The sequence below is a fragment of the Nicotiana tabacum genome, chromosome 10 (genome assembly GCF_000715075.1).
Source record: "Nicotiana tabacum cultivar K326 chromosome 10, ASM71507v2, whole genome shotgun sequence".
In the NCBI taxonomy this organism is placed as follows: Eukaryota; Viridiplantae; Streptophyta; class Magnoliopsida; order Solanales; family Solanaceae; genus Nicotiana; species Nicotiana tabacum.
The window spans coordinates 147,838,378-147,982,556 of NC_134089.1; the positions used below are offsets into that span (position 1 = coordinate 147,838,378).

The 144,179-nt window shown below is 36.5% G+C and overlaps 2 protein-coding genes, 1 long non-coding RNA gene and 1 pseudogene across 4 annotated transcripts; 1 reads left to right on the forward strand and 3 right to left on the reverse strand.

Moving 5' to 3' along the window:
- Nucleotides 1–14,362: 14,362 nt before the first annotated feature.
- LOC107818700 (sesquiterpene synthase 15b-like) lies at nt 14,363–62,615 on the forward strand (annotated as a pseudogene).
- On the reverse strand, nt 18,780–22,081 carry LOC142164790 (uncharacterized). 2 transcript variants are annotated; one of them, XR_012695817.1, is made up of 5 exons: nt 21,911–22,081; nt 21,580–21,750; nt 20,105–20,296; nt 19,946–20,004; nt 18,780–19,082 (listed from the first exon to the last, which is right to left on the reverse strand). It is a non-coding gene; the product is annotated as an uncharacterized LOC142164790 (long non-coding RNA). The 2 variants fall into 2 exon arrangements; XR_012695816.1 differs by lacking the exon at nt 20,105–20,296.
- A 10,740-nt stretch (nt 62,616–73,355) lies between the features above and the next one.
- On the reverse strand, nt 73,356–74,675 carry LOC107818702 (mitogen-activated protein kinase kinase kinase 18). The gene has a single exon (XM_016644732.2). The coding sequence runs from the start codon at nt 74,597–74,599 to the stop codon at nt 73,361–73,363; it is 1,239 nt and encodes a 412-aa protein (XP_016500218.1). The 5' UTR covers nt 74,600–74,675; the 3' UTR covers nt 73,356–73,360.
- A 29,337-nt stretch (nt 74,676–104,012) lies between these two features.
- On the reverse strand, nt 104,013–105,528 carry LOC107805113 (mitogen-activated protein kinase kinase kinase 17-like). Its single transcript, XM_016629103.2, has one exon. It carries the CDS (start codon nt 105,256–105,258, stop codon nt 104,242–104,244), a length of 1,017 nt encoding a protein of 338 aa, XP_016484589.2. The 5' UTR covers nt 105,259–105,528; the 3' UTR covers nt 104,013–104,241.
- Nucleotides 105,529–144,179: the final 38,651 nt, after the last annotated feature.

Genomic DNA, 144,179 nt, shown 5'->3' on the forward strand with positions numbered 1-144,179 from the left:
CTCGCTCCATGGTGAGCCAATAATAACCTGCTAGGAGAATTTTCTTTGCCAGCACATACCCGCTCATATGTGGTCCGCAAACTCTTGAATGTACTTCGGACATGACAGTCGTAGCTTGTCTAGCATCTATGCATCTTAATAATCCAAGGTCTGGTGTTCTTTTATACAAAACTCCTCCATTTAAGAAGAATCCACTTGCCAGCCGTCGAATTGTTCTCTTCTGATCCCCCGTGGCTTGCACTGGATATATCCCCATTCTGATGTACTCCTGGATATCATGAAACCACGGTTTTCCATCAAGTTCTTCTTCAATCATGTTGCAGTAAGCATGCTGATCTCGTACTTGAATATGCAGAGGATCGACATAAGCTTTGTCCGGATGGTGCAACATTAACGCCAGGGTAGCCAAAGCATCGGCGACCTCATTATGGACCCTCGGAATATGCCTGAACTTCATTGATCGAAACCGTTGACAAAGATCATGTAAACATTGTCGGTACGGTATGAGCTTCAAATCTCGTGTTTCCCATTCTCCTTGAATTTGGTGTACCAGAAGATCTGAGTCTCCCAAGACCAAGACTTGCTGGACATCCATGTCTGCAGCTAGCCTTAAACCCAAAATGCATGCTTCGTACTCAGCCATATTATTGGTACAATAGAAACAAAGTTGAGCTGTAACAGAATAGTGATGCCCTACTTCATAAATAAGCATGGCTCCTATCCCCACTCTTTTCATGTTAGCAGCCCCATCAAAGAAAAGTTTCCAACCTGGTTTTTTGGCCTGTTCTAGTTCATCGACATGCATCACTTCTTCATCGGGAAAATAAGTTCTCAATGGCTCGTAATCTTCATCGACCGGGTTTTCGGCCAAATAATCAGCCAATGCTTGGGCTTTCATCGCAGTCCGAGTCACATAGATGATGTCAAACTCTGTGAGCAATATCTGCCACTTCGCAAGTTTCCATGTCGGCATAGGCTTCTGAAAGATATACTTCAATGGATCCAAGCGCGAAATGAGGTAAGTAGTGTAGGATGACAAATAATGTTTCAATTTTTGTGCCACCCGAGTTAGGGCGCAACATGTCCTTTCCAGGTGAGTGTACTTAACCTCATAAGTCGTGAACTTCTTACTAAGTTAGTAGATGGCCTGTTCTTTCCTGCCGGTGACGTCATGCTGCCCCAGTACACAGCCAAATGAATTTTCCAGGACAGTTAAGTAAAGAATCAAAGGTCTCTCTGGTTCTGGCGGTACCAGCATAGGCGGGTTAGACAAGTATCCCTTTATCTCATTGAATGCTTCTTGACACTCATTAGTCCACTTGATCGCAGCGTCCTTCTTCAACAACTTGAAAATAGGCTCACAAGTTGTCGTGAGCTGAGCAATAAATCTGCTGATATAGTTCAACCTTCCTAACAGACTCATCACTTCAGTCTTGTTCCTCGGAGGGGCAATTCTTGTATGGCTTTGATCTTCGGTGAGTCTAACTCGATGCCTCGCCGACTGACTATGAATCCCAACAGTTTTCCAGATGGAACACCAAATGCACACTTGGCGGGGTTAAGCTTGAGGTTGTACCTGCGAAGCCTCTGGAAGAATTTCCTCAAATCCTCGACGTGGTCGTCCTGATGCTTTGATTTTATGATCACATCATCTACGTATACCTCAATCTCCTTGTGTATCATATCATGAAACACAATAGTCATTGCCCTCATATAAGTTACCCCAGCATTCTTCAAATCAAATGGCATTACCCGGTAGCAATAAGTTCCCCAGGGTGTGATGAATGTCGTCATTTCTGCATCTTCTTCATCCATTAGAATCTGATGATACCCGGCATAACAATCCACAAAAGATCCAATCTCACGCTTGGCACAATTATCAATCAAAATATGGATATTGGGTAGTGGGAAGTTATCTTTCGGACTTGCTTTGTTGAGATTGTGGTAATCGACGCATACTCTGATCTTGCCATCCTTCTTCGGTACAGGCACGACATTAGCCAACCAAACAGGATATCGAGTGACCCGAGTAACCTTTGCATCCAACTGTTTGGTAACTTCTTCTTTAATCTTCACACTCATATCAGTTTTGAATTTCCTCAACTTTTGTTTGACGGGAGGGAATACTGGATCAGTGGGCAATTTGTGGACCACTAAATCAATGCTTAAACCCGGCATGTCATCATATGACCACGCAAAAAATCTTTGTACTCGATGAGTGTTTTGATTAACTCCTCCCGATTTTTGGCTCGAGGTGAACACTTATTTTAGTTTCTCGGACATTGTTTGTGTCCCCTAAATTGACGGCTTCTGTGTCATTCAGGTTGGGTTTGGGTTATTCTTCGAAGTGAATTAACTCCTTACTAAATTCTTCGAAGGCTTCATCCTCATCATCGTATTCTGATTCGTAATCCCAATCTACTTCTTGAACTAACATTTCGGAATCAGATTGATTTTTAAGACTAGGCTGAGGATTCCTTATGCATACCACGTCATTAGAACCAGCGTAAAAAGAACTGTATAGAAAAGAAAGCAAAACAAAAAGGAAAACCATCATGAATGATAAGAAAGGGAAACTGTATTTTATTGAATGATAAAAGATAACAAGGTTTGCACACTCAAACAGACTAAAAAAATGAAATCCGGATGACAATCCTGGAATAATTCGTACAAACTTAAAGGAAAATCAAAGCAAACTACCAAGACTCCTTCCGAGTAGGGAGAGAAGTAGCCTTCCAATTATTAAGCTTTGTTGTTGGCCCGACAAATTGCACTTCCGCATTGCTAGAACCTTCTCCAATTTCCACCATGTTCACACTGTCGAACAACTTCTCAAATATTTCCATTAACTCCTTGTCTGGATCAATCACAAAATTAGGAATTGCTATCGCTTGGCGACTCCTCGTACCGGACTTGACAAATGATCTGGAAAGACGTGGGATCGGCTTTGGAAGGACCCATGTCCTCTGTTTCAATTTCCTGGCTCTTTTTATGTCTACGGCTGTGGGCTTGAATCCCAGACCAAATGTTCCCAAGTTTTCAGGAAGAGACACGGGCTGTATGATGCCTTGCAGATCTGACACCAAACCATTTCCTGGTACAAAACCATTCTTCAGCATTTCATACGCTACCATGACTGATGCGACGGTTATCTTCGGATTTGGGATACACTTCCCCTATGGAACTTTCTCGACTGACATTGTGTCAGAAACTTGGTAGACCCATGGTCCCTTGTCATCTTCCACCTCAATGAATAGCACAATGGTGTTGCTATGAGCGCAAAATTATCTTCGTCGTGCACAACTATTTCCTGTCTGTCCCATTCAAACTTGACCATCTGATGGAGTGTTGATGGTACTGCTTTAGCGGCGTGGATCCATGGTCGTCCTAATAGCAAATTGTAGGAAACAACTATATCCAGCACTTGGAATTCAATTGTGAATTCTACTGGACCTATAGTCAGTTCCAACATTATGTCCCCGACTGAGTCTTTGCCTCCGCCGTCAAATCCTCGCACACAGATAATGTTCTTATGGATCCTCTCATCTTATACTTTTAGCTTGCTTAGAGTGGAGAGTGGACAGATGTTCGCACTTGAACCATTGTCAACCAATACCCGGCTAACCACGGAATCCTCGCATTTTACTGTCAGGTAAAGGGCTTTGTTGTGCTCAGTACCCTCTATGGGCAATTCATCATCGGAAAAAGTGACTCTATTTACTTCAAAAATCTTGCTGGCTATCTTTTCCAGATGGTTCACCGATATCTTGTCGGGAACATGGGCCTCATTCAGGATTTTCATCAATGATCGGTGGTGCTCATCTGAATGGATTAGCAATGAGAGCAATGAGATCTGAGCGGGCGTTTTCCTCAACTGCTCTACAACAGAATAGTCATGCATTTTATTTTCCTCAAAAATTCCTCTGCCTCTTCTTTAGTTACAGCTTTCTTCATCGGCGTTGGATCATCCTTAGTTCTTCTTAACTCTTGGGGAGTAAAACACCTTCTTGAGCGAGTCAAACCTTGTGCTTCACAAACTTCTTCCTTGATTTCTTTTCCTTTGTAAATCACCATCACCCGTTCATAATTCCAAGGAACAGCTTTGTTGTTGATCACTAGAAGCTGAGTTACTGGTTTTATAATAATAGGCTCTGTGCGAGCCCCCTTCATGACCACAACAGGTTCACTTGCAACCTCTAGTACTACCACTTTAGCTTTCTCGAGTTTCACTGCAACAATGCTTGACGACCCTTTCTCGGCTACCACAGCTGGCTTATTGTCTACCCCTTTCAACTGGACATTGATTTCCCATTAGTTACCTTTTCCTTTGAGTTGGTTTCACTGGAACGGACCATCATTACCGTCTTCGAAGGCTTTTTGGGATCCCCTCCTTTATGTATCAACTCAATCACATGGGTCTCATGGTGAGCTGACAGTGGGTTCTGATTGATATTTGGTGCTTCTAGGGCCTGAACCTCGATCCGATGAGTATCAATAAGCTCTTGCATAGCTGTTTTTAGTTTCCAACATTTCTCTGTATCATGCCCCGGGGCTCCTGAACAGTACTCACAACTCACCGAGTGGTCAAGATTTCTAGGAGGAGGATTTGGCATTTTAGGCTTAATTGGATTCAGCATGCCCAACTGCCTCAACCTGTGGAAAAGACTGGTATATGATTCCCCCAGTGGAGTGAAAGTCTTTTGCTTCTGTAACCTCTCATTCTTTAAGGCTTGGTTTGGTCGGAAACCCGTTCCGGGGGGATTTCTGTAGGCACTTGGGGGTGGATATGTATTTTGTGGAGCTGGTATGGATTTGGTGGAGCCGGCGCACGCCATTGTGCGTGTGCCGGAGTTTGGGTATAGGTTTGTGCATGATGGACGGAAAAATGGGGATCTGGTGGTGGGTAGTAATGTTGTGGAGGGCTATATAGAGTGTGGGGGTAATTTTGGTGGTAGGGTCGTGGTTGGCTATAGTAGGGTGACGGGCCTCTAGATCCGAACCAGGCACCGGATTCAACAGTCGTGACATCTTCTTTCTTCTTCTTCCCTAGTACACCCCCAGTGCCGCTTTGAATGGCCTGAGTAGTTGCCTTGATCGCTGAATAACTCATGATTTTGTTGGACTTAAGTCCCTCCTCGACTATGCCTCCCATTTTTACAACCTTATTACTTGCCAATTGCGGACACCAAATGACCAAAGTAAGTTGGCTCCAAAGCCTGCAAAAAGTAATCAACCATCTCGCTCTCTTTCATTGGGGGATCTACCCTTGCTGCTTTCTCCCTCCACCGGAAACCATATTATCTAAATCTTTCATTGTGCTTCTTCTCTAGCTTAGTCAAAGATAGTCGGTCTGGAATGATCTCAAGATTATACTGAAAGTGACAAGCGAATGCTTGTGCCAGGTCATCCCATGTGTACCATCTTCCGTGATCTTGGCGGGTGTACCACTCCAATGCTGCTCCGCTCAAACTCTTATTGAAGTAAGCCATTAGCAATTCATCCTTTCCTCCGGCTCCCCTCATCTTACTGCTAAAACCTCTCAAATGAGCCACCGGATCACCGTGTCCGTTGTACAAGTCGAATTTGGGCATTTTGAACCCTGCCGGTAGTTGTACATTTGGGAATTAACACAGGTCTTTGTAAGCCACACTTACCTGACCTCTTAGCCCTCTCATATCCCTGAAGGATTGTTCTATGCTTTTCATTTTTCTAAACATCTCTTCATGTTCGGGATTTTTGGCTGGTCTTTCAGCTTCTCTCGGGAGATCAGAATGTGGATCATAGGGGTAGGTTTCGGGAACTTTGAAAGTGGGCTCCGGGGAATAATACTGGTTGTCCTGAGCTTGGAACACAGGTTCACTCGGGGATTTATGGAGTGCAGCTGGTGGAGATGCCACAAAGACAGGGGTGATTGGCGGAGGAGGGTATGGAATTGATTTTGGTGGTGGAGCTTGTGGCGTATGAGAAGTAGTGCCATGGTAGTGTTGATAAATGGGAAAACCTGGATCGGTGGTGGGATGATCCTGAGACTGAGCTAATGGTGGGGTAAAAGCCGGGTTGGCTGGGTAAGGCGGCGGTGATTGCCCTTTGGACCAGGCTTGGTACATTTCGGCCATCTGTTGCTTAAGCTTGAACATCTCCTCTTTCATTTTATTGACGTCCAACTCCTCTACCTCAACACTAGTGTCGACCTCCGGGATAGACATGATTTCTGGTATTGGTCCCTTTGATCTGGTTTGGTAATGATAATGTGCCAGTATCCTCTAAATAAACAAACTGCTTGAACTCTATGGAAAACAACAAACTTGTTAGTTCTTAGAGTTTAACACATATGTAATTACACGTTGGGATGCAATGCACCTAGGCAATTAACCATTTTCTATCATGCATTTGCTTCGGTTGCGTGCGTCATCCCGACCTCTCATAATTGTGCCCCTTCTTTTAAGCTTCTTTTATTCTATCCTTCTTTATTTCCCCTTTTTCTTTTTAGTGGTGGTTGAATCCTATAGAGATTGCCTACGTATCATGTCCTCGCATAAATCAGACCGTGCATAGTTCTATCGAAATAAGTGCGAAAAGCAAAGAGACAATTTTTGGAAATTTTTGATTTTTCATTAATAAACATTCTATTACAAACTAGACGCTTTCGGAAAGGAAAATAACAGACTCGAAACCAAACCAAGTACAAACTTAAGAACTTCTGATAGACTCTGATGCGAAAGGAAAAACAGACTCTAACAGACAACAGACTCTAAGGAAAAAGAAAATGCAGACTCAAACTATAAATACATTAAAGTTTTAGATTTGGGTGCCTGCGGGGCATCATTCGGCCTTGCCGCGGGCTTAGGTGTAAGGCCCTTTTCCAGCTGTTCCAATTCATACATGATTTGCTTCACAAATATCATCACTGCAGAGAAGAAAGTAGTGCGGGTCATGTTTTCACACACTCGACATTTCATGGTAATAGCATGAGCAATAGTCAAAATCTTGTCCCTAGTTCGGTCTTTCTCTAGGAGTAGGCGTTCTATCTGATCCCCTCTAGCCTTCAAAACTCGAGAATCATGCAGATGTTGTTTCTGTAACTGCTCTATTTCATCTTCCATCAAGGCCATTAGATCATAGCAGTGTTCACTTTCGGTTTCAAAAGCCTTGGCTTGTTTAGCCGTCTCGCTCTCTGGGGTGGTCACCTTCCTTTTTAGACTGGCAATGGTCTTTTCACAATCCTTCCTCGCCTGCTGTAAGTATTGTGTGCGCTCTTTTGTTCTTTTTGCCCATTGTGCCTGGAGTTGTGCTATGGTACCCTCAGATTTCTTCAAATCATCCCGGCACCCACTGATTTCCTTTTTTAACCCTTTTATTAACCGCTCTTCCGACCGACTCCTTTGTTGGTTGTCAGCATCTATCCTCATTTGTCGGATTTGGGCTTTCAGCGCCTCATTTTCTTGGGCCAATTTGTTCTTTTCTCCCTGATCGGCATCAACTTGCAGACTATTTTCAAATTCCAGGTCTCTAATCTGTTGCTTCAGCTTGCCTATTTCTGCCCTGTAACTCTCTTCTTTTGCTAACCAACCTCATTGCTCTTGTGAATCATTAGTAAACTGTTGGACATGGGCTCTTTTGGCGGGCCTTTGGAGAATCTGGAACCTTTTCCCAAACCACGCATTATACTTCAGGTCCACCTCACCTTTAGCTAGATCTCGGACCATAGTCTTAAGATCGAGGAACTGACATTCGTTCCACAATTTGCGAATTTTATCTTCCGGGAATGTGGCTCTCGGCCTTAACTCAATGACGTGCTTGCTCAAGTCTTCATCTTTGGGGATGACTTGAAACCTTCCCAGTTGGCGTAGTACCTGATGGGGAGTATACGGTTGGATACTCCGAACACCTATTAAAAGAATATGACACTCTCCTGCTGACATATATATCACCTCGGTAACGGGCAACCACCCAAATTCCCATTCAATTTGATCGGCAGTCAATGACCTCAGTCGTATGAGCTAAGCTTCGGTACCCTCAGGAAATGCAATACCCCTTACCCTCTTTTCAAATTCTTCGATACAGCTTAACCCAGTCAGCCCATAGTTCATGTACCCCGCCCGGTGGCACAGATGTTCTTGCATCCACAACTGAAGTAATAAATTGCAACCTTGGAAAAATGTCCTCCCTCCCTGCAAACAGTCAATGCTTGGTAAATTTCTGACAAAATCATGGGAACTATAGTGCTATCTGCCCTTTTAATTGCAACATCAACCATCCTCACGAGACCTGTCTCTATTTTCTTATCTACTCGTGGACAAATCACGATTCCCAAGAATGCTTTTATGAACGCCAAGGTTCGTCTTGCTTCCCATTTACTTCTATTCCCAGCATGGGTTAGTCCCAGATTTGGTTCTTCGAAACCCCGAGGATTACCATAACGCTGATACAGGAACTGAAGAGTGCAACATCCTCCCGACAAATCATCATTCTGAACACTCCGGCTGATGTTTAGCAAATCTAAAAATTTGTGCGGAGATACCGGTCTTGGTGACAGCAAATATTGACCCCTCATATTTCCATTCAGACCCGCATAACCCGCGACTTCCTCCAGCGTGGGTGTAAGCTCAAAACCCCCAAAGTGAAACACATTGCGGGTCGGGTCCCAAAATGGTATTAAGGCCTCGATGACATCCGACTTTGGCTTGACATTTAGTAGACCGACAAGACCTCCCAGGATTCTAGCCACTATTTCTTTGTTGCCTTCTCCCAAATCATTCCACCACATGTGGAGCTGGAGGGGGACCTCATTAAGTATGGTGAAAGATTCATTTGCATTTGTGCTCATCCTGCACATTTATTAAGGTGATTAAGAAAAAGGTAAATTTATTTGATTCAAACCAAAACTACTATTTTTTTTTCCAAACTAAAATGAAAGACCCGGTTTTTCAAACACGGCCTTTCAGCACTTCGGAGACGAAGATTTTAAGGCTGTGTGGATTAACCGATCGAAATCTTAAAAATGACCAAAGGTGGCTATTTATGCAAAATCGGCCTTCCGGCGTCCCTTTTGGGGACAATCGGCTATTTTTGACAAAAACGGTATCACCCGACTTATTTATGATGAAAATTAAAATTTGACATTTTTGGCTATTTTTGCAAAAGGAGAAGTTGGACCCGATGAGGGTTGCCTACGTATCTCACATCCGGTGAGAATCAAACCTGCGTAGTTCGGGCAGAGAAACTAGCTATTTTTGAAAACAAGATTTTTTTTCCTTTGTTCCTTTTATAACAAACGAACAAACTATTTTTCTTCTCCGTTTTTTGAAAACAAGACAAACTAAAATTAAAGACTCTTTTTCACGCATTTTTGCTTTTTGAGTAAAACAAACAATTTTAAAAACATAAAATATTTTCTTTTTATTTTCTCAAAATTTCGGCAGAGTTTCGACAATATTTGAGCATTGGTTTTATTCTAAAAATAGGTAATTAACTCTCTACACTGTTATTTCCTCTCTCTCCTTTTTCTTTTTCTCAAATTTCTGATATTCCCGAGATTCAGAAGTCGGTCAGCATGCAAGTCCGAACAAATAAATGCACAGAAAACAAGTAGGATGCATCAGGATGGTCTTTTTCATTTCAGGTTGCTTGTCCTAGACGGACCCAACCCCTGTGTTGAGTCCCCTAAGTCAAATGCACATGATGCAAATAAGCGTTCCTACTAGGGATCCGGCATGAAGTTGAGTTATTCTAGGTTCAGAACCTGGGTGTTTGTTCTAGACCTGGCTTACCCGAGCGGACAGCTCGAGCCGAGGGGGGCAGTGTACCGGGAATACAAAAGCTTCGACGGCTTTGCAACTTGTCCGAACCTCGTTCTAAATTTGGGATATGACTCTAACAGAAAAGAAGTCACATGAAGTGCACACTTCTTCATGATTTAGAAGACTCAGAGAGAAGAGGGATTTCGCAACAGTTTATATACAGTTCACGGAATATCAAAGCGGTAAAAGCAATCAATTAGCACATTAGGCCCAAATCATGTAACAAAATCAGATAATGGATAAAGCCAACTATAACAATTATTCTAAGCTCTAATTCTTGAACCCTGAACCAGAGATTCTGGGTTCCGTCCCCAGCAGAGTCGCTAGAGCTATCACACCTCCTTTTTCACCTACACCCCGGAAAAGGGTATATGTAAAGGGAGTTTTTCTAATTAAAGGACAATCGAAATGAGATTTATTTTAAGAAATTCAGAGTCGCCACTTGGGAGATTTATGATGTCCCAAGTCACCGATTGAATCCCGAATCGAGGAAAATATGACTCTGTTTAACAGTCCGCGAACCAGAAATCCAAGTAAGGAATTCTGTTAACCCGGGAGAAGGTGTTAGGCATTCCTGGATTCCGTGGTTCTAGCACGGTCACTCAACTGTCATATTCAGCTTATCTATCTGATTTTAATACATGTTGAACCTATGTGCCAATTTTAGCTTTCAACCGCTTTTATTCAATTATTTTTAGAGAAAATTGAACGTCGTTTAAAACGTGTCTTTGGATTGCGTCACATGAAATGCACCCGCAATCCTAAACACATTTTATTCAACATTTTTGGGATTTGATTTGGGTCACATGAAATGCACACCCGAGTTTAAGAAGGTAAATTATTAAAAGCGCACCTAAAGTGACTAATGCGTTATTATTTTTGGGGAGGGCTGTGAAATTCGCTAAACGGCCCATCTCGAATTCTAAGTATTTTATTATAGATATTTAAGGGACCCCGCAATTTATGCATTTTTGTTTAGCAGGGCTCGCCTCATTTATTATTTAAAGGTCAATCTAAAGCAAACTACAATTTTCTACTTAGTTTGTTTCTAATAATAAAAGAAAAATCCCTAATTAATTAGTATTGTTCAAGAACTAATATACTTACGTCCTTGACTTTTATTCAAAATTTCAGTAATTCCCTTGGGCTTCAAGCTCAGCCCAGTAAGAATAAGACACAGTCAAAACTCAAGTTGGGCTTCGGACAGACTTCATTCAGGCCCACCCTTGACATTCAGGCTTATTAACTTGCAAATGATGGAGCTATTTCACATTTATTCAAATCAACACTTGACATACTCATATGCTCATCTCAATAAAATTCAAAACAGCTAGACGTCTAAACCGACTAGATTGGATTTATATTCTAAAATTCAGATTTTTCTTATCTATTTACCTACTAGTGAACTTCTGGATATTACTAAAGGCAAAACAAACTGGGAAACGTAAATTGAATTTTAACAAAAATAGTCATGAATATAAACCTCAGATGAGCAGGCTAAGCAACTTAATTACGAGATTTTACTTACACTAACACGAACAGGTTAATAGCCTAACTTCACACTATATTCACATCTAATCATCATACAGCTAAACTAAACTGCTTAATGAAACGCAGATGTTGATATGAGTAACTAATCTACTGATCTTAGCTACTGCAACACAAAGTTGTTTGAGACGCCTCTTCAGCTTGAAATTAAAATTAATGTGGATATCATACGCTGATCTCAAAATCAATTGCAACACCCAAACTATTTCTGATTTTTTTTATTTTTTAAAACAAAACCGTTAAACTAAAGCAAGTTCTAAGCTATACTAAGGCTACAACTGGATAACCACAAATTAACAGTCCCAAACAGTCCAATTAGGTACAAATTACGCAGTCCGAGTTTCATGTGAATATAAATCCAATTAGACTACACTACACAGTTACATATCATTAATATCTACTTAACTACAGATGTATAGTCGTCCAAACATGCATCATCCAGTAAACAAATGTCTGAGTACTTTCATTTCATGTTCATCTCAAAGCTACATCAATTTGAGTTCAAGTGTGCACCTGGAAATGAAAGAAGGAAGCAGAAAAATGAGGTATCAGCAGTAACCAACAACAGCAGTAGTATTCAACACCAGAAAATGAACTAGCAGACTAATTTTGAAACCAAGGGATATGATACGATAGTCAGACCCTAATTTCAATCTTAGTGAATCAGCAGACCTCAAACCCGACTCGACTTAAACCCTTTTTATTATCAGCTAATCAGGAATTGCTTCCATACTAGAAGAAAACTTCAGAAAATACCAAATGACTCAATAAAACAGTGTTTTTTCCTGAAATTTTGCAATCGTTTTTGATTTTTTTTTCTGTATCTATTTCTGTGTATCTCTCTTCCTATATCTCTCTTAGAATCCCTTCCAAGTTTTCTTAGCTCTCTGCCCCTGTATATCCAGTGTATCCAGAGTGTATATCGAGTGTATACCGCTCTCTCCGCCCCCTTCTTTTTTTTTCCTCTCCGAATTTCCTAGCCTTACTCTATTTGAATGTTCTCCCTCTCTCAGAATCTCTTCCAAGTTTTCTTAGCTCTCTGCTCCTGTATATCCAGAGTGTATATTGAGTGTATACCGCTCTCTCCGCCCCCCTCTTTTTTTTTTCTCCAATCTGATTTTCAGCTCCCTTAAATGGGCATTCAATTAGTGCATTTTCCACTAACGATTCAACTTTTTATTTCTTTAATCATCCACTTAATTGTCCACTCAATTAGTGCTTTTAGTTAATTTGATAATGCAAATACTACCCTACCACTATTAGGAGCTTCTCAATTAGTAAATTGGCCCAACCAGATTTTCCTCTTCTTATTCTCAATGGATTTAGTTGAGTTTTGGTTTTGGGCTTGGCTAAATTGGCCCAACCAGATTTTTCTCTTCTTATTCTCTTTTCCTTTTCAATTTACTTTTCCTTTTTCTTTTCAACAATTAAAACTAAAATCCTAATTAATTATAAAACACCAAATTAACTTAAAAATAATAATTAATTCTAACTAATAATTATCACAAATAATTAAATGCCAAATTAAAAGAAAATCACACAATTTGACTAAAATTACAAAAATATGTTATATTATTTTTTTTTTTGAATTTTCATTTTTGTAAAACATCTAATTATTAATTAATTCCAAAAAATGTAAAAATCAAATCTCAAATGAAAATGCTATATTTTTTGTATTTTTAATGCATTAACAAAATTAAACATGCACACAAATATATGCGAACAATCAGGGAAATCGCACAATAATTCCTAAAAATAACACATAATTAAAGAAAAGACCTAATTTTGGGAATTCTTTTGGAGTAATTCGTATGAGGCAAAAATCGCGTGCTCACAACAATTACTGGCTAAACAATTAAGTTCTTAGAAAGCCGACTAAAATTAGTTTTGAATTAAGGATAATATTTTCACTTACATTATTATAAAATAAATTATTATTTAAAAATAATATTGTAGAAACTAAAATTTTAAAATAGAAATAATTTTTGAAAGATATCAACAAACAACAAAAGAGTTCAAGTAGCAGTAAAAGAGTCAAATCGTATCCAAAGAATCCTTCATAGTCTCAACCTTTGATTGTTTTGTTATAAAAATGAGTTATTATTTTGCTTCCCGGCTAATTTTAGGATCCAATGACACCCGCGAGAATGGTATCAAAAAATAAAAATAGAATTATATCTAGGAAATTTGAGAAATGATTAATCTTTTTCATGTAGTGTTTCTTAATTAATATCCAATGATTATCTATATTTAATAGAGAAAGTTTAAGTTTTAAGATTATTTACATATAATCTAAATAACTCAAACATATTACATGGTTAGTGTCCGCGCATTCGCGCGGATGATAATACTAGTAAATAAGTAAGGCAATCCTAATATATTGATATGACAAGGACCGATCAAAAATCTAACTTGATATTTGAATAGTGCCACTAATAAGTATCATTTAATGTTGCAAAATTTGAATAAACACGGAATCTACTAAGACAACTAGATTGAAAGCCAGTTTTTCAAATGAAAATTTTTACATTCACAAAAGTTTAACTTTTTTTAAAAAAGTAAATGCAGCTCAAACACATGAAGATTCTTTTTGGAGAAAAAAAATATCTATAGATAAACAAATTAATATATTCCCTTCATTTCAATTTGTTTGTCTTAATTTGTTTTGATATAAAGTTTAATAAAAAGAGGAAGAATTTTTAAAATTTAGCGCTTTAAATATACCATAGTATTTATGTGACTATAAAAGTTTCTCATTAAAAAAATATCGGAATGTGTCAATTTTTTGTAAATAAATTAATAATAAAAATAATGTCAATATTTTTGAAAGAGGAATACATACTTAATACTTTTATGAGAGAGGGATCAAGCGGCTGGACGCTAAATTGTCACCACAACCATTTAAAAGCTTTATAAATAGACCCATGTCTCTGTGTACTAGTAACTTGAACAGAATTTCTTTGAGTAATTCACTTCTCTTAGTTAGCAAACACTAAAGCAAAACACGACGAAAAATGGATAGGAATGCTGGAGAAGTTAAACGGCGGTGTGACAATCATCATCCTACTGTTTGGGGAGACCATTTTCTTGCCTATGCTCATCTCTCGGTAAACTAGATAGGTATATGCCCGTGCAGAGCCCGGGCCCAACATGAAAGTCAAAGTACCAAATTCTAAGTTTGCCTCAAACCGTAAAACTAAAGAACAAAAATTCAAGTAAATGGTTTTCAAGTGATATGGATAAAGATGAACTGATGGATGATATTAGAGACAACAATAATTTAGGATAAAATGTGCATTTATTTCTTAACTAGTAAACTTGTTCGCACTTTCGCGCGGTAGTATAAGACAATATTAATAAATTTGAAAAGGATTTATTTTTATAAATTTAATTGAGATAGAAGATGTAAAAATAAGTTCTTAATATGCATAAAAATATTAATTCCTTAAACTTTATTAAGTCACAAACATAAAATATTTTTAAAGCCATGTAAGGATATGATTCTATAAGAACCACACATATCCGTGCATACGTAAATCTGATACAAGCTGATACATATTTAATCAAAGTTAATGAGCTTTCCGGTTTCTTAAAAATTGAAAAGAAATTTCAACAAATTTGAACTATTATTGCTTTTAGACATAATAAATCTCTTTGTCTAACATTTGTTTGACTTGTGCATCCCACAATTATATTTGCATATAGATTTTTCGAAAGTTCCTCTTGTGATCTACTTGTAAGCATGAAACTTAGGTTGTTGTTATCTTCTTTACCTTTTTTTCTTTTCGCTTTTCTTTCAATTCTCCTCTCTTTAATAATATTCTATAGCATTATCTCAATGAAAAAGTCATCATTTATGGAATATATGGATGGAGAGGCGGTTTTGGTCTAACATTACTATCATCACTATAAAGAACTGATACATAAAGGTATTATTATATATAGTAGAGTGTTATTTTTTTTTAAATTTTTTATCTTTGGTTTATTTTAGTTCCTCTAGAGTACCAAAATTTATAGTTTTTCACCTTCTTATTCTTGGAATCAAACGATCATGTTCATATAATATCCTATAATTTCTGCTTTGTTATTCCATGAAATACCCTTTATTTTCTGCAAAAGCTTAAAAATGCGCTTGTTACTCTAAATAACTTCTAGCAACATGCACCCGATCAGTCCCTTCAAATTGAGAGGGGAATTCTTTTAGAAGGAGATATATAATCCAATTCTTTCTCTCTCCTTCTTCCCTAGTGAAACAACCCCCATTTTTTGTCCAAAACGTTTGCAAAATCCTCAAAATTTTACTTTTTTCCTCTAGTATCTAATCAATACTCCTGAAATGTTTGTATAAAAATTTATATGTATGAAGATAACATGTATTTCGTGATAAATCACACAATATTGATAATTTTTACAAGTAATCACTTGAAAATATTCTCATTAATTACATATCAGGCGTTGTCATGTGTTACTCATTCACGTTCAAAATATCAACAAAATTGTGTGTTACACTATTAAAAATTATTGGAAAAAAGGGGATAAATTTTTAATAAAGCTAGGAACAGTGGAGGCATATGACAAAAATAAAGAATCCAAAGTACTCCATCCACGATATTGAAAATAAACTACTGCTACATCCTAAGAAATTAAAGAATGATAGACGACAACTATTTGATACAAGATTCAATAAACAAAATAAGGCAAAAAGAATCTCCTTTGGTTTGGGATCTGGATACCAAGAAAGAGAAAAGTTATACTATATGATAACATTAATGCAAAATTCAAAGAAGTTTAAAAGTTCATCCCGGTAATTTTACTTGTTGGTTAATGACAAAAGGGATATACATAAAAGCAGAAACACACTTTTTCTTTCCATTAGAGAAAAAGAAGCTGAGAAGTCGTTGTAGGACAAGAGGGAGAAGAGCAGTTAATTAACAACTAAACATACATCTGATTTACTAACTAAATTACTCTGATCAAACATCTTTGTCCAGAACATACAAGTTCTCATTCTCTTTCTCAAAGCTTTCTTATTTAATTTGTTCTGCTCCATTGGGTATCTTCACCGGTTAAAAAAGAATAGTTTCAAGGACAGAGAAATGTTAAACAAAAGGAAAATACAATTGCACGCAGAAGAGGAACCCAAAAGAAGGGAATCTATGGAATTCAGGAAGGCTACATTTACAAAGAAGAAGAGCAGACTATGAAACGTTTTTAGACGTGGTAACGTGTAACGTAAATTTTCTAATATGATTTAAAATAGTTGAAGAAATAACAGTTCTTCACTATAATGCACAATAACTAATAAGTAATTACTTCTTGTAAAGACTTTAATATGGGAAGTGGAAAAGAAATGATTAGATATACTTTTTGACATTTTATAATTAGGAAAAGGCAAAAAAAGGAGAAAAACGATAAATAGGATCCTTGGTCAAATAGAGGTGCCAAATCACCTTGTCTATTTCCACAATTATATTTATATTTGCCCGCGCTTTGCACAGTTATGAAAAATAAAAATAAAAATCATAAAAGAGTAATGTTATAATATCTATAAGCAAATAATGTTTACTAATCAACCATTTTTGCATGATTTTATCTTCTTTCCTCTCTTTTCATGATTCTCTTAAAACACTATATATAAAAAATTACAGTAAAATTCTTTCATGATTTTGTTTAGATATTATATATATATAAAAAAATTAACGGGACAAATTGTGAATATCCTTGGTTTTGAAACGATTCATTTAAAATTATTTAGATAAATACATGTTACTTGAATTGGGAAAACACAATTTTTTAAAGAAAGAACTAATGAAAAAAGAGAAAAAAATGATAAGACAAAAATCTAGGAATATGAATCTATGATATCTATTGCATTCTTTTCTTTCTCTAAGGCTTCTTTTCCGTATTTTGTTTTTTAATTTTTTACGAAGTATTAATTGTTCATACATATGTTTCATAAAGTTGACCGGTTTTCAATTATCTCAAATAAAAATTAATCAAAGAAGTAAAAGAGAAAGATAGAAAAAAGAGATAATTAAAAAAAAAGAAATTGAAGAAAAAAAAGAATCAACTAAATGTATTTCTCTTACTTGAGTACTTATTTATCCTTCCCTTCTTCCTTTTTAAAACTTTAAAACATGGAGTTCCTTTTCCTTTCTTTCTTCTTTTTCTTCAAAATCACTCATAATCAAATATTGTGCCAAACATGCATGTAGTGAACTTCTTCTTCAATGACAAAGGCAAACATTTCAAGTAGCCCTTGACAAAAAGATAACCTAAACATTGTAGGCAGAATAAAGCTATTGCGAGAATAAGTCACTCTATTGGCTTGGTAAAGTTCCTTTCTACTCCACCTCTCACGATATCATATTTACTAATTATCGTGTTTGCGTCGTCTATTGATGTTTGATGACAATGTCGCATATATTTTCAATATTTGCCATAGAGTAGGATATCAAAAAGTTAAGTAACCAAAAATCGTCAAATAAAAGACATTTATTTGTCAAAAAATATGAAATTAATAAAATGATACAATTTGTCGATGTATTATTACCTCTGACGTTATTACAGCCATAAACTGCTCATTGGGAAGTACCGATGAGAATGGAGAAGGAAAACATGTGAAATATAGAATGGCTCATAAGAGAGTCTTACATTTTGATTTATAAAGAAAACGGACTCAGAATAGATGTAGAAGATATAGTAAACCCATACCAGTTTCGCTGCCTTGTTAGTAGTTCTTTTTTCTGTTAAGCAAGTGCCTTCTCTTCTTTAGCTATTGCCTTATCTTCTCTCAATTCTTCAGATGTAGATTCTTCTCAAGAAGTGTAGTAAGTTCTTTTGACTTTTACATGCAATCAACTCAACATAATAATGTACAAACTATCGGATTAATTCTTTTTTGTGAAAGTTAAAACTTAAGCTTGGAATATGGAAAGGCTATTCTGCAAGCCAAGAGGCACTTGTGCAACTTTAATGACCCATTATTTCAATTCAATGGTTGCAACTTTAATGACCCATTTTAGTATCAATTCAATCGTTGTAACCATTAGCTTAATTGTTGCAACGTTTTAAATTCTCCAAGTTGGAACATAGAAAATAAGACATTTAAACTTAATAAAAAATTAGAGGAAAAGCCCAAAAAAAGGAGAAAAAAGATAAGTGAGTTCCTTGGCCAAAGAGAGGTGCCACCTCACTTTTTTATTACTCTCTTTTATGTATATATATAGATATAGATCTGACAAAATGAGAAACAAAAGGATAGAGAAGAGCACACCAACAAGAATTCACACAGACAAAACCAAAGTTCTACGATCTTCAAGATGACTATGTGCTAGAAAGATCCAGTTGTTTTAGCGATACATATAATAATAATAATAATAATAATAATAATAATAATAATAATAATAATAATAATAATAATAATAATAATAATAATAATAATAATTTCTAAGTTAAGATAAATATATCACATCATCTTGTGCCGTAGAAATACAAAAGATCGTTCTATTTGTGCAGAGACAAAAATGTGAAAAGCTATAGCATTCACTTTCCGTAAAAGGAACAAGTGTTTGCAACCAAAATCGTTTAACTAATGAAAAACGTCACATTGTGTCTCTTATGTCACCCTAAACTTCATCTGATTAAATTTTCTTCACTCAAGCATCTCAAAGTTTTTTCTTAAAAACAACTCAGTTGAGCCACCAATCTTTGAAGTGAAGTATCAAGCACAACCTACAAATAAACCAAGAATAGCACACTCAGTAGATGGAAAGCAATTTATCCTACAATATAGTTATCATGGCTAACCTTTAAAAGGAATCGAGAGGACCCAAATGACAAAGAAACAAAAGGAATGAGATATATACTGGTCATAATTATGAAAATAGGTGCAGATAAAACTTATGAATATGTATATAGCACCGGATGAGACAATAGAAGATTGATCTTCACACATGTCAACATGTACCATTTATCAAAATTCACTTAGAAACAGAATCAAGCACTCAGAAGAACCATGTTTTTCCAAGAAAATGAAAATTTTAAAATTCCTCTTTTCCTGTGGCCTTACAAATAAAACTTTTAAATTCTCATAAGAGCTTAGTTTCTCATTTGAAGTATAGCTTACATCTTAACTCCAAAGTTATCAACAAACAAAAGTATTGTCACACACATTTTTATAAGTTAGTCAAAAGTTCTTCTTAATGTTTAACTCTCCTTGAGCCCTCGCTTGGCTCGATCAGAAGTTTCTAAATTCTATTAACTTATTTTTGATTATGGCTTTTGTTCTTGCTCAGAAGGCCCTAAGCAATCTTTACCCCAAAACACAAATGTAGGCGTTCAACTCTTTCTTGAAGAGTCATACCTAATTTCCATCACAGACTATATAAATAAGTCCGATTGTTACCTATCATGATATTGTAGGAAGACAACTTACATTTATTACTTTTAGAAAAAGCTCCACCAACGTGTTATTTTAACTTTATCCATATCAATTGATCCACAAAAGTTAGTGCATCTATGTGCATCAGCAATTGAAATACAGAAAGTGATGATATTAATCACAGAATAAAAACCTTGAAATTCTATTGACTGACCTGGGATTTTTAGTTCATATAGACCAGGCACGCATTTCCATCACTGCACACCTAAAAATCTAGAATGGATCAGAAAGAAAAATCAGCAAGTAGAGAATTGAATGATTTTTAATAACAATAGTTACTAAAAATAGTTCTTGCATTTAAATGAATATTAACCTTTTCTTGTTAGTTGCAGAAATTCACCCCAAAGGGAGAATCGTGTTCATAGGGAAAGCACAAGAAGTGTGACTTCTATCATGCTTTTTCCACATGAACTTACAGATGCATTCCTTATAATTGCCACCACTGTAACTGTCAACCGTCCACTTTGCCAAATTCTATGACCTCTGCAATATTTTCCTTAAAATTCTTTGGAAAATGTTTCAGTTGAATTAAAAAGAATCATAGGAAGATATTCTGGTTGATATCTTTTGGAGAAAGATCTCAGTTGATGAGTCTTACGTTTGACATATTATTTGACTCTAAGATCTATTTCAAATGGATTAAGAACATATTTTATTCTTCCCACGTATCATTCTCCTCTTTAACTATTCTAATTACTCTATAATTTTACTGGTAAGTTATTCCTTTTTTTGTAATTCAGATAGCGAATTAGAATTATACGACGTGCCAAAGAAAATAAAGGAAAAGTAAAATATGTCAATACTTGTGCTTTCAATTACATCTTAAATGAATTAAACAAATTCTACTATAAGATGGTTGCTCAAAGTTAACAGGTTGATCTATTCATATATATTTGCTTGAAGTCAGAAAATACTTTTCTAGTTAGTTAGTAGTGAATTTTTAAGCATATGCAATCTAAATGCGGACATACATAATAGAATCCTTCTTCAAAGGCATTCCTGATGTTGCTCCTGCTGCGATTGGTCAGCCATATCTAGTTTTCATGATGTTTTATTGATTAATTTTCGATGCTTTTTAAGCTTTTATTGTTCAGCTAGTCACAATGAAGTTTTTAGCAAAACAATCATGCCGTGGGAGTTTTTAGTCTCATAACCTCCTACACATTCTTCCTGCTGCCTTAGCTGACAAGAGCTAATGTATGTTAGCACATTAAAGATGCAAGCTGAAAAGACCCCCCCCCCCCCTCCTTTATTTTTTCCGGTAAACTATAAAGTGATTCCAAAACTAATTACCAAGTTATCACCTTTATGATGTTAAATTCCCATACTCCACATCGATTATATTGACAACGAAAGCACATTATAAAATGTTTTAATAGTTGAAATAACAAATAAAGGAAGTAAAGTAAAAAGTTGTCATTTCGGATCAACGAATCAATTTCAACCCTCATTCAAGAGGAGGTTTTGAAGATAAAATAAAAGAGAAATAATGGAAAAGAAAAAACTCGGTCAGGGAAAGAACGAGACTATAAGAGCATAGATGAGGAACCAATGCGCAAAGCAGTCGGGCAATGTAGACAAATCTAGAAAAGGGGGTTATACATCAAAATTTCAATCAGCGATTATCAAAAATTTCACCAGTTATATACCTCAAAAGAAATCAAAATTTCAAAGGGGTTACACCTCAAAATTAGCAGAGAATCAATCTTTAACTAATTATTATAATAAATAAAGAAAATAAATGAAAATACAGAAACAATTTAAAAATAGCAATTTAAGGGGTTATACCTCAATATTCCAATTCAGAAGTTTGAAAGCTCCAAGAGTGCTCTATCCGGCAAGAATCATGTGAGCGTTTTCTTCGATCGGCACAGATATTACAGTAGCACACAACTTTATCCCAAATTGTGAAACACAGTTGCATTCGAAATCTGATTTCATCTCAATTCATTAAACCACCTATATCAAGAGTACAATCTGTCACCAATTCCACCACCTTGAGTCGAATTTCGATCTTCTATTTTATATTTATTTAACAAGAGAAGTAGTCCAAATGCTTGAACAATTCCCTTTGTAGTAGTCTAAAGAACTGAAAAGAAATAAAGTTATTGGCACATACCTCGTTTACTCATCTCTGTCTTCAACTATGGGTTTAACCACTGGGATACCGCATTGGTATAACAAAAATAAGAAAAAGATAGAAGCTCAAATGATAGACCACTGGACAAAGTAAAAAAGTGAAAGAAGGCTAGTTGGAGAACTGAGCTAATAGAGAAATAAAAAATTCTAGATGAAGAATATCAGGAAGGACGCGTGTTTTATGACTTATATATGAGCAATAAAAATTCAAGTTAAATCTGCTGAAATTACATATATACCCTTGGTCGACCACCTTCCCTCTTCTATATAATAGAAATTTGTATTTAATTGAATACTATTCCCTTTGTACTGTTTTAATTTATATGTCTTATATTTCTTTTTAGTTCAAAAAAATATCTTTTTCTTTATATTTAGTAACTCTTCAACTTCGACTTTCCACATGCCATATATGAGATTACAAAATTTAAAAATTTTCCTTACTTTTTTAAATCTTTTTCAAACTAAGACATATAAATTAAAATAGATGGAGTATCTCCTTCTGCTCTGCATCTTCTTCATCGTGTTTGTAAATAATTTAGAGCGGAATGAAATTAAAATTTTATTTATTATTACTCCTATAGGGAGCCAATGAATGGGAAGAGAAGGAACATGAAGACCTAAAAGAAAAAGTGAGAAAAATGCTAGAGATGTCTCCTTCAAAATCTTTGCAAAATCTGAATCTGATAAACGCAATCCAATGTCTTGGAGTAGCGTACCATTTTGAACATGAGATTGAGGAGTCACTGGCCTGTATCTATAGCTGTTATGACCAATTGAATGCTGGAGCTGATGAAACTGACCTCCATCCACTACAAGAAAATAGAGATATGACGATATTTATTAAATGTCATTTTAATATGCTTAAATATCGCAAATTCGTTTAGCGATATTTATTTTATATTTGTATTAAGTGTCGTTAATTTTCCGACATTTAGGTAAATGTCGGTATGAATTTTACGACATGTAGTTTATGACATTTACATAAATGTCAATAAGAAACTTACGACATTTAATTTATGATATTTAGGTAAATGTGAGTAAATTTTTTACGATATTTAGTTTAAGACATCTATGAAACGTCACTTAAAATTACCGACATTTTTCTTTAATGGCAGTAAGTAAATTTACATAAATGTCAAAAACCGAGTAGTGACATTTTTTACAACTGTTTAAAATGTCATATTAAAAAATTCCTATATAATATCGGTACCAAAATTTTAAAATATTAATAATAATCCTCTATTTAGTTTCATTACAGTACTTTACATTCAATTTGTACATTCATAAATGTCAACGGTTATAACTAACCTGAAATGTATGTAAAACAAATGTCTTTTAATACTATAACTAAAGAACAAAGTATCAATATAAAAAGTACTCTGTACAAGATAGATGATACCAAATCAAATGATTTGTTCTCAAAGTAAAGCTCAAATTCAACTAAATCATAAAAGATGGTTATTTCCACATGTAACTATGTTAAGATCACTCCTAATTCGAATGAATTCCCTCAACTTCTAGACTAATTCCTGTAACAAAGCTTGTTCAAACCACCTCTCCATAAGTCAAGATTTTTATTGCCAGTAATTGACCTCACTTCCTTAAAAAATGTTGCACGAGAAATCATACAAAAAAAAAAGAATTATAATTAATAAAGGGAATTCTTTCCTCCTCGACTATAACAAATTAGGATACCAAAAACAACAACAGATTGGGATTCTAAAAAAACAAACATATTGAATAATGGGTATAATAGCAACAACTGAAGAGAGAACAAAAATAGAGAAAAAAAAGCCATAAAAAAGGAAACAATATCTTGTAATATTATAAACTTACCTAGTTTTTCTTTATGCCTAATTCACTAATTCTAGTCTTTTTGATTGTTTAACCTGAAAAGAAACATTAAAATGGCTACTTTGATAGTGTACAAAATTCAAAACTTAGCAATTATAGAATATTAGATACAAAAAATAAGATAAACCCACATAATATTTTTCATTTTATGAAAAATACTTTATTAAGTATAAGAAGATAACAGAACATGACAACATTTACCCATAGGATCAAACAACTTTGATATAAATTCTTTTACCTAGTTCAACTAAAAGCAAAAATTTCAAATGCCAAAGTTTCCTGCTCTTCGAATCTAAGTATAAAAATATATCGTTTAAACAAGTGTACAAACTCACCTTATTTGTCTGAACAACTGAAATATAGGTGATAGTGATTGTTGGCGATCTTCAATTGAGTTATCAGAAATCTATCACAAAAGAGGAAGATTATTATAACTAAAAGAAAACTAAATTATAATATCATCTTATATATAATAATTTCTTATGACTAAGCACAATTTTGTTTACCTGCTCATTACCTGATGATTTTTAATTTGAGCCAATGTCTCCCCAGCTTTACTTTATTGTCTATTTTTGCCTCCATATCCTCTGTTGCTTCAGGCAACTTTTTTTCCATCACTTTTATTTCTTTTTTTGCTTCAGACAACTTTTTCTCTATCGCTTCCATTTCTTTTTTAGCTTCCGACAACTTCTTCCTCCATCTCAATTCTTATAGCTGGTAGCTTTTTGAACTTCTACCTTAACAGTTTTATCAAAATACGTTTGCTCAGCCTGAAATTATTTATATATAAGGCCGTAAATAAAACTTAGAGTTGCTCTTTATTTCTGGAGTTATAACAATCCTATGAGTGTCTGGTCCCATAACTTATCCATACACATCATTGAGAGCAATTCCAGGAACATTTAACTCAGATACACCTTAGCAAGTTCATTCACTTCTTCTTGTTTTGTAAGAAAGAGTAAAGCAATAAAAAGTTATAAATTTTTACAATGGAAAGGAAATACCTTTATATACATAAAGAATAAGAATTTACCATAACTTCACCATCTATCTCATTTACTGGTTGTTTATTCTTTCTCATATGTGTTTTTTTCAACACCTCAATACGACTTGATTTTACACCATCATTTTTTCATTTGTTTAAATAGTAAAAAGGTGTATCAAAGAATTTAAGAAAACAAGTACGGACATATAAATTGCAGAAAGCAGATAGTGAATATGGCATACCTTATTTATAATTTGAGAATGATTTTTTCTTCCTGATATGTGTGGCATACACATTCTTTCGGCTTTGTTTGTTCCTCTTGCTCTTTTCCTAGAAAGTTAGACACAATTTTATATATTAGAGACAATTTCCTGCCAAACACCAAATCAAAAATCAAAATTTTTAGAGGTAAAAAAAAAGAAAAGTGAGAATAATGATAGAGATTCAAACACTAAGAAGCACAGTAAAAAAACTCCAACTCAATGATCTATTTTTAATAACAATATTTACTAAAATAGTGACAAATATAGGAAGAATAACTAAGATATGTCGTTTTCTTCATCATATATTTCATTACTTTTTACAGCTTGTTTGGATGGTTGTTACCAGTTGTATCGTATCGTATTGTTACTTTATATACGATGTTTGTTTTGATTGTTACTTAAATTTTATTGTATCGTATCGTTAAATCCGTCGTTACGTAACGATGAAATGTGTCACTTTATGTAACGACCGATTTGGTTGGTCGCGTCGTTTCCTTGTGTTTTTCTCTCAATCTCACCCTTTATTATTATTAAATAATTTTATTTTATCATTTACTCTACCTTTTATATACCATCTCATAATTTTCTTTATAATATTGCAAGTTTATTCATCATATTACTGGTGCATAATACCATGAAACGACGACAAAACGACACAATCCATGCAAACATTGTATTAATCAAACGATACAATACAATACAATATAATACAATACAATACAATACAATACAATACAATACATTATGAAACGATATGTAACAACCATCCAAACAAGCTGTTAAAGTTAATGGGCCAATTTCTATTCCCGACACACCTTCTCTAATTCATTCAATATCTTCTTCACTTTCCAATATAGTATTATCCGGATGTGGATCTGGATTCAATTTTTTTCTGAAATGAATCTTGCAAACTAGTTCATTCTATTGCCAAAAATATAATATTTTATCATGAATAAGCAAAATCAAACTATAGAACACGAGAACTAACATCTTGAGTAAATAGAACTTCCATAAAACTAGTATCAAACTGATATTTGATTGAACTTAATTTAAGATTATTTTAGATTGAACTACTAAATGAGATCATGCTAATCTAATACTTTTCAAATAGCACCATTCTTTCTATACAGTAAGTTCAAATACTAGAAACATAATCTACAAGCAAACTAAAGAGCATAAATAACTAGGAAAGAAGAAATCTAGTAAGCGCTTCCAGAACACAACAATCCTGTATTTGAAATACGACAAAAGACAAAATAAATTAAAGACCTACCCAAAAAGAAGAAAAACAAATTTTCTTTCATCCATCGATTAGTCAACTATGTCTCAGAACCTAGCAAGTTAAAGTTGCCTATAAAAATCTATATTTCTTGTGTTCTACTCAATAAAATCCAAACAACTACGGGGAAAAAAAAGAAAAGAAAAATTAACTAAACTAGGTACCGGCAAAAACTTGAATACCACATGCACAAATTCTTTTAAAAAACAACAACATATGAACAACCTAAAAAATAAAGAAAACTATTATCTAAACTGGGTACCTGCAAATATTCAAATTTGCACTGTTTTGTGAAGATTAGCAGTGTTGAAAGCAATTAGATGAAAAGAGATAAAACCCTTCAAAAGCCTCAATGCCAAAACCTTCTCCTTCTCAAAGTAACTGCAATAGCACAACAGAAGTAAAAAATTAGGTCTTTTGAAGAATTATAACTAATAAAGGAAACTGTACTTTTTAGAATTTGGAGGAGGGAAGCCAAAATCTTACCGCCAAAATCTTTTAATTTGACTGGATTTGATAAGGGAATGAACCGATTTGAAAAATCCCAACATCTTAGGGTCTTGAGATGCTTCTGACAAAGGAGCCCTAGGATTATGACGGGGCCTTTAGTTGGCAATTGTGGTCCATTATAAATGTAGGTGCATCGGTCCTAGATATAGTCTAAATTTGTATTTTCATATTTAAATTCAATATCTAGCAATAATACGGAACATTGAAATTTTAGTCAAATTTTTTTAAGTCAGCACCATTTTTTTAAAAAAGGATTAACGTTTTATTTAATACGGGATCTTTAATTTTTTTTAATAAATTATAAAAATAACATAATAAAATAATATATAAAGTATATTAAATTTTTTATAAAATTAAAAAGATTAAAAAAACTCATAGAAAAATAAAATATCTAGAATTGTTTTATAATTATATATAACACAATGGTTTTAAATTTATTATGAGATACAAATCAACTATAATGTCTGAACTTTCAAATAATTAAAATATTAAATATTTTTAAAAAATATTAACAAACTACATATTTAGTTACCTCTCAAAAATTAAATAATCAATAAACTTTATAAATACTGTAATTTAAAATAATACTCCTTCATAAATAAGTATAATTCGCCTTATATATATATATATATATATATATAATATGTATGTGTGTGTGTGTGTGTTTGTTCTTATTTGTGTATGTATAGGTATTCTTATTTGTGTATGTATAGGTTTTAAGAGTTGAGTAATGGTATGATAAATGGGGTGGGGTTTGGGCTAGTGTAATTTAATTAAAATTGTGCCAAAATTGATCCAAAATTTGAGCCCAAAGAGCCCAAACCCGGTCCAAAAGGGGGCTGCCAAGAAGAGCTTAAAACGACGTAGTTTTGTCTTGAAACTACGTCGTTTTGGTTAAGTGACAAGATTCAATCTCATCCACCCATCTTGATTTAATCCAACAGTCCTAGTTTGAACTTCATCCTAGGTATTTAAAGCCTAAAATCCCCAAAAATTTCCCCCATTTCCCCCTTATTTCCTCTCTCTTCTTTCCCTCTCCTTCTTCTCTCTTTTCTCTCTTTTCACTCTCTCTACGCCACCCCAGCTACGCCCACCGCCGCCTGTCGGAAATCGCCGCCACCGGCGGACCACCTCCAAACACCTCCAAATTCACACCACGTAATCTCCACAACTTCCTTTTTCCATATCTCCAAACCAAATCGTAAAAAAATCCCTCAAACTCCTTGAATCTTAGATCTAAGAAAACTTTTCCGTCACTTTTTTGCCCAAATTCTTGAAGCTCCAACCACTACCACCCCAAAATACCTACATCAATGGATAGAGCTCCTCAAGACCTAGCTATTGATGTCAATTCTGCCCCAAAAATCCGGCGACCAAAATCCGGCCTAATTCCAGCGACCTCCCGGAACACCCTCTTTGGCATACCACCATTTTTTCGGCCTTTTGATGTGTAAAATGGTAAAATACTATTCTTTTTCATGGCTGATTTTTTTATTTTTATTTTTAATTATCAGATTTTATTTTTGTCTATTATTAATTATTTTAGCATTAGTTTTTGAAGTTTGAAATGTTAAATTTTCAGTTTTTGCACTTGTTGAAGTAGTAAAATAGTTTTGTATTGATAAAAGTGAGGTAATGAAAAATACTTAAGAGTATATGGTACTTGTTTGGTTGTTTGTTTACTGCTTCAAGACTCTTTGAGTACAACACTTAAAAGTCAAATTGTTTGGTAAGAAAATGTAGACCTTTGGACATTATTTGAATAAAGTCTATTTTTGAATAGTGGAGAGCAGATTTTGTTTGAAATACTTGACAAGATTTGAACTAGAAAGTCTTGTTTTTGAATTTAAGAGCAGATTTTGTAGAAAAATCTGTCAAAAAGATTGATTTTTAATTTTTTTGAAATAGCTCGTTGTTTTGATATATAGAGGGGACTCCATCACACACTTCTAGGGGGCATTTTTTATAATTGCTTTGTCACTAAAACAAAAAAAAATTCAGCAGTTGAACACATGAAAAGTAAGCTGAAATGGTGAGCTTTGAGAGTGAATCTTAGAGTGCAAACTTTTAAAAAAGTATAAGTCCTCTTTAGAGTTCTCTTCTGGGTTCCCTCTTTAAGATCTGAACTACTGTTTATTCTTTTGCTACCGGGTAATCCTTTAAGACTCGTAATGTACGTATTTTCAGCAATGGGAACAACTTGAACATGCTGCACCATTTAAATGTGTTTGATGTTATGAATAGTTTGACAACAAAAGAACTTGTATGTTATTGTTATGTATAAAACATGTGATAATGTGAATATAGTCCTTCATAATACTTGAATATTGAGTTGTAAGTTTTTGAATGTGATATGTAAGTCGTTTATGGATTTTTTAAGCATGTTTTCAAGCTATTATATCCGAGTAACAATGCTAAGTATGTCATGAATGACTTTAGGTGTATAACACATAGCATGAGTTCGTTTTAGTTGCTGAAATTTCACTGCCAACATATGCTTCTAGGAATGCTGTGATAATATCTTTGTGAATCTGGCCATTTTGCCGGATTTGCAAAAATGGCTATTTTTGTAAAGTGGGCGTTTATACAATTGTGACTATGTAGTTAATGGTCATGAACTCAAACTAAGTAAAGAGCTAAGATTGCATCAACTTTGGGCCTTATTGAATCAAAGATAAAAGTTGGCCCATTTACCTTTAAACAACAAAATTACCCCTTTTCTTCTATATAGCATTAGGACAATTGAAATTCATTTCTTGGCCTGTTTGAATAATAAATTCCAGCAGGCAAAAGCTCCATACAAGCTGGCCCATTTTTTTCTAACAAGAAGTTGACTCGTTTCTTTTAAAATAGATAAAGTTGGTCCAACATTTATTTGCATAATTTTTCCCAACTATAAAGCTCGAAAAAATAATAATAATAATATCAGATTTTTCTACTATTTTAATTAACTAGTTTTTCTTTAATTAATTTAAACGTTAGTCAAATAGTAGGTGCGCTTTAACTTCACGGACTCACTTGTGTAGCGTGACGCTTAACTTTTAATAAGTTAATTCATCAATTTCATGTCATATTCAATAGTTTTAATTAATTTATAAATCTTTTGTCATAATCACGGATTCGCTTGCATAGCGTGGTAGTGACATTTAATAAATTTTCTGAAAAAAGAGGGTTAATGTTTCCTCCAACACAATTGCAGCAATTTTTCAAAAGTAAATAACGTGCTAACAATCATCTGTCATGACTGCGGATTCACTTGCGTAGCGCCGTTATGACTAAATAATAAATTTCGTCGATCACGCATTTGCTTGCGTAGTGTGGTTATGACATCTTATTATTCAAAAATATTCTTTAATTTTTTCTAATAATCAAGAGATAAAAGAGGATAGGTAAAACATGAAAATAATATAAATCACAGTTTGTCCAAAATTAATTCAAGTCAAGTTTAAGTCAATAAAGCGACCGTGCTAGAACCACGGGACTCGGGGAATGCCTTATACCTTCTCCCCGGTCAACAGAATTCCTTACCCGAACTTTGTTTTCGCGGACCGATTAAAATAGAGTCAAACCTTCCTTTGACTAGGGATCCAAATAAATGGTGACTTGGAACACTGAAAAAATCAATTCTAAGTGGCGACTCTGAACAATATAATAATCCCTACTCAAATTTTGTCACTTTAATTGGAAAAACTCTTTGGCCCATACACATATTATTATTATTTTGAGGGGTAGAAAAGGGGTGTGACAGCTCTGGCGACTCTGCTGGGGACTTACATAAGAATTCGAGCTTGTACATGTTGACTTTTTATTTGGCTTTATTAATTTTGTAAATATTGTGATTATTTGTGCCTAATGTGCTACCTGTTCGCTTTTTATCATTTTGATATTGTTGAACTGTACATATAAACTGTTTTCTCACGCACCCCCTCTAAGTCTTTTTGAAATTAAAAATTGGGCATTTGCTTGACATAGCCCGCTTTCTTTGAGATAGCCGAAGTATTCGTCACCCGGTGAAGGATTTTAGTCACACCTGTTTTAGGTGGGGAGCACCACCAGTTAAGCCGAAAAGCAATGCTACCGGTACACTGACCCTCCTCGGCTCGAGTTGTCTGCTCGAGTAAGCCAGTCTAGATACCTTCTCCAACAGGATCTAAACCTAGAAGAACAAGCCTCATGCCGGATATCCCTAGTAGGTTCGCTTTATTTGCATCACGTGCATTTGACTTAGCAAAACTCGGCACAGGGGCCGGGTCCGTATAAGACAGGTATCCTCTTTGAGACCATCATGTTCACGTATATGCTACTTGATACATCATTTGGAAGGCTTACTTTCATTGTCGACCGGTTTTTAAAAAAACATTAGTGTAATTATTAAAAATAAAAATAAAAAGAATAATTCTCCTAGTTTAGTGCAAATAAACCTTTTTTTTTAAAATATATTGTAGTAGTCTGGTGTGAGTTGTAAAGATTAATTTTCATTAAAAGAAAAAACAAAAGGGGAGAGTACCCTGTTTTACTAAATTACGTGGGTTTGATTCTCACCGGATGTGATATACGTAGGCAACCTTCATCGGGTTCAACCCAAAATTTTTTAAAAAAAGGGAGCATAAATTTTTTTTTTAAAAAGGCCTATTTTGGTCACCTTTTACTGTCTGGCCCTCATGTTCCAGCTGTTTTGCCAAGACAGTCTTAAAATCTTCCTGGGAAGTGCTGAAGGGCCATTTTTGTAAAAATAGTTACTTTATCCATATTTATTCACCTTTTACCATTTTGCCCTTATGTCTGGCCATTTTTGGAGAAGCAACTTTAAACCTTTCCGGAAAGATTATTTTTGCAAAAAGTAGCTATTTTTATCTGGTTATACTCATATTGCAAAAGGTCATTTTCGTAAAAATAATTTTTATTTATTTATTATTTTGTCTATTTTTATTGTTTTGTTCCTGTGTTTGGCTGTTTTTGCCGAGACATCCTTTATGCCTTCTATGGAAGTATTAAAGGGCCGTTTTTGTAATAATAGCCATTTTTTCGCTTTTATCATCTCAACTTTTGTGTCCGGTAATTTCAAAATATATATTGTAATTAAAAAAAATAGATCGAGTCCTAAATTGACCAAAAAATAAAATAAAATAATGAATGATCATAATTTGCATATAGTTTAGGTAAGTCCTAACCCTTTTTTTATCTTATTCTTAGGATCACCATGAGTTTTCCACAAAGAAGCAGTCAGAAAAGGGTAAGGGACGAGACAATTCCTATATTCTTGATCAGAGATAAGACCCCGAGTAGTCTCTGTAATTGGTGGGCTAGTTTTGCTACATGGGAACGGAATCGAGTATTTAAGCACCTCAAGTTCCTCACCAACCTCATGGGAATTAAGCCTAACAGAGATTTAATCGAGGCTCTAGTAGGTTTTTGGGACCCCGCGAACAATGTCTTCAGGTTCAAAGATTGTGAAATGACACCCACATTGGAAGAATTAGGTGGGTTCACCGGATTGGGGAGAGACCTTCGTGGGAAAAGGCCTGCTGCTCCGAGAAAAGTTGGTGTGAACAACTTTTTAAAGAAGTTATGCCTTCGTCAAATTCCAATGGTTTGCTTAAACGAAGATTGGGTTCCGTCGGAATATTTTTATGATAGATTTAGGGACGAGAAAGGGTTTGAGAACTTCTCGGGCACAAAATTCGTCAACCAGTTGAGTTACGATGCTTGGAGGGAGTTGAGAATCTTCGCGTCCATGATATCATTTCTAGGGATCATGGTCTTTCCGGAGCGTGGTGGGCACATCAGAATTCGATTGGTTGCGGTAGTCTCGTATTTGCAAAGTAGCGAGGATCATACCATTTTTCCCATGATTTTGGGAGATATTTTTCGGGCTTTGACCCGTTGTCAAGAAGGTGAAGATTACTTTGAGGGATGCAACATTCTGCTGCAGATGTGGTTCGTAGAGCACCTTTATCATCATCCAATAGTACTAAATTTCAATGATGATTGGCTGAATTACATTGGATGTCACCCAGACAGAGCTGCGAGTTGTAATCTTCCAGAAAGGGTGAGGGCTTGGCGGACATTACTTGGTTCATTGAGTGCTGATAAAATCACTTGGAACTATTACTGGTTCCCTTCTGCTAGGGTCATGCATATGTCGACGTATCGCCCATTCTTCATACTCATGGGTTTTAGGGGTTTCCAACCCTACGCGCCTTTACGCGTCATGCGCCAGTTAGGGAGAGAGCAAAAGAGGCCCCCGATTGAGGACATGCACCCGTTCATATGGGAATTCAAGGGAGAGGAACCTCCAAGGGAGTCATATGCACAGAAGATTTGGTTTGGTAGTTTATTTTCCGATTTAGACGAGATGGTAGCTAATCGTGAACGTGGGGAGGTAAGCCTCACATACCTTGAGTGGTTTCACAACCAGGCTATCCCCGAGAAAAGGACAGAGGGATCCATACGGAATGCAATTGATTGGGAGAGAGAGATCGAGGTCAGAGTTAGAGAAACCAGAAGGGAAGTGGCGCAAAAGTTCCAATCTCGTATTGACACTTTACAAGAAGATAAGGGCATTATTGAGACAGCCATTGACGTACAACAAGCTGATTTTGAGCGGGAAAAGGCTCAGTGGGCACAAGAGAAGCAAGCACTCAAAGCCCAAATTTGAAAGAAGAACATAGTCACAACCGCTCAGCGGCAAGAAGAGAAAGAAGCCCAGTTCAGGGTAGTCCGTGATCATGAACGTAGAGGTTTCGCTCCATTAATCCAAGGTCTGAGGGATCAGATAGGGGGAGTTGAGTCAAGCAAAGAGAGCCAGATCGCGGAGTTTGAAATAGAAGGACACCACTACCAAAAGGTTATCAATCAATTAGAAGCGGAGTCGCTAGAAGTTCGGCGCCAGAAAGATATGGCCTTGGACCGCGAGCGTGATGCGCTGGATCTAGCTGAGACCGGTGGTCGGCAAAATCAAGAGCTGCACGTGGCTCAGGAATACATTAAAGGAAAGATCCTCAAGGTAGCCACATATACCTCAAGAGCATGCAGGAGTTTCCAGGGCATGACGCCCGAGCGGTTTGCAGAAGTATCATTGAATGTTGCTTGTCATATATCTGCAGACTTGGAGAGGATATACTGCAATGTTGGGGGTCAGCCGCAGGAACAAGAGCCTTGATTACAGTAATGCTGGTGGATTCTACTACAGAGATCAAAGTCTTCTTTTAGTTATCAGTCCTTTTCATTATGCTTTTGTTGTTTCTAAGTCTATAAGAGTCTTTTGGTGTTGTTTTGACTTTTATTCTAAAAAGACTATTTGAGTCAGGTTTGGTCTCGTTTATCTTTATGTAACTCTTGATTTTTGAGTCTTGTATCAAAATATTATATCGAAAATCAATGAAAAAGTTTTTGATGTTTGTTTTGTAAAAAAAATAAAAACAAAATCAAGTGTCTTGCATATCTGAACTACGTAATGATCTGATTCATGCGGCGACATGATACGTAGGCAACCCACAAAAGGCTCGGTCAAGTATTCATTTTAAAATGGCTCTAAAGTAAGGGATCAAATAAGGCGAGTGAAGAAAAAGAATAATAAAAAAAAAAAGAAGAAGAAGGAAATAACAGTGTCAATAAGCAACAAGCTGATAGGCCGGAATGAAACATTGAAGCCTTCCAAAAGCATTTTAGAAATGGTGGCGATGTTAGGAGCATGACATATTACGTGTAATTCATATCTATAAAATGCCTAACCCTAACACGTTTGTTGTCTCTTAAACCAGTAAGTTTAAGGTGGTTGGTTTGTGGTAAATCTGGAAGCACATCATTACTTCACAAGATTTAAGGGACCAGTAGTAATGGATAACAGTGATGAAATCGAGTTGGTCAGTGACAATCCGCAGGGTCAGTCAGTTGAGCAAAAGTCTGAGGAGATAAGAAAATTGAGACAACAACTGTCAGATGTATATCAAGCTTGGGTTTCCGGTCGACCTCCACCCCAGGGTCCCTCAGAGGGAACTTACACCATACCCCAGGCTACTCAACCACCGCTCCATGCAACGAGCGACCCCATTCTACCACCAGGGTATGTGCCGAACTACAGCCTCCATGCTGCCCCCAGTACCTCTAATATGCGACCTCCAGTCGCACCGGTCAGGAACACCCCTCTCGTCGTGTCTGGCGCACCGGTATATACAATACCGCCACCACCTCCTGTGACGAGGCCAAATAATGAGCCACCATCTCATGCTTATGATGGACAATACTATTCTCCGAATATGGCTTTTGAGGCCTCGGCTCTATACAATCAGACTCCTCAATACGAATCACCAGTGGAAAATGAAATGCCTACCACGACGATTGAGCCAGATGAGATGGCCAGGAAAATGAAAAGTCTTGAACAAAATATAAAGAATATATAGGGACTAGGTGGTCACAAAAGTGTTTCATTCAGTTATCTATGCATGTTCCCTCATATCCATTTACCACGAGGGTTCAAACCCCAAAATTTGAGAAATATGATGGACACGGCGACCCTATCGCTCACTTGAAAAGGTACTGCAACCAGCTGAGGGGTGCAGGAGGAAAGGAAGAGCTGTTGATGGCATACTTTGGGGAAAGCCTTGTGGGGGTAGCTTCCGAATGGTTCATTGACCAAGATATCTCTCATTGGCATGTTTAGGATGACATGGCCTAGGCCTTCATCAAGCAATTCCAATACAACATTGATATTGCACCAGACCACAATTCCCTATCCAATATGAGGAAAAAGCCGACGGAAAGCTTTAGGGAGTACACCATCAAGTGGAGGGAGCAAGCGGCCAGAGTTAAGCCTCCCATGGATAATCATGAGTTGATCACTGTCTTTTTGGAGGCTCAAGAGCCTGATTATTTCCAAAACATGATGTCTGCAATGGGTAGGCCTTTTGCTGAAGCAATCAAGATAGGGGAAATGGTCGAAAATGGCCTAAAGACTGGCAGAATTGTAAGTCAGGCTGCTCTCAAAGCCACCACCCAAGCGATCCAAAATGGGTCGGGAAGTTTTGCAAATAGGAAAAAGAGAGATGAAGGTTCTATGATGACCTCAGGATCTAGGGAAGTTCAACGAGGGGCATCGCACCCTTATGTGCAAGTTCAGTAGGGGCGATCCAGCTACCCTCAACATTACTATCCCCCGCCAATTCCTCAATACTCTGTGGGCCCACCACAATATATAGTGTTCAATGCTCAATCATATGCCCGGCCTCCCAATCAGCAGGTACGGGCACCAGCTCCAAGGGCCCCCCGACCTCAGCAACAAAATTTTCGGGCACCCTACAATGCTCGTCCCAGGCAGGATTATGGTCGAAAGCAGAGGCCGACGGAAAAATTCACTCCATTGGTTGAATCATACTCTAGTCTATTCCAAAAGCTGAAGCAAATGGGCGTGATTGGACCCATCGCTTCCCACCACATGCATCCGAATTCACATGGATTTCAAGCAAATGCTAGATGTGAATATCATTCAGGTGCCCCGGGGCATAGCACCGATGACCGTTGGACTTTGAAAGGAGCCATAGAAAGACTCATTTCTAAAAAATTAATTGTAGTAACGAATGGAGAGGACCCTCCTAATGTGACAAATAACCCGTTTCCGGAACACAACGATGTTCATTTCGTGGGAATGATTGGCCGAGATCAGGAATACAAGCCGGTCGACCAAACAGAAATGACAGTGGGAGCAATTCAAGAAGGAACAAGTCTGGAAGTAAGACCAAGCCGAGATGTGCCGTTGATTGTGAAAGGCGCCCCGAACTCAGAAAAGGTAACTTTATTTGTTCCCAAGGTCTCGAGGTTAGAGGTTCTCTCCAATGTTCCAAGCCCAAGGTTGTATGTCCTTGGAGGCCACCCCGCAAGGCAGAATCGGGGCGGTACGAATGGCATAACAGAGCCAATCATAATCAAACCTGCCGTGCAACCCCATGTGACAAACACAAAAACTGTTCCTTGTAACTACAACAAAACTGTGATGACCTACAAAGGCAAGGAAATCATAGAGGAAGTGGGGGAAACTGGAGGTTTGACTCGATCAGGGAGGTATTATTCTCCAGAAGAGTTGATGAAGGCCAAGAAAATCAGAGGAGGCCAATTGCCAATAAAGAAGCCAGTCACTGAAGCAGAGGCAGAAGAGTTTTTGAAGAAAATGAAAGCTCAGGATTACTCAATCATTGACCAGCTAAGAAAGACTCCTGCCCAAATCTCTCTACTATCTCTGCTCATACATTCCAAAGAGCATGCTCGTGTACTAATCAAGGTCCTGAACGAGGCACATATCTCAGAGGAGACCACAGTGAATCAGTTAGAGAAGATGGCCAATAGATTTTTTGAGGTAAACAGAATCTCATTTACCGATGATGAACTTCCCGAGAAAGGAGTCGGGCACAATAGGGCTTTGAACTTGATGGTCAAATGTGAGGGGCATTATGTAAAAAGAGTCATGGTTGATGGAAGATCAAGTGTAGATGTATGCCCTCTCTCTACTTTGCAAATCATGAAGATCAATACAGATAGAATCCGACCCAGCAATGTTCGCATCCGGGATTTTGATGGCTCAGCGAGAGACACCATGGGGAAATCAACCTCACCATGACGATTGGGCCGGTGGACTTTGAGATTGTTTTCCAAGTAGTGGACATGGTCACTTCTTATAACTTTCTTCTTGGAAGGCCATGGATCCATACAGCCTGAGTTGTGCCATCCACCTTGCACCAGATGCTCAAATTCGAATATGACAAGCAAGAAATTATTGTTCACGGAGAAGACGAGTCTTCCATTTATAAAGACACATTAATCCCCTGTATTGAGGCCAAGAAAGGGTCTGAGTCCATTGTCTATCAGGCTTTTGAAGTGGTTGTTGTGGACCATGTCGAGGAAGGAAAGCCCATTCTGCATCCTCGTCTTTCCGCCACATCTGTAATGGTGGCTACAGTTATGATGAGAAAAGGTTATGAGCTAGGAAAAGGTTTGGGGGCATCATTGCAATAAATTTCAGAGCCTATTGCTCCGTTAGGCAACCAGGGTACTTTTGGCTTAGGCTTCAGGCCAACACAAGCAGACAAAAACAAATCCAAACACCGTAAAAAGAGTGGATGGGTCTTGCAACAGCCTATCCCTCATATTTTCTACACTTTTGTCAAGCCGCGACTCCGAGAGGGTCAAAATTCCTCGGTGCATGTAAACATTGATGAAATTTTCCATGGCCTCAGCGAGATGTTTTCTGAAATGAATATGATCCAGGCTGGTGAAGGAACTAGTCGTGCCGATGTGCAACTAATTGACCCAGACACCATGCTCACCAATTGGGAAGCAACTCATCTCCCCACAAAGAAGGAGTCTTGGTAATCTGCTTTTGCAGTTTTTTTTTGTATTTTGGGTTACTTTCAGGGTTGTAATCCAAATATCTCAGGATGATTGTTTTGTTTTGATGTTAACCCTTCTATCCTTTCGAATTCAATAAAGTGCAGTTCAGTTTCCTATTAAGTTTCCTATCTTTTCCTTTTCCTAATTCCTGTCATTTTATTTTCATTTCAGTTTTGTTAATGTTGGCTTTAATAACATGACATGCATGCGAAATTCATGCCCGAATCTTGAAAAGCTGTCTAATATCAAAATAACGCATCAAGAGGTTGAATATGAGGAAGATGAGATTATTGAGGAAATAAAAAGAGAGTTGGAACAATTTGAAAACAAGCCTAAGCCAAACCTCAATGAAATTGAGACGATTAATATCGGAAGTCCTGAAGAAGTTAGAGAAATGAAGATAAGCATTAACACTGAACAAAAAACCAGAGATATCTTGATTTAACTTTTATTTGAATACAGAGATGTGTTTGCTTGGTCTTATGATGATATGTCGGGTTTAAGTGCTGATCTGGTGGTTCATAAGCTTCCTACATATCCTGGTTTTCCGCCAGTCCAACAAAAGCAACGAAAATTTAAAATAGACATGAGCGACAAAATCAAAGAAGAAATAATGAAGCAACTAAGCGCCAATATGGTCAGAGCTATCTGATACACCACCTGGGTGGCAAATGTTGTGCCCGTGCTAAAGAAGGATGGAAAAACCAGAGTTTGTGTCGACTATAGGGACCTGAACAAAACAAGTCTAAGGGATAATTTTCCTTTGCCAAACATCCACATTCTTGTAGATAATTGCGCAAAGCATGAGATCCAATCATTTGTGGATTGCTATGCTGGCTACCACCGAATTCTAATGGATGAGGATGATGCAGAAAAGACCGCTTTCACCACGCCATGGGGTACTTATTGTTACAGGCTCATGCCATTCGGTTTAAAGAATGTAGGGGCAACTTACATGAGGGCCATGACCACCATTTTTCACGACATGATGCACAAAGAGTTTGAAGTATATGTCGACGATGTCATCATAAAATCAAAGACACAAGCCGATCACATGTGTGATTGGAAAAAGTTCTTCGAACGACTTCATAGGTATGACCTTAAACTTAATCCAGCCAAGTGTGCATTTGGGGTCCCATCTGGGAAACTCCTCGGTTTTATAGTCAGCTGGAGAGGCATCGAATTGGATCCATCTAAGATAAAGTCCATTCGAGATCTGCCACCCCCGAAGAACAAAAAAGAGGTCATGAGTTTGCTCGGGAGGTTGAACTACATTAGTAGGTTTATTGCTCAGCTCACAACCACGTGCGAACCCATCTTTACTTTGCTGAAAAAGGATGCCGCTGTCAGATGGACAGACGATTGCCAAAAGGCTTTTGACAGGATCAAAGATTATCTGTCAAAACCCCCTGTACTGGTCCCACCTGAACCTGGTAGGCCTTTGTTTTTATATCTATCAGTGATGAATAATTCCTTTGGATGCGTTCTGGGGCAACATGATGCAACAGGCAGAAAGGAACATGCAATATATTATTTGAGCAAGAAGTTCACCGATTATGAGGTTAAGTACACCCTTTTAGAAAGGACATGTTGTGCCTTGACTTGGGTGGCTCAAAAGTTGAGACATTAACTTTTGGCCTACACTACTTACCTCATATCCAGAATGGATCCCTTGAAGTACATCTTCCAAAAGCTAATGCCCACTGGCAGGCTCGCAAAATGGCAAATCCTGCTCACAGAGTTTGACATCGTCTATGTCACTCGCACCGCGATGAAAGCACAGGCTTTGGCAGATCATTTGGCAGAGAATCCAGTTGATAATGAGTACATTCCACTTAGCACATACTTCCTAGACGAAGAGGTCAACTCGATAGAGGAAGTGGTCCCAGACGATCACCCTATATGGAAAATGTATTTTGATGGGGCTGTCAATATCAAAGGAGTTGGGATCGGGGCAATCCTCATCTCACCTATTGGACACCATTACCTTGAGATGGCCCGACTTCGGTTCTTCTATACTAATAATACAACAGAATATGAAGCTTGTATCATGGGTTTGAAAATGGCCATCGATCTGGATGTGTGTGAACTATTAGTTATGGGAGATTCTGACTTGCTTATCAGGCAAGCCCAAGGCGAATGGGAGACTCGAGACATCAAACTTATTCCGTACAGACAATGTGTGCGAGACTTGAGCAAAATATTCAAATCTATCGAGTTCAGGTACATTCCCTGGTTTCACAACGAGCTAGTCGATGCATTGGCTACTCTAGCCTCGATGCTCCCTTATCCAGGCAACACTCATATTGATCCACTAGAAATCCAAGTTCGGAATCAACACGGTTACTATAATACAATCGAGACAGAACCAGATGGTGAACCATGGTATCATGACATAAAATGATTCCTGAAAACAAGAGAATATCCAGAGTATGCCAAAGGAGATCAAAAAAGAACTATAAGGCGACTCACCAGTGGTTTCTTCCTGAATGGGGAAATTCTGTACAAGAGTACCCCAAATTTAAACTTGTTGAGATGCATAGATGCTACAGAAGTAGAGCGGATCATGAGTGAAGTGCATTCAGGGGTATGCGGACCTCACATGAATGGATATGTTTTGGCGAAGAAGATTCTACGGGCAGGGTATTACTGGCTTACCATGGAGCGAGATTGTTTCAGATTTGTTTGCAAATGTCACCAGTGCTAGATTCACGGTGACCTGATTCACTCGCCTCCTTCGGATTTGCATCCCATGTCCTCTCCTTGGCCTTTCGTTGCTTGGGGAATGGATGTTATTGGGCCGATCGAGCCAAAGGCTTCAAATAGGCATATATTCATTTTGGTTGCAATTGATTACTTCACCAAGTGGGTGGAAGCCGTCACTTTCAAAGTAGTCACCAAGAAAGTAGTGGTAGACTTTGTTCACTCCAACATCATTTGTTGCTTTGGTATCCCAAAGACCATTATCACTGACAATGCAGCCAATCTAAATAGTCATTTGATGAAGGAGGTATGCGAACAATTTAAAATCATGCATTGCCATTCTACCCCTTACCGGCCAAAAACCAATGGAGCAGTTGAAGCGGCAAACAAGAACATCAAGAAGATTCTTAGGAAGATGATCCAAGGTTCCAAGCAATGGCATGAAATGTTGCCTTTTGCTCTTTTGGGATACCGTACGACTGTTCGCACATCTATTGGCGCAACTCCGTATCTACTTGTATACGGAACTGAAGCTGCAATACCCGCTGAAGTCGAAATTCCCTCTCTCCGAATTATGTGGAATCAGAGATTGAAGACACTGAGTGGGTCAAGACCCGATTAGAACAACTGATGTTGATCGATGAAAAACGGCTAGCAGCAGTGTGTTTCGGCCAATTATACCAACAAAGAATGGCACGCGCTTACAATAAGAAAGTGCGCTAAGGCAGTTTGAGGTAGGCCAGCTAATTTTGAAACGCATCCTTCCGCACCAGGTAGAAGCTAAAGGAAAGTTTGCCCCGAACTAGAAAGGACCCTATATCATCAAGAAAGTGTTACCAAAAGGGGCCTTGCACTTGGTAGATGTAGAAGGACAGGTACCAGACATGACTATTAACGCAGATGCAGTCAAAAGATATTATGTCGGATATATATCCATTGTAGAATTTTCACGCATTGATTTTCTCATATTGAAGTGACAAAGGCTATCATTTGCTCGCTATTCCAAATAGGTGTCACCCTTTTTGTTAATCCTTTGAGCCGTATTTGTCTTTCTTGTTTCTCACTTCTTGGAACTTGTGTACTTGTAAAAAAAAACAACAACAACAACAAATCTCTGAGTCATTGAACTACGTCCGACCTGATTCCGAAAGGATACGTAGGCAGCCTTACCCTGGGTTCGGTCCCATCAGAACAAAAAATCCATATTCCCAATACTCCAAAACTGGGGTAGAAGTTTGTTTTATTTCACGGTTTTTTCTGTAAAAATGATTCCAAAAGTTGTAATTCAGTTCAAGGTTCATTTCGCCTTTTTATCTTTCAAGAACTTCTGATCGATGTTTTTTAAGAATGATTGAAGTCCCCATGCCAAAGGCATTGGATAACCTCCCGCATATAGTATCTTAGTAAAAAAAATAAAATAAAAGAGTCTTATCAGTGAAAACCCGTACGGACACTATAAGGCGATAATGAGTAGAGAAATGAGAGAGTCTTATTGGTGAAAACCCAGATAGGCACCATAAGGTGACAGTTAGTAGAGAAATGAGAGAGGTTAGTTAGCGAAAACCTGCAATGGGCGCTACTAGCCGAATAAGGGTCTTTGATTCTCCGGCATGAGCACAACCAAGACAAATTCAAGATGAACATTTGCGGCGGATTTTGAGAATTAGACAGCTCAGACAGATCAGGCATCCAGTCCAAAATGCATGTCATGATTCATTAAAGTCGGCACATTCCTCTAGATAAGTCTCCCTATTCCTTTCTCGAAAAGGACACCTTTTGTTTATGCACAGTTCTTTTTCGCTTCCAATTATTATTCTGTTTTTACCCATAATTTTTCTTTGAGTCCCCTTCGGTCTAATCCTGCATCAAAATCGAAGCAAAAAAAGGGCTGCAAAATTGGCTACAGTTTCCCCGTGATGTCGAGCACAATTTAGGGCATATATGGCATTGACAAAGGCACGAATCCATCTCTGATCTCATTCGATAAGACAAACAAAGTGTCTAAAAAAAGAGCTGAAAAGGTCGCCTAAGCAAGACCTGCTTTATGAGAAAAGTTGATGAGCACTACGGACACAAACTGATACTGGGGTAAGACAACTGAGTTTGATTTTAGAGAAAAATGCATTGCCTTAGAGACAAGGGTAGCGGTACCATGGACATCTGGGTATGAAACAGTTGGGGGCAATATTGTGAAGCCAAGGTCTCTAGAAAATGATACAGAGCGGCACAACATATCGGTACCACGCTGAAAGAATCGGTTCTTCGTCGGTAGTGGTCGTAAATCAAGCTACTCAGGGCATCAAGGCCACAAACCAACCACCACTTTAAAAACTCACAAGTTTTTCTTTGTTTAAAGCATGAACAAAGGAGTGCAAAATGTCGGTCCTAAGTGAACGAATGTCACCAAACGTAAGATCCTTAAAATCTCCATTTTTCTTTTATTATCAGCATGCATCACTATTGTTCACACCTCCTATTTCTGAAGCTTAACTCAGGTAGAATCATTTCGCCTAGGGGGATCCAGCTCATAGTTTTTGGGTAGAAGTACTCTTCACTCAGGGTGTTTTCTGAAGCTTAACTCAGGTAGAACCGTTTTGCCTAAGGGGATCCAGCTCATAGTTTCCGGGTAGAAGTACTCTTCACTCATGGTGTTTTACGTAGCTTAACCCAGGTAGAACTATTTCTCCTATGGGGATTCAGCTCATAGTTTCCGGGTAGAAGTACTCTTCGCTCAGAGTGTTTTCTGAAACTTAACTCAGGTAGAACCGTTTCGCCTAGGGGGATCCAGCTCATAGTTTCCGGGTAGAAGTACTCTTCACTCAGGGTGTTTTATGTAGCTTAACCCAGGTAGAACCATTTCTCCTATGGGGATTCAGCTCATAGTTTCCGGGTAGAAGTACTCTTCGCTCAGGGTGTTTTACGTAGCTTAACCCAGGTAGAACCGTTTCGCCTAAGGGGATCTAGTTCGTAGTTCCGGGTAGAAGTAATCTTTGCTCAGGTTGTTTAAATACAGTTTAACTCAGATCGAACCGTTTCGCCTAGAGGGATTCAACACTTTATCGATAATACATGGTGCTAACACCCGATTCTATTTCCTTCCAGTAAGAAAGGGTACCAGCCTATGATTACATTTCCTTTCAGTTGCACAAGGTACCGATCCCTGGTTAAACTATCCTTCGTTACCAAATTTTATCTCTTTCAACTAGTTTATACTACTGTTTCTATCTGCCTTTTCAATAAATTAGATAATTTACAGATTTCTCTAATAACTCACAGAATTTTCCTAGTGCCAGGCAGAAAAATTTTGTTCGTTTTTGTTTGTCTTTGATGGCTTTGCAGGCTCTGCCGTATAGCACAAGTGATGATTAAAGCTTGCAGTTTCAGTTTCTCATCAGAAGAAAGAAATCCTTCGATCACAAGATAGTCGGAGTTTAGCTTTGATAATGTGTCAGCAGCCCAGCTTCTCAAGATTCATCTTCTCAAATTCTGATCCAGAAAGCAAGCCATCGAGATTGAGTCATAATCTTTTCTTTAAAAGAATTAAGATCCAATCTAAGGTCAACACAAGCGAGCAAGTCAAGAATCAAGATTTGACTCTAGCAGACACGTGGATAAGAATTTTTGTAATCTTAGTTTGCAGACAAATGTAGTGCTCTTCTCTTTTTCTTTTGATGTAAGAAGCAGTAACGGTAAGAGTAACAACAACAGCAGCAGCAACACAGTCTTAACTTCAGTGTCTGGTAGTCCCACCTACCAAATTTTTCCAGAACTACACTGACCTGATTCCTTTATAGCCAAGGATATGTAAGCAACCTCAGAAGCAAGGTTCGGTCACCACCTTTTTCAAAATGCTTCCACTAAAGTGAATGTGAGCAAAAAATTATCCATGGCATTTATTTGTCTTTGCACGAAAACTCTTCATGTTCTCGAGCAAAGAGGGGCAGTTGTAAATGCCTAATTTTCGCCTTATATATATATATATAACATGTATGTGTGTGTGTGTGTTTGTTCTTATTTGTGTATGTATAGGTTTTAAGAGTTGAGTAATGGTTTGATAAATGAGGTGGGGTTTGGACTAGTGTAATTTAATTAAAATTATGCCAAAATTGGCCCAAAATTTGAGCCCAAAGAGCCCAAACCCGGTCCAAAAGGGGGCTTCCAAGAAGAGCTTAAAACGATGTAGTTTTGTCTTGAAACTACGTCGTTTTGGTTAAGTGACAAGATTCAATCTTATCCACCCATCTTGATTTAATCCAACAGTCCTAGTTTGATCTTCATCCTAGGTATTTAAAGCCTAAAATATCCAAAAAATTTCCCCATTTCCCCCTTATTTCCTCTCTCTTCTTTCCCTCTCCTTCTTCTCTCTTCTCTCTCTCTTCACTCTCTCTACACCACCCCAGCTCCGCCCACCGCCGCCTGCTGGAAATCGCCGCCACCGGCGGACCACCTCCAAACACCTCCAAATTCACACCACGTAATCTCCACAACTTCCTCTTTCCATATCTCCAAACCAAATCCTAAAAAAATCCCTCAAACTCCTTGAATCTTAGATCTAGGAAAACTTTCCCGTCATTTTTTTGCCCAAATTCTTGAAGCTCCAACTACTACCACCCCAAAATACCTACATCAATGGATAGAGCTCCTCAAGACCTAGCTATTGATGTCAATTCTACCCTAAAAATCCGGCGACCAAAATCCAGCCTAATTCCGGCGATCTCCCGGAACACCCTCTTTGGCATACCACCATTTTTTCGGCCTTTTGATGTGTAAAATGGTAAAATACTATTCTTTTTCATGGCTGATTTTTTTATTTTTATTATTAATTTTTAGATTTTATTTTTGTCTATTATTAATTATTTTAGCATTAGTTTTTGAAGTTTGAAATGTTAATTTTTCTGTTTTTGCACTTGTTGAAGTAGTAAAATAGTTTTGTATTGATAAAAGTGAGGTAATGAAAATACTTAAGAGTATATGGTACTTGTTTGGTTGTTTGTTTACTGCTTCAAGACTCTTTGAGTACAACACTCAAAAGTCAAATTGTTAGGTAAGAAAATGTAGACCTTTGGACATTATTTGAATAAAGTCTATTTTTGAATAGTGAAGAGCAGATTTTGTTTGAAATACTTGACAAGATTTGAACTAGAAAGTCTTGCTTTTTGAATTTAAGAGCAGATTTTGTAGAAAAATCTGTCAAAAAGATTGATTTTTAATTTTTTGAAATAGCTGGTTGTTTTGATATATAGAGGGGACTCCATCACACTTCCAGGGGCATTTTTTATAATTGCTTTGTCACAAAAACAAAAAAAAATTCAGCAGTTGAACACATGAAAAGTAAGCTGAAATGGTGAGCTTTGGGAGTGAATCTTAGAGTGCAAACTTTTAAAAAAGTATAAGTCCTCTTTAGAGTTCGCTTCTGGGTTCCCTCTCTAAGTTTTCGGGTTGTTTTAACACGGATTTGCTGTTGGTTTTGTTGTTGTTTTTATGCTGCTTTAGTTGCTGAACTACTGTTTATTCTTTTGCTACCAGATAATCCTTTAAGACTCGTAATGTACGTATTTTCAGCAATGGGAACAACTTGAACATGCTGCACCATTTAAATATGTTTGATGTGATGAATAGTTTGACAACAAAAGAACTTGTATGTTATTGTTATGTATCAAGCATGTGATAATGTGAATATAGTCCTTCATAATACTTGAATATTGAGTTGTAAGTTTTTGAATGTGATATGTAAGTCGTTTATGGATTTTTAAGCATATTTTCAAGCTATTATATCCGAGTAACAATGCTAAGTATGTCATGAATGACTTTAGGTGTATAACACATAGCATGAGTTCGTTTTAGTTGCTGAAATTTCACTGCCAACATATGCTTCTAGGAATGCTGTGATAATATCTTTGTGAATCTGGTCATTTTGCCGGATTTGCAAAAATGGATATTTTTGTAAAGTGGGCGTTTATACAATTGTGACTATGTAGTTAATGGTCATGAACTCAAACTAAGTAAAGAGCTAAGATTGTATCAACTTTGGGCCTTATTGAATCAAAGATAAAAGTTGGTCCATTTACCTTTAAACAACAAAATTACCTTTTTTCTTCTATATAGCATTGGGACAATTGAAATTCATTTCTTGGCCCATTTTAATAATAAATTCCAGCAGCCCAAAAGCTCCATACAAGCTGACCCATTTTTTTTAACAAGAAGTTGGCTCATTTCTTTTAAAATAGATAAAGTTGGTCCAACATTTATTTGCATAATTTTTCCCAACTATAAAGCTCGAAAAAATAATAATAATATCAGATTTTTCTACTATTTTAATTAACTAGTTTTTCTTTAATTAATTTAAACGTTAGGCAAATAGTAGGTGCGTTTTAACTTCACGGACTCACTTGTGTAGCGTGACGCTTAACTTTTAATAAGTTAATTCATCAATTTCATTTCATATTTAATAGTTTTAATTAATTTATAAACCTTTTGTCATAATCACGGATTCGCTTGCGTAGCGTGGTAGTGACATTTAATAAATTTTCTAAAAAAAGAGGGTTAATGTTTCCTCCAACACAATTGCAGCAATTTTTCAAAAGTAAATAACGTGCTAACAATCGTCTGTCATGACTGCGGATTCGCTTGCGTAGCGCCGTTATGACTAAATAATAAATTTCGTCGATCACGCATTCGCTTGCGTAGTGTGGTTATGACATCTTATTATTCAAAAATATTCTTTAATTTTTTCTAATAATCAAGAGATAAAAGAGGATAGGTAAAACATGAAAATAATATAAATCACAGTTTGTCCAATTAATTCAAGCCAAGTTTAAGTCAATAAAGCGACCGTGCTAGAACCACGGGATTCGGGGAATGCCTTATACCTTCTCCCCGGTCAACAGAATTCCTTACCCGAACTTTATTTTCGCGGACCGATTAAAATAGAGTCAAACCTTCCTTTGACTAGGGATCCAAATAAATAGTGACTTGGAACACCGAAAAAATCAATTCTAAGTGGCGACTCTGAACAATAAAATAATCTCTATTCAAATTTTGTTACTTTAATTGGAAAAACTCTTTGGCCCATACACATATTATTATTATTATTATTTTGAGGGGTAGAAAAGGGGTGTGACAGCTCCTTCATAAATAAGTATAATTGTAGTAAAAGAGTAAAAGTCTCATAATTTTGGGAGACATAAAGCTAAGAAATAAAGAGCATTAGAAAGTGAAGATATAAATTTCGGTTATTCATTTTCAAAAAAAAAAAATATTCAAATGACATTTATCTTCACGATGTTCTCACTCAAATAGTAAAAATGCAATATTATGACTCGATAGTTTAGTTAATCTAAATCTTCATATTTATATATATGAATAGAACTTTTATCATTCATTTGTTAAATTATTTTGTGGGTCAATTAGAAAATTTGACATATGATTTACGTAGTAACTCCCGAACGCTGAGGATAGGCGTGTTCAGGATGCACAATTAGACATTTGAGGCGTAAGCCTCACAAAACTAAGCCTCGCACATGAGTCACTACAACAAGTGTGTCGCCCAAGAATGAGTCATGGATGAGTCCCAAAAAGACTTTTAAGATATTAAGCGACAATCGAATAACTCATCTATTCAGAGGATAAATATCACAATATTTTTAAAATATAACAATATAAATATTGTTGTTTTGATCTAAACAAAGAATAATTTCACAATTAAAAAATACAAAAAATTTCAACATTAGATGTACATGTTCGTAATTATCGGTTGATAATATGATTTAAAGTAAAACTCATTTTTTTAAATTTGTATCAAATGTCATAACTTTTATGATATTTTGTTCAAACATCGTGTTTTTATTATATTGTATATCAAATATCATTATTTTTTTTACATTTGTATCAAATGCCGTTATTTTATTGACATCTTATATCAAATGTTATTATTTGCAACATTTAGTATCAAATGTTGTAGTTTTTACGACATTTCTTGATAAATGTTACAGTTTTTACGACATTTCTTCATAAATGTTGTTGTTTATATGATATTTTGCATCAAATGCCATTTTTTACAACATTTAGTATCAAATGCCACTATTTTTATGACATTTTATATCAAATGTCGTAATTTTGACAATATTTCTTCATTAATGCCGTTGTTATTACGTCATTTTGTATCAAATGTCGGATTTTGATGACACTTAGTATCAAATATCATTTTTTCACTGACATTTTGTATCAAGTGTCATAGTTTTTATGACATTTGTTCATAAATGACTGAATTTCAACTTTTCTCGACATTTATTTTAAATGTCACTAAATAAATGTTGTCGTATCCTCACTTTCTTGTAGTGATCTTGTTGCTCTACGGTTTCGATTGCTTAGGCAACACGGTTATTATGTCTCATCTGGTATGCAATTGTTACTCGAGTTTTTGCTGAAAAAAGTTTAAGTTATAGACACTGACTACATAAAATATGATGAAGCAGATGTTTTTAGGAAGTTTGCTGATGACCGAGGAAATTACAACAAAACATTGGTTAACGACGTGCAAGGATTGTTGAGCTTGTTTGAGGCAGCACAATTCAGAGTACACGGTGAAGAAATACTGGACAAAGCAGATAATTTCACCACCACTCATTTGAAGCTAATGTTGCCTACATTGAGCAATTCTCTCGCAATGCAAGTCAGGAATGCACTAGAGTACCCAATCAATTATACTATATCGACGGTAGCAACGAGGAAATACATATCGTTTTACCAAGCAGATAAATCATGTGATGAAGTGTTACTAAATTTCGCAAAATTGGACTTCAACATATTGCAGAAAAAGCATAAGAGGGAACTATGTGATATCACAAGGTAATTTACACGATAGACAATCGCTAATTAACATCACAACATTGAACTATTTTTAAAAGAATACATCAATTTTCAGATCAAACTTTACATTTTTTAGGTGGTGGAAAGAATTGGACTTGGCAAAAGCATTACCTTTTGCAAGAGACATAATAGTCGAGTTAGTATAGGTTTTCCAGAAACATACTTACCAAAATGTTATGCTTCCTTCTGTTACTGACGATATCTATGACATCTATGGAACACTAGATGAACTTACTCGCCTCACGAGTGCAATAGAAAGGTAGTAAAAAAAATTGTTTGTAACATGAATTATAGCTTAATGCTTTAGTTTTGTCATGTAATAACTTGTACAGTAAGTAAGTATTTTACTAATAACCTTCTAGATTTTTACAGTGAAGTGGAGAAAGAATTGGCAAGTGATAACAAGTCATTTCGACTCAACTATTCTATAGCTGCGGTAACTAAGTGAGGATCAATTACTTAGCTAATCAGTAAATTAAACTTTTTAAGGATAATTCATGAGTTGTTCCTTTCAGAAGAAAAAGTTGGTGAGGGCTTATTTTCAAGAGGCCGAATGGTATCATGGGAATAAAGTCCCAACAATGGAACAGTATGTGAAGAATGGAATTCGATCTAGCACTATCCCATATCTTACGGCTGCCTCTTGGTTAGTCATGGGAAATGAAGCAACAAAGGAGGCATACGATTGGATTGCAAGTGAACCTCCAGTTCTCGTTGCTTCCTCTATAATTGCTAGTTTATCGAATGATATTGTTTCACATGAGGTATATTATAATTAGGAAATAAGTTTTGAATTTTGATTATCGAATGATATTGTTTCACATGAGGTATATTATAATTAGGAAATAAGTTTAGAATTTTTTTTTAGTTCAACCTTGAATATTACACCCTTTGTTTCAATTTAGATTATGTACTCTAACACATCCTAACGGTAACAAAATCCCCAATTCACATTGCTTTCTTTTCCCACGCGCCACCCATGGAGAGGGCGTCTGGCCCTATTCCGGCGCATCCGGAACAACCACCCGATCCCTCAGGCATAGCGTTGAGATCCCAGGATATACCCCCACCCAAAACTAACTATCTGAATGCAGTTGCTGGATCATCACTGGGTTCCAGCCGCCATCGAGAATCTGTAAGGCAGAGATTACAACCCATAATGGTATGCCGGCGGTCATATTTGATGCGGAGGACTACTATGGTATTATGGCAGAAGAATGCAAATATACTATCAATGGCCGATTTCTAAAAACACGACCCCAAATTGAAACCATACGGGCTGTAGTCAAGGAAACCATCCCAATCAAAGGCTCGATTAAAGTCGGAGTCTATGACAACAAGAATGTCTTCATCGATGTTTACAACGAAGAGGACTTCAAGACGGTCTACTTTAAACATGTTATTGAAATTGATGGTCAGCCTATGTGGTTAAGCAGATGGACTCCCGACTTCACTCCGGAGGAAGATAGCCCTCTAACTCCGGTATGGGTTCTACTGCCGAAACTCCCATTTCATTTACATACTTGGCATTACGTGAAACAAATACTGAGCCCAATTGGAACTCCAATGGCAATGGATGTCGCTACTAAAGGAAAAACTAGACCAAGCATGGCAAAAGTCCGAGTAGAAATCGACCTAACTAAACCACGATTAAATCATGTATTTGTTGGTCAAAGGAAATCGACTAATCCGCTTCAGGGATATGAACAAAAAATTGAGTATGAAGGAGTACCTAAATATTGTATGCATTGTAGACTACAAGGTCATTCAATCAACCAATGTAGAAGACTGGAAAAGGAGAACAGTGAGACAAATGAGACATTGAAAGACAATATTGTACACCCCCAAACAAATCAGACTAAAGAACAACTGATTCCAAAGGAGATACAAGCAGAGGATCGACAAAGGGGCAGAGATTTTAAAAAGAACAAATATATGGACAGCAACCCAAAAAGAGGAAAGAGTGCTCCTCCAAAACAAGCTTATAAACCAACTGGAGCGATCTTTGGGGTTGATAAACCTCTACCTAATGTCGGGAATATCAAAAGTACGAACTCCAATGTTGTGAGGATAGAAGAACCAAACAAGAACCAAGCAAAAAAGACTACAAAGGATAAAAGAAAAGATACAAATATAGCATCCTGTAGTACCTCTCAAATAATAGTTCAAGATGAAGCTATCCAGAAAAACTTGAATATAGAAAGAAGCGGAATAGTTATTCCCATTGAAGATCCTAAAGCTCTTCAAGTCATCCTATTTCGAGATGATGAAATGAGACAAGAAGAGGAGAGACAATGGTGTGCTCAGAAACAAAAGACTACAAAGATGCAGAAACAAAGGGAGATACATCAGAATACTACCGAGAAAGAATTAGCTATTCATAATAAGTTTGATTCTCTCAGGAAGGATAACGCCATACAGAGCAAAATAGTTGTAGAGGTGCAAGAACAGAATAATAATGAGGAGAACCTGGACAAGTCTCAGAATGATAAAGAGCCTCCTGATGAGTGGGAAGATGCAGCTAGTACAGAAGAGGAGGAAACAACAGATGAAGCGTCATCAGAGGAGGAAACTACAGATGAAGAAACTGAAGTGTTGCATCAAATTGTTGGAGGAAAGAAGAAAGATATTAATGAAGTCCAAGGCCTAACTGGTATTACTAATTTAATGGAGGGAATACCTTCCGGGGGCAAATCAAAAAGAAAAAAAAGTGGAAAAGCTAGAGAATCTCCTATAACTAGGGGCCAAAAAAGAAACTCACAAACAACCCTTAATATTCTGAATAAGTTGCTTAATTGGAATATAAGGGGTATGAAATCCCAAGCTGCTACAGAAAGATTAATCTACATGGTTAAGCTTCATAAAATCTCTTTAGTTGCTATACAGGAACCATTTATGCAAGAAACTACTATTGACTTTTATAAAAATATTTTGGGTATGCAAGGCTGTTTTGCAAACTCTAGCAATAAGATTTGGGTTTTCTGTGGTGACTTCAATATCATCATTAATGCAGAAGAAAAGCTGGGAGGTGTTCCACATAGATTTGGTAAAAGTCTTCCTTTCATCGAATGTCTGAATGATTGTGGTTTAATGGATATGGGATACTCAGGGCACGCATTTACTTGGTGTAATGAAAGAAAAAGGCAGGATATCATATGGAAAAGGCTGGATAGAATGGTCTCTAATAATGAGCGGGATATATACTTCTCTAAAACATCAGTTCAGCACTTGACAAGATTAAGCTCTGACCATTGTCCAATTCTCATCACTATCGAAAAGGATGATGGGAACTACATCAAATATTTTAAGTTCTTAAATTTTGGGTGGATCGAGATGACTTCAGAGATATTGTTAAACAACAATGGGAGGCTGATATTTCGGGTAACATCTTTTGGATTGTTCATCAGAAACTGAAGAAGACTGGTAGAGCCCTTAGTGAGTGGTGTAGAAACAAAATTGGGAATATCTTTGTTAACATTCAACTACTAGAAAACAAAGGGGATGAATGTGAGACTAATTTTATGAATTCTCTGAACCAAGAAGATAGAATGAACCTCAATAAAGCCAAGGCCGAATTATTGATCCATCACAAGATGGTTGACACCTTTTGGAGACAAAAAGCTAACCTCAAATGGCAACTTGAAGGTGACGAGAACACCAAATTTTTTCATAGCGTGGTCAGAGGTAAAGGAAGAGATTGTATATACATAGAATTAAGGTTGACGACCAGTGGATACAAGGAGATGATAATATTGGGCAAGCTGCTGTAGACTTCTACCAACAACTCTTCAACCAAGACAACAATGAGATTGATATGAGTATCATGGATGTCATACCAAATGTTGTTACAACAGTAGACAATGAGATGTTGTTAGCAGAACCATCTCCGGAAGAAGTTAAGAAGTCTGTTTTTTATATAAATCCAAATAGTACTGCAGGCCCTGATGGTTTCAATAGTGTGTTCTTTCAGAAAACATGGGAGATTGTCGGTGATGATATAGTTCATCTGGTGAGAGCTGTTTTTAATGGAGAGCAAATGCCTAGATTCTTCACTAACACTTGTTTAATCCTAATTCCAAAAATTGAAGCGCCCCAGTACTTCTCTGAATTCAGACCTATTAGCCTTAGTAATGTTTCCCAGAAGATAGTTTCTAAAGTGATAAATGCGAGGTTATCTAAGCTACTCCCCAGAATTATTTCTCAAAACCAAAGCAGTTTCATTAAGGGGAGAGCAATTGGGGAAAATGTTCTTCTTGCGCAAGAGATTATACATTATATGAGAAAACCTAATAAGGGAGGTAATATCCTGATTAAGTTAGACATGAACAAAGCCTATGACAGGCTATCATGGCATTTTCTTGGCACAGTTATGAGGAGGATGGGCTTTGCAGAACAATGGATTCATATTGTCTGGAACCTTTTATCCAATATGTGGTATACGGTGGTAATAAATGGTAAAAGACAAGGATTCTTCAAATCACAAAGGGGAGTAAAACAAGGAGACCATCTATCTCCATCTCTCTTTATTATTGCTGCTGAAGTTTTATCAAGGATGCTTAATAACGTATATAGTAATCCTAAGTTCATTGGTTTTACTATGCAACCAAATGGACCAAAGATTAATCATTTATCTTATGCTGATGATATTATAATTTTTTGTGCAGGAAAAACAGCAACTTTACAACTAATTATGGACACTCTAAGAAAATATGAGGATAACTCAGGCCAACTTATTAATAAGGAGAAAAGTTGTTTCCTGATGGACAAAAAGATCCCTGCCAAGAGAAAAAATATTGTGGCTAGGAACTTGAATTTTCAAGAAAAAGAATTTTCCATCAAATATTTGGATGTCCACTATTTTATGGGAGATAAAAGATTGAGTTCTTTACGGAGATGGCCACTAAAATCATCCAATGAGTAGGATCTTGGCATGCTAACTTATTATCTACTGGTGGCAAAAAGACTCTTATCAAGCATGTTCTAACTGCAATACCTCTTCACTTGATGTCTATTTGCCAACCACCAAAAACTATTTTAGCACAGATTGAAAGAGTCTTTGCAAACTTTTTCTAGGGAAACCTAGAAGATAAACAAAAATATCACTGGTCCTCATGGAAAAAATTGTGCTTACCAATTGAAGAAGGAGGAATTGGCATTAGAACTCTGCAAGAGATCTGAGATACCTTCTCAGCTAAGCTTTGGTGGCAATTTAGAACCATAGAATCTCTTTGGACTGACTTTATGAAGGCCAAATACTCTCAAAGGGTCCACCCAATGGCCAGAAAATGGAACTACTCTCACTCACACACTTGGAGAAGGATGATGAAAATCAAACACAGAACTGACCACCTAATTCTTTGGAAGATAAACTCTGGCAACTTAAACTTTTGGTGGGATAACTGGTCTGGAATGGGTAAACTAGCTCAATTTGGAACTGCATCTACCTCCACAAAGAATCACGTATCCTCTTATATCTTTAATGGTAACTGGAATACTCTTAAACTCTCTCAAAACCTTCCTTTACATGTTGTTCATCAAATTCAAGGAGTTAAAATTAACTATCCCAACATAAAAGACCAACCAATATGGACTGCGTCAATAGATGGGAGATTTAGTTGTAACTCGGCTTGGAGAAATTTTAGAGAAATTCACAATACTTCACTGATTAATAAGATGACTTGGCATCCTAGATGCCCGTTTAAAATTTCTTTCTTCCTTTGGAGGCTACTCAGACATAAGGTCTCTGTAGATGGCAACCTAGGCAGATTTGGCACTCAATTGGCCTCCAAATGTTCGTGTTGCATTAGTTCTAGTTCAGAGAGGATGAAGATCACCTGTTCATCAACAGCATGGTTGGTAAAGCGGTGTGGCTCTTCTTCAACCAAATGTTTGGTATTAGAAGAGATCATAACAACATTAGGAAGATGGTCATTACTTGGTGGATGGAAAGTGGTCAAAATGCTTTACAAAAATTTGCCCTACAGATCCTACCTGGCATAATTGTTTGGCAAATTTGGAAAGCTAGATGTAAGAGCAGATTTGAAGGGATTAGAATGTCCTCCAGCATGATAATCCTTCACACTACCCAGCAACTCAATATTATTGCTCACAAACAATTCCCCGTAGTACCTCCGTTTATGAAAGGGAATCATTTCTTTGAATTAATTGATACTGCACAACCTGCAATTCATACTAGTTTCGTTAAGTGGTCCTTCCCACACAATGGATGGATTAAATTGAACTGCGATGGATGCTCTAAGGGCAATCCAGGCCCTAGTGGAGGAGGGGGTATTATCAGGAATGATCATGGGAACTTGATTAAGGTGTATGCTATATCATTTGGCACAGAAACTAATAACTTTGCTGAAGCTTTAGCACTGAAATACGGTATAGACTGGTTCATTCATAATAATATCAAAAAGGTTGAGGTAGAAAGTGACTCTTATGCTGGTAAATTGGATTACAAACACCAATAATATTCCATGGAGATTACAAGATATAGTTTTAGAAATCAGGAACCAAATGAATTGCTTTGAAGAAATTACTATGAAAAATTGCTCCAGGGAATGCAATAAGGTATCCAGATCATTTGGCTAACTTTGGCTTGAATTGTAATTGTTGCGGAAGCCAAATGTATATAGTGTGAATAAGTCACAACTACTATACCAAAAATTATGACAGCCACCAAATAATAAATAAGACAATAAAACAACAATAAAGGGAACACCAGAATTTACGAGGTTCGGCTAATTTTGCCTACTCCTCGGACACAACCAATATTTTATTCCACTCCAAAAATACAAGTGAAATAATACTAAAAAGAGAAGATACAAATACCTTGAACAGATGAGAAGGCAAATGAGAGGTGTGTTTAAATCCTAAACATTAGGCCTTCTTTTATATGGGGAAAAAATCCCCCCAACTCTTCTCCCAACCGATGTGGGACTTTGGCATTTTGCCAAACTTCAACAAATCTCCACCTTGGCAAAATTCCACATCTTCAATTCTCTCTCAATAACAAATTTTGGTTGTGTCTTCATCTTCAATCTTCAGCGTTCAACAATGTTGATCAAATCCAAACAATGTTGAAACTTGATCGTAGTCACCACTTTTGTCAGCATATCAGCAGGATTCTTTGTAGTATGAATTTTCTTCATCGTGACTCCACCTTCTTCTATGATTTCTCGTACAAAATGATACTGAACATCAATGTGCTTCGTCCTTGCATGATAAACTTGGTTCTTCGCTAATTGAATAACACTTTGACTATCACAAAAAATTGTGATACCTTTTTGTTCAACACCAAGCTCCTTTAGCAATCCTTGAAGCCAAATTGCCTCCTTCACAACCTCTGTAATAGCCATATACTCTGCCTCTGTTGTAGACAAAGCAACTGTTGACTGCAAAGTAGACTTCCAACTAACTGGTGCCTTTGCAAAAGTAAACACATAACCAGTAGTTGATTTTCGTTTGTCCAGATCACTCGCAAAATCTGAATCACAATATCCAACTACAGACCGATTGTCTTCCTGCTCAAAAACTAACCCAACATCTACAGTATTATGAATATACCGTAGAATCCACTTCACAGCTTGTCAATGCTCCTTTCCTGGATTATGCATATATCTGCTAATAACTCCAACAACTTGTGAAATGTCAGGTCTCGTACAGACCATTGCATACATCAAGCTACCAACAGCATTTGCATATGGTACCTTTGACATATACTCTCGTTCAGCTTCATCCTTTGGCGATATAGTAGTACTCAGCTTAAAATGTGGAGCAAGTAGAGTACTAACTGGCTTAGTCTTGTCATCTATGCCAAAACGTTGTAGTACTCTCTTCAAATATTCTTTCTGAGATAAACAGAGTTTCTTTGAACGTCTATCTCTTATTATCTCCATGCCAAAAAATTTCTTTGCCTCACCCAGATCCTTCATCTCGAACTCCTTCTTCAGTTGAATCTTCAACTTATCAATTTCTTCCGAATTTTTGGAAGCTATCAACATATCATAAATATATAGGAGAAGATATACAAAGGAACCATCTTTAAGCGTGCGCAAATACACACAATGATCGTATTTGCTTCTCTTGTACCCTTGCCGCAACATAAACTCGTCAAATCACTTGTACCATTGTCTAGAAGATTGTTTCAATCCATACACCGATTTTTCAAGTTTGCATACCATATTTTCTTTTTCCAGCAACTTTGAATCCTTCTGGCTGAGTCATGTAGATTTCCTCCTCCAAGTTTTCATGTAAAAATGCAGTTTTTACATCCATCTGAACTAGTTCCAAATCCAATTGTGCTACCAAAGCCAACATAATTCTAATGAAGGAATGTTTTACAACTGGAGAAAACACTTCATTGTAATCAATTCCCTCCTTTTGAGCATATCCTTTGGCCACCAATCTTGCTTTGTAGCGAACATCTACTTGGTTAGGAAATCCTTCCTTCTTTGCAAATACCTATTTGCACCCAATTGCTTTCTTTCCCTTCGGGAGATTGGCCAATCTCCATGTATGATTCTGATGAAGGGACTGTATTTCATCATTCATGGCAATTCTCCACTTATCTTCTTCTGAACTTTGGACTGCGTCTTTATAAGTGGTCGGAACATCATCAGCTACAATTGAGGTTGCACAAGCAACCGTTTCTATGAGACAAACAGGTTTTGTTATTGTTCTTTTTGGCCTGCTAGTTGCTATTGATTCAAGTTGTTGTTGAGGTTCCTGAGTTGGAATCTCCTCTACTGGCTCTCCTTCCAGAGGGTAATCTTCATTTGTTTCCTCTTCTTCTTCTTGTGTAGGAAAAATAAATTTTCCCTCAAACTCCACCTACTTAGAAGCACCTTCATTTTGTTTGGTATCTTCTGTTACCTTATTTACCATAGCAGATTCATCAAAGGTAACATCCCTGCTGAATATTACTTTCTTTATCATAGGACACCATAAGCGATATCCTTTGACTCCAGAAGTAATTCCCATAAAAATAGCCTTCTTTTCCCTTGGATCCAATTTTGACTTTGTCACATGATAATATGTAGTTGAGCCAAACACGTGCAAAGAGTCATAATCTACAGCAGGCTTTCCATACCATTTTTCAAATGGTGTCTTGCCATCAATAGTAGCAGATGGTAGACGATTAATGAGGTGACATGCATATGTAATTGCCTCAACCCAAAATTCTTTGCCCAAGCCAGCATTGGACAACATACACCGTACCTTCTCCAGCAAGGTCCGGTTCATACGTTCTGTCACTCCATTCTGTTGTGGTGTATGTCTAACAGTGAAGTGTCGGACGATGCCATCATTTTCACAGACCTTATTGAAATGATCATTTTTGTATTCACCTCCATTGTCTGTGCGAATACACTTGATCCTCCTGCCTGTTTGATTCTCCACCATCGTCTTCCATTTGAGAAAAATTCCCAGCACTTCATCTTTGCTTTTCATTGTATACACCCACACTCTTCGGGAAAAATCATCAACAAAGGTTACAAAATAGTGCTTCCCACCCAATGAAGGTGTTTTGGAAGGACCCCAAACATCAGAGTGTACATAATCCAAAATGCCTTTAGTATTATGGATCGTTGTACCAAATTTAACCCTTGCCTGTTTCCCTTTGACACAATGCTCACAAAACTCCAAGTTGCAAGCCTTTACTCCTTTTAACAATCCTTGATCTGATAGAGTTTTCAAGGATTTTCCTCCTGTATGTCCCAAGCGCATGTGTCATAACTTGGTTGCTTCTGCCTCTTTGTCGTCACTAGATGTCACTGTCGTTGTCCCAATAACTGTACTGCCATGATAGCGGTACATATTATTATTCTTCCGATTAGACTTCATTACCACTGGTGCACCGGAGCATACTCTCATCACTCCATTTTCTGCAATGATTTTGAACCCTTTTGATTCTAGGGCTCCTACAGAGATGAGATTCTTCTTCAAATCCGGTACAAATCGAACATCTGTTAATGTTCTGATCATTCCATCATGGTTTCTTAATCGTATTGAACCAATGCCATATGAGGTAAGAGGGTTGTTATCCGCTGTGTGGATGACTCCATATTCTCCTTCTTAAAATTCCACAAACCAGTCCCTGTTGGGACACATATGATAGCTACAAGCCGAGTCCATCAACCATATGTCTAATGATATTGATGACCCTGTTGTAACTAATGAGAAGTCTGAATCATCAAAATCAGCTACATTTGAATCCATAATGGCCTTTCCATTGTTATGTTTGGCCTTATTCTTCAACTTCGGACAGTCTTTCTTCCAGTGCACTTTTTCTCGACAAAAGGCACATTCATCTTTGCTGGGTCTGGATCTTGACTTGGATCTTCCCTTGTTTGTCCTCGTTTGATTTTGAGGACGACCCCTCACAAACAGTGCTTCTCCTTCTCCACCCTTCTGTTTTTCTCGCTTTCTTTGTTCATAGCTGTACAAAGCCGAACAAACTTCTCTGAGAGAAACTTCATCATTTCAATGGAGTAGAGTAGTTTCAAGGTGCTCGTACTCATCAGGAAGTGACGCCAACAACATCAAGGCCAAGTCACCATCATCATAAGTTGTATCCATATTTTGCAAATCTGTGACCAACTTATTGAAACTGGTGATATGTTCATTCATCGTGGTACCAGGAACATAGGTGAAGTAAAACTATCTCTTCTTCATGTACAATTTATTTTGACTGTATTTCTTCAAAAATTTATCCTCCAGTGCTTTCCATAATTTACTTGCAGAAGTTTCCTTTGTGTATGGATATTTCTGCTCTCTAGCAAGGTAGGATCGAATGGTACCGCAAGAAACACGGTTGATAATTCTCCAATCTTCTTCTCCAATAACATCTGATCTTTTTTCTTCAATGGCAAGATCTAGCCCTTGTTGAAAAAGGACATCTAGAACCTCGCCCTGCCACATCCCAAAATGTCCTGATCCGTCAAAAATTTCTACCGCAAATTTCGCATTTGACAAAATTCTTGTCATAAGCGAAGATGCCAACGATGACGTATTATTGACACTTGATGTAGATCCTTCTTGTTTATTATCTCCCATTTTGACACAAATATTATTTAATAGCTGACGACACAAATCAAGATTATTTCCTTTCTGATGTGGAAGATCAGACTAAGCTGCAACCACAGAGCATACTCAGACAGAAACTTGACTCAGTTACCAAGATAAATCTTTTCTGATGTGGAAGATCAGACTATGCTGCAACCACAGAGCATACTTAGACAGTATCTTGGCTCTGATACCAATTGTTACGGAAGCCAAATGTATATAGTGTGAATAAGTCACAACTACTATACCAAAAATTATGACAGCCACCAAATAATAAATAAGACAATAAAGCAACAATAAAGGGAACACCAGAATTTACGATGTTCGGCTAATTTTGCCTACTCCTCGGACACAATCAATATTTTATTCCACTCTAAAAATACAAGTGAAATAATATTAAAAAGAGAAGATACAAATGCCTTAAACAGATGAGAAGGCAAATGAGAGATGTGTTTAAATCCTAAACATTAGGCCTTCTTTTATAGGGGGAAAAAATCTCCCCAACTCTTCTCCCAACCGATGTGGGACTTTGGAATTTTGCCAAACTTCAACAGTAATGACATTACTTGGTTCGACAATTTCCACCAACTTCCCAGGGAAGTTAGAGGAGAAGTTAACATGGACAAACTCCAATATCCTTCTCTTCGTAGCAAAACCATGAAGAAGAATTTATTTTTGAAGCAACAACTTCTCATGATATACCATTTTGATGTCCCCTAATAATATGTTAGCTTCATTCGGGAGGACTCTCACTCTGAGAATTTGTTCCCACTAAATTTTGTGTTGTGAAATTGATGTAAAGGGGGAGCTTGTTCCTTCCTATTAAACATATATAGGATAGCTTATATGCAATATCCTACTTTTGTAATGCTTTCATATTTATAAGACCTTATCCATACTCGATGGAGGTGGATAATTAATTTTAAAAAAAAAGGTTGACTGTGGCACAAAATTTAAGGGAAAAAAAGAATACTTTCGAAATATGTGGACTTGAAAGCTCAAGGGGCAAAAGGCTTATGGGGCCATAACATTTGTGTAGCTTTGAAAGCTTTTCATTAAGGGTAAAGTGAGTAAAATAAAAAATTAAAGTTAAATTATTTTCAAATATATAAATGTGTCATTCTTTTTGGAATGGACTAGTAAGGAAAGTGTGTCATTTAAATTGAAACGGAGGGAGTAACAAATACAATATACTTAATTCTTTGTAGTATTTATGAGTTCAACCAAAACTTATTGTGCAAGCTTTCTCAAGGCCTTTGGATGCTTCACAATTAGAGGTGGATTTAAAATTTTAATTCCCTGGGTTCAAGACTTAAGTTTCAATCATTGAATCTATCACCTTGTTTGAGTTAGGAGTTCATACTTCAAGGTTCACACTGTCTCTAATGGGTTTTACACAAATAAATCTAAATCTTGATTAGAATATATGGGTTCAATTTAACACACACCTATAATATACTAGATTCTCCCCTGAAATCATAGTCCATAACATTTAGTTTACACAACAATTTTGGCTCTTGTGTTCTAATGATCATTGCTTTTTATATGGATATGCAGAGAGAAGTAGAAAGAGGAGATGTATCAGGTGTCGAATGTTACATGAACGAATATGGTGTCAGAAAGGAAGAAGCATGCACAGAGATTAGGAAAATATTGGAGAATAAATGGAAGGATTTGTCGAGGATGCCTAGAACCTAATACAGATGACATTACTGTAATGACATTACTTGGTTCGACAATTTCCATCAACTTTATCAAGCAAAGACGTCACTGAAAGCTCTTCAGGTGATTCATTTATGTTGGTGAACTGAATGATGAAAAAAATAAATTAGCTTGTTTAAGGCAGAATATGTGTACAAAATGTAGATATTTTATAGATAAATTGTATTATCATAGATAAAGACCATTTACCTCCATCCATTCAGGCTTGATCATTTTGTCTTCAATTGCAGCTAACCAAATCTGACCCTTAGCAACTGACCAGTTTAGTATGCGAGGGATTGAATTAGAAATCTTTGTAGCTATATCAATGTTGACGGAGGAGCAACACTCATACAACTATACTTGCATGGCTAGTGGGAATCCTCGAATGAGATAAGAATGAACGAAAGGATTTAGCCTGTGCCTAACAGATTCAATCAACTATCTGTAAGATTGAACACCCCATGGAAATGACTCGTACTGACCGGATTCAACCAAATAAAACCTAAAATGATCTACCAACCCAATATGGTCTCTCTCTAAAGGACAAATGAAGTATTCTATGAGATATATAATACATAACTTGACTGCATCCTCATCATTGACCCAGCTTTTGGTGGTTACTATCTGTTTTAGGTATGTCTTCTCCACTTTTACCTTGTTTGGAAAGTAACTGCTCATTATCTTACTGACATAACTAGGAGTGTAACCAAAGTCTGTCACCTCAGTATGACATCTAAGACCAGTTATTACTGCAAACTCTCTCAATCCAAAATTTAACCTCTCACCTTTTAACTCAACTGAAAAATAGGAAGCATCGGATGATTTCAATTCATACTTCATAAGAAGATGAATAGCTTGATTTTGCATGCATAATTGGGAAATGGCAGTAAATAACCAAAGCATGTCTTCTTGAACAACTTCAAACCATTTGGAGACAAAAGCGCTTTAATTTGGCTAGGAATGTTAGGGTCACATAATGTCTGGAATCTAAGCACCCCATAATCAATATTAGGATCCAATCAATATTTGGAGACAAAAGCGCTTTAACCAAGTAATGTCATTACAGTATAGCGGAATTTATTTTTGAAGCAACAACTTCTCATGATGTACCATTTTTATGTCCCCTAATAATATGTTAGCTTCATTCGGGAGAAATCTCGTTAGGATTATGGACTTGCAATAAAATGGACCTTACTTTATTTTAGATTAGGGAAATTTTCGTTCCTATACCGTATAGGAAACTATATTACCAAATATGTTCATAGTTTACATATTACCCTTCATGCTAATAGTATTTCTATATAATATATACAATGTATTAAATAAGGAATCATTGTAGCTGTAGGATTCCTTATTTAGGCGCTAAAAAAAAAGGGAATTTAATATTTTCCAGATCTTCCACAACGCAAATCACACACAGTAATAACTATCGTCGACTTCGTTACAAAATTTCCGCACTCTATTTTAGCGATATAATCTGTTTCAACATTTTCTCTGATTTCACAAATCAAAATCGACAAAATCTTCTACAATTCTTCTGCAACAAAAGCAATTATGGCGAAAATACCAATTATGCTACAATCGAATAGGAATTGGGATAGCTTTGGTCGATTTAGAGAATTCGAGGTCGATGACATTGTAGTCGATGATGATGTGACTTACAGTCTATTGATTTCTACAATAGCACATCAATTAATGATTGATACATCCGAAAAAATTTAGAAATCAAATACATTGTCAACGAGCATTATCCTCCAATGGAAATTAGGAACGATATGGGTGTTCGTGTATACATGGAGAGGAAAAAGGAAAACAAAAACTTAGGATCATATCTGTTATGTATAACTATTCACGATTTCAATATGGAATTGAGTATCACATATGAGAACACAACTGCAGGTGTGTGATGTTATTTTTTCTATGAAATTCTGATAATTTGTAAATGAACTACAAATTATCTACATTTTATCTACAAATAAACTGCATATATATCCAATTCAGGATTAAAAGATATAATGCTAGAAGGTATGAACATATGAATAGTCAAAGATTATTATTTTTCTAATTTTGTAGTTTATTTGTAATTTTTTAGTTCTTCAGTTTTCCTTGTGATAATGTGTAACAGAGTTGTAGTTGAATTGTAGTTATGTTATATTTATATTGTATAATGTGATTGTTTAAGCTACAACAGGTTTTTTTTAAAATCTAAATTTTAACCCATTATTTAAAATGTATTTATTTTGTAGCTACTGGCTCATATGTGTTGGTGAAAACTGTACATGGCACTTCAAGGCAACTAGCATAAATGATTCTGCAATGTTCAAGGTCAGAAATTTCAACAACCAGCACACATGCTCTTTAATGGACAATACATTCATACAACGCAAACCTACTGTCATGGTAGTTGGTAGTATGATTATTCCAAAATATTCTGATTCTAAGACAATTTATACCCCCAAAAGACATTCAATTTGACATGTTGTCTGAACACGACGTGAATCTAACCTACATGCAAGCCTGGAGAGCAAAGGAAAAGGCTTTACAGTTTTTGAGACGTCATCCTGCTGACTCCTACAGCAAATTTCCTAGTTATTTGTATATTCTAGAGAAGACTTATCCGAGGTCTGTAGTTAAATTGAAGAAGACAGATGATGACTGCTTCTTGTATGTATTTGTTGCGATTTGTACATCAATCAATAGTTGGGAATATTGTAGGCTAGTTGTAGTAGTTGATGAGACCTTTTTAAAGTCAGCATACAGGAGAATAATGCTAACAGCCAGTACAATGGATGCAGTAGGTACTGAAGTTTTATTTGTAGAAATATTATAGCTTGTATGTTCTTTTGTAGTACTTGTAGATTAATTATAGATATATTGTAGAATAATTGTAGTTTGTATATATATGTCTTCTTCTGCATTTTTACTGCAGCCAATTAATTGCTTCTTGCCACATAATGTAGGTACCATATTACCATTGGCGTATGTTGTTGTTGATTCAGAGAATGACGCATCATAGAAGTGGTTTTTTGAGCAATTCAAGCTTGCGTATGGTAAAAGACCAAATATGTGTGTTGTTTCGGATTGAAATGAGAGTATCTTGAAGGCAACACCTATTATTTATCCCGGCATGCCACATTATTCTTGCATATGGCATATTTGGATAAATATATGGGCAAAGTTCAAGAAGGGACATCTTAAGCTAAGTGAATTATACTTTGCCACGGTGCGGTCATACATACTTAATGAATTTAATGAAATGATGTCAAAGATTGAGGAGATTGACTCCCGTGTTAAAGCATACTTATGCGATATTGGATATCATAGATGGTCTCGAGTACATGCTACGGTGAACAGAACTTGGACTATGACATCAAACATTGCAGAGTCATTGAATGCTGTAACAAAATATGCAAGAGAGCTGCCGATAGTAGAACTATTAGAGTATATAAGGACCCTTCTTGACGTTGGACGAAAGAAAAATTATTGAAAGCAAAGGGTACATTCACATACCTTGGATACAAATTCAACAAAGAGTTGGATGACAACTGAACATTGTCGCACAAGCTTAGAGTAAGATTTGATTATTTATTGAATCAAATTCATAAACAACACAATGTAGATTTTTTTTAGATATTTTGTATATAGCTTGATTTTAACCATATATGAATTGTTTTTTTGTTTGTAATGTACTCGTAGGTGAGGGCTTGAACAGACTGCATCCATACAGTAATAGATGGTGTGAGGCGCTAGATTGTTTGTGTTGAAAACAAGAAATGTAGTTGTGGGCAATTCTATCTTGATGAACTACCTTGTCCACATGTTTTGGCTGCTTTAAGACAAAGGGATGAGTCTTTTGAAGAATATTATTCTCCTTATTACACAAGGGCGAACCTCTTGCGTACGTATGAAATACCAGTAAATCCACTGCCTGATGAGAGCAAATGGAATGTGCCACAACATATAACTGAAGAAGTAGTATATTCACCTAAAGGAGGGAAAAGACAACAATGAAGACCTCAAAAAGAAAGATACAAAACATATGATGAAATAAATTCAAAGAAGTACAAGGTTTCATGTGGCAATTGCGGAGGAGAAGGGCATAACAAAAGATCTTGCAAGAATGCACCCAAAATGAAATAAAATTTTATGTCGTTAACAGAATATTTCATAAAATTTGTTGGTTAGTTCTGGATAACAGATTTTGATGTGTAATCGTTGGTTTTTTTAAGATCATAATGTAGTTAGTTAGGATGTTTCTATACTGAGATAATACTTTCATAAATTGATTTGTTTATGAATGTTTTCTATATATATAATCTATAACTTTTTTACTATATATGGAATCATTTAAATAGTTTTTAATGTGTTTTTACAATTTATCTACAATAAAACTACAAAAAAATACATTATCTGGAATTTACAGAGTATATACATTATAAATCTATAGGAAAGTAGTTAAAAACTTAAAATATTGTAGATGGAGTATTGTTTACATTGAAACAATGAATATAAAAGAAACAAAACACACTGTTAAAATAATCTACAAATACAACTACAAAAAAGCTACAATATCTGTAGCTGACATAATATATAGATTAAAATTCAGGTAGAAAGAAGCTTTATGGTGAAAATAATGTAGATCAGAATAACTGTATAAAATTTCAGTTGCAAAGGATTTAAATGCTAAAAATAATGAAGATCAAGTACTGTACATATTCAACAAGTGAATATAAACCCAACAAACTGTTTCCATTTTTACTACTATACTGGATAAGAAAAAAGAAACAAAAGCTACTATAATTGTAGCACAAGTCTGCTACAATTAAAACATAATAAACTGTTCAAAAACTTGTCTACCATCTATCTTATAAACTAGCATCAACTACACAATTGTAATACATGTTCCATTCCAAACATTACAATTACTTCTTCTTCCTCTGGACTCTTGTTTTCTCATTCAAAGCTGGTGCACCTTTCCTCCTTGCCAATTTGCCTGTCACCTCACTATCACTAATTGCCCCAAGCTCCTGCTTCTTTCTAGCATAGTCCCAAAGTAGCGCTCCATAGCGTCTACGGTGTTGGTCAATATCAGAAAGGTCTTCTAGGGAATTGATAATTCTCCATTACTAACATACTCTGCAAAGGCAGCAACAAATACACCACAATCTCTGCAAAAAGATAAAAAAATGTCAATATTTACCAAACCATCAGAAAAAAGGGTTAAATGTAAAGAAAGAAAGAAGATTTTTGTTACAGTGATCCTTCTTTTTGCTGTGGTATCTCTCCGACGATCTACTGAATGTTAAGAGGGTCGGTAACAGGTTTCTCTATGTACTTTTGTATTCTTGAAGTTGATGTCTTTATGTTTCCCATAAAATCCGGTGCATGACAAATACAAATGGATAATAATAGAAAACTTGTCGACATAAGATTCAACAATAGGGTAATTGTGTGAAGATACCATGGAATTATAAGCATAAAGACACCTTTCTGCAATGTCAAAAACAACAAACACCCAGTGAAATTTTTCTACAATGTCGACGGGCATGATGACATAATCAACTTCATCCCATGCAACATTTGCGAGTAGTCTATACCCCAATATATATTATGCTACAACATCCTGGGGTTTGACAACAGAAAACTTCTTTTCTTGAGAAGAATTTTTGAACTTTTCATAAATCTGATCAATCCTAGTCTTAAGCACACAATCTGTTGTAGTAAATCTGGTGTTGTTGTGGGGGTCATACTTGCCTCTTTTTCTCAAGTAATACATGATAACGTTAATGTGCTGCAACAAAAACAGATTGCATCTATTCTACATGTTATCTCAAAATATTCTACACAAAACTACAAATAACTACAATACATCTACAATCAGAAATACAAAGCATCTATTCATTCAGAATACAAACTATCTACAATTTATCTACAAAATATCTATAAATTAAATACATTGAATCTTACCGAGTCATTAAGGACTTGTCCTGGGTGTGCAAGGGAAAAGAATCACTCCTTCTTGTCAACCTTTTCAACTCCAAGATCCAACCATGGCTTAATTTGGTTGTCCTTTATAGAATATGGAGCCTTCCTCCTATATAAACAAATAGAAATTAAAATATAATTGTTGAATGAAGTGGATGTGTAAAAGATGAATACTGGAATAAAAGTATCAAATTGTGCAACCTAACCTCTTTGGACCTGTGTCGGTACCGTTGTATAACCACTTGTGGAATTGATCCAACAACTCAGGGTCTATATTTTGACCAATAACACTAGTAAACGGGTGCTTGAGGTGAAATATTTGAGGTCCAACCAAGGTGCTACCACCAGAACTGTATAAAGGGAGAAATGGTGATCAGGCATGCTTTCCCGGCTGCTTTATTCTACCTTGATGCGCGAGTGTTGTTTTATCTTGTATAGGCTCGCCGAACTTAACCAACGGGGAGAAGTTATCAGGCAGCTCGAAATCATTAAGTGTAACCTCCTTCTTCTTACTTCTGGATTCTTCTGAATCACCTACATTCACATACTGTGCCTCTTCACCTACATTTTCATCTTCCGGATTCTGCTGTTCTGTTTGAGCTACTACTGTCACTCCGTGAATTGGAGATTGTGCATGCATATATTCCCTCTCTGAAACACCATGTATATATAACTTAATAGAATGGTAAAAATATTGAAACAAAAAGAAAATATCTCTGAAAACAATTTCACCTGCATTCTCTTCATCAACAACCCCTTCAAAATATATATATATAAATCAATACGTGCTGGATGATTTTCTTCACCATGTGCACATTCAACATGTTATGTTTTTTTCATTAAAAATGTTAAATAATACTGGATAATATTAGCTTGACAACTTATGAAGATATGAAGGTGTGTCATAATATCTACATAAATCTGTATTGCTGTGTAAATAAGCTGGATTTAATTGTATATATTGTGTATATATAATGTAGACAAATTGTAGTTATGTTGTAGATAATTTGTAGTTATTTTGTAGATATTTTGTATGTAATTGTAGATATACTGGAGATATATTGTAGATACCTGTTTTGCTGGGGCTGACCTGCACTGTTTCACCACTATTGAACTGAAATTGCTGATTATTCTTGTCTTTTGGTTGGTCAGTATTTTTTGTTGAACTTCCAGCAAACTGTAAGTTTTATATTAGTTAGGATATATATTTTAGAGGTGACATAAATAGTTTTTTTAATATGATTAAGATTCAAATGTCACCTTTACATCAACTTGATCATTTGGATTGTTTATCACCTGCAAAACAGTCTTGACTGAATCCTTTATTAGGTCTCGAAGGTTATCTAGTTCTTCAAATACATCATTCCTAAATTTTTCAAGCATTTCATCGACCTACATAATAAAAAAAATACATAGTTACCTTCAGAAATATGTATTAAAAAACAGATACACTATTATATAAAAATCACAATGCCTTTTAGGACTACTTGTTACCTTCTCAACACCTCCTTTTAACTTTTTTATTTTACGAAGAATAGACTCCTTTTCCTCTTTTCCAATTGATTCTTTGGGTTCCAATGGAGGAGCATCAACTTTTGGATTCTCAGAAACATGTTCAACCTCTTCAATTGTGTACTCAACTTTATCAAGAAAAGACGTCACTGAAAGCTCTTCAGGTGATTCATTTATGTTGGTGAACTGAATGATGAAAAAAATAAATTAGCTTGTTTAAGGCAGAATATGTGTACAAAATGTAGATATTTTATAGATAAATTGTATTATCATAGATAAAGACCATTTACCTTCATCCATTCAGGCTTGATCATTTTGTCTTCAATTGCAGCTAACCAAATCTGACCCTTAGCAACTGACCAGTTTAGTATGCGAAGGATTGAATTAGAAATCTTTGTAGCTATATCAATGTTGACGGAGGAGCAACACTCATACAACTATACTTGCATGGCTAGTGGGAATCCTCGAATGAGATAAGAATGAATGAAAGGATTTAGCATGTGCCTAACAGATTCAATCAACTATCTGTAAGATTGAACACCCCATGGAAATGACTCGTACTGACCGGATTCAACCAAATAAAACCTAAAATGATCTACCAACCCAATATGGTCTCTCTCTAAAGGACAAATGAAGTATTCTATGAGATATATAATACATAACTTGACTGCATCCTCATCATTGACCCAGCTTTTGGTGGTTACTATCTGTTTTAGGTATGTCTTCTCCACTTTTACCTTGTTTGGAAAGTAACTGCTCATTATCTTACTGACATAACTAGGAGTGTAACCAAAGTCTGTCACCTCAGTATGACATCTAAGACCAGTTATTACTGCAAACTCTCTCAATCCAAAATTTAACCTCTCACCTTTTAACTCAACTGAAAAATAGGAAGCATCGGATGATTTCAATTCATACTTCATAAGAAGATGAATAGCTTGATTTTGCATGCATAATTGGGAAATGGCAGTAAATAACCAAAGCATGTCTTCTTGAACAACTTCAAACCATTTGGAGACAAAAGCGCTTTAATTTGGCTAGGAATGTTAGGGTCACATAATGTCTGGAATCTAAGCACCCCATAATCAATATTATGGGATGCAAAAAAATATTCATTCTGCAAAATTCAACAAATGTAATCTAACATTAATACAGTAATTAAAAAGCACTGATACATTTGTATGTTTCTACAAAATAACTTCAAAAATATACAATATAACAACAATGTTAAATAGATCAACAAATCTATAATTAAACTACAAAATTAAGATAAATAATCTCACATAGTTTCAGTGCTTAAAAACATAGATACATATGCAATTTATATACAACATTTCTACAAAAATCTATAAATCAAAAAAACCACAGATTATATAGATTTTTAACAACTAAAACAGGCGAAATAAGTAGTGAAGAAATTAAAAAAATCTTACCTTCACCAATGAGTGTTTTCGAATATTTTTAGGAATTTTAACACTAGGGGCTTTTTTTGAATTTTTCTTCTTTTTGGGAGTTTTTGAACTGGGAGCCACCTTAGCTTTCTTTCTAGGTTTACTGATAGACACATCTTCTACAAAATCATCATCTAGAACTATCACTTTTCGTTTTCTATCCGCTTGTTTGATTGGCCTCGAAAATTCTCCAACATCGAAATCATGTTTTTGTTTAGTTCTAGCTTCAGTCCTAATTTGATGCGGAGAAACACTATGCTTCATATCTACAATTGCATGTGCAAATTTCTCTTGCTTTTGGGGTGAATGTGGTGATAATACACCCAAATCAAAAGAAGGTACGTCAGATCCTAGATGTCAAGTATTTGGTGTTCCTTCAAATAGTAGAGTCAGAGTATTGCAAGTGGGTCATTATTGTCCTTTTTTCATGTACATATAATTTTCCTTGTAGTTAGGTGTAAAATTGAGATAGCCCAACAAAAGCATTTAGACAATTATGCAGGAAGTAAAAGTCTCATCTTCAAGTTCATCCCCATTTTAAATAGAAAAAAGCAAGCCCAACGTGACACTCATGCCTCTCCCAATACCTTGAAAATTATTTTTCGACATCGTGGTGATACCTAACAGATTTGGCTCAAAGTCCTGTTTATGACTTCTTCTTTTTAACTTCCCTTCAATTTAATTCCCTTTTAGTGTGCATTTGGTTTAGCAAAAATATTTTTCTTAATGAAATTATCTTTGAGTTTTTGATGAGTGTAAGTAATGGGTAGGAATGACTTGCGTCATTGATGAGTGTAAGTAATTCCTTTCTCTTTCTTTTTTTTGGTTTACACTCGGTGCTCGATATTCACATTAGGCCCAACTAACTTTGGATTTGCACTGGAAAAGTCATACATTGGGGCAAGAGGGGAGTAAAACGCTCCCTAACAAAGACGATTCCACATCCAGGACTCAAACCCGAGACCTCTGATTAATAATGAGGAGTACTTACTACTCCATCACAATCTTTGTTGGTAAATAAGTAATTTTTCTTTACCATATCTTAATCTTGCAGCAAGTCACTAATTGCAACCAATAATAATATTATGATTATGATCAACCTGCAATAGTCAAAATTATTGCCAGAACACCAGCCCTTGTCGTATCCCTGCTATTCTACTTTTAATATAAGTTACCTACTATAAAAAGTTACCTATCTTAGTGTCCAAATACCTGGACAATTATTCTCTAAAATAAATTAAAATATTTTAAAAAAAATAAATTTTGTACATTAAACATTTACTCATAGCAGACGCAGAAAGAGTGGGCAGAAAGTGGGAGCACAGAATTAACTATGAAAACAATTTCCTTATAGTTTTAGTGAGATATTAAATCATGTATACGTTGTTAAATTTAACTTCCACCAACATTGTTCATTATATCTTCTCAAGATCCCCTATATGTACATATGACTTGTCTTTTTCAATAGACTTAAAACATGATACGTGCTTTCTTATTTACAAAATTTTCTCCTTTCCTAAAAGCTTGTGGTTAAGCCCCCATCATTCATTTTTTCTTACTTTTGCACACCGACAAGTGAAATGAAATTTTTTTTCACAAATAGCAGTCATATTTACTGTTTATTTTTATTAGTCATATACATAGATTATACATTGATTATATACAATTATACATATATAATGCATAAAATATACATATATTATACTTCCACCGGCTATTTATAGTTTAAAGGTTGAGCGGGGTTAATTCTTTAATTTATTAACCCTCTTGTCTGTGGAATGCGTTTAATTTCTATGGAATGTTAATATTTTTAAAGATTCAAATAAAAAAAAGGTAAAAATTAACGGTAAACAGTGAGAGGATTGAATTATGAACATTGAATTTTATTTACTGAACTTGTGAAATGCCTGGTAAAATTGAGACTTCTAACTACAGAGCTCTTTTGTATATTACAACAAAAAATATTATCTAAACAACTTATTTCCGACTCGTCACTACCAAAACAGCTTTCCAGCTCAATTTCACGACTTCCAGAAAAAGCTGTCACTGTCCCGCAAACTTCCAAATCATCATCTCCTTCATTTTGTTTACTGTTCAATCTAACCGTGGTCCAAATTTCGTCATCCCATCTCCAGTTTGGTTTTCTTGAATTCAGACCCAATTTTCTTACTCTTTGAAGAGGTGAATCTATTGATGTTTCCAGTTGTATTGTAGTAGAATCCATGGTTTCTGTTTCCTCTACTGAATTCCAAATGTCTTGATCAAGAATGCTTGTTGGGGAGCTTGTGATAGAATCTTGAATTTCCTTAAAATTGGATATTTCCTCAAGAAATGGATGTTTGAGGAGTTGTTTAGCCGTCCATCTTTCTTTTTGATCTCTTCTGAAGCATTTGCTCAAGAAATCCTTTGCTTGTAAAGATAGAAATTTTGGAATTTCTGGGGATTGGCCAGAAAATGCAATTTTGTAAAGTAATGAAGCTGAATTAGTTACATTAGTCCACGGTGATCCACCTGTGGCCATTTCAATAATTGTACATCCTAATCCCCATATATCAGCTGCAAACCCCTGTTCTTCCCCACGCGCCACCTCCGGTGCCATGTACATCGGCGTGCCGCCAATTGGCTGGGCCGATGCACCACCGTCCCTCTCCGCCGTATCAACCCACCTTGCACAGCCAAAGTCTGCAATTTTGGCACCGGTTTTACCAAACAAAATGTTTTGTCCCTTAATATCACAGTGTACTACGCCTCTTGAATGTAGATATTCTAATCCTAGCAGAATTTGCTTTGTGTAATAACCGATTACCGGCTCGTTGATCCGACCACCGTTTTTCCGGATTTCATCGGCAATTGTACCCTCCGACATGTACTCCATCATAAGATTAAACATGACCGTATTGTTCTCTTTTGTAACATCGTACCCCTTGTAGCTAACTATGTAAGGGGAGCTCAATGCGGACAAAACTTTCTGCTCTTTTTGCAAGAACTGAGACTGGGATAACTCCACTGACTTAACAGCAAAAATCTCGCTGGACCAACGTGACTTGGCAACGGAGACGGCGGCAGAGGAGCCGTGGCCGATAATATGCCCTCTGGTCCAATCCATTTTAAAAGAAGAATTTTTAGAAAGTGTTCTGTTTTTGGTTTGTTATAAGATGCAAAGAGGTATATATAATATGGTGAATGTTCGAAACTCCAAATTAGTTGGGTAGAGCTTAGGTGGCCTCTCTTTTCCCTTTAAAACTTTGACGATTGCTTTAACGGGAATTCACAACGTGGACAAATGCTTGTGGCCATACGGCAGTTTGAGTAGGTTGGAGGAATCCCATTACTTGGCCAATTGGAATTGTTGCCATGTGGCAAGCTATGATAATTTCAAAAAAAAAAAGTGTTTTAAGTTTTAGGTACAACTATATATGTAAAGATAATTGCTGGTAAATTACTATAATTAGATGATATCTGCTATCTCAAGCTAAAGTATAGTGCCAACATAAAAGATATTTTTATATTATCGATACATATAACTAAATCATATCAAAATGGGTAGATCTAAGTTTTTAATTTATGTTTGAAAAGAAGTTGAGTTGGGATTGTGATCCTTTGTTTTGTATGGTGTGTAATTACTTTGAAGATTAAATTTGGGAGTTAGGGAAGGTGTTTGGTAAGTTTTTATTCTTTTCAAGAGGCTAGTTTGAACCACAAAAATGGATATTAGTATTGAATTCTCTGGATATTCCACTTTTTGATAGGCATTGAATTCAAGTGGAGTTTGAAGTCATTGATGCTCTTTACATGTTTATCCACTAAACTTTACCATGGATTTTAAACTTCCTAGAAAAGGACAAGCATAAGGTCAATCAAAATAAGAAGAATCTAGCAAATAGATATGTCTTACTACAAAGAATAGATTTCAAAGGAAAAAACGGATTAGTAGCCAATTTATTGTTAAAATAGCACGGTCTAGCCAGTTTTTGGACTGGTCATTGATTACGCCCAACTATGCCTTATAAAAAGGACAATGCGGTCGTTGCAAATATAATCCGGTTTACAAGTCCGGAATCGGATCTCACAGAGAACTAAGGCTTAGCTATAGCTGTTCACTATCACCAAGAAGACAAGCTTGAACAGTTCTTAACTTATAGATATTTAGATTCTTGTGTTTAACTAATTGATTAACAAATTAAAATAATAAATTAACAACTAAAGATATTAAGAGTTAGAGACAAGATTAAGGAGGTCTAGAGTTATGATTTCCCCAATTGTCGGAATCCTTCCCGCTATGTCTTCTATAATTTCGCCTAAGTATTCTCTACCGATCATGAGCACTCTTATTACCGTAAATCTCTCCCGAGTAATCACGACAATTTACTAGACGCACTCTCCCGAGCTACGCTAGCTGGCTTTTGATACAGCTCACTTCAGATCGCACCCAAGGCTTCGTTATCCCTAATCCCGCCTTTAAACCCTCGGTTATTGATCCCTCATATACTTTGGGAGTGGTGTTGTTCAACAATTACCTAAATATGCACTCTCTCCCTAGTTATGCACACTAAATAGGCACAGCTAATTGATAGCTCTTTAATTAACTACAATAAGAACGTAGTTGAACAAATAGAGATTATACTACGACTCAATTATATAAAAACATAACAAGAATTTATCCTACAAAAGGTTCTATCAAAACTCTAGATAACAACTTAGCTATTCATAATAGTATGTAAAACTACAATACTAAAAGTCATAACTAACAATGAAAAATAGGAAGAGGAAGGAAAAAACTCGTGGAAGAATTCCCAAGCCTTGCTCCTATTGTGTCTCTGCCTCCTTAGGTCAAACCTATGTCAAAAATATGTCCAATCCTTTTCTTGGCCGGCTTCCTTGGTTTAATATAAGGTTTAGGGCTTAAAATCCCGTGTTTTGCACTTTGATCCCTGAAATTTACGCATCCTGCCGCGGTTCCACCGCGGTCGCGCCGGAACCGCGGCCAAACACTCAGATTCTTCAGTTGTCCGCGATTGCCCTCTGTCGTGGTTCTGCTGCGGTTCTGCCGCGGTCGCGATTTTTGACCCTATTCCGTTTGGAATTTGGAAAAACGTAAAACATGAAAGTTGTAGCCCTTTGAGTTAGATTTCCAACCATATATTGTGGAGCTCAAATGGAGTTCTAAGTAAAAATTTATGTCTATTTTACTAGACAGTGCGCAATATACCTCTTCGAGTTTTCGTTTTGTTGTTTTATCATCCGTTGATCCCCGAACGCGATCCCGGCTTAATTCCTTAAGCTATTACTCAGACTTCAAAGCTCCAAACCACTTAAATTCATTACATAACATCTATATAGCTCGGAATCATACCTACAAGGCATAAAACACACAATTAGTGCAAAACACTAGCGATTAAAGCGCGAACTCAACTAAAGTGCAGTAAATTAGAGTGTAATAATCGACTAAAATACGTAATTATAGCCTATCATCAGTCATTCAAAAATAGCCAGCGTTTACCAAGTCATTGAAAAATAGCCATTAGTTTGCTGCAATAGAGACCGGTCCAGCATAATATACGGGAGTTCAGTGCACCTATGTATGAACTTCCAGCATATTATGCTGGACCAGTATACTTTGTTGGTTCCAGTATAATATATTGGAGACTGGAGCATCGGTGCTCCAAACTCCAATATATTATGCTGGATCGATATATTATACTGAAATTCCAGTATATTATACTGGAGTTCCAGTATAATATACTAGAACTCCAGTATATTATGTTGGAGTATTTTTCCAGATTTTGAACAGTGTTTTTGTTCAAATTTATCTTTACATGAAAAGTGGCTAAATTTCAATTACTTTTGGAATTGTGGCTATTTTTGATGATCACTTGTAAATGTGGCTATTTTTAAATTTCTCCCCAATTTATTGTATGTGAGTGTAATGGCCCACCTGACACCTCACTAGTGATATTGTCCATTAAGGACTTAAACTCGTACAACTTTAAAACGCGTCACTAAAATTTAAGGTCTATCTACTTATATACCTAGCATATCTTTCGTGTTTTGTCAATGTAGGATTCCTCTCGGGTGTCATATGAAAACAACAAGGCATTTAATCAAAGCGAATCAAGTGTTTGATACTAATAATTACCTTTACTTAATGTAAATAATTAAGCTATTCCAAATCGCATAATCACCTTCTGGAACGTCAACAATAAAATTTGCTTTCTCATTATGCTAAAGGAAGAATTGTAGTTGGAACCCTTGCAGTTTAAACCATTCTCAAACAGTGAGTAAAAGTGGCCTATTTTACTAGTAGTGGTTCTTAACTTCTAAATCAAGTCTTTGATAATCCTTCAATGTGGGAAAGTAGGCTTTATTTTCCAATCATATCTCAAAATTTCCACAAGATTCCATCGGATGCCGACTTTTTAACTGTTACTAGTAACAATAATGTGCCTTGAACTACATGCCTTTTATTTTCTTTTCTTTTTTTATAATTTAGTCAGAGACGAATTATTGACAGGTTTGGACGAATTCAGAAACTATTGCTTAAACCTTGTTTTATATTAGAAATTCATTAATTATGTATAAATATTTAATTGTAAACTCATTAACTAAACGAGTTATTATGAGTTCGATAGCAATTTTAGAACTCATAAACTTTAAATCCTGGCCCCGCCTATGAATTTAGTTCTTTTACTTATATAAGAAGCATAGCATCTACAGTTCTACATATTGTAACCACTTTGCTAAAATAACCTTTAAAATGTCGTGTCCAAATGGTTACGCATTAAAGAAGGCTACTTCAAACTGTTTCAATACCAAACTATAAATGTATTAATTTCTTTTTTACAGTTCTTAAAGATGTAAGTTAACTTCAGTTGAATGCACCCACCAACTGCAGCTAAATTCTACTCTGGTTTAGTAATTGTGAAACAGTACGTGCATATTTCAATAAATATGACATTAACTCGATATTTAAGAACATCTGAATTACGAAGTGTAAAAAACACATTCTTCGGCAGAGGTTTGATTAAAGGGGAAGTTGAAAAAATAAAAATAAAGAAGGATAAAGGGTGTTAAAGAAGAAGTAACAAATTTCACCAAAAAGAAAAGAATTTGACTCTTTAAAGAACATTAAGTGAGTGTGACACAGTAAGTGAGGTTAATTAGTTGTAAAGTAAAAGCCACAAAACAAAAGATTTACCTCATCACTTGGGCCTCATGACGTATGACACAATAACCGTATTAAAACTTAATTTAATTACGAATCTAAATCTTGCAAGTATGATAAGAAAAGATTACGAATCTATTTTTTTATAAATTATAATATAATACTAAGCTCCATCTTCATGCTCTCCCATGTATGAAGCGTGGCGTGTGTGCGTTAGCAAATTAATAAGAGATGTTGTTTCATCTCAAGTGACGTGTATTATTATTGTATAACTTTAACCACTTTAATTTGAATTGGTTAAGCTCCTTAATTCTTTTCTTCATAAGGAAAGTTAAGGCTAAATCATTAATTCATGGAGTGACAGGTGTGTCATGGATCATGAAATTAACAGTTCATTTTGGATCTGAAATGAATAATCTAACATAGGATCTGCGATGTAATTCAGCTTGTAGTATTCCGCCACGTGGTTCGGCCTGTTAAAGCTTGAAATAAGCAGAGCAGAGTTAGAAAGGGGTAATATTATTGTTCCACAATTAATCTTTCTCTTATGGTTCTTCGTTCTAGCCTCTGCGGGGAATATAGTATATTAGAAGTATTAAAGCGACTGCATTTCAAAATATTATAATTAACCGGTTGGATTTATTATTTATCTTTTTATATGTATTTATAAATTATATACTGATTACATATGATATATATATATATATCATGGGTTGGTCCAAACTGAACAATATTATGTCATGTTAAGAGTATTATGTGGCTGATTTAGTTCAAAATTTGGTATCACAGCCTAGGTTTGTTGGGACGAGTATGCTGATGGCTGAATAATTGTGTGCGGCTCGATTTGTTTACCCGTATGATCTTGGAGACGTGCAAACAAGAAGAAGCTAGTTGCGGGCTTCGGTTGCCCTAAATACTCTGACAATATAGGTGACACACAATGAATCTCGAAAATTAACTCGTGGATTGTGGTAATAGGCCACGTGAAACTTGGTTCGACGGGGACACCCGTGGATCGTGGTAGTAGGCCACATGAAACTTAGTTCGAAGGAGAGATTGTTGGGTATGCGAACAAAGTCTTACATTAGTAGCTGAAAAAATTGAGAGCCTACATATAAGGAGTAGGGATCACTTAATGGTGTGAGATTTTTTTAAGAAAAATCATACAGGCCTGGCCGAAAGCATATAATATCACATCATATTATACATTGAGTGACTATTTTTAATTTAAGCGTTCCTCTAAATTGCATTAAACCCATGACACAACTTGATATAGTAAGCATGGTTAAAGTTTGTGGAGGGTGATATTTGAACGCAAAAATATACGCAAGGGAGGTCTTGGGAATTAGTAGGACGGCCAGACATATGTAAACCTATTTTAAACGTTTTTCCTCCAACTTGTGTTGTGTGGACCATAAGAGAGAAAATTGAAGACAATTAGTTTGGGAAATGCAAATAAGGAAGATGACATATAGACAGGGGTTGGTTAGCCTGCCAATTGTAAAAGAAGCAGCTGCAGGACAAGTAGGCGTGTTATGTTTATTGTTGGCTTTCACGTCGCTCTTTAGTCTTTACAATTATAGTAGTCGGATGAAGTAGGAATAGAGGATAGGATCTTTATATATTTGAAGATATCAAAAAAGATTCAAAATATTATGCCAAGTGTTGAATTTTGGTTGGCTATTTTGTTTGTGTTATTATTTTTTCTTTTTGTAGAAGACGGAATTAATTAAGTGGAGTAATTAAATTTGCTGGCTTTGCGTGAGAGGGACAGCTAGACATTGTTGGGCATGTACTCACGTATGTACTTTCACTTCCCAATCCTATTTGCTGGTTATGATATTTCACTTGTTTATCTTCAAACTGTTTGTTAGGATAGGTTTTAGATCTCTTTTTTTCCTTATCACTCACAAAAGGTTTGGAACCATTCCCCCTTTTACTATGATAACGTGGTCTTGTCTTTAGCTTACCCCTTTGTAGTTAGACAATTATTTAACACGTGGCAATAGTTTTGGGGGCTATTAACAACTTGGCTCTGACTCTAACAGCACTGCTATTTGGTTGGCAAAACTAAATTGACACAACTTACAACTCGCAAAATTATATTTAATTGTGGCTTACTGAGCATATACATGTGGAAGTTTGGTATGGTAGATTGAAGGTAGTCCATTTACTAAACACTATGGGAAATCCTTTAAGACTCAGGGCTCGTTTGGCAGAGTGTATAAGAATAGTGCGGAATAAGGTGTATTAATAATGTAAGGATTAGTAATGTATGAGTTAGTAATACAAGCATTAGTTATGCAGATGTTATTTCTTATATTGTTTTGTGTGGTGTATTAAAATTTTTAATGTATTGTATAATTTTAAGAAAAATAATTTTTTTATAAAAATGCCCTCCATATTATCTAGCTTTAAGGGGCTTCAAGGACAATTTTGTCTTCAACTATGCTAATGCATGCATTAACACCCTTGGTATTACTAATGTCATGGTTTTCTATGCATTACTTATACACAGGTTAATACCAAGTGTGATGTATAACTAATACAAGCATTAGTTATATACAAGTTGAAAAAATATATCAAACAAGGTATTAGTAATGCACACAATTAATGCTTGCATTATATTTTCTAATACCACCTACCAAACGACCCCTTAGAGAGTTAGAGACTCCGAAAAAAAGAATTATACCTATTTCCACGTGTATAAGTAATCTTTACGCTTGCGTTACGAACCCCATTATGAGCTTTTTTTAACCCCTCCCAATAGCTCTTCATTCTGTTCCTCAAACCCGCAACCTCAAAGTTAAAAATAGAGGGTGCTTACCACTTCACTTCTAGAAATTCGGTAATTTAGCGATCACAAAAATCGATAAATGTTGGTTAGTTTTGGCAAATTACCGATTAAAACGCGTCCAAACACGCTTGGTCGCTATTTTGGTGGTCATTTTAGTATACCGGTCAAGGTTGGTCACTGATTACCGACCAAGGTTGGTCGCAAAGGTAAAAGGACCAAGGTTGGTGCATTTTATTTTAAAATTGTCTTATTTTTATTTATACTCTTTAATTGTATTTTCGCACGAAAATAACCGATCAAAGTTGGTCGGTTTTTTTAATATTAGTTTTTATTTATTTTAATTGCAAAAACCGACCAAAATTGGTCGGTTTCTTGAAAAATAAATTTCGTAGGAATCAAAAATAGTTTCTCGCATTTTTGCGCCAAAGAAAATCTACAAAAGTTGGTCGGTTTCGTAAAAAAAATTAAAATATTTTGAAAAACCGACCAACTTGACCGGGTTTTTGACCGACCAAAGTTGGTCGATTTTTTTAGTTGCTTTTTGTCGATTTTCTAATAGTGCTTGAACAAACCTCTTTTGTCGAATTATTGTAAATTACTCACACAGAGAGTGAACTTTGTAACTTTGTTAATCTCGCAGTGTGTCTCTAATTTTCTACACTCCTCACCATTTCTAAAATAATGGATTGGTTCTCCATGCGTGGTGGACGTAGCTTTATGATCAAACTATATAATTCTTTGTGTATCCTTTTATTCTAATAATTGTTATCTTACGTATTGTCGTCCAAAGTTTATATTATCAAGTTCTCTATATGAATAAGGACCACTATATAGGGGTGTACATAGGCCGAGTTGGTTCGAATTTTACAACTACCAAACCAAACTAATTGTGTCGGATTATTAAATCTAAAGACCAAATCAAACCAATAAAACTCGGGTTTTTTAATCTTGGTTTTTGTCGGGTTTTCGGGTTATTCGGGGTTTTCGAATTTTTTTTTCCGGTAAAATCTTCGTAGAACAAAACAGTATGCTCAAAACATATCTTTAATCCTAATAAGATACAACTATATAAAGTATTTTCCAAGAAAATAATACAAAATATGAGATGTGTCATGGCATTATCCTAAAATATTCAACAATAAAGACAATAAAATTATGTAATATAAATATTGCTAATTAAAAAGTCATAATAAAAATAAACATAATCTAAAAGTATTAAGTCATGCTAAAATAAATAGACTAAGAAGGGAGTATTAATTACATGACTAAACGCTAGCTAAAGAAAAATAAAAATAGGTTATGCATTTTTATCTAAATTATTGCAAAACAAAAAATAAATATTCAATAAATTCTCGTTCGTAATATTGAATTGAATGTCTTTTGTTAGTATTAGTATTGATTTGATTTTGGTTTGGGCTTTTGTTAGCATTATTTAATTTACTAATATTAATGGCTATAAAACTTATTGGAGCATTCAAAAGTTCTAAGTCTAACCTTGAAATAATACCTTAAAAGATAAAATTATGAATTTTTTTAAGAAATATTTATAAATTACATCACAATAAGTATATTTATATATTAAATATATCTAAAAAAATTATATATGTAATGTCGGGTTGGTTTGGTTTCGGTTTGACTTTCTTTAATTAAAACGAAACCAAACCAATTATGATCGGGTTTTTTTTCCAACACCAAACCAAACCATAGTCAAATTTTTTTCTCGATTTGACTCGAATTATCACGTTGGTGTGGTTTGTCTGTTTCCTTTGTACAACCCTACCACTATATATCATAATACAATTGTACGCTAGAGCTACAATTTCAAGATTAATAATGAAGTATTTGTATAAGAAATTTGAATGGAGAGTCATCTTCAATCTTGGCATCTCAAGATGGAGACTTTATATAATATCCTACAATTAAAATAAGGGCATAATTGCCATTTAGACAAAAAAAATTTAAAAAAATGTATAAAGCATCTTAATGGGCCGAAGACACTACCCGATACCATGAACTCTTAAGGGTTTTATAAAGATAGGTATATTAGCCACCTATCTTTAGGATGTTTTGTTGCTAATTTATGATAGGAAAATGTTTGGGATGGTCCAAAAATAGGGGAAACTTTGTCCGATTTTCTGTAAAATTTTCGATGAGGCTTGCTTGGGAGCACTAGCTCCTAAGCGCCGATCACGGTCCTAATTTGGATCGTGACAAAAGTTTGTATCAGAGCTTAGGTTATTCTTGTGACTAATGGAGCACACGTCGGTAGTAGAATCTCAATTATGGTTATGTAGCCGGCCATTCCCATAATCGTGATTCTGCGAGGGCGTGATAGGATGTGTCTTGTCTTTCTTTCTTATTCTTCTGTACATGTATGGCGATTAGGGTCAAATAACTGAATCTATCATTACTTATCCTATTCGTGTATGGCTCTGACCAATTACCATATAAAAATGCTACATAGGTACTATACAAGACCAGTGAAAGATTCATTGAGCCATATGAGGTACTTTCCAGTAAGATGCATAATAGAGTGCATTTCAGAAATTTATACTAGTACACCATTTCAGCGATAAATGAGTGCTATCTCAAAAAGGTACTTACCTCCATGAAAAAAAAATTGAGATCTTTATGGATATACTAAATAAACCTGAGAAGAATGAGCAATAGAATAGGGGTTCTAAAGTCCTCATGCACCTAAAAGATTATGGGGACCAACAAAATATTCTTAATAAAGTTCCTAAAATTGAAACTACTAAGTTTACTATTTCTGATAGTTCAAAGGATCTTTAAAAGTTTTAGTAAAATACTTACCACGTTGTGAGCTATAGGATATTTCATGAAGAGGTCTATGGAACATGCAACTTTTAGACTAGAAAACATGGCAAATACATGAAATGCTACTGTACTCTTAGAGATGCCAACAAGACCAACACAACTAATTTAGGAATAAATTTCACTAAAGTTTTTATGAATCACTTCCTTCTTGACAGTTTGTGACGAGAACTTTCCTGCTAGATCATTTAAGAAATTGATTTAGACGTTGGGTATACTTACATATAACACTAAACTTTCTCAGCTGGATACACAAGCAACATCATAAGTTTACAGGCTTGTTGAAAGGTTGGTTAATTGTTTAAACAATATAGTAACTACATATATGAAGACTTAAACCTATTTTGTAGCAGTTTCACTTACCAGATGGATTGAAAATATGGATATGATAGGCTGCAAGAACTCACATAAGAAAGATCAAAATTAGAACATCTATTAGAATGGATTTTAATATGAATCGAAGATTTAAAAATCAAGAACATTTTCAGATACTAAGCGATCCTTTTCGGGTTGCCATATCTGTGAAAAATTTATAGTAGTTAGACATGTGTTTAAAACTTTTAAGATTCAAGCTAAGAGAAGAAAACCCCAACTAACCAAGTTGTACTTGATATGGTTGACTCTAATGTACAGAAGGACATGGATTAATTATCTTCTTACCATGTTGCCCTCGATTATATTGGAAAGACTAATTAGGTTTGGTGAACTTTAAAAACTAGTTTTGTTTAAAAAAAAAAGGATTATAGGTTTTAGAGACGAGCAAATTATATATTTTGAAGACTTAACAGTTATAGAAGAAAGGTTGTTTGGATCTCATAGATACGGTAAGGGGCACAAGAGAAGAAATACTTAGTTTGAAAAAAAAAGGAAGTATCATAATGAGAGATTCTCTAATTTATTCCTAAGGATTTACTAGGACTACCTCCAATACGAGAAATAGATTACGGTATTGAGCTGACACTTGACATACAAACTATATCATATGAAACCAACGGAGTCGAGAGGGCTAAGTAAACAATTGCAAAACCTATTGAATAAGAGTTTTATCATACCGAGTGTTTCACCATGTGGAGCACCAATATTGTTGGGAAAAAAGAGAGAGAGGAGGAAATAGGTCCGTAAGAATGTAAATTGACTACATAAAATTGACTAAGATAACAATATGCAATATATACTTATTGTCTCGTATAGATGACTTGTTTGATTAGTTACAAGGAGCCTCCCACTTTTAAAAGATTGATCTTTAGTCTGGTTATCATCAGCTTAGAATAAGAAAGGAAGATATTTCAATGTAAGCCTCTAGAACTCAGTACAAACATTATGAGTTACTTGTGATGCCTTTTGGAGTGACCAATTCTCTAGCTGCATTCATAGATATAATAAATATGGTGTTCAAGTTGTTTCTAGAAAAAGTATCATGGCCATTATTTATGATATTTAGTATATTCTTGTAGCTAGAAAGAACACGAAAAATTACTTGGAAGAAAAAAAACTGCGTTATAAATGCTACCGAAAAATTAGCTTTTTACCAAGTTCTTGAAGTGTGAACTTTAGCCAGACTCGGTGGTATTCATAGGACACATGATATCTAAGAATGAAAATATGGTATATTCTGAGAAGATAGAAACACTTCCTAAATGGCCGAGATCCATTTCTCCTAAAGAGATTGATTTTTTTTTGGCTTGACAGGCTATTACAAGCATTATTTGTATAGGATTCCTCTAGAATAGCACCACTACTCACCAAGTTAACATATAAAGTCACCAAATTTCAATGAATATTGGAATGTAAGACGAGATTCCAGAAGCCAATGCATGTTTGACAACCATACTAATGTTAGCCTTATTCCAATAGGCTCTAGAGGATTCACGATGTTATGTGATACTTCGAGGGTAGGCTTAAAATATTTTCTCATGCAAAATAGTCGCGTGATAGCCTATGCTCTAAGGAAATTGAAGAAGCTCAAGTCGTGTTATGCCATTCATGATTTGGAGATGGTCATATTGGTATTTCCTTTTTAGATTTAGAGACACTATTTATCTGAAGAAACCTATGAGATTTATACCTAGCACAAGAGCTTGAAGTACATTTAAAACTCACAGAGATATAAATATTAACAATGCTAATGGAGGGAACTACTGAAGATATAATTGTACTATTTTGTAATGTTCGAAAAAGATAAATATTATAGCTTATGCCAAAAAAAAATATGGGTGATTTGACGCATTTAGCTCCTGTAGAGATACTTCTGGATGAAGATATGCATAGATTAGAGGGTACACGTGTTAAATTCAATGTGGAAAAAAAATTCTAAGACATTATTGCCAATACAAGGATGAACAATTGTTTAATTACCAAGATTAGCTTTTAGCTGGTAAAAGGAAGGATATGACTATTAATAATGAGGGTATTCTATGACTAGATAATTAATTATGTATAGCAAACATATATGGGTTGAGACAAACTATTCATGATGGAGCTCACAACTCTAGATACACTGTATATCTCAGGTCTATAAGATGTACCATGACTATAAAAAAAATTGATTGGTTGGAAAAGAAAGAAGGAAAAAAAAATCGTTAACTTTATTCTAATTATTTGGCATGTCAGTATGTTAACGCAAGCACGTGCGACTCACAGGCCCACTAAAATAATTCAAGATTCTGAAGTGGAAATACAATAGAACAATACATTATATGACTAAATTACTCAAATCATTAGAGGTATCATTATATGTGGGAAAGTTGTAAATTGGCTTACCAAGTAGACACTTTTCTTGCTAGTCAAAACCTCTTATAATGAGGTAAAATATGCATAGATATACATGAACAGAAAATTATCTGACTCAATAGAGCTCTATTGTCCATTATCTTTAATAGAGGATCACAATTCACTGTACGATTTGAAAATCTTTTCAAGAGACGTTGGGTACACGAGTAGATCTTAGTACTAGTTTTATCACACGCAAACACAAATTCCGAATATACTATATAGATCTTGGAGGATATGTTGAAAAAATTGAATTCTTGAGTTTGGGGGTTGTTGGAATGTCGATCTATCTTTAGCTGAATTTTCCTACAATAATAACTTTCAATCCAGCGTTCAGATGACACCATACAAAGCATTTTATGGTAAAAGATATTGTTCTCCTATCGGGTGGTTTGAAGCTAGTGAGACTAACTTATGGGGACATGACCTAGTAGAAGAAGCTAATGACAAGGTCGAGTTGATTAGGCAAAGATTGCTCACAAATAAAAGCAGACAAAAGTCTTTTAGGGATACGAAGAGAAGGAACTTAGTTTTCACAATTGGGGGGACAGAGTGTCCCTACAACTCTCCCCTATGAAAGGCGTAATGTAATTTGAAAAAAGAGAGTAAGTTTAGCCCGAGGGTTATAAGGTCGAACGTGATACTAGACCAAGTGTGAGTTGTGGTGTATTGGTTGGCACTTCCTTCTAAATTGTCTTTCATAAATTAAGTATTGTATGTTTCTATGCTAAGAAAATGCACATCAAATTCCCTTCATGTGATTGAAGCACCGATTATAGAATTAAATGTGAACTTATTCTACGAGGAGGAGCCGGTAGCTATTGTTGACAGACAGGTAAGAAAGTTATGGAAAAAAAAATGTGTCCGTGAAAGTCTTGTGGAGAAACCATACAGTTTAAGAAGCTACTAGAGAAGTAAAAGAAGCTATGTGAGTCAAGTATCCTCACTTACTTCAGTCTGCAGGTGTGTATGTGTATAAATTCGGGGACCGAATTTTATAAGGTGGGGGAGAATATAATATCCTACAATTAAAATAAGGGCATAATTGCCATTTAGCCAAAAACTTTTTTTTAAAAAAATGTATAAAGCATCTTAATTGGCCGAAGACACTACCCGATACCATGGACTCTTAAGGGTTTTATAAAGATAGGTGTATTAGCCACCAAAATAAAGGAGAAGAAAAAAAAGAACAGATTAATATTTGGGCAAAAGACAATGACTTTGGTCGACCAATGAATTGAAAGCAATTAAAAATTGAAAACAAGGAGGACAAAAGGAGGGGATTCTCTGGCAATTAACCGTGAAGGACAAAAGGATGGTTGATCAAATAGCTTTTGTGGTGGAATCTTGTGTCATGGAACACAGAAGCGAAGGCAAATAGTAGAAGTCACCGTTCAATCCCAAAGTAATTTTTCTTACTCACGGTTTGCTTGAGTTTACTCTTTGTGTATACGAAAATTTCATTGGGTAATGAATATTAAATACCAATTATGTACCTATATCCAGCAACGCTACTAAATTTGGCTTATTTACATGTTTAAGAGAAAAATATTTTTGAACAATACCATGAATAAATAATATGACAGTTTTAAATAGAAGAATGTTGAATGTGTTGAGTAACCCGAAGCATGGATAGACATTAATTGGACGAATTGACACTTAAAGGTGTAATCTCGAGCGTTGAATATTCTAAATTAGTTATGAATTAGTCTAAATAAAGAAATTAACATGAGATCGATATTATGTAATTATAGATTGATTGGAGGAATTTGTACGACTAGCTTGAGATGAAGCAGTTGGTATTTCGGTATGAGTACTGTGAGTAGTAATCTTACCGCAATTTGTGTTTTCATAACTTGCATGATTTACACATGATTTTTAACATGAATATGTTACCGATTATTTTGAGTTGCATGTGGGACAAGTCTTTTACTCGATGTGATACCGAAATAGTTATTTGAGATGATTACCGTTGTTTTAAATATTCTTGTTGTCACTAGATTTGTTCTACAGTTACTTGAATTTACTATTATTGAAATGGAATTACATGATTTGATAAGAACCAAAATGCCCTATATTATTTTAAAATATTTTCCTATGAGTATTTACAGATATATAGACAAGTATAAATGGGAGTAGACTTTGAAGGATCCCGTAGCTAACGGCGGGTTCGTTAGACCTGGTGCACCTTGTATTTACCGATTACAGAGTATAGTTATAGCCCTCGCTCGTGGGAAGGTAGAACTAGCACACCGTTACCGATTTTCCTCGAGTAGGGACTGCCATTATATTTGACTTCTTGAGAAGAAGTCCAGAGTTATACCGATTACATGATCCGTTCATTGAAACCTCCCAAATTTGAATATTGATATTATACAGTGGTTACCGAGCTTATACTACAAGAAAAGCATGATGAGGCTGAAAATTATTTATTGTTTCTGAAAGGGCATTTTTATGTTATTTTCTGTTTGAGATACTATCCTGTTTTCTAACTTGTCCCCAAATAAAAACGGTTGTGGTTAAGTGTTATTACTCACTGAGCTAGCGACTCATTCCCCGCTAAATGTTTTTACAGAGACAACAGCTGATGCAGGCGAGGATTTCGTTAATTAAAGCGCACAGATTGATAGTTCTCGGTGAACCTCACATTTATTCGCGTGGGCGGAGATTTTATTTATTTTCATGGTCTTCTTTGGACTCTTAGAGTCGCTCCATGGTCCTTCTTTTAGTGTCTTGAGTAGCCTTTATTATTATAGACTTATGTTGAGTAACGCTCATTCTTATCAAATTTGCAAATATAGTAGTATTTCTAGTTGTTAGTGGGTGGACTGTTAAAGGTAGATATTTATTTTGGTTAATTGATAAAGTCCTTGTCATTTGAATTGCTATTAGGATGTTTTGTTGCTGATTTAAGATATGAAATTTTTTGGGATGGTCCAAAAATAGGGAAAACTCTGTCCAATTTTTTGTAAAATTTCCGATGAAACTTGCTTGGGAGCACTAGCTCCTAAGCGCCGGTCACGGTCCTAATTTGGCTCGTGACACTTTATGAATTAGATTTGGATATTTTCGCCTATTGGGTCTTCAGAGGAGGAGATGTATCAAGTTTAATATTCGAAGACTATGTGAAAAAGGTTGAATCGAATTCGTTATGCAAGAAAACTTATGCCAAGATGGAGATTGTTAGCTTCTGGTTTGAATTATGGTACTAATTACTAACCATATTTGACTTTTCTTTCGATGAAAAGAATATATAGTGTATCTAATATTTCACGAATTTTTTTGATTTGTGTGGAAAAAGATTAAAAGCTCCTTCTCCATATAAATTAAGTTTCTTCTTTCTCATTTGATAGAATCTAGTTTACAATTCAGGCCTATTTAACCTTGTTTAACCAAAAATCTGAGTGCTTGGTCAAAGCTAAAAGAGAAATTCGGGTTACTGATAATCAGGAGACAAAAAATAAAATACTTTTGAGAACAATGGTAGAATGTAAATAGATAAGTATTTCAATGAATTTTCAATAGTATTCCGTGTCCTTACAAATGATGATACTTCTTCCTTTTATAGATCATTCTAGGTAAAGGAATAAAGCATAAGTTTTAATGATATAATCATGAGCAATAAATGACATTAAATAAGCCGTTATACAATCATTCCTATTAAATACCAACTTTATAACGTATCAGACATTTAATAATGAATTTGGACTCCTTTCTGTCATATGATCCTTGCTTTCAATGCCTTCTAATCCGTTGGCTGTAAATAATTTAAATTGGTACGAGACTCGTATCTATACATCGTCTCGTGCCTATTTAAATTCTTCTTCCCGTGGCTGTTTTCACCGTGCCTCTTAGTCAATTGCTGTTCTTTGACCATTCAACTAATCCACGTGTCATGCCACATCATTTTTAATATAAATTCAGTTTTTTCCCAATACAGATAGTCCCCCCACTTTCCATTTTTTTATCAATTAAATAATTGGGAAGTGGATCTTCATAAAAAAAGAACTTTTGCCACAATTAATGCTCATGACAGTACTAACGTCTCAGCTGTCATTTTATAATTGATTCTGCTATTCATACCCTTCTTCGAGACTTCTTCAATCTCACTATTTACGAAGTGATAGCTGCCTTTATTATAGGCTTTTCATCATTATACTTTAAAAGTTGACGGTTCCCATTTTACACATACTTTGTCTTCCTTTGTCTTCTTCACAAATTTTCAGCACATACTTTCTTCTTAACAATGTCTTCTTCAAACCCTAACCGTAAAAAAGTTCCAATTCTAGATCAGTTCTCCAACGCCCCTGTTAGACACAGAAGAGGCGGAGGAAGTAGGCCTCGAACAGGGTTAGAATCTACGCGAGGCGGTTCCTCTGGTTCTTCTTCAAGGAGTTTTATCCCAAAAGCTCCTTCTTCTAAAAGTAGGGAAATTCTTGATACTTCTCAAGAACCGTCAGTTGATGATATAGTTCCCGGCGATTTGTCTTTTGAAAGTGACAAAACGTCTCTCCAAAAACAAATTAAAAATTTAGAAAGAGCCGATACTTACCCAACATTAGTAACCGAGCTTACAATCCCCACCATAAGAAGAGATTGTAATTGGAAGGATAGTCTTCGAATGTCAATTCCTTCCCCAAATCAAAGAATTTCCTCTTTTAGAAATGGGTATTCTTCTGTTTACACTTACCCCTTCACTTTAGGTTTTAATCCTCCGATTGACCCAGTTATTCTCGATTTTTGTCGTTTCTTTACCATTTGTTTGGCCTAAATTGGTCCATTGGTGTGGAGAACAGTGGCTTGTTTGAGATATTTATCATCCAAGGCCAATGTCAATTTCACCTTTTCTCATCTCATTCATCTATACCATCCCAACTTAATACGCCATGGGGTTTTCACCTTAACTGCAAGGAGCAAAAAAGTTTTGGTAAACCCTGAGGATGACAGAGATCGTGGATGGTATATCCGTTACGTTGCTGTCCGTACAGTGGATTTGATTGGCGAAACAAATATTCCCTTTCCTGAGAAGTGGAATTTTGAAAACAAAAGTTTCCTCTTGTTTACCGTACCTACTTTTGAGAATTTCAAAAGAATGTGGTTTTTAACCTCGTCCCTTCTTGGTTTTTTGTAGCAACCATGGGAGATGTGGAACCTATTCCCAACTTTCGTGGTTGGGTAGACTCACTTTTGAAGATTGCTACTAGGGAGCAGAGAACTTGGAAATCAATTTCTTCTTTACATGGTTGGAAAGTCAAAACACATGGTATCCACCCTTTTTAAAATTTTTGTTTTACATGTTAAGCACTTTTTCCTCAACTTTTACCATGTATATCCATTCTTTAATCAGGGTTTGGCATTAGAGGAATGACAGCTGAAGTAGCTATGGCCATTCGCATGTCTGCGAATGCTGCTCTGGATTTAGATAAGGCTCGAGCCTTGCTACCTAAAAGAAAAGCTACAAAGGAAAGTTCTGAAGAAGAAGAGGAGGGTACCTCCCTAATTACCAGGCTAAGGGCCAGGAGACGAATAATCATTGATAATGAAATTGAAAACACTCCTGCTCGTACCTCCGCCACCGAGCCTGTTTTGATTCAATCTGATGAGGATGCCGAACCAAGAGATAACAATGAGTCAATTCAGCACCTTTTTGACAGTGGTTTCGGGAGTGGCGAGCTCGGACCTGTTTTTGATGAAGCTCCTCTTTCCTCATTTATTCCTATTTCCTTCATTCCTCTGCCTGCCGTAAGTGTTTCTTTACCAGCTTTAACAACTTCCGTTTGTTTGCCAATTTCTACTGCTCATATATCTGTTCCCTTGGCTGCTTCAACCGCACCTGCTTCTGCTCCGGTGTTGGTTTCTACATCTTTTCCCTCCATTCCTTCTATTCCCTCCGCTGCTCTTCTTCCCTCTGTTCATCATACAGAGACAGGTTCTAGCAGAGGAAATATGACAATGAGAAGTGTTACTTTGGAGGTTCCTGCCAATCATAGCCTCCTGAGGAAGACCGGCAGAGTCGATGTTTGGCTCGAACCTCTCATTGGAGATATCGAGAAGAAGAAGATGGAGAGCCATAGCTGCTTAACTTTGATGAACGACGTAGTTCATTCTACTTTGAAAGTATTTCTACCAACAAGTTTTTTTTTTAAATTATCTTCAATTTCTCATTTCCATGACTTACCTCTGTAGGCTAACCTTATTAGCACGGAATTAATGAGAAGAATTTCCTTACTGGAAAGAAAAGCTCGTGAGTCTGAGAAGTCTATCCACGAGGCTGAGGAAATTGCTAGGGGAGCCCAACTTGAAGCAACCAACTGGAAGGAGCAGTTTGAAAATGCTCAAGGGACTATAGAAGAGTTGCAAGAAAATAAAAACCTCCTAGAGCAGCAAAACCGTGGTTTAACTTCTGAACTGGCAACAGTCAAAGCCTCTTCAAGCCAATTGAAAAGAGACAAAAAGCTTTTGGAATGCTCTTTATCAGAACAATTATCCAGAGCTAGTGAAGAAGTTAGAGAGCTGAAGGCACTTTTGGCTAAAAAGGAAGAATATGCAGGAGAGTTAGTGCAAAGCTTGACTCAAGCTCAGGCTGACTTACAGACTTCTTCTGTCGAGATTCAAGCCTTGAAGAGTTCTCATGCTTCTCTTGAAGCTTCCCTTGATTCCCATTTAGCTGAAAATCAAATTTTAGAAAACGATCTTGCTATGTGGGAAAAGGAATATGGACTTCTTGAGGAAAATTTTAACATAGAAGTGAGTTGGGCTTCTCTGAATTCTCGTCGTGATGCTTTGACGGAAGCTGCTCAAGAGGGTTTTGACTTGCAGTCTGAACTGGCTAAAGTCATAGATACCATCGAGAAAAGCCAACAGTCTACTGATACTCCTTCTCCTGCCCTTGAAGTTCCTGAAAATGTTGCTATTCCAGCTTCAGAGGGTGAAACTTCTACAACCCAGTCTATGGAAGTTGAAGCTTCCGTGACAATCCCCTCAACTGAATGATGGTTTGATCCCTTAGTTTTTTTTTTAAAGGATTTTTTGGTGAAAGTCCCCAGTTATCATAATGGGGAAATTGTATAAACTTTTATTGACTAAGTTTCTACTTAGTCTTTTTAATTATATCAAGAAGTTTTATTAGTACTTCAATGTGTTCTACTATTGCCTTTTCTTTACTTATTTAGGACTTATAGAATAGTTTAGCATTTTTATCCTTTGAAAATGCTTTATGATTTTTCCCATGACTTATTGACATGAGGCTTATAAAAGAGGGCCCTTTTATTTTATTGACACTTAATGAAGAAGACGTCTCAACTTCATAATGGTGTTAAGATACGATAAAAGTAATAGGAAAACACACGTTTTGTATGAAACCACTTTGGCAAGTTTTTATTCATAAACTTTTAACAAGTGTTTGACTGTTACATGTATTACAATACATCTACAACTTTTCTCGTAACTGTTTTTCTTGTAACAGATTTGTAAATAACATAAACTAAACAAGGTTTTTTTTTATAACCTGTTTCAGTACATAGTCATGACCCTATCTTTATATGTTAAAAAGGGTTTGAGAGGTGACTTTGTTTATGAGTTTGAGAGATGACTCTATTGTTCTCATGAATGCTGAAGACTTCGTAACTTCTTCTCAACACTTGCTTCTTTGTGGTCGATTTTTATTCGATACTCGTATTTGTTTCTTTGCACCTATCTGTGTATAATATGTAGTCCCCCAAGTGTTTGAGCGGTGAAGTATGAAGCCTCGAGCACTTATTTATTTCTTTTACTTTGGCCCTTTTCCTAAAACAGAAAGATATACGGGACTCGACGGTGTGATTATAGATGAAGACTGCCTAACTCGTGTGTATTTCCATCAGATTAATTATAACCCTGGGCTAGGAATTTAATCATACTCCATTTTGCCTTGCAGGTTGTGACTCATCATTTGGCACGAGTTAGGATATTTAGCCTAACATCTAAAATCGTTAGTAAAATATTAATAAACCAAGAGAAGAATTTTTACATGATGATACCTGACCGTAGGTACTTTCTTAAAAGTAATATCTTTTTAAGTGGACAGCATTCCAATGTGAGGGTAAAACTTTACCATCCATTGTTTCCAACTGGTATGCTCCTTTTCCCGCAATGCCACGAACTTTGTATGGTCCTTCCCATGTTGGACTTAGCTTTCCTGAGTTAACAGCTTTTGTAGATTGGAAAACCTTTTTAAGCACGAAGTCCCCAATTTTGAAAAATCTGAGGCGTGCTTTCCTGTTGTAATATCGTTCTATTACTTGCTTTTGTGCTGCCATCCTTATCAAAGCAGCTTCTCTTCTTACTTCAAGTAAATCTAGGCTAACCCGCATCTCTTCATTATTAGATTCCTCCGTTGCCTGATCGTACCGTGTGCTTGGCTCACCTATTTCAACTGGTATTAAGGCTTCCGTACCATAAACCATCGAAAATGGTGTTTCTCCAGTGCCTGTTTTGGTCGTTGTACGATAAGCCCATAGTACTCCGGGTAACACCTCAGGCCAATTACCTTTTGAATCTTGTAACCTCTTTTTCAAGTTATTGATAATAACTTTGTTAGTTGATTCCGCTTGTCCATTCCCCACTTGATGGTATGGCGTAGATGTTATTCTTTTGATCTGCCAACTTTGAAAAAATTCTGTAACTTGTGCTCCAATGAATTGTGGTCCATTGTCACATACGATCTCCTTTGGTACTCCAAAGCGGCATATTATATTGCGCCATATGAAGTCTTTAACTTCTTTTTCTCGTACCTGTTTAAATGCCCCTGCTTCTACCCATTTAGTGAAATAATCTGTAAGTACGAGTAAAAATTTTACCTGACCTTTTGCTTGTGGAAGTAGACCTACGATATCCATTCCCCATCTCATAAAAGGCCAAGGGGCTAAAACAGTATGTAGTAACTCAGCTGGTCTGTGCATATTATTGCCATACCTTTGACATTTATCACATTTGGATACGAAAATGGTTGCCTCTTCTTCCATCTTAGGCCAATAATATCCTGTGCGAATTAACGTTCTTACCGGTGACCGTCCTCCTGCGTGATTCCCACAATGTCCTTCATGTACTTCTCTCATGACATATTCGGTTTGAGAAGGGCCGAGACACCTTGCTAGTGGTCCGCCGAACATCTTTCGATAAAGATTACCTTGATATAAACAATATCGTGCAGCTCTTTTGCGAAGCGCGTAAGCCTTTCCTTTGTCATTAGGCACGGTTCCGTGCTGTAAAAAGGCAACAATTTCATTTCTCCAATCCCATGTTAGATGATTAAAATTTACCTCGTTTTTGTCAGGTTCAAGAACGGAATGAAATAGATGTATGACTGAAGCATCTGTATTGTTTGCCACGTCTGCTACGGATGCAAGGTTTGCTAGAGCATCTGCCTCTACATTCTCATCTCTTGGGACTTGCACTACTTTCCAAGTTTGGAATTGCTTTATTAACTCCCGTACCTTTGCGAGGTATTCTTGCATTCGTGACTCTCTGGCTGTGTAAGTCCCCAGCATCTGATTAACCACGAGTTGAGAATCACTCTTGATTATAATCTGTGTTATGCCGAGTTCTCGAGCCAATTCTAAACCTGCAATTACAGCTTCATATTCTGCTTCATTGTTAGTTATAGAATGACATTTTATAGCCTGTCTAATGGTCTCACCCGCAGGTGGTACGAGGACTATTCCTAAGCCTGCCCCTTTTACATTAGATGAATCGTCAGTGTATAAAACCCAAGTCCCCGGGTTCGCACCATTAAAAACTAATAATTCTTTTTCTGCTTCTAAATGCATCCCCTGGCTAAAATCAGCCACAAAATCAGCTAGTACTTGAGACTTTATAGCGGTCCTGGGTTGATAAATAACTTCATATTCACTTAGTTCTATAGCCCATTTTGCTAATCTTCCTGAAAGTTCATGTTTATGCAAAATATTTCGAAGCGGAAAAGTAGTAACTACAACAATGGGATGACATTGAAAATAAGGTCTTAACTTTCTAGATGCCATGACCAAAGCTAATACTAATTTTTCTAGCTGTGGGTATCGTGTCTCAGCTTCCAATAAGGACTTACTTACGTAATAAATAAGAGATTGTTTACCTTGGTCCTCGCGGACTAAAACATCACTTACCGCGACTTCAGATACGGCCAGATAAATGAGAAGTTTTTCCCCTACCTTCGGTTTTGCCAACAACGGTGGTTTTGACAAATAAGTTTTCAAATTTCTAAGGGCTTGCTGACAATCTTCATTCCATTCAAAATGATCTTGCTTTTTAAGTGCAGACAAAAACTTAAAACACCTTTCTGAGGATTTGGAAATAAATCTCCCCAAAGCTGCAATTCTTCCCGTTAATCGTTGTACTTCCTTTTTATTAGTAAGGATATCCGGGATTTCTTCTATTGCTTTGATCTGAGAAGGATTCACTTCAATACCACGGTTAGAAACAAGAAAACCCAAAAACTTACATGATGCAACTCCAAATGCACATTTTTCTGGGTTGAGTTTCATATTAAATTTTCGCAAAATTTCAAAAGTAATAGATAGATGAGAAATATGATCATGAGATTGCTGGGTTTTGACGAGCATATCATCTATATATACCTCCATTGTTTTCCCTAAATGTTCTTGGAAACATTTTGGTGACCAACCTTTGATAGGTTGCCCCAGCATTTTTGAGACCAAAGGGCATTACTTTATAACAATAAGTCCCCCTGTCTGTGATGAAAGAAGTTTTTTCTTCATCACCAGGATCCATTTTGATTTGATTATATCCTGAGTATGCATCTAAAAAACTTAAAAGTTCATGACCTGTGGTCGCATCAATTAGTTGATCTATATGTGGTAAGGGAAAGGAATCTTTTGGACATGCTTTATTTAAATCAGTATAATCTACACAAACACGCCACTTACCATTTTTCTTGGGTACAACCACCGTATTAGCTAACCAAGTTGGATATTTTACCTCACGGATTGATCCAATTTTTAATAATTTTTGGACTTCATCCTGAATCACCTGGTTCTTGAAAGCACCTTGTTTCCGTTTCTTTTGCTTTATTGGTGTGAAAGAAGGGTCCTCGTTGAGTTTGTGAGTCATCACATTTGGTGGTATCCCTGTCATATCAGCGTGGGACCAAGCAAAGCAGTCTAAGTTAGCTTTTAAAAATTCGATTATCATACCTCGCATGTTCGTGTCTAAATTAGCCCCGATATAAACCTTCCGTTCAGGCTGTTGATCAAATAACGTCACTGCATCAAGCTCTTCAATCGTCATTTTGATGCTTTCATTCTCTTCAGGTTCTTGAATTGTGTCAGGCCTTGAGTCCAAATCTGTTTTCTCTTGTTCAGTTGAAGTTTGATCTTTTTTATTTTCAACTGTTTCCTGTAATTGCTATTTTGCTTTATTTACGGCGCTCGTACTTGTTACAGCGTTGACATTTCTGGCCATCTGCTGATCCCCACGAATTTGACAAATTCCCCATGGTGATGGAAATTTGATAACCTGATGCAAGGTTGATGGGACAACATCCATATCGTGTATCCATGGCCTTCCCATGATCATATTGTAGGCCATTTCCATATCAACTACCTGAAATTTAGTTTCTTTCACAACACCCATAGCAAAAGTTGTTAGTATTACCTCACCTTTTGTTACTACGGTTGAATTGTCGAAGCCTGACAAGGTGTGCGCCTTGGGTAACATTTTGTCTTCAGCTTGCATTTCCCGTAGTACCCTTAGTAATATAATATTTACAGAACTTCCTGGATCAATCAAAACTCGCTTTACATTAGTATCATATACAAGTAAAAATATTACCAGTGCATCATTATGTGGAGTTGTCACTCCTTCGTTATCTGCGTCATCGAACGAAATGCTTTCATTGTCAAGGACCTGCCGCACCCGTTTCCCGTGTGAAATCGTTACCTTAGAGACCTTGTTGGAAGCTGTGTAAGTTATGCCATGAATATCTCTCCTCCGCTTATGACATTCACTGTCCTCTTGGGTGAAGGAGGTTGTGGTGGTTCTTGTCTGTTTTTCATATAAGCTTGTTTTCCTTTCTCACTAAATAACTCAGTGAGATATCCTTGCTTCAATAAATGATCTACTTTGCTTTGCAGGAATCTGCATTCTGAAGTTTTATGCCCGTGATCGTTGTGAAATTCACACCAATGATCCGGATTGCGTCTACTTGGATTTGACCGCATTTCTTTCGGCCACCGTACCTTATCTCCCATGCTTCTTAAAACAGCTACGAGCTCGGAGGTAGAGACGTTAAAATTATATCCACCGAATCGTGCCTTTAAATTCCTGTCATCATCACGTGATTCCTGTCTATTCCGATCATTCCTGAACTTTGAAGAAGAGCCAGAATCCCGGTTCCTTGACTTTTGATCGTATTGTTGGTTATCTTGCTTCGACCGTGGGTCCTTTCCTGCGGGTCCCATATATGGATAGTACCTGTTTTTACCTGATCTTTTTTCGGAATCTGACCTTCAGGTACCGCCCCTTTCTTCATGATGGAGCTTAGGTACAGTATCTTCTTCGATTCGCAGCTTCGTGCTATACCTGTTGTAAACATCATTCCATGTAGTTGCAGGAAATTCTCTAAGACTTTCTTTGAGTCGTCTCGTGGCTTCAGAACTTTTGTCATTTAAATTACTTGCAAAAGCTATAGCAGCCCATTTGTCAGACACACGAGGTAGAGTCATTCTTTCACGTTGGAATCTATCAACGAAGTTTCTAAGCAACTCCGAATCCCCTTGTTTGATTTTGAAAATATCTTCCATCCTTTTCTCAACTTTTTGTGCTCCCGAATGTGCTTTAATAAAAGAATCTGCAAGCTCAGCAAAAGAATTAATAGAATTTTCAGATAAAAGAGAATACCAGGTTAATGCACCCTTGGTGAGTGTTTCTCCAAATTTCTTGACCAATACTGATTCAATTTCTTGTTTGGTCAAGTCGTTGCCTTTCACGCCGGTTGTAAATGCAGTCACGTGGTCACGTGGGTCTGTAGTACCATCATATTTCGGGATGTCAGACATTTTGAATTTTTTCGGAATTGGAAGGGGAGCAGCACTAGGCTTCCATGGTTGTTGTGAGTATTTGTCCATGTCTACTCCTTTTATTACAGGTGGAACTCCAGGGATTTGCTCTATTCGCTCATTTTGTTCCTTCAGCTGTTTCTGCAAGGTTAGTACTAAATTTTGCAAATATGAATTATTTAAATTACCTGGTCCCCCTTCTTGTGGTTCACTGGGGGTTGCTCCATTTCCAGAATTATCAAGACCAGAACGGGGGTTCTCCAATGTATTATTATTAGGAGTCGGTGTAGGTGGCGCAGCAGGCAATCGACTAACAAGTGCCTGAAGAGCTTTGCCGACTTGTGCATCGATTAGCTTTTGCAAAGCTTCAGTTGTAACTCCTTCAAAATGTTCAGATTGCTCTTGTTGATCAGCACGGGATTCAGTAACAGGAGTGCCTTCACGAGATTGACGTGGTGAATTTAAAGGAGAGGGAACCACGGTATGTTGATTTTGATGTATTTGATTATCATGGTTTCCCAATGTGTTGTTACTGTTGTTGTCGGCGTTATTGTTTGACATGGTGACGATAATAGATAAGATATAGCTTAAAAGGAAAGATTATCAGATTCCCGGTAACGGAACCAATTTGTTTAACCAAAAATCTGAGTCCTTGGTCAAAGCTAAAAGAGAAATTCGGGTTACTGATAATCAGGAGACAAAAAATAAAATACTTTTGAGAACAATGGTAGAAGGTAAATAGATAAGTATTTCAATGAATTTTCAATAGTATTCCGTGTCCCTACAAATGATGATACTTCTTCCTTTTATAGATCATTCTAGGTAAAGGAATAAAGCATAAGTTTTAATGATATAATCATGAGCAATAAATGACATTAAATAAGCCGTTATACAATCATTCCTATTAAATACCAACTTTATAACGTATCAGACATTTAATAATGAATTTGGACTCCTTTCTGTCATCTGATCCTTGCTTTCAATGCCTTCTAATCTGTTGGCTGTAAATAATTTAAATTGGTACGAGACTCGTATCTATACATCGTCTCGTGCCTATTTAAATTCTTCTTCCCGTGGTTGTTTTCACCGTGCCTCTTAGTCAATTGCTGTTCTTTGACCATTCAACTAATCCACGTGTCATGCCACATCATTTTTAATATAAATTCAGTTTTTTCCCAATACAGATAGTCCCCCCACTTTTCATTTTTTTATCAATTAAATAATTGGGAAGTGGATCTTCATGTATGATATTCAGAATAGAAAGTGAATAATGAGGTTTATCACCATTAAAAAAAGAAAAAGAGTTCGAATCTTTCTCTTTCTTTACTTTAACCTAACTCAATAATGTTAGTGACAATATTTTTACTTGAGATGCATCTTCAAACAACAAACAACAACAACAACAACAACAACCCAGTGTAATCCCACAAGTGGGGTCTGGGGAGGGTAATATGTACGCAGACCTTACCTCTACCCCGAGGGGCAGAGAGGCTGTTTCCAGGAGACCCTCGGCTCAAAGAGGCAACAAGAGACACTATATTAGTACTATCAATAGACTCATAATAAAACAACATAAAGTACCATAAAATCCATAACATAACATAAATACCATAAAAAACAAAGTAACAGCAATATAAGAGATATAGGAAATACGAGAAAGATGTAAGGTATTAATACACAGGAGATAAAGCCCATCATCAGTAGTTGATCAATAGCATCCTAAGACTACTTCCTAACTGGCTAGTCTCACTCTAGTGCGTTGTAACAAAGACATCACAATTTCCCTAACCTACCACCTTAATGCTCGATCTCCACAATTCCCTGTTTAGGGCCATGTCCTCAGTAACCCTAAGTCGCGTCATATCCTGCCTGATCACCTCTCCCCAATACTTCTTAGGTCTCCCCCTACCTCTCCTCGTACCCACCACCGCCAGTCGTTCACACCTTCTCACCGGTGCATCAGTGTTCCTCCTCTGAATGTGCCCGAACCATCTGAGTCTTGCTTCTCGCATCTTGTCCTCCATGGGGCCACACCCACCTTCTCTCGAATATCTTCATTTCTAATCTTATCCTTCCTTGTATGCCCGCACATCCACCTCAACATCCTCATCTCTGCAACTTTCATCCTCTGGATGTGTGAGATCTTCACCGGCCAACACTCGGTCTCATACAACATAGCAGACCTAACCACTGCCCTATAAAATTTACCTTTCAGTAACAGTGGCACTTTCTTGTCACACAGGACTCCCGTCGCTAACCTCCATTTCATCCACCCCACCCCTATACGGTGTGTGACATCCTCGTCGATCTCCCCGGACCCCTGAATAAACGACCCCAGGTACTTGAAACTACCCCTCTTAGGGATGACTTGATAATCAAGCCTCACTTCCACTCCCGCTTCCGTCGGCTCTGCCCCAAATTTGCACTCAAGGTATTCCGTCTTCGTCCTGCTCAACCTGAAACCTTTGGACTCAAGGATGTGTCTCCAAACCTCTAACCTCTCGCTGACGCCGCGTCGTGTCTCGTCGATTAGGACTATGTCATCAGCAAATAGCATGCACCATGGCACCTCCCCCTGAATATGATGTGTTATAGCATCCATCACCAGGGCAAATAGGAAAGGGCTGAACGCAGACCCTTGATGCAATCCCGTAATAATCGGAAAATAATCTGAATCGCCTCCTGCTGTCCTAACCCGAGTCTTAGCTCCATCATACATGTCCTTAATCGCCCTAATGTAGGCAATCGGGACCCCTTTAGCCTCTAAGCATCTCCATAAGACCTCCCTAGGAACCATCAAAAGCAAACATAAATGCAAATTTTCACATTTTTTTGTGTATGAAGGTGGGGCGGGGCGTTGGACCACCAAATATATATCTGTCCAGTAAAACTGTTTTCTTCTTGTGACATTTTAGAGCCTTTTGTTTCAATTGAATGAAGAGAATAATGAACAATGTTTGCTTTCACGTTCGCTATATACACTTGAGTGCGTGTTTAATAATTTATCATTCTAGCTATTTTCTTAATGAATTTAACTTCCATTAAACCCTTCTTCTTACTCCTTGGTTAAGAGATGTTGGACTCCCCATTATCTTCGTGATCGTCCAGTGTATTTCAAGAGAGGTCCTTTTCCTCAAGGTGGCACTTAATTACTCATTCTTGCACATTGGTTTTATATACTTCTGTTGTATAGTACCAAAATTTACAGCTAGATATTTTATGTACAAATTTTTTAAAATTGGTATAATATTTAGGGCTAGGCATATATCGGGTATAACCGATAGCCCGAACCGAAAAAAACTTATTGGGGTATCGATATCGGGTTATTGGGTTAACGGTTTAAATTTTTTTTACTATTGGATTATCGGTTCGGGCCTCAGTTTGCCTAATTTCTTAACGGGTTAACCGATAACCCAATAAAAATTAGTACTATTTCAATTGTGTTTGGACAACTGTTGAATTACTGGTACCCTTGTTGCTCTTGCTACAATTAGACTCTGAAAAAAGACATTGATCTCTTGATTATGGTTTGGTAGGAAACCAAAAAATTGTTATTTATGTTACTGTTAACTGTTATTTCCAGTGAATTGGAGATGGAATGCTTGTGGAGTTGTAGTATTAATTGTTGAGATTGTATAGGTCATGAATTTATCAAAATAAATCATGCTTCAAATATTAGTTATGGCCATAACGCAGAAAGGATAGTATATATGTGAATTCTTCTTTTTTTTTTTTTTGCTTAACTCTAGTGAATTTTTTTTTTGTTTAACTCTAGATTGATTTATCTTATCGGGTAAATTGATAACCGAACCGATAATGGTCAATAACCGATTAACCGATAACCGATAACTGATATCTTATCGGTTCGGTTATCGGTTTATCATATTTGTAAATTGATAACCGATATGCTAAATCGATAATATTCACAACAGAACCGAACTGACTGATGCCCATCCCTAATAATATTAACATTTGGTACCCATGCTATAAAATGATGAATGGTGCACTTAGTTGAAGATTGAGTTAATTACCAAGAGGAATAGAGGTTAATTCGGGCTCCAACCCCTCGCCGCTAACGTGACAGTTAGAAAAAAGGCTGTCATTGTTCCACGAGCTACCTCTCTTTCTTCGAGTTATTCACTGCTTCTTCTAAGTGTAATCCAACTCTGATCGTCCCATCTCCACTTCGGTTCTCCTGAATTCAACCCCAATTCTCTTACCCTTTGCAGAGCAGAATGCATTGAGCTAACTGTTTGTAATGAACAAAAGTCCATGGTTTCTGTTTCCTCCACTGAATTCCAAATGTCTTGATCAAGAATGCTCGTTGGGGAGCTTGTAACAAAATCTTGATTCGAATTGGATGTTTCCTCAAGAAATGGATGCTTGAGAAGTTCTTTAGCCGTCCATCTTTCTCTTGGATCTCTTCTCAAGCATTTGCTTAAGAAATCCTTTGCTTGTAAAGACAGAAACTTTGGAATTTGGGGGGATTGCCCTGAAAATGCAATTTTGTAAAGCAATGAAGCTGAATTAGTCACATTAGTCCAAGGTGATCCACCTGTGGCCATTTCAATAATTGTACATCCTAATCCCCATATATCAGCTGCAAACCCCTGTTCTTCCCCACGCGCCACCTCCGGTGCCATAAACATCGGCGTGCCGCCAATTGGCTGGGCGGATGCAGCAGCGTCCCTCTCCGCCTGATCAACCCGCCTAGCACAACCAAAGTCTGCAATTTTGGCACCGGTTTTACCTAACAAAATGTTGTGTCCCTTAATGTCACAGTGTACTACGCCTCTTGAATGTAGGTACTCTACTCCTTGCAGAATTTGCTTGGTATAATACCCGATTAACGACTCGTTGATCTGACCACCCTGTTTCCGGATTTCATCAGTAAGTGTACCGTCAGACATGTACTCCATCATAAGATTAAACATGACCGTATTGTTCTCTCTTGTAACATCGTATCCCTTGTAGCTAACTATGAAAGGGGAGCTCAACTCGGACAGAATTGTCTGCTCTTTTTGTAACAACTGCGACTGGGATAACTCCACTGACTTGACGGCGAAAACATCATCGGAGCAACGTGCCTTGGCGACGGAGACGGCGGCAGAAGAGCCGTGGCCTATGGGATGCCCTCTGGTCCAATCCATTTAGAGAATAAGAAGATTGGCAGGCAGTATAAGAATTTTCGTAAGTGTTCTGTTTTTGGTTAGTTAGAAGGTGCAAGAGAGGTATATATATATAATATGGTGAAAGTAGGAAACTCCAAATTAGTTGGGTAGAGCTTAGGTGGCCTCTCTTTTCTCTCTAAAACTTTGACGATTGCTTTAACGAGAATTCACAACGTGGCCAAATGCTGGTGGCTATACGGCAGTTTGAGTAGGCTGGAGGACTGCCATTACTTGGCCAATTGGCTTGTCGCTATGTGGCAGCCTTTGGTATATCAAAATGAGTTTAATTTAAAAGAATTCTTTTTATATAGCCAGGTCATATTAGTTAATTGTTCATAAAAAGTCAAATTAGCCAACTAAAAAATGGGTATAATTAAATGGGTAAAACTAATTCTTATCATTTATGTTTTAGTAAGAAGTTAGATGCGGTAGATTGGATTGTGATCCTTTGTTTTATATGGAGTGTAATGACTTTCAAGATTAAGTTTGGGAGTTAGGGAAGATGTTTGGTAAGTATCTTTTCAAGAGAGTAGTTTGAACCACCAAAATGGATACTAGTATTGAATTCTTTGTATATTCCACTTTTTGATGGGGATTGACTCCAGACAAGCATAACGTCAATCAAAATAAAATAAAAAAACATCTCCATATAGTTTAGTCTTTCAACAAGAGACAGATTTATCATATTAAAAGATGAAACTTTCCAAATTTTTCAGTCTGATCTTTTTTCCTTTTAAAATGCAAGCTAAAACCAACCCCTAGCAAGTACCAAAATACTCCATCCGTTCACTTTTAGTTGTCCATTTTGAACTTTCACGCCTCTTAAGAAACAATAAATGAAATACTTATTTTATGATTTTACCCATAATAGTGATAGTATTTTCAAAAATTTTGAAAAATGATTTGGAGAATGAGTAGTTAATGATAAAGGTAAAATAGAAAAATAAAGATTGTATTCCTCTTAATTTTATTATAGTGGACAACTAAAAATAAAAATATATTTTTAGTATCGTGTACGAGGGAATACTAGTTTGAAGAGAATAAGTGATCAGCAAATTCATACGTGAGTACATGCCCAACTAAATATCTAGTTGTCCCTGTGACGCAAAGTCAGCAAATTTAATTACTCCACTTAAGTAATTCCGTCTTCCACAATTACCCCATCCAAAATTCAACACTTGGCATAAGATTGTGAATCTTTTGTGATTTCTTCAAATATGTAAGGATCCTATCCTTTGATCCTACCTCTTCCAACTACTATAATTGTAAAGACTAAAGAGCGACGTGAAAGCCAACAATAAACATAACACGCCCACTTGCCCTTCAGCTGCTTCATTTACGATTTGGCAGGCAAACCAACTTCCTAATATGCATTTTCCCAAATTCCTCAAGTGTAACTTATTTGGGGGAAATTCAAAAATAGCCAGATTTACGAGTGGTCATTCAAAAATAGCCACAGTTTTAAAAGTAATTGAAATTTAATTATTTTTCATGTAAAGATAAATCTGAACGAAAACACTGTTCAAAATCCAAAAATACTCCAGCATAATTATGCTGGAACTCCAGTATAATATACTGGAGTATTTTTCCGGAATAATATACCAGTCCAGCATAATATACTGGAGATTGGAGCACCGGTTCTCCAGTATATTATGCTGGAACTTTCCATGTTGCAGCAAAATAGTGGCTATTTTTCAATGACTTTGCAAACGCTGGCTATTTTTGAATGACCAGTCTAAAAACTGGCTAGCCCGTGCTATTTTTACAACTTATTTGGTCTCTTTTTTACTGGTTCACACAAGCCGGAGAAAAAACGTTTAAAATGAGTTGACATGTCTGATAATTTCATATGGTGTTTGGTATTCGTTTTAGGCCTGATAAATTCAAATTCGTGTCGAGAAGTCTCACGTTAAAGGTAAAACGTTCTTTAACAAAAGACTTCATTTCTGGAAGACGGAGTTGAAACCTCTTGTTAAGAATAAAAGAATACTCCATCCGATCCACAATAAGTGATCACTTTGCTTTTTAATTTTGGTCCAAAATAATTGTCCATTTATATAATTAAGAAAGAATTCAATTTGTTTTTACAAGATTACCCTTATGTACATATCCCTAAAAAGTTTTCGTATTCCTCACATTAAATATTTAATTAAGGGTAGTTTAGTCATACTAGATGTTTTTGTATAGAATTTAGTATTCTCTTCATGGACGTGCCAAAATCATTAATCATTTATTGTGGATTGAAGAGAGTACTTATCAATCCACTATAAGATGTGGTGGTTCCTCTATATATTTTTGCGTTCAAATGTCACCCTCCACAAAATTTAATCATGTTTACTGCCAAATGTTTTCAGTTTAGTTTAGCCACCTAGGATTTTCATATGAAGTTACTTTCGTAAATCTAGTACTCATTCGTTTAATTAAAGCTGAAAGTCAAAAATATTTTATTTGGAGAAATTGGTTTTTGACCTTACTTTTGACCCCTTTTTAAAACTTTTGAACTTCAGAGTTTCGAGAACTTCGTGATTTGAAAAATGCCTAGTTTGCCTTGAAAGACAATCTATCTGGTATTCTTATAAGTTTATTTAAGAAAAAAAGAAATTACTTGCCCATTTATTTTTGGTTCTCTTTCACAAAAGTTAGAACTGCAAGCAGAGACGGATTAAAATTTAAGCTCTACGGTTAAAACGCATTATATTTTGAGTTCATATCCGCTACTTTCTCTAGTCTACTTTAATTGATTTTCTGTTTTTTTATCGTCCATAATATTTAATTTTTCCAAATATTAAGAAGAAATTAACTTTTTTTTTTAAAGTTGCTCTTGAAGTTGAAGTAGAGAGCTTAGGAGCATTTGATATATTTTCAATGAACAAATTAAGGTTAATATAGTTAATTTCATTGTTAGTTAATGTTAAAAGGTGAATTCCTCAATATGTGTAAAAAAAAATTAAAAAATCAATTAAAGTAGACCAGATAATTTATTTTTTTAAAATAATTTTAATGGCTTTTTACACTTCAATTTATACGTCATGTCGAAAATATTGATTCAAATGAATCCGGTGCTTTCAACCTTCATCCGTCCCTGACCATAAGAAAAGAAATTAAATATGGAGCAACAATTTGGTGGCCCTTTCTAATCTGATCTGTATTTTCTAGATTTAACACGTACGATGTGGCACAAGATTCTATGTTGGATGACGTCGCAGATCTTATGTTAGACAATTAATTTCAGATCGAAATATGAACTGTTAATTTCGAAATACATAAAACACCAGTCACTGGATGAATGATTTAGCCTTGATCCAACTTTCTTAATTAAGAAAATAAGTAAGGAGCTTAACTAATTCGAATTAAAGTGCTTAAATTGATGCTATACTAATACACGTGACTTAGCTGAAACTACATATCTTAATCATTAGCACTCACACGCCATGCCTTCATACACGGGGGAACATGTAACAGACACGGACTATATATAATTAATAAAGTAATTAAATACTTTCAATTAGTTTCATAATTTTTTCTAGCATCTGCTTGCTAGAAGTAGATTCTATAGCGTGTATATATCCAGCTAATCCAATTAAGTTTTAATACTGGTATTGTGTCATACGTTATGACAGTGGCGAAGCCAAATTTTTTATCTAGGGTATTCTAATGAAAATTTAGGGTCCACCAAACTGTATAGAGAACTTGGTATCTATAAGTTCCTACAGAACACACACAATCAGAGATAAGTAAATGACACAATAGAGTTTTACGTGGAAAACTTCCAGCTCACAGGATTAAAACACGACCTACACTTGTAGGATTTCAACTCACTAACTGAGCAAACTTCAGATTACAAATTTGTCACGACCCAAACCGATGGGCCGCGACGGGCACTCGGTACCTTACTCAACCGAGTACCAACTTAACGTACCTTTCTTATTACATCATCATATACATGTGACATACATGCCTAATGGGCCAATATGATCATTTACAAACTCAAAACATAGGCCGACAAGGCCATACAAGTATTCGTATACATGACATCTGTCTACAAGCCTCTAAGAGTACATAAGTGATAGTTTGTATGGGTCCACCAAGTCATAGAGTACCTGGTCCTCTACAAGTTTCTGCTGAGAGCACTTAGTAAATGAGGTAGAGGATTTTTACGTGGAAAATTCCGCACAAGGGGATCAAAAAACCACGACCTACACCTGTAGGCTTTTAACTTTACTAACTTGTAATCTTACTTATTACAAGCCACTTTACAATACTTCCGATTGCAAAGGATTTACTCAACTAACTTGTGGTACCTTTACCACAAGCCACTTTGTGACTATCCTAGTTACAAAGGCTTTTTCTAAGTTGTGGTGCTATCACCCCAAGTCACTTTGTAATTCTACAATTACAAAGACTTTTCTTTATGACTAAATCTAATCATAACCTAAATTCTGCGCGTTTGAGGATTTACAAGAGGACTCTTAATCAGTATGCTTCTAAGTAAGCGATTTAGGAGATATAGTAAGCACAATAACAAGGTTACAACTCAACTAGGACAACAACAATGAATCTTTTAGGAACTGGTCCGTAATGACTTTCAACCTTGTTTTTCAAGCTTGAGAGGATGGTGAGTTTTCTGTTTTTGCAAAAAGCTTGAATGAGAAACAGAAACCTTCCAGTGATGTCTTTGTATAAAGCTTCATCGGGTACATCTTGATCACATCACTTGAGGTGATGTGAGTACTTTGTTTGATTAGAGAGTGAGTGAGCTGACAGTGTATTGCAGTGCGGCAGAAGCAGTGCCGTTAGTCACTTCAGTTCCAGCTATGTCCACATGACTTTGTACTACTACATAGGAACCACAACAATAGGTCATTGATTGGTTCCTAGCTCCTGAATCTGTAGCAGTTCATCCTTAGCTGGAATCCGTTTAAGTTTGCATCAATCCAAGTAGGTCAGGTTTCCTATCTGGTTCTTATCAGTATGTTTGTTAAATCATCAAAATACAAGGCAAAAGTACTTAAGATCTATCAATTTCCCTCTTTTTGATGATAACAAACTGAAACAGTTATAAGTTCAGAATTAAGGCAGCAGAGAGCAGTGTCAAAGAGTCCCCCCTGAGATGATACCTTAATCTTTTTCAATTTATATATATAAAGAACCAGTTCCCCAATGTGATTCCCCCTGAGTCCATATTAATCTTTTCCCCCTTTTGGCATCATTAAAAAGAATAAAAGCACAAAGAAGTCCAGCCAAGCTAACTCATGCCATATATGTGCACACTAGCATGAGAAAGAACATAACGCAAATAGAAAGTAATAGACAAAATAAAAGAGGATTTAAATTAATAATAGTTTGATATGCCCCTTCCTTTGAAAAAGGAAGATGTAGCATTTGGACTTGAGTTAGCTTCATGCAGTAGTAGTAGTACATCCCAACCACAACGAAAAAAAACAACAAAAAACATCCACCAATCATCAACAGAAAAAAAGAACACATCCAGATAAGTGATCACTAAGGGGAAACTTAGGGGCACTAGGAGAAAAAGGCTTGAAAGCAGCGGCAAGTGTTTGGAGAACAATGTCTATTTAGGCATTTTCCGACTTTTGCTCGTTGAGCAGTTCAGCTTTTCAAGTTCTCAACTTGTTCCCTGATGTCAACATTTTCTTGAGTTAAACGGATCTTCTTATCATTCGACATGGGAACCGCTCGAGCTTGCTGGCCTTCCAGGATGGCATTCCTGGCCTTCAGTCGACGTATCTCCTCAGCTACGCTGTTTTGGGCATTGATGAGCTGAGACACAGTTGAAGTGCTTCCTACACATCCATACTTCTCAATACACTCGCACTCTTCCAATGCTGTCTGTGAGAATGTTTGCTTACGAGTCCCTACTTTACCTATTCCCAGCGGAACCTTAAAGTATTTGAACACTTGCGTGAGCAAGAATCCATAGGGAAGCCCATGATTGCCATCCTTGAAATCAGCCACTTTCTGCATGTGCTCAATCATTATGGCAGGCAGACTCACAGGGTTGAAACCGTCCAATTGCTCTATTAAGAATAAATTAGATTTGGAAGTGATAGATCTCCTTTCTGCTCGAGGCAACAGGACTTTGTTCACCAGTTCAAACAATAACTGGTAGATAAGAAGCAGTGATTTCTTATGAACCTAGTCCCCCTTCTGATCAGAGTTGTCTTTCACGACTGCATTTCGGAAGTTGTATTGACAAACATCTCTTACACTAGACACCCCGACAGTAGGAACCTGCAGAATTTCCCCAACTAATTTTACGTCAAAGACAATATCCACCCCATTTACTAAAGCACACACACGGTCAATATCCACTAGAAAGAGACTGGCGAAGAAGCTCTGACCTCCCCCCTCATACACTTTAGGAGCGTCAATGTAGAACAAATGTGTCCATTGCTGAAACTCTACCATTCTAGAAGTTGACGCATTCCTGCCATCTCAGAGATAGTTGGGTCAAACATGCGACCCATCGAAACCTTTTGATGCCTTAGTCGCTCATATCCAAGGCAGACGTCACTTCTGGCTTTCTTCCCAGAACTAGGTTCTTCAACTGTTTCCCATTTGCGTTTCCTATGCTTTTCTCCACTAACTTTACCTTTCCCCTTGGACTTGACAAGAATATCTTCATCACCTAATGTCTCCTTTGTCTTGAACTTGGAAGTAGATCCTTTTTCTATGGAGACAGACTCAACATTTTTCGAGGACCTCCTAACAAGGGAACCAGGTTCCTCAGGGGTTCCTTTCGCCACCACAACGACAAGGATAGCTTTATCACTTACATGGACACCATTTTTTACAAACTTTCTCCTTTTCTTTTACTACTTTTCTTGCTCTTTTGAAGTGCAGAATTATAGGCTACTTTGACTTGAAGCCTGGTAGTAGGCCGCTTACTTTCAGACTCAGGAGTGGTGACAACCCTGCGCTGACTCAAGAATGCATCTAGGGCCACATTGTCCAGGTCTTCTTCATCAATAGACCTTATTTCTGATGCTTGAATTTTCAGGGGCACATCATTGAAAGTAGGTACAACACTATCCTGGGGATGAGAGTCCTGACCTAGGTCCTTCGGAGAGGGATCAGGTTCCTCATGAGATAACCCAGTAGTATATACTGCTGCATCCCTTTCAACAGCCAGAAGGGTCCTTTCTACCCACACGCTTTATGACTCTTGTCTTTGAGAAATAACTTCATGCAGTATGCCATCCACGGATATGACAAACACAATAGTTTCTTCCTCAACAGGTGCTTCCACGACCATAGAGTCGACAGTAACGATGGTGGAGCCTTTTGTGAAGTCAATATTTTCACCTTGTTTTCCAATTAAGGTTTTACTGGTGTGGGCATTAGATGACGTTGAGGAAGGAATAGTGGTTTAAGGAGTTTCAGAGTAGGGAGGAGGTTAGAAAACTAGGGAAGGAGTGATTGTAGTAGTGGTGGTGATAGAGGGTGACACAGACTCAGTGAAGGGGAGAGGTTCTATGGATGGGTCGGAGGTGTGATGATCCTTCCTTTTTGGTAAATCTAGAATATGGCTTATGGTTAGGAAGTGCAGACGAGAGGGTTTTTTTAAAACAGAGAGGACAATTATGAAGTGAGAAGAATAGGTACCGGTTCTAAAACGAAGGTTGGGCGTGGAGAATCATGACGTTTCAGAGGGAGATGAAACGTTTTGAATTGAAGAGACGTGACAGCCGGATCTGAAAAGTTGATGACATGGCAGTTGTATTTTGTGCCTTTTAAGATGTGTATTAAAGGATGTACAAAACTACTAACCTTTAGTACAAGAACCTGGTTCTTGCGAAACATTTTCTTCAAGTCCTCCTTCCCATTTTTGTTTTGAAAAGAATTAATCCTCTTTTATCAGTCATGTACTGCATCTACTGTTTCTATGCTCATCATGCGTATTTACCTGCAACGGTATTGAAGTGAGTTAGGCAGGGCCAGAAAACACTTTAAACCTATTATTTCTTAATAACTCTAGCCAACTCAAAAAGGGATCAGGTTCTTAGTTTGGCCTCAACAGTCCCAACTTTACTCTGTTTCTTTCGAACTGTTCCCTACTTAGTGACTTGGTAAAAATGTCTGCAATTTGATCTTTAGTGCTGCAGAACTTTATGCATATCAACCCTTTCTCCACATTATCTTTCAGAAAATGATGCCTCACATCAATATGTTTGATCCTTTTATGTTGGACTGGATGAGTGCATTGGTGTTGTCACATAGGAGCGACACACTCTCAGTAAGAACTCCAAAATCCTCCAGTTTCTGCTTGATCCACAGAAGCTGAGTGCAGCAGGATGCTACAACCACATATTCAGCTTCAGTTATTGAAAGAGCCACTGAATTTTGCTTGCTTGTACCCCAAGAGATAAGACATGATCCTAGGGAGTGATCCATCTCAGAAGTGCTTTTTCTGTCCACAAAGTAACCTTCATAGTCTGCATCAGCATACCCAATCAGATTAAAACTGTCACCTGATGGATAATATAGCACCACGTCCTGCGTGCCTTTGAGATATCTTAGTATTCTTTTGGTAGCCTTCAAGTGAGATTCCTTGGGGTTTGATTGAAACCTCACACACAACCCCACGCTGAAAACAATATCAGGTCGACTGGTAGTGAGATAGAGAAGAGACCCAATGATGCCTCTATACATTGTTTGATTCATAGGAGATCCTGTTTCATCCAGGTCTAGTCGAGTGACAGTTGCAATGGGAGTATCTATCACCTTTGATGCTTCCATGTTAAACCTCTTCAAGAGTTCCCTGATGTATTTTTGCTGACAGATGGAAGTACCTTTTGGGGACTGTTTTACTTGAAGACCCAAGAAGAAATTTAATTCCCCTATCATTCTCATTTCAAATTCACTCCCCATAAGTTTTGCAAATTCTTCACATAGAGAGTCAGCTGTTGCTCCAAAGATAATATCATCAACATAAACCTGAACAATGAGTAGGTTCCTTCCTCGTTTCTTTAAGAAAAGAGTGTTGTCAATCTTCCCTCTCTTAAAGCCATTTTATAAGAGAAATTTTGACAATCTTTCATACCACGCTCGAGGAGCCTACTTTAGCCCATACAGGGCTTTGTCCAATTTGAACACATACTCAGGGTGCTCATGACTTTCAAACCCAGGTGGTTGCTTCACATAGATTTCTTCCTTAAGTAGTCCATTCAAGAATTCACTTTTGACATCCATTTGGAACATAGTAAATTCCATATGAGAAGCAAAAGTGATTATAATTCTGATGGCTTCCATGTGAGCCACTGGAGCAAAAGTTTTATCATAGTCAATCCCTTCCTCTTGATTGTAACCTTGAACCACTAGCCTGACCTTGTTCCTTGTGGTAATTCCATGCTCATCGAGCATGTTTCTAAATACCCCACCTAGTTCCTATAATGGTTCTATCTGGGGGTCTAGGTACCAGGTACCAGGTACCAGGTACCACACACTATTTCTGTCAAACTGATGCAGCTTATCTTGCATGGATGTAATCCAATATGCATCTTTTAGGGCTTCCTTGATATTTTTGGGTTCTATCTAGGAGAGAAAAGCTGAGAAGGCAAGTGAATTTCTAGCTATTGACCTGGTTTGGACTTCAGAATCTAGAGGAATGATTATGTTGTCTATGGGGTGATAACTTTGATGTCTCCAGTTAGATGATTGGGGTTCATTCTAAGAAGAATAAGGTATGTTTGGCTGATTTACCTCTATCCTTCTCTCAGATGCAAGTGGAGTTCCCTTAACTACATCAACCACTCTTTCTTCAGCTTCAATGGTTGTAATTGAAGTGCTTGGTTCTATAGATGATGAGGCAGCGTTGTCTTCATTTGCCTCCTTCATTTGACTCATCATATCTGCCTTTCCGTTTGTCATGTTAATGACTTCGTCAGGAACAAGTAAGGGTTCTCCATCTTGATCTTCCTCGGCGTTTTTCTCAAATGATGGGTAAGATTCATCAAAGATAACATGGATGTTTTATTCAACACATTGAGTCTGCTTGTTATATATCTTGTAAGCCTTGCTTTGAGAAGAGTAGACAAGAAATATCCCTCCGTCACTTTTGGCATCGAACTTACCCAGCTGATCTTTTCCATTGTTGAGAACATAACATTTGCATCCAAACGTTCTTAGGTAGGTCAGCTTTGGGTTTTCTTCCATTCAACAGTTCATATGGTGTCTTGTTCAGAATTGATCTGATCATGCACCTGTTCGCTAAGTAGTAGACAGTGTTAACAACTTCAGCCCAAAAGTTCTTTGCAAGTCCACTGTCAATCAATATTGTTCTTGCCATTTCTTCCAGAGTTTTGTTCTTTCTTTCTACTACACTATTTTGCTGAGGAGTTCTGGGAGCTGAGAAGTTGTGAGAGATACCATTTTCGTTGTAGAAATCATCGAATTTGACATTGTCAAATTCTGTCCCATGATCTGATATAATGCATACAACTCTAGACTCTATCTTCACCTGAATTTTCTTCACAAATGCCACAAATACTTCAGCCGTTTCATCTTTTGTTCTGAGAAATAGAGTCCATGTGAATCTGGAATAGTCATCCACGATCAAGAAAATGTATCTCTTTCCTCCTATGCTTTGCACCCTCATAGGTCCACACAGATCCATATGCAAGAGCTCAAGTGGTTTTGAGGTTCTCACATCTCTTTTTGACTTAAAGGAGGACTTTACATGTTTTCCCCTAGCACAGGCATCGCAGAATTTTTGAGTTTTGAATTGTGACATAGGCAAACCATGGACCAGGTCCTTTTAAATTAGTTTGTTCAGAAGAGAAAAGCTTGCATGGCCCAGTCTTCTGTGCCATAGTTCAACATCATCGTCAACCGCCTTCAAACAACTCAGATCACCACTCTGTAAAGATTCAAAATCAGCAACATAGATGTTCTTGTATCTGTTGGCCACCAGGACTATTTCACCAGTCACAAGGTCAGTGACTGTATATATTTTGGACAAGAACTCCACCTTGTTTCCCTCATCGCAAATTTGAGAGACACTCAGGAGACTGTACTTAAGTCCATTGACAAAGCACACATTTTCAATAGAGTGAGTGAGTGACTTCACAACTTTTCCAACTCCAAGAATGTACCCCTTTTTGCTATTTCCAAAGGATACACTCCCTCCCTGCAGGGCTTTTAGTGAAAGAAAGTTTGTGGTATTCCCAGTCATGTGTTTCGAACATCCACTATCCATGAACCATTGTTGACCACTTCCCTTCACTGTCCCCTGCACAAGAATTTTAGGAGTTATTTTTAGGAACCCAAACAAGTTTGGGTCCCTTGTAGTAACCAAGAGGATGAATAAGAGCTCTTTTAGTCCATGCAGGTAATGTGCGTTTTCTATGTGTGGAACCTGGTCCCTCTTTTGTGATCACAGTTTCAGCAACCACTTTATCTTTTGGTACTGATTGATTTTTGGCCTGTACACCTTCCTTGGAGTGCCCAGCGTTCCCACATTGGGTCCGAGGCCAGTTATCAATTGCAGTGGCGCTCTTACTGTGAGGGTTGTAAAGATCCTTTTTCCTTGAAAACCCTGATCCCCGCCCTTTTTCACTATCATTAGTGAACAAGGCAGTGGTAGCCTCTACGGACCAGGTCCACTTTAGAGATTTTTCAAGGTCATTCATTACTTTTTCTAGATTGGCTTGGAGGAGCTCGTTTTTCTCAATTTCAGCGCTCATCCTACATCTCAAGGCCTTCACCTAATCTTCAAGCCTAACATATTCCTCACTAACTATCTCCTTTCCTCTTTCAGGGTTTTTATGTTTTGACTTAGTCAAGGGCTCTACTATTTGTTCCCTTTGGTCAGCAGTTTCTGCCGAGAGATCACTCTTTTCTTTTCTAAGAGTTTCAATGGCATTATTTTGATCAGTAACTACAGCCACTAAGTCTTTCCTAGTATGTTCAGATTCTTCTAGTTCTAAGAACAAGGAATCCCTATCCTCCACAAGACTACAAAATGCAGTAATTAAAACATCAGCTAAACACATGAGTTTTTTTGGAGAGTAGGATTTCAGATTTTTCTGAACATCCCTGAAGTTTACCTTTTTGTTGCCATTGTCTTCATCATTGTCTGATTGCCCCATCAAAGCAAGCGTTGAGTCATATCCAGTTTCCTCACCTTGAACTGACATCGTAAAACTATCGTCAGTATTAGATTTATTTTGTTTTACTTGTGTAGTTCCATTATATGCTATTTGCAAAGCCTCCCATATTTCCTTGGCAGTGTCGCATGTAGAGATTCTATCGTACTCATTAGGTTCCAAACCATATACCAAACTTTTCTTGGCACGAGCATTCTTCCTTAATACTTTCTTGTCTGTTTCAGTATATTCTCCATTGGTCTTGGTTGAAACAAGTGGACCATTGCAAATAATATCCCAAAGCCCGCAATCCTCAGCCATGATGAAATTATGCATTCTAGCTTTCCACCATCAATAGCATTTTCCATAAAACTTGGGTGGGTGGTATATGGATTGACCTTCTTTAAGATTTAGTGGAGCCGTCATGAGGATCTTTCCTAGGTGTTAACCTGATAGGAGGAACCTGCTCTGATACCAATTGACAGTTTGTATGGGTCCACCAAGTCTTAGAGTACCTGGTCCTCTACAAGTTTCTACTGAGAGCACTTAGTAAAGCAGTAAGTAAATGAGGAAAACAATTTTTACGTGGAAAAATCCCGCACAAGTTGATCAAAAAACCACGACCTACACCTGTAGGCTTTTAACTTTACTAAGTTGTAATCTTACCTACTACAAGGCACTTTACAATACTTCCGATTGCAAAGGATTTACTCAACTAACTTGTGGTACCTTTACCACAATCCACTTTGTGACTATCCTAGTTACAAAGGCTTTTTCTAACTTGTGGTGTTATCACCCCAAGCCACTTTGTAATTCTACAATTACAAAGACTTTTCTTTATGACTAAATCTAGTCACAACCTAAACTCAGCGAGTTTGAGGATTTACAAGAGGAATCCTAATCGGTATGCTTCTAAGTAAGTGATTTAGGAGATATAGTAAGTACAATAACAAGGTTACAACTCAACTAGGACAACAACAATCAATCTTTTAGGAACTAGTCCGTAGTGGCATTCAACTTTATTCTTCAAGCTTGAGAGGATATCGAGTTTTCTGTTTTTGCAGAAAGCTTGAATGAGAAACAAAAACCTTTCATTGATGTCTTTGTATGAAGCTTTATCGGGTACATCTTGATCACATCACTTGAGGTGATATGAGTGCTTTGTTTGATTAGAGAGTGAGTGGGCTGACAGTGTATTGCAGTGCGACAGAAGTAGTGCCGTCAATCACTTCAATTCCAGCTGTGTCCATATGACTTTGTACTACTACATAGGAACCACATCAGCACCAGGTCCTTGATTGGTTCCTAGCTCCTGAATCTGTAGCAGTTCATCCTTAGCTGGAATCTATTTAAGTTTGCAGCAATCCAAGTAGGTCAGGTTCCCTATCTGGTTCTTATTAGTAAGTTTATTAGATCATCAAAACACAAAGGCAAAAGTATTTAAGATCTATCAATAAGTATCATAAAGGTCGGGACTGAGCCTCGCCAGACCGATCAATACATGTCCTAATTATACTGACAAAATAAGCAACTCCGGAGCAAATGCAACGCACCAACATCTTCCGCTAAGCTGATAACCTACTTGGAGGACTCTCCACCTGTCTATCGGGACCTGCGGGCATGAAATGCAGTGTCCCCAAGCAAAAGGGATGTCAATACAAACAATGTACCATGTATGTAAAGAATGAAAATTAGTAAATAATAGACATGATAGAAACATGGAGTAAAAGACTCGACATATAAATCTGAATAGCTCTGTAAATCATGAAATACTCGTAGTGTCTGAATGTCATGTCGTGTATAGGTACATGTGTTCATAACATCATCAAGCCTCCGAGGACATCCCATCATATCATCTCGGCCGCTATGGGCAAAATCATCAATATATACTAGCTGATCAGGTGGTGGTGCGTATATAACGCCGTAACCCTTTTTTCATATTCCATATAAATATAATATGTACATATATACACGTATATAACACCATCTAGTAATGGGTTAATGTACATGTATAAATGCATAAGAAATACGCTAATAAGATTTCTCGGAATGTCATAAAAATCAATATGCCTTTCGGATAAACTTTGTCAAATACATATTTTTCTAAGATCCATGAACAAAATATATAATAATAATTCACATGGAGAATCAAGAATATAGGTATCCCTAGTATTTCTATGAATAGGGTCATTTATAAAAGTTGCATATTTTGCTCGTTTCATTTGTATTATTTGGATCATGCAAAAATAAAGAAGGGATAGCCTTAACTTACCTGAGCCAGTTCTCTTGACAACCCCTCTAACACACGTCAATTGCAACAACACGTAATGACGGATCGAAGTAGGGGGAAAATCCACATGATGTTCTTGAGAAAGATTGTACCATGTTTTCTTAGAATTTCTTCTCACACATAATCGAATCTTGTATGGAATTTGTTGAAGCTCATCTGTCACTTAGTGAATATGACCATTTTCATCTCATGCTTAATCTCACCCAACGTTGAAGTTTTTTTCGTTGGAGAATAAATGGAAACAACAGTAGGTGTGTGTGAAAGTGCTACAGAGGGATTTAACTTTTAAAGAGTTGAAACAAACAATGGCAACTCTTGCATAGAAATGTTAGAAGCAACTTCTTTTCATTATGTCTGAAGCATTTGTGGACACTTATGACTCATCATACATATATGCCTATATGTGTAATTCCTATAACCAAGCAAAGATAACTCTTATAACCAAGTGGCACCACTTTTGTCAAGCAAAGGATAATTCATATACGTGTAAACAAATGCCTTATGGCTCATTACATATTGGTGCCACTTTGGCTTAGCTTGATGCCAAGTGGCTACCTATTCATAATTATCCCCACAATTAATTAATTGTCCACATAACTAAGAATTATCTCAAATTTCTTAAAATACTACTCACTTTTAACACACCTTATATACCTTACTATTATTGTCATGTGGTACCTTGTATGACACTAGTTCATAATTACCGGATACTATAGCTCGGACAATATTTTATCCCAAAATGTTAAACTTTAACGAAACTTATTTTCTTCTATTTGCTTACCTTCTCTCCTTCACGAATTTACTCATCATGTGTTTGAAATAGCATAATGCTTATAATCTCAAGAAATCTCATCTCTGAGCCTATGTCAATTAACTGAAGACGAAACTTTAACATACGAAAATGCGGGATGTAAAAAATTATTGTAACTTAGGAATTAAACTCTTAATCCCTTACTCATTTGTAATAACTCTATTACAAGCCTCTTTATAATAAATTTACAAAACTCATAACTCGATTAACTCTAGCCAAGACACAAACACAAAGTTTATGATTTTACAAATAATTTTCTACATAATGCTTCTAGCTAAGCTAAGTAGGAATTACAAGTAGATCACTCTAACAAAGACAATGAGGATTCTGATGGCTTCCATTCGAGCAATCGGGGCAAAAGTCTCATCATAGTTGATCCCTTCTTCTTGATTGTAGCCTTGCACTACTATTCTAGCCTTGTTCCTTATTGTATTCCCAAATTCATCAAGCTTGTTTCTGAACACTCACCTAGTTCCTATAATAGTTCTATCCGAGGGTCGAGGAACCAGATGTCGTACGCTGTTCTTCTTAAATTGATGGAGTTCATCTTGGTTATCCATTCGTATGATTTTACTGTACCTACGTAGGTCATACTATACCATAAATCTTACTCTGATTTATCTTTACTGAGGTCTGCTACCAAACTCTAGGTTACTCTCATTGCTTATCCTGCTTGTATAAATATAAATCCTTTAATGCTTCTTCATCACTGTTCATCTTAAGAATGACAGCTTAATATCATCTCATACTTTGTGATTTTTGTCCACCCACTGTTGATTCACCTCTATATTGATCTAAAATCTACCACTGATAACTTGATCTCTTATGTAACACTGCCGCCAGGGCTCACGTCTCATTGGGGACATCTGAAGTAATTAGATTGATCCACCTGGGGGCGATACTATACTTCCATAACCCGATTTAATAGCATCCCAATGTTATTCACCTTACGTGGACATTTTAATCTTGTATAATTCATGAAATCATTACTCAATCGAAGGCGCAAACGTCATCCTTCATCTATCACCATTACACCCTCGTTTTACTACTAGGGCAACATTTCATCTCTTCTAAATGATACTAGTCTTAGACTCCTTTGAGTTTATTTAGGCTATACTGAGCTTTCTATAACTTAGAGAGCCCATCAACTCTCTTGTTTTCACGGGCTTAGTCCCGATGGCTTATCCACTTTCGTCACCTTCTCACTTGCCCTTTTCTTATACTTACTCATGTCTTCCAATAACTTTGTCGCTTTACCACACTTTAGCTTGGCGACCTACACATATCTTTTTATACTACTTGCAATCTTATTTCGACTTTCTTGCACTATAGATTTCCTTGTGTTATTCTGGAACATCAAGAGAGACATCACATCATCTCTAATTCCTCTTTACTCTCTTATCTAGACCTCTCGATACATAGAAACCATAGGTTGGAAAATATGCCACTGATGATGTCACTATTATTCCTGGATATTGAATCCCCGCGCTTCTAGCCTTCTATCCAAAGTAGGGACTATTCACAACCTTCTGCATTTGAATATCTCGTACGTTGTTCACCTTTACCTTACTTACCTTAATATCTCACATCACATCTTCTTTCTCTTTCATGACCTCTCTCATACATAGGTATAATTCATATCCACGACGTGAATCTCTATTATAATATTTGCACCTCTAATGTATACATAATCTAGTAAGAGCTTCCCACTAACTTCTTGTGAGAGTGGTACTCTTCTAACTGGATTTATCATAGATCCGTTATAGAATATGGCTATTGTACTTTCTCTCTTGTAACTCTGATATTTAAGAGTTATCCTGCAATGTTCTCAATCACAAGGTCTATAATTTTCTTGGTCCAATAATTAGATTCCTGATTTACTTCGTTGATGTAACTCTTTAGTTTCATCTTTCTTCTGATCAGCCTTTATGTAGGCTTAAGCTACCTCCCGATCTGCGGTTCATGGTATTAGTTATTACGTTTAGCCTTTCATGGGCGCTAAGGAATATCCATGATACAATCTTTTAATAATTTAATTCTTCGTCTATGACCTGAGCTCAATTCTTTCTTTTAACTTATACTGGAATCTTCTATGGCTATATATGCTGCATATATAAAACTTCAAAATCTTAAGTGTGGTCATAACATAACTAACTCTGGATCATGAATCGAATAATTCTTTTTGTTCCATCTCAGCTTTCTTCAAACGTAAGCAATTACTTTTCCTGGTCTTTCTGCACCCTTTTTGTGTGCATACTTAGCTAATCTTGGTGCCCATTCATATTGGAATTCCATACAACTCATATGGTCTTGAATATCATTTTTTGATTTTACTTCCCGTTCTTAGCCACAGTAGGTGACATTTTCCTTATGGAGTGCATACAATGTTGTGGTGAGACTGTTGTTGTAAAACCATTTCCCACTTAGGTCACCCAGCTTAGGTTAAAGCTTCCTTCCTTACTTTCTCAGCTAATATTTCATTGTAGTATTTAGGGAAGATCCTTTGACTCTTGTAATGCTACGAGCTAATTACACCGAATAATTGACAATTTTTTTTTAATTTTTTATGTCCTTTCTCGCCTATAATTATCCATAGTTTACGCTCGTGTTCTTGTAGGGTTGCTTCTGAACTTGATATTTTGACTGTCTTCCCAATGACACTCTCCTTTATTCCCGTAGCATTCATACGGTACATTTAGATACACCGACTCCTATTTGAATATATCTCAAGGATCACGATGTCATATCTGCGAGACTGAATTTACCATATTGGGTTTTATTATGTTTATCTTGCGTGATATGCTAACTCATCTGTAACCTCCTATTTAGCCATAACTAGGCTCTTCCTAAATCAATTACTGACTACTCGTTGGCCTATTCTCATATCAATATTTCGCGTAATCTTCCTTGGGTTATTTCCTTTGTCTTAACTTACGTCTCGCACTGACTCCTTATCTATCAATAACATCTTGGGTAGGGACCCTTACTTCCATTCCTTGATGTCGTGTTTGCATAATGTTCTGGAATTATATCATATCTGTAGGATTTAAATAAGTACAATCTCATTATTTTCTCATTTTTATCGCATTGTTCCTTCACCATTCCATATATACTAGAATCACTTAATTCTGACTTTATGCCACATCACTCCATATTTCCCCCTTTAGGGGAGTACTAAGAGTTGGAGCTACGATGATCTACCTATAGATGTTTTACCTTTCATCTTTGATGTCCTTTCATATCATTGATGACCTTTACTCGCCCTACGGTAATCCTTCTGTACCAAGGATAACAAAATTCCTTACTCGCGAGGGCCACACTTAGTGTAACTGGCACATACAGTCCCTTAAGCTTAACTTTACTCACCTTGCTTGCTTTAGGGAAGTGTCTTCCGGAATGACCATGCTCTGAATTTCTCATGAATCTTCTTCTGTTGTCCACTCTATTATCGCCGAAACGAAATCTGAAATTCACATGATGCTGACTATTACCCAATCACCCAGTCCCTAATTCATATAGTTTATATTGTTCACCAACCCATACTGATTTCTATTGTTCTGGGGTCTACTTTTCCTTTTGGTAATCACTTAGAGTCACAAACTTATTTCTCGAAATAAGGATATGACTTTATGGCCTATACTCTTTTGTTGTCTCAAGGCACGTCACCTCTCATCTTATCCTTCCCTTGACTATAGATTCTGTAATGTTGTCATCATTTTTATTCCTATTATTTTCATCAATGTATCACATCTTACTCATAATGCTTCACTATTAAAAATTTCAATAAGACATTCTTTTGCTTTTAGCTCCTTTGTTTCATTCATCGGCTCTTTGGATTGCTCAACATCCTCTCTCTACTAGGGACGAGAGTCACACTAAGGTAATAGTTATCCCTTCCAGGCTTTCAGTGCGTATCTTTGTAGTGCTCATATCTACCTGTACTATTTTAGAGTGCAACATCTGGGTATCTCATGATGAGATGTATTAGCACATTTGCAATATCCTTCAAAAATGTCAACTGACGCAAACGATCCATCCATCATTTTGGGTTACTCTAACCCCAGCCAGATCCTGATATCCCGTCCTCCTCTTATATTACTTCTGTTAACCCCTATAGGGCATAACTGGAATAGGTGTGACCAATTGTAGATACTTCTGTTACTATTGAAGGTAACCCAAAATGATTATATCTCTCTACCTGAGTTGTAAATACTAGTAATCTTCATTAATTGGGCACCTCGTACCCTTCTTTATCTTGCTTCTTTTACTTGTTGAAACTTGTATCTATCTTCTGAATCTCTCACAACCTTTCACCATAGGGGTGGATATATATTCTTTCTTTAAGGCTCCTTATCAAGTGGCTTACATGTCTTAGTACACACATGATCTATTGAAGGCCTTACATTTACTCACCATAAACATCATGAAAAATGGAGTTCTTCTAACTCAACTTTTCCATAACCACATTCAATCTCTTACCAATTGTAGATATCATCTTATTACGAATAAAATAGAAATTAGGAGTTTAAATTCTTATAGTTGAGCTCTACCACATGATCTAGAGTAAGAAGAAAGAGTGGCAGTCCTAAATGCCCTGTAGACTCCTGCTTACAAGTGTGGTGTATAACACACCCATAAACAAGACTCTACTAGACATGGCTTGTAGACATCCCTAGGAAAGAACTACTCTGATACCACTTTTGTCACGACCCAAACCGATAGGCCGAGACGGGCACCCGGTACCTTACTCAACCGAGTACCAACGTACCGTATCTCTATTATTACATCATTCAATACACGTAACATACGGGCCTAATAGGCCAACATGATCATTTATAAACTCAAAACATAGGCCGACAAGGCTATACAAGTATTCGTATACATGACATCTGTCTACAAGCCTCTAAGAGTACATAAGTTTCATAAAGGTTAGGACTGAGTCCCTCTATACCAATGAATGCATGTCTTAATTATACTGACCAAATAAGCAACTTCGGAGCAAATGAAGCACACAAACATCTTCTGCTGAGCTGATAGCCTACTTAGAGGACTTGAACTGTCTATCAGGACCTGTGGGCATGAAACGCAGCATCCCCAGGCAAAAGGAACATTAGTACAAACAATGTACTGAGTATGTAAATAATAAAATCAGTAAATAATAGACATGAGAGAAACATAGAGTAAAAGACTCGACATGTAAATCTGAATAACTCGGTAAATAATGAAATAGTCATAGCGTCTGAATGTCATGTCATACATAGGTACATGTGTTCATAACATCATCAAGCCTCTGAAGGCATTCCATCATATCATCTCGGCCACTGTAGGCAAAATCATCAATGTATACCAGCTGATCAGGTGGTGGTGAGTATATAATGCCATAACCTTTTTCCCGTATCCCATATACATATAATTTACGCGCATATAACGCTATCTGCTCATGGGTCAATGTACATGTATAAATGAATGAAATGCATAAGAAATACGTTAATAAGATTTCTCGGAATGTCATAAAAGTCAATATGGCTTTCGGATAAACTTTGTCAAATACATATTTTTCTGAGACCCATGAACAAAAGATATAATAATAATTCACATATAGAATCAAAAATATAGACACCCCTAGTATTTCTATGAATAGAGTCATTTATGAAAGTTGCGTATTTTACTCGTTTCATTTGTATTATTTGGATCATGCCAAAAAAAAAAAGAAGGGATAGCCTTAACATACCTGAGCCAATTCTCTTGACAATCCCTCTGACACACATCAGTTGTGACAACACGTAACGATTGATCGAAGTAGGGAAAAATCCGTATAATATTCTTGAGAAAGATTGTACCCTGCTTTCTTAGAATTGCATCTTACGCATAATCAAATCTTGTATGGAATTTGTTGAAGCTCATCCGTCACTTAGTGTATATGACTATCTTCATCTCACGCTTAATGTCACCCAACGTTGAAGTTTCTTTTCATTGGAGAATAATAGAAACAACAGTAGGTGCGTGTGAAAATGCTACGGAGGGATTTAACTTTTAAAGAGATGAAACAAACAATGACAACTCTTGCATAGGAATGTTAGAAGAAACTTCTTTTCATTATGTTTGAATTATTTGTGGCCACTTATGACTCATCATACATATATGCCTATACGTGTAATTCCTATAACCAGGCAAAGATAATTCCTATAACCAAGTGGTGCCACTTTGACCGAGCAAAGAATAATTCATATACGTGTAAACAAATGACTTATGACTCATTACATATTGGTGCCACTTTGGTTTAGCTTGATGCCAAGTGGCCACCTAATCATAATTATCCCCACAATTAATCAATTGTCTAGTTAACTAAGAATTATCCCAAATTACTTAAAATACTACTCACTTTTAACAAACCTTATACACGTTACTATCATTGTCATGTGGTACCTTGTATGTCACTAGTCCATAAATACTGGGTACTATAGCTCGCACCGTATTTTATCCCAAAATGTCAAACTTTAACAAAATTCATTTTCTTTTATTTGCTTACCTTCTCTCCTTCACGAATTTACTTATCATGTGTTTGAAATAGCATAATGCTTATAATCTCAAGAAAATCTCATCCCCGAGTCTACATCAATTAACTAAAGACGAAACTTTAAAATACGAAAATGCAGGATGTAACAAAATTATTGTAACTTAGGAATTAAACTCTTAATCCCTCACTCACTTGTAATAACTCTATTACAAGCCTCTTTGTAATAAATCTATTACAAATCTCACAACTCGACTAACTCTAGCCAAGACACAAACACAAAGTTTATGATTTTACAAATAATTTTCTACACAATGCTTATAGCTAAGCTAAGTAGGAATTACAAGTAGATAACTCTAACAAAGGCAATGAGTATTCTAATGGCTTCCATTCGAGCAACTAGGGCAAAAGTCTCATCATAGTTGATCCCTTCTTCTTGATTGTAGCCTTGCACTACTAACCTGGCCTTGTTCCTTATTGTATTCCCAAAATCATCATGCTTGTTTCTGAAGACCCACCTAGTTCCTATAATAGTTCTGTCCGAGGGTCAAGGAACCAGGTGCCATACGTTGTTCCTCTCAAATTGATGGAGTTCATCTTGCATAGCAGTAATCTAGTCAGCATATTTCAATGCTTCCTTAATATTTTTGGGCTCAATTTGAGAATTAAAAGTTGAGGAGGGAATTGAACTTCTTGTCTTTGATCTGGTTTGAATCCCTGAGTTAAGAGGAGTGATCACATTTTGGAGAGGATGTGAACTTTTTTGCTTCCACTTAGACACCTGAATCTCATTGTGAGAAGACCTAGGTTCCTCTGAATGTGATCCATTGTTGGCATTAATGGAGGAGTGAGTGTCACTTCTCAGCTCTACTTCAGGATTTCCTTGCACGACATTAGCAACTCTGTTCTTTGCTTCAGTTGTTGTGATAGAGGAGCCATGTTCCTCTTTATCAGTTGGAGATTCTGCTGCATCTTCTTCGTTGGATTCCTTGACTTGACTCATCATATTAGCCTTTCCATTTACCATATCAATGACTTCTCCAGGAACCTTTGACTACTCTCCGTCTTGATCAACCTTATTATGTGAATCTTTCCCACATAAGTGGTGTGATCCATCAAAGATCACATGTATTCTTTCTTCAACACATTGAGTCCTTTTGTTGTAGACTTTGTATGCTTTACTTTGTGATGAATAACCAAGAAAGATTCCTTCATCACTCTTCGCATCAAATTTTCCCAGCTTATTGAGAACGAAACTTTGCAGCTAAATGTTCTCAAATGAGTTAGCTTAGGTTTTCTCCCATTCAACAATTCCTATGGGTTTTGTTCAAAAGGGACATGATCATGCACCTGTTCACCAAATAGCACGCAGTGTTGACTGCCTCTACCTAAAAACCTTTTGCAATACCAGTATCAATCAGCATAGGCCTTGCCATGTCTTCAAGAGTCCTATTTTTCCTCTCCACAATACCATTTTGTTGGGGTGTTCTTGGAGCTAAAAAAAATGACTTATACTATTTTTAGCACAGAATTCATCGAATTTTGTATTGTCAAACTCTGTTCTATGATCTGATCTTATACTCATAACATTATGGCTCATCTTCACTTGAATCGTCTTCACAAAGGCCGCAAACACTGAAAAAGTTTCATCCTTGGTTTTGAGGAATAAGGTCCATGTGAACCTGGAGTAGTCATCTACTATGACAAAAATGTACTTCTTTCCTCCTCTACTTGTCACCCTCAAAGGTCCACACAGATCCATATGGAGGATATCAAGTGGCCTTGAGGGGCTTACTTCCTTTTTGGGCTTGAAGGAGGACCTGATTTGCTTTTCTCTTACACATGCATCACACACATTGTGATCTTTGAGCCTTAACTTAGGCAGCCCATGAACTAGGTCCTTCTTGACCAACTTATTCAGCAATAAAAAGCTTGCATATCCCAATCTTCTGTGCCCTAGTTCAGCAATGCCATCAACAACACTCAAGCATGTAATGTCCCCGTTGTTCAAACACTCAAAATAAGTAACATAGATATGTTTGAAGGTTTTTTCCATCAGAACCACTTCACCAGTTACAAGACTTGTAACAGTGCAAGTCTTTGATAAGAATTCCACTTTGTTTCCTTTATCACAAATTTGAGAGATACTCAACACGCTATATTTTAAGCCATTCTCATAGTAAACATTCTCAATTGAATGAGTGAGTGTCCTCTCAACTCTCCCTAATCCCATGATGTATCCCCTTTTTCCATTACCAAAGAACACACTCCCTCCTTGCAAGGCTTTGAGTGAAAGAAAATCATCGGTGCTTCCAGTCATATGCTTAGAGTAGCCACTATCCATATACCATCTTTGGCTGCTTTTTTTCACTGCTCCAAGCACAATGAAATCAAGGGTTAGACTTAGGAACCCAAACAAGTCTGAGTCCCTTGTAGTGAGGAAAAGGGTGAATCAAGCATTTTTTTGTCCAAACAGGCATCACATGTTTTTTATTTGAGGGACCAGGTTCATTAGCAGAAATTACTTTTCAACAAAAAACTTTATTTTTCTGTTGGGACTGAAATCTAGCTTTACGGGTTTCTTTAAAGTGCCCAGTGTTACCTCTATGAGTGCAAAGCCAGTTATCAGGGGGAGTAACATACTTTCTATATGAATTGTAGGGAGTCTTTTATTTTTGGAACTCGATTCCCTGCATGTTTCCCCATTGTTCTTATACATGGCCGCGATTGCATCAGAGGACCAGGTCTACTTAAAAGATTTTTCTAGGTCATTCTTAACTCTGCCTAGATCTTTCTTAAGTTGTCTGTTTCTTTCAAGTTCAGCACACATACTAGATTTTACCATTTTTAGCTCATTTTCAAGCTTAAGTTGTGCCTCACTTGCAACTTCCTTTCCCTTTTTAGTTCCTCAATTGTTTCTTTTAGATCCACAACTACTACCAACAAGTAATCTCTCTCATGCTCCACGTTTGCAATTTTTCCAGCTAAAGCATCCTTTTTCCCTTTATAAATCCTCAATGGTTTCTTTTAAATCAACCACTGCGACTACTAAATCATCTCTCATATTCTACCTCTCCTAATTCCACGGTTAGCACATTTTTATCATTAATGAGATTATGATATGCATCAATTAGGACATTTGCCAAATATATAAGCTTCTTTTGAGAATAAGACTTCAAATTTCGTTGAACATCCAGAAAGTTTACCTCATCGTCATCATCATATTCATCCTCATAAGATTTTGCCATCAGGGCAAAGATTCATATTCAACTGCTTCACTTTTAACGGCCATCACGAATGTGCCACCTTGTTCATTATCTCCTTTAGATTCACTAGAGGAATCTCCCCATGTAGTAAGAGCTTGTTTCACAACATTGTCAGTGCCATCTTTTCTCTTGAATTTCATGTCAGGAACTAGGTTCCTCTTAGCTGCTTTGTTTGTGTTGTGCTTGTACTTATCTTGCTTGTGCAGTGGTCAATCTTTGATAAAATTTCCTGGCTTCCCATATTTATGACATAAGTCATAGCCTTTTGGTATGCTGGAGCTACCCCTTTTTGGAATGGCTCTATTTCTGCGCACCATTTTTTGAAATCTTTTTGTTAGATAAGCCATGTCAGCATCCTCGCCACTTGGGTCATTATTGTCAGCCTTGAGGACCAAGTTCTGCTCTTTCTTGAGTTCTCTTCTTCCATGGTCCTTTTTTTTTCTTCATTTCATAGGTCTTCAGATTTCCGATGAGTTCATCAATGGTCAGCTTTTGCAGATCCTTTGCCTCAGTGATAACGTTGACTTTGCTTTCCCAGGAACAAGGTAATACTCTAAGTATTTTCATGACAAGTTTATTCATTGGAATGATCTCTCCTAGAGAGTGAAGCTCGTTAATGATGGAAGTGAATCGAGTGTTCATGTCCTGAATGGACTCATCATCCTTTATCCTGAAGAGTTCATACTCAGTGGTGAGCATGTCGATCTTTGACTGCTTGACTAGAGTTGTTCCTTCGTGTACCGTTTGAAGAGCCTCTCAAATCTCTTTGGCAGATTGACATGCAGAAATTCTGTTATACTCGTTTGGACCAATACAATAGACAAGAATTTGTTTTTGCTCGGAAATTCTTTTCTATAGCTTTGCGGGCAGTATCATTGTACTCCTTCCTTATATTTGGAACTGTTACTACCGGCTCGCCAATGGTCTTCATAGTAATGATGGGTCTATCACAGATGACCCCAAAGCTCTGAATCTTCAGCCATGACAAAATCATGCATCCATGTCTTCCACCATCCGTAGTATTGTCCATTGAATCTTGGTGGTCTGTAGGTTGATTGACCTTCTTCAAAGTTTGGTGGAGCAGCTATGTGGATCTTTCTAGTTGTTGTTTGCCTTATAGAAAGAACCTGCTCTGATATCAATTGATGGAAACTTAGGCTCCACCAAACTGTATAGAGAACCTGGTTCTCTATTAGTTCCCATAGAACACACACAATCGGATATAAGTAAATGACACAGTAGAGTTTTATGTGGAAAACTTCCAGCTCACGGGATTAAAAATCACGACCTACGCTCGTAGGATTTTAACTTCACTAACTGAGTAAACTTCATATTACAAGCTATTGTAACATAGGAATTAAACTCTTAATCTCTCACTCACTTATTATAACTCTATTACAAGCCTCTTTGTAATAAATCCATTACAAAGCTCACAACTCGACTAACTCTAGCCAAGACACAAACACAAGGTTTATGATTTTACAAATAATTTTCTACATAATGCTTCTAGCTAAGCTAAGTAGGAATTACAAGTAGATAACTCTAAAAAAGGTACAATACAACTAAGGGTTGATAACTCAGTGCTTGAAATTGGTCTTTCGTTCTGTTGTTCTTCGTTCTTGAAGCCTTGAAGTCACTTGGAAGATGGCAACACACTTGAGAGGGAAACTTAGTGATTTTCAGATTGGTCAAGTGTATTATTTCCCTTGCTTCATGTTGGTATTATACAAGTGAGGTCACTTGGATGATGTAAGCAATTATCCAGTACAAGGCATGCTCCATAAAATGACTGCTACACTGTTTACACTATTGCGTGTGTGCAGAGAAAACAATGCAGCTACTTTACAGCTATGGGGAGTTGATTGTACTATTAGCAAGGGAACTGATTTCTATCTGTTCCCTCAATCGTCTCTTTGACTCACGTTGTTGGAACTTGTGTCAGACTTGAGATTTGTTGTTTTTGAGCACTCTGAGGATGTGTAACAGGTTTCCAATTTGGTTCTTATCAAGAAGTTTGTTACATCATCAAAATATAAAAAGGCACATAACTTATCAATTCAAACTTGAAAGAAGTAAAAAAAATTCCCGATAAAGAGTTCAATATATATTAAATACCACTAAATTTTAGTATTTAGGATATTCAAACTTGAAAGAAGTAAGTTGACCACCCTTACGGCTATGTAGCTTCGCTATGCGTCACGAGGCCCATGTGATGAGGTAATCTTTTGATATTTGGCTTTTACTTTATAAGTTACAACTAATTAACCCAAGTTGTGTCGCTTAGTGATGGCTATTAAAGAGTCAAATTCTTTACTATTTGGTGAAATTTGTTACAACTGCTTTCACACCTTTTGTCCTTTTTTTGTTAAACCTTTCCTATGAAACCTCTACTGAAGAATGAGCTTTTTATTACTCTTTGGAATTCCGTTTTAATGTTTAATAAACGATCTTTGTTCTTGCCAAATATTGAGTTAATGTCATATTTGTCGAAAAATGCGTGTGCTGCAGCGTAATTTCAATATTATAGTGGGATTTAGCTTCAGTTGGTGGCCGGGTCCATTCAACTGAAGTTATTAATATTGCATTATATTCGTAGTTTGGCATTGGAACAATCTGAATTCAAGTAAACTATAATGCGAAACAATATACGGGCCGGGCATGACATTTTGAGGTAGCTGGTAGGACAGCACTGTTATTTTGGAAAAACCAAAACATTGACACAAGTTACAATTGGCGAAATTATATTTAATTTTACAAGAGATACGTGTTGATTATGGAAGTTGAGTATGGTAGATTGGGTCTGAGTATAAATCGTGATTTGGTGTACAAAATTTATTGACGATTAGGACTTATTTCCGGGAATTTGGTAGTTTGGCTTGTCTTTTTCTTATTAGGTATTTCCCTAAATTGGACTTTGAATTTGGTCAGCGTTTGACATGCAATTATCAACTATTCTTTCATACGTGAAATATTTTTTCGACATTTCACAAGTCACTTCTCCAATAACAGGATTTGGACCAAGAATAGTTTTTGATTAAAGTAAGGAACTTGCTTCGCTACTTGAAATTTAAAGAAAAGGTTTATGATGAAGCGATTTTTTTTGTTGGTCAACAGACAAAATTATATTATATTAAGGTTGATCGCCAATATAAGGAGCATTTGGCATGCTATGCATATTGTTACAAAAAGAAGTATTGACATGACCATTAGACTGGACCCTAGTAGTGTTAGCACTGATAATGGACAGGATAGAGGAAAAGGGCTGGCCCAATAAGAATATCCTACATACCCGGCCCAATTGTAGTTTCCTTATTTTTAGTTTAGTTTTATAGTCTCATTACTGTAAATATAAATACTGGGTTGTAATATTCATATTAAATATAAAAATAAGAAAGAAATGGGTCCAAGGAAACGGACCCTTCTTTTCTCTCTTTCCACTCATCTGTTTTAGGGTTTTCCTTTTCTCATTTCTGCCATAGCTCGTAAATCTTCAAGTTAACATGATATCAGAGCGGGAATTCTGATTTCTCTCATCACGAGCTTCACTCCGATGTTACCCTCCATCTGAGTTTCCATCGAGTCGAGCTTTGATCCATCCAAAATGACGAAATTGTCGAACAACGTTTTCTACAGTTAATTTTTGGGGATTTCATCACCGATCGACTCCTAGTATCTTCATGGTGCCGGGCATTTCGGATTTCATCAAATTTCACACTCGATTTCGCCAATTCTAGTTTTCTAGGGTTTATACTTCAGAGAAGACTCTTCTTCTTCGAGTTTCAGAAGAAGGATGGTAATATCCTTCTCGCTTTCAACTGTAAAATTGTTCGGATTTGGTTGCATGTACTGGGATACATTCAGAAAACTTTCTCTTTGTTACATTGTAGATATTATTTCTCATACTGTTCTGATTCAATTTAGCTAAGTTTCACGCTATGGGTAGTGTTATGGATAATCTAGGATCACCAAGTAGCACAACTTCTGATGGCTTCACACCTTTTACTCTGGATCCATCTCATCCACTGTATGTGCACCCTTCTGATAGTCCTGGTAGTCAATTAGTGGCTGTACCTTTCAATGGGTGTGGTTTTGTGCTCTGGAGAAGCAGTATGCTTACTTCTCTGTCTGCAAAGAACAAATTAGGGTTTTTAGATGGTAAAGTTCTCCAACCTACACCAGACTCCCCCTATTATCCGTATTGGGAGAGGTGCAATGACATGGTTAAGGCATGGATCACTAATTCTGTGTCTAGGGACATTGCAACTAGTGTCATGTGTCTTAAGACTGCAAGGGAAGTCTGGAAAGACATTAATGATAGATTTGGTCAATCAAATGGTTCAAAATATCTTCAAATTCAAAGAGAAATCAGCACAACCACTCAAGGCTCTTCTGATATTGCTACATATTTCACAAAGTTCAGGAGTCTATGGGATGAATTAAACTCTTCTTATGTGGGTCCTGTCTGCTCTTGTGGAGCCCTTCCAAAGTTCATAGAGGATCAACAGTTATTCCAGTTCCTCAATGGTTTGAATGAGTCATACTCTACTGTGAAGAGTGCCATTATGATGATGAACCCTCTTCCTCCAATAAGCAAGGCTTATTCCCTATTGCAACAAGATGAAAGTCAAAAGGAAGCTCTCTCTAATGTTTCTAACTTCTCTGGTGACTCTGCCTCCTTTTCTGTGTCAACTGGTCAATCAGCCAATAATAAAAATTTCACTCAAAGGGTAAATTTTGAATCCAGAAAGAATATCAGTGGTCTATCTTGCAAATATTGCAAGAAACCTGGATACACAGTGGTAAAATGTTACAGACTTCATGGGTTTCCCCCTGAGTTTAAGTTCACAAACAACAAGAAGTCTGCATCATGTGTCCAAGGTGATACTTCTCCTGTTATCAGTCAGACTCCAGGGACTTCTTCTCCAATTCATGGGTTTACCAGAGAACAATACCAACACCTCTTGACTATGTTTCAACAAGTTCAAGTCTCTCCTGGTCCTGTTTCCAACACACCTTCCATTGAGGACTCTGGTTTTGCTCATTTTGCAGGTTTGTTTATTGCTTATGCTGTAGAATCTGTAGACTCTCATGTATGTGCATCCTCACAGGCTAATGTGGATCCTTGGATCTTAGATTCAGGGGCCACTAATCACATGACTCCACACAAACACTTACTTCATGATATTGTACCTTTAGTTAGACCTTTTCTTGTTACCTTACCAAATAGTTATAAAGTAAAGGTTATATCAACTAGGTCCTTGCACCTGAGACATGATATAACTCTTCTCAATGTTCTTCTTATACCTTATTTTTATTTCAAATTAATCTCTATACATCAACTCATTACCCAACTTGATTGTATATCAGTACTTACCAAGTTCCATTATTATTTACAGGGCCCTTCTCTGAAGAGGCCACTGGTAATTGGTAAGGCTGCTGGCAAACTCTACTATCTACATCTAGATGCAGATTTGTTTCCCATTTCAGCTCATGTTTTGTCTCCTAATGCTACTACATCTTGTATAGATTCTAATCTTACTATAGGTTCTATTAATTGTAATAGGCCTGCATCAATTCCTCAATATGTACTTTCTTCACCTAAATGTAAATAGACTTCTGTTGTCAATAAAATGGATTTGTTTTGGCATCAAAGACTAGGTCATATGCCCTTTCATAAGATTCAATCTATTACTTTCTTATCTGATAAAGTATCCAGCAAACAAAATTTTATATGTACTATATGTCCTATGGCTAGACAACAAAGGCTGCTTTTTCATGGCAGCACTATTCATTCCACTAAACCTTTTCAGCTAGTTCACATTGATATTTGGGTTCCTTATAACACTAAAACTTATAATGGCTTCAGGTATTTTCTCACCTTAGTTGATGATTTTTCTAGAGTCACTTGGACTCATCTCCTTTCTTCCAAAAGCAATGCCTTATCTGTCTTAAAAGCCTTCACCTCTATGGTAAAAGTACATTTTAACTCTTCAGTTCACACTTTCAGATCAGATAATGCTTTTGAACTTAGGAGTAGTGTTGAGGCTTCCACTTTCTTTGCTTCTCAAGGCATATTGCATCAGACCACCATTCCACATACCCCACAACAGAATGGTGTTGTGGAGAGAAAACACAAATATTTATTAGAGGTTTCCAGAGCCCTTTTATTCCAATCTAAACTACCTATGTCATTTTGGGGTGATTGTGTTTTGACTACCACTTATCTTATAAATAGGATGCCTTCACCTCTTCTGCTTAAAGTTTCTCCTTATGAAAAGTGGCATGGGTGTCCACCATCTTATGATCACTTGAGGTCTTTTGGTTGTATGTGCTTTGCAACTTCCCCTAAATTTGGTAGGAATGAATTTCAATCTAGAACTATACCTTCTATATTTCTAGGTTATCCTTGTGGTAAGAAAGGTTACAAATTGTTGAATATGTCCAATTCTTCAGTGTTCTACTCTAGGGATGTCATATTCGATGAACACATCTTTCCCTATTCTTCCTCTTCCTCCCCTTCTCTTTCTTCTGTTTTTCCTTCACCATTTGTGGACATCCCATCTTCAGAACCTCTTATCTCTTCTCACCCTGCTCCTTCTTCTGTTGTTCCTCCTCCTGTTATCACCCCTGTTTCAACAAAGGCTACCTCTCCTGTCATTGATCCACCTGAACCCATTTCTGAACCTATTCCTCCATCTGCTACCCCTCCTTTAAGGAAATCCTCCAGAACTATCACTCAGCCTGCCTACCTCAAAGACTATGTCTGTTCTTCTACCACCTCCAATCTTTCCTCATCTACTATTTCTCCAGTTTTGCCTAATGAAGCACACATGCATGAACCTCAATTCTACCAGCAGGCTGCCTCTCATCCTGCTTGGCAGGAGGCTATGATAAAGGAATTCAATGCTCTTGAAGCAAATCAGACTTGGGACATTGTTCCCCTTCCTCCTCATAAAAGGCTATTCCTTGTAAGTGGGTTTATAAGATCAAATAGAGGGCAGATGGTTCTGTTGAGAGGTACAAGGCCTGGTTGGTCATTAGGGGTGATACTCAGAGGGAAGGCATTGACTTTACTGAGACTTTTTCCCCTGTTATCAAACTCACCACCATCAAATGCCTGCTGACTCTTGCCATCAAAAGAGGATGGACTGTGTTCCAGTTCGATATCAATAATGCATTCCTCCATGGTTATCTTCATGAGGAAGTTTATATGAAGATCCCTCCTGGCCTTGATGTTACTTCTTCTTCTTATATTCCATTGGCTTGCAAACTTAAGAAGTCTTTATATGGCCTTCGGCAAGCATCCAGACAGTGGTTTTCAAAACTGTCTGAAGCCTTGCTCTCTAGAGGCTACATTTCAAGTTTGAATGATTACTCTCTTTTTACCAAGTCTTCTTCTGGTTCTCTAGTGGTTCTAGCAGTGTATGTTGATGACATACTTTTGGCTGAAGACGATCTCACTGAAATGAACTCTTTGAAATCCTTTTTGGATGATCAATTTAAGATTAAGGATTTAAGATCAGTCCGTTACTTCTTGGGGCTTGAAATCACTGCTCATACTCAGGGTTATCTCATGAGGCAACACAAGTACACCTCTGATCTCCTCACTGAGTTCAATTGTCATCATTTTTCTCCAGTTGTGACTCCTCTAGATCCTTCTGTCAAGCTCACTTTGGACATGGGGATCCTCTTCCTGATCCTAGCCTTTACAGAAGACTCATTTAAAAACTCAATTTTTTACAGCATACAATACCTGATATTTCCTTCTTTGTACAGCACCTGAGTCAATTTCTTCAGCATCCTCAGGTCCCTCACATGCTGGCTGGCCTACATGTTCTTAGATATCTGATGAATGATCCTTCTCAAGGCGTTCTCCTCTCCAACTCTTCTAATTATTCTCTTGCTGGTTATTCTGATTCTGATTGGGCATCTTGTGCTATCTCTCGAAAGAGTGTTACTGGATTTTATGTGACCCTTGGTGGCAGTCCTATTTCTTGGAAAAGCAAGAAGTAACCCACTATTTCTTTATCTTCAGCTGAAGCTGAGTACAGGGCTCTTAGGAAGGTGGCTGCTGAGGTATCCTGGTTGACTCGACTGCTTGGGGATCTTGGACTCTCTATTACCAGCCATGTTCCCATCTATTGTGACAGCCAGGCTGCTCTTCATATTGCCAAGAACCCTATTTTCCATGAACATACTAAGCATATTGAGATTGACTACCATTATTTTCGTGAATGCTTGAATTCTTGTCTTATTTCTCTACATTTTGTTTCCAGTCAAAACCAGTTAGCTGACATCATGACAAAGGCTTTGGGTGGTCAACTTCATCTCCACATTCTTGGCAAGCTTGGTGTGTGTTCACCCTCCAGCTTGAGGGGGGGTGTTAGCACTGATAATGGACATGATAGAGGAAAAGGGCTGGCCCAATAAGAATATCCTACATACCCGACCCAATTGTAGTTTGCTTATTTTTAGTTTAGTTTTATAGTCTCATTACTGTAAATATAAATACATGGTTGTAATATTCATATTAAATATAGAAATAAGAAAGAAATGGGTCAAAGGAAACGGACCATTCTTTTCTCTCTTTCCACTCATCTGTTTTAGGGTTTTCCTTTTCTCATTTCTGCCATAGCTCGTAAATCTTCAAGTTAACAAGTAGGAGCTACGCTATTATAACCACTTTCATGTTCATCAAGACAAAATATATTGCATTTGCTGATGCAGGCACTGTTGTGATTCGTAAGTTGACAATGTCCAGTTGTTCTAGGAAGATGTTGTACAATTGCTTCTGGGAATAGGTTAATCCACTGATAGTTGCAAATAAATCTATTTAATTTTTCCAGAATCCTATTTTCTAGACTTTGTTTGTTGGTTCAGGTATAATGACTTCCTTTATAACCTAAATCCAGTAACTGACAATAATTAAGATAAATTCACGGATTCATGATGTAAATGAATGTGGAATCATGAAATATAATCAATATACGATAAGGAACACATACCCCAATGTTTTCCCGCAAAAATTGCCCAAGAACCATGCTCCAATTATCCAAAACGTAATGAAAGAAATGACCATTTTTGGTCCTTATGTTTCTGTCCATCTGTTACTAAAAGTCCACACCAAGACTTACTTGCAACAACCTTAATTCAATCAATCATAACTTTATCTACAAATTTTTAAATGATTAGTGGTTTAACTTTCTGAAAACTAGAATCAAAGGACTACAACTTTCATGTTTTGATAATTTTCCGATTCCTTATGGATTACGAGATATAATCTTTTAAATTTGGCTCCACGCACTAGAAATTTCTAGCGAAACTGCTCTGATACCAACTGTCACCTTGCTTATACATTTCACACATGGAATTCACATAACAAATAATTCAAGGGTTTTATTCACTCAAGTCAAGGTTAACCACGATACTTACCTCTCTTCGTAACCAAATTCAAGATTCCAATAAACTTTTGCTTCACGAATCCATGTCTAAAAGCCTCAAATCTAGTTATAAACAATTCGATATATTCAATACAAATCGTGGGTTTTAGTTCCAAATGAATTTACTAATTTTCCTATTTATAATTTTAAATTCATTAAAAACATTGATAGTAGGACCCACGTCTCGACTCTCGAAAAAACTCACGAAATTCGAACACCCGTTCTGATACGAGTTCAACCATAAAAAAATTATCGAATTCTGACATTGGATTGACTTTCAAATCTTATATTTTCATTTTTGGAAGATTTTATAAAAATCTGATTTTTCTTCCATAAATTCACTGATTCATGATGCAAATGAGTATGGAATCATGAAATATAATCAATATAGGATAATGAATACATACCCCAATGTTTTCCCACAAAAATAGCCCAAGAACTCTGCTCCAAAAATTTAAATCGAAATGAAGGAAATGACTATTTTTGGTCCTTAAGTTTCTGCCCATCCGTTACTAAAGGTCCATTTTCGTCACTAAAAGTCCACATCAGAACGTGCTTGCACCAGCCTTTATTCAATCGATCATAAGTTTATGTACAAATGTTTAAATAATGAATATTTTAACTTTCTAGAAAGTAGAATCAGATGACTATACTTTTATGTTTTGATAATTTTCCGAATTTTTATGGACTGCGAGATATAAGCTTCCAAAGTCAGCTTCACACATCAGAAATTTCTAGCGAAATTGCTTTACCAGCCTTCTAAATGATGAATGGTTTACCTTTCTGGAAACTAGAATCAAAGGGCTACAACTTTTATGTTTTGAAAAGTTTTATATTCTTTATAGATTGCGAGCTATAAGCTTTTAAAGTTGGCTCCACGCCCCAAATATTTCTGGCGAACAGCTCTGATACCAACTGTCACGTTGCCTATACGTTATACAAAAAAAAATTCACATAACAAATAATTCAAGGGTTCTATTCCCTCAAGTCAAGGTTAACCACAATACTTACCTCGCTTTGCAACTAAATTCAAGATTTCAATAAACTTTTGCTTCGCGAATCCCTGTCCGAAAGCCTCAAATCTAGTCATAAACAATTCGAGATACTCAATACAAATCGTGAGATTTAATTCCGTACGAATTTACTAATTTTCTGGATTAAAATCCCAAATTCATTAAAAATTGATAGAGGGACCCATGTCTCGAATCCCGGAAAAACTCACAAAATTGAACACCCATTTCAATACGAGTTTAACCACACAAAGTTATCGAATTCCGACATAGGATAAGGAACACTTACCCAATTGATTTTCCGTAAAAATTGCCAAAGAACCGTGCTCAAAAAATTCAAAACGAAATGATAGAAATGACAATTTTTTTTTCCTTAAGTTTCTGCCCATCCGTCGCTAAAAGTCCATTTTCCGTCACTAAAAGTCCACACTAGGGCTTGCTTGCACCTCTCTTTATTCAGTCGATCATAACTTTATGTACAAATATTCATATGATAAATGGTTTAACTTTCTGAAAACTAGAATCAAAGGTCTACAACTTTTATTTTTGTTAATATTTCAATTCCATATGGATTGTGATATATAAGCTTCCAAAGTCGGCTCCACGCATCAGAAATTTCTAACAAAACTGCTTTACCAGCCTTCATTCAATCTATCATACATTTCTATACAAATGTCCAAATGATGAATCGTTTAACTTTCTGGAAACTAGAATCAAAGGTCTACAATTTTTATGTTTTGATAATTTTCCGATTCCTTATGGATTACGAGATATAAGCTTTTAAATTTGGATCCACGCACAAAGGATTTCTAGCGAAACTGCTCTGATGCCAACTGTCACCTTGCTTATACGTTGCACACATAGAATTCACATAACAAATAATTCAAGGGTTATATTCACTCAAGTCAAGATTAACCACGATGCTTACCTCACTTCGCAACCAAATTCAAGATTCCAATAAGCTTTTGCTTCGCGAATCCATGTCTGAAAGCCTCTGATCTACGCATAAACAATTCGATATACTCCATACAAATTGTGGGATTTAATTCCATATGAATTTACTAATTATTCGAATCAAAATCTGAAATTCATTAAAAAAACATGACAGTGGAACCCATGTCTTGAATTTCAAAACAAAACTCATGAAATCCGAACACCTGTTTCGATACGACTTTAACCATACAAAAATTATCAAATTCCGATATTGGATTGACTTTCAAATCTTATATTTTTAATTTTGGAAGATTTTATAAAAATCTAATTTTTCTTCCATAAATTCACGGATTCATGTTGTAAATGAATATGAAATCATGAAATATAATCAATATAGTATAAGAAACACATACCCCAATATTTTCCCGCAAAAATCGCCCAAGAACGGTGCTCCAAAAATCCAAAACAAAATGAAGGAAATGACCATTTTTTATCTTTATGTTTCTTCCAATTCTTCACTAAAAGTCCATTTCAATCACTAAAAGTCCACACCAAAGTTTGTTTGCAACAACCTTAATTCAATCGAACATAACTTTATCTACAAATATTTAAATGATTAATGGTTTAACTTTCTGAAAACTAGAATCAAAGGACTACAACTTTCATGTTGTGATAATTTTCTGATTCCTTATGGATTACGAGATATAAGGTTTTAAATTTGGCTCCACGCACCAGAAATTTCTAGCGAAACCGGTCTGATACCAACTGACACCTTGCTTATACGTTGCACACATGGAATTCACATAACAAATAATTCAAGGGTTCTATTTACTCAAGTCAAGGTTAACTACGATACTTACCTCGCTTCGCAACCAAATTCAAGATTCCAATAAGCTTTTGCTTCGCGAATCCATGTCTGAAAGCCTCAAATCTAGTTATAAATAATTCGATACACTCAATACAAATCATGGGATTTAGTTCTATATGAATTTACTAATTTTCCGATTAAAAATCTGAAATTCAATAAAACCAACTTGATATTAGGACCCACGTCTCGAATCACGAAAAAACTCACGAAATCCGAACACCCATTCTGATACGAGTTCAACCATAAAAAAATTATCGAATTCCGACATTGGATTGACTTTCAAATCTTATATTTTCATTTTTGGAAGATTTTATAAAAATCAGATTTAAATTCACGGATTCATGATGTAAATGAGTATGGAATCCTGAAATATAAACAATATAGGATAAGGAACATGTACCCCAATGTTTTTCTGCAAAATTAGCCCAAGAACCGTGCTCCAAAACGAAATGAAGGAAATGACTATTTTTGGTCCTTAATTTTCTTCCAATCCATCACTAAAGGTCCATTTTCGTCACTAAAAGTCCACATCAGAACGTGCTTGCACCAGCCTTTATTCAATCGATCATAAGTTTATGTACAAATGTTTAAATAATGAATATTTTAACTTTATAGAAAGAAGAATCAATTGGCTAAACTTTCATGTTTTGATAATTTTCCGATTCCTTATGGACTGCTTGATATAAGCTTCCAAAGTCGGCTCCATGCATCAGAAATTTCTAGCGAAACTGCTTTACCAGCCTTCATTCAATCCATCATAACTTTTTGTACAAATGTTCCAATGATGAATGGTTTGCCTTTCTAGAAACTAAAATCAAAGGGCTACAACTTTCATGTTTTGAAAATGTTCAGATTCTTTATAAATTGAGAGATATAAGCTTTTGAAGGTTGCTCCACGCACCATAAATTTCTGGAGAACAACTATGATATCAACTTCCACCTTGCCTATACGTTACACATATGGAATTCACATAATAAATGATTCAAGGGCTTTATTCTCTCAAGTCAAGATTAACCACAACACTTACCTTGCTTCGTAACAAAATTCAAGATTTCAATAAACATTTGCTTTGCGAATCCATGTCCGAAAGCCTTAAATCTAGTCATAAATAATTTGATATACTCAATACAAATCGCGGGATTTAATTCCATATGAATTTACTAATTTTTCGGATTAAAAATCGAAATTCATTAAAAAAAATCGATAGCGGGAGCCACGTCTTGAATCTCGGAAAAAAATTATGAAATCCGAACACCCGTTTTGATACAAGTTCAACCATACAAAAATTACCAAATTCCGACATCGGATTGACTTTCAAATCTTATATTTTCATTTTTGAAAGATTTTATAATAGTCTGATTTTTCTTTCATAAATTCATGGATTCATGATGTAAATGAGTATCGAATCATGAAATATAATTAATATAGGATAAGGAACACATACCCCCAATATTTTCCCGCAAAAATCGCCCAAGAACTGTGCTCCAAAAATCCAAAACGAAATGAAGGAAATGACTATTTTTGGTCCTTAAGTTTCAGCCCATCCGTCACTAAAGATCCATTTTCGTCACTAAAACAACACATCAGAACATGCTTGCACCAGCCTTTATTCAATCGATCATAACTTTACGTACAAATGTATAAATGATGAATATTTTAA

What these genes read in the sequence shown, in the direction of transcription:
- LOC107818702 (XM_016644732.2), bottom strand. Translation starts at nt 74,599, where the DNA reads ATGGATTGGACCAGAGGGCATATTATCGGCCACGGCTCCTCTGCCGCC.
- LOC107805113 (XM_016629103.2), bottom strand. Translation starts at nt 105,258, where the DNA reads ATGGATTGGACCAGAGGGCATCCCATAGGCCACGGCTCTTCTGCCGCC.